The sequence below is a fragment of the Salvelinus fontinalis genome, chromosome 21 (genome assembly GCF_029448725.1).
Source record: "Salvelinus fontinalis isolate EN_2023a chromosome 21, ASM2944872v1, whole genome shotgun sequence".
Lineage (NCBI taxonomy): Eukaryota > Metazoa > Chordata > Actinopteri > Salmoniformes > Salmonidae > Salvelinus > Salvelinus fontinalis.
Genome location: NC_074685.1, coordinates 51,732,984 through 51,877,162, shown reverse-complemented (window position 1 = coordinate 51,877,162; position 144,179 = coordinate 51,732,984). Strand labels below are relative to the sequence as shown.

Sequence of the window (144,179 nt, the reverse complement as noted above, 5' to 3'; positions counted from 1 at the left end):
CTACTTGGCTTAGCCACACTCCTCTTTAGCCTGATTCCAGACAATATTTCCGATTTATTAAGTGTTTTACAGCGGAAACACAATATAGCGTTATATGAGCTTACCACAATAGCCAGAAAGACAAGCCATTTCCCAGCAGTAAAAGTTAGCGATCGTAACGAACCAGTAAAAGATATATAATTTTTGACTAACCTTGATATTCTTCATCAGATGACAGTCCTATAACATCAGGTTATACATACACTTATGTTTTGTTCGAAAATGTACATATTTAGAGCTGAAATCATTGGTTATACATTGTGCTAACGTAGCTACTATTTCCAACAACGTTCGGATATTTTTTGACACTTTTTCTGACACACATATTCTGGCCAAATAGCTATTCATAAACATAACTAAAAAATACATGTTGTATAGGAAATGATAGATCCATTAGTTCTTAATGAAATCGCCGTGTTAGAATTCTAAAAAAATAACTTCATTACGACATCCAGCTTCGGTATAGCTAGAGTACCCAAAAGTTGGGCGCCGACGACTAGTTCACATGTACGACAGATATATGAAATAACATCATAAAATGTTTCTTACTTTTGCTGATCTTTCATCAGAATGTTGGACAAGGGGTCCTTTGTCGGGAACAATCGTTGTTTGGATTTAGAACGGCCTCTTTCCCTCTTGAATTAGCAAGCGCACTTGCCAAGTGTCGCGAATCTCTCCATCGTTAACAAAGTCAGAGAACGGAACACGGCAAAACTCCTGAAAAAATTTCAATAATCTGATTCAACTATGTTGAAAAAACATACTTTACGATGATATGGTCACATGTATCAAATAAAATCAAAGCCGGAGATAGTAGTCGCCTATAACGGCAGCTAAACAGAAGGCAAATCCAGGTACCTCCTCGCGCTCTCCAGAAAACAGGAAATGGGGGACACGTCATACAAAGAGCTTGTATTCCACTTCAGACCAAGATAAACACTCAATTTCTTCTCGCACCACCTCTTGCCATCCAGGGGAAGGTCTATGAAGTGTATGTATACTAATACGTATCATGCCCATTTATAGGCAGGAAGTAAAACAGAGCCTCGATTTCAGACTTTCCACTTCCTGGTCAGGAAGTTTGTGGCAAATGAGTTCTGTTTGACTCACAGATATAATTCAAACGGTTTTAGAAACTAGAGAGTGTTTTCTATCCAATAGTAATAATAATATGCATATTGTACGAGCAAGAATTGAGTACGAGGCCGTTTGAAATGGGCACCTTTTATCTGGCTACTCAATACTGCCCCTGCAGCCCAAATAGGTTAATTGACAGAGAACACTTAATGAAACTAATACAAAAACAATAAACGACGACCGTGAAGCTAAATAACAAATAGTGCTGACACTAAACACTACACATAGACAATCACCCACAACCCACAATTGTAACTTAACGTAACTTCCATGCTGAACAACAGAAATGTCATAATTAAAATTCCTCAAACATACATGTGTTTTATATAATTTTAAAAGTAATCTTGTTGTTAATCCCACCAAAATGTCCGATTTCAAATATCCTTTTAGCGAAAGCACTACAAACGATTATGTTAGGTCACCACCAAACCACAATAAGCACAGCCATTTTTCCAGCGAAATATAGTAGTCACAAAAAGCAGAAATAGAGATAAAATGAATCAATAACCTTTGATTACCTTCATCAGATGACACTCATAGGAATTCATGTTACACAACACATGCATGTATTGTTTGATAAAGGTCATATTTATATAAAAAAAATCTGAGTTTACATTGGCGCGTTACATTCACTAGTTCCAAAAACATGAAGTGATTTTGCATAGCGACATCGTTTCAACAGAAATACTCATCATTGTAACGGGTGACGCTCTCCTCATCCTCGGACGAGGTGAGGAGAGAAGGATCCTCAGACCAAAACGCAGCTTCAGGGAGATAAGCCATCTTTATTAAACAACGATAAAGATGGCAACACGAAACGAAACAAACACTTGAAAAACTACAAAATAACAAAACGACGTTGACGAGACCTGAACATAAACTTACATAACTAAACATAAACTTACGTACAGGTAACAGACGACATCGAAACAAAAACGAAACAAACAAACGCTACAGTCCTATGTGGTACGAACATAACATACGGACACAGGAGACAATCACCCACAAACAAACAGTGAGAATGCCCTACCTAAATATGACTCTTAATTAGAGGCAAACGCAAACCACCTGCCTCTAATCAAGAGCCATACCAGGCAAACCAAAACCAACATAGAAACAGATAACATAGAATGCCCACCCAACCTCACGTCCTGACCAACTAACACACAAAAACTAACATAAATAGGTCAGGAACGTGACAATCATAAATGTAAATGATAATACAAGTAATACACATGGAATTATAGATATACCTCTCCTTAATGCAACCGCTGTGTCAGATTTCAAAAAAACTTTACGGAAAAAGCAACCCATACAATAATCTGAGACGGCGCTCAGAAATAAAATAAAATTAGCCGCCATTTTGGAGTCAACAGAAACCAAAAAATACATGATAAATGTTTCCTTACCTTTGATGAACTTCATCACAATGCAGTCCTAGGAATCCCAGGTCCACAATAAATGCTTGATTTGTTCGATAATGTCCGTTATTTATGTCCAATTAGCTACTTTGGTTAGCGCGTTTGGTAAACAAATCCAAAGTCACAAAGCGCGTCCACTATAACGTGACAAAATGTCCAAAAGTTCCGTAACAGTCAGTAGAAACATGTCAAACGATGTATTGAATCAATCTTTAGAATGTTGTTAACTTCTTGGAACTATAGGGGGTGCTGTTCCGCATTAGCATATTTGTGTCTCCAAATTAAACTGCCTCGTGCTAAATTCTTGATCGTACAATATGCATATTATTGTTATTATTGGATAGAAAACACCTTCTAGTTTCTATAGAAGTTGGAATTTTGTCTCTGAGTGGTACAGAACAATTTCTACAGCACTTTTCATGACAGGGTTCAGATTTCAGAAATTTTTACCTCTGATCTGGGGTCTGTTTTTAAGGCGACAGTGAATGCTATGAAGAAACCGACACTGCCTACGTCTTCCTCTGGGTGTCTGTACGTCATCACGTTTTCAATGGAATCGATGGGACATTCACAGCCATTATAAAAGACCAAAATGTATAGAGACCGCCCTTTCTCGTCGTGCGCCTGAAGCGTGAAGGACATCGAACCTGCCTCGTTCCAAATCGTTTTTTAACCAGCAATATTTCTCCGGTCATGTTTTTACTCGTTATAGGTGTTAAAAACATCATAATGTAGTTAATTTGAACCGTTTTATAGCAATTTATATCCGTTTAGTGCGATTTTGAGGAATTTATTTGTTGTGCACTCTGAAACTTTGGACACGTTTTGGGGTGTCGGTCGTTGGTGGTGGACATTTCGAAGGACAGAGGACATCTATCGACCAAAAGACGTTTATAACATAGAAAGGATACATTGCCCAAGAATCTGATGGAAGAACAGCTCAAAGTAAGCAATATTTAATATGATAAATCGTGTTTCTGTCGAAATATTTTAAACGCATATTTCGCCATTTTGTTTGGTATAGCTTCACTTGGCGAACCCTGTATTGAAAAGTAAGGATAATTTTAAAAATGTAAATCAGCGGTTGCATTAAGAACTAATTTGTCTTTCGATTCCTGTAAACCCTGTATTTTTTAGTCAAGTATATGATTAGCTTTCGAATAAACTAGATCACTCTGATAGATGACGTCAGACATATTGAGGCTTGATTTCCTAGTATTTTTATTGTGTAACCACGGTTTTGTATGGCTAAATATGCACCTTTTCGAACAAACTGTATATGTATATTGTAAAATGATGTTACAGGAGTGTCATCGGAAGAATTCTGAGAAGGTTAGTGAAAAAATTAATATATTTTGGCGATGTTGACTTTTATCGCTCACTTTGGCTAGAATCAATGCTGGGCTGCTATGTGCTATGTGCTATGCTAATATAACGATTTATTGTGTTTTCGCTGTAAGACACTTAGAAAATCTGAAATATTGTCTGTATTCACAGGATCTGTGTCTTTCGATTAGTGTATGCTGTGTATTTTTACGAAATGTTTGATGATTAGTAGTTAGGTAAACACGTTGCTCATTGTAATTATTCTAGTCCATTTGTGACGGTGGGTGCAATTGTAAACTATGTCAGCTACCTGAAATATGCACATTTTTCTAACAAAACCTATCCCATACCATAAATATGTTATCAGACTGTCATCTGATGAGTTTTTTTCTTGGTTAGGGGCTATAAATATCTTAGTTTAGCCGAATTGGTGATAGCTACTGGTGTTGGTGGACAAATAAAAGATGGTGGATTATGCTAATGTGTTTTTAGCTAATAGATTTACATCTTTACATATTGTGTCTTCCCTGTAAAACATTTTAAAAATCTGAAATGGTGGCTTTATTCACAAGATCTGTATCTTTCATCTGGTGTCTTGGACTTGTGATTTAATGATATTTAGATGCTACTATCTACTTGTGAAGCTATGCTAGCTATGCTAAACAGTGTGTGGGGGGTGGGGGGTGCTCCCGGATCCGGGTTTCTGAGGCAGTAGAGGTTAACATACATCTTGAATAACGTTCCAACCGAAGAATTAGATTGACTTCAGATGAGTGGTGGAACGGAGGTCCTCCTCATGTGAATGCGCATGTGAAAGCATGGTCAGCTCGTGGCAGTGGTGACTAATTCCTGTCTCCTTCGGCCCCCCTTCACATTAGAGTCATCAGACAAAGTTCTATTGACTGTTGACATCCAGTGGAAGCCGTAGGAAGTGAAAACTCATCAATATCTCGCTGTAATTTCAATGAGATCTTGGTTGAAAATCTGCCACCTCAGACAAAATTCAAACAGGAAGTGGAACCTCTCAGGTTTTTGCCTGCCATATGAGTTCTGTTTTACTCACAGACATTATTCAAACAGTTTTAGAAACTTCAGAGTGTTTTCTATCCAATACTAATAATACTATGCATATATTAGCAACTGGGACTGAGGAACAGGCAGTTTACTATGGGCACCTCTGTGCACCTTTCATCCAAGCTACTCAATACTGCCCCTGCAGCCATAAGAAATTAATCATGCTCTCTCTCTATCCATCTGTCACTCATCTGCAGGTATGTTTTGATGTGAGAGAGGAAGCCAGTCCCGTCATCGCCACCTCACCCACTCTTAAGATAACCGTCAGGCAAACTGGGGGCCCAAGGCTGGTTAGGAGATACTGCAATTGTGATTAACTGAGAGAATATCAGGGTAGCACTGTAATTCATTAATCATATGCTGTCTTCCCCTGTTCTTACCTCTTTTCCTTTCTGTCTTCTACTCCGCTCTCCCCACCTCGTCTTTCTTCCTCATTTTATAATGCACACAATATGTGCATTGAAGTACAGCTTGAACTTGTATTTATAATATTACAATTATAATCATTATAATGCATTTATTATGTATTTATAACACCTGGATCATGAACATCTTTCAACAAAGTCTTTCACATTCTCCACTGGTTGAAATGAAGTATCTTATTGACATACTATCCTGTGTCCTCAGATTAATGCAGATGAAGGGAGTTAGATTTGCAGAGTTTTTTAAATGTATATATGAATTATAAATCAATCATGCTTCTAGTCTATTGTATAGTTACAATGCGTAATCATTGATGTCCCAGGAGCAGGACTGGTAAACACTGTTGAAGTGTATAATTGTAATACATACATGCAGACACAGCATCATTCAAATAATGGAGTTTGATATGACTTAAAAATAATGTCTCAGAGATTCATACCTGAACCACACCTTTATTTGCCAAGGAAGAGTACATGATCAGTGAATATTTTCAATGTACAGGCTTTAATGTGGGAATCTCATGACTGGTAATAACTACAGTACATGTATATATGACTTGCATCCTTGGCACAATATTATATTCTACTCTATTCATAGGCTTCATTAATGCCATTCAGACTTGAAGTTGATACAACACTATGATAGCTGAGGTTCATAGATAGGTTCTGAACTAATATTCATACCAAACGTTTTAGGGTCCATACACAGATCGACTACATACTGTAGCTAACTACACATCCATAGGCATACAGTTATTTTTGTCCTCCACTACACTACACTAGTAAATAGTTAGCTATGTTAATTCAGCTGCATTGCAAGGCAAGCTTGCAAAATTGTACATTCAATTTGCAATAAAAGCTTTAGCCAGCTAGATTATTTACATCCACTCTTTCACAAGGGCACACCACCTCAGTGCTAACATTATAACTTGGGTTCAAAGGCACATGATTACTGCATACAATAGCTGTGGGGTCAGCAGAGACATTCAGGGCATTTAGAGGAACATACATTACGTTACTTGGAACATACATTAGGTTACTTACATTGTGTCTTCCAACACCCCTGGGATAATGTACATTTGCTAAAGCATTGTGAAAACTCAGTGAGACAATGGTAGGGATTAACTTCTTGTCAATAGGGGGAGCTGTTAGCACTTTGTAATAATGACGTTCCCAAATTAAACTGCCTCGTACTCAATTCTTGCTCGTACAATATGCATATTATTATTACTATTGGATAGAAAACACTCTCTAGTTTCTACAACCGTTTGAATTATATCTGTGAGTGAAACAGAACTGGACTTAGAGCAATTTTCCTATGTGGATGTGAGAATGCCAAATTTTGCAAGCTGCTCTGAGACCTGTGTATAAATCTGCCTGTTCACTATTGGTTGAGATGCACTGCATACGCCTTCCCCTGGTTGTTAGCGAATAGGGAGACTTGAAATGGAGTCTCTACGTAGATCTCAAAGGTTATAAATCACTTGGCAAAGACGTGTCTGTTCTTTTCCCTCTTCGCTCTGACGCATTGAGGACCTTGGCATATTGTACTAGAACCATCGGTTATAGCTCTTAGAAATTTCCGGCTGTGTTTTTATTCGATATAGGCTTTAAAGACATCATAATGTTGTTATATTAAACTGAGTTATATCAGTTTATATCTGTATATTGTGATTTTCTGATATTTATTTGCACTGCGTTTCAGTGAGTCAGACACGTCTTTGCCACATGGCTAATGTTTACTGCTAATTGCAACGTTGAAGAGGACGTTCTACAACCTAGCAATGATTCTTTTGGACAAAGGACACCTTTCCCAAGATTCTGATGAGAGTTCATCAAAAAGTAATTACTATTTATGCTGATAATTCGTTGTTCTGTTGAAAAATGTCAAATGCATAAGCCGCCATTAATTGCAGTGCAGCCTCGCTTTAGCGCACGCTGTATGCTGAAGTAACGTTAATTTTAAAAATGTAACACAGCGATTGCATTAAGAACTAATTTGTCTTTCAATTGCTGTCCAACCTGTATTTTTTAGTCAAGTTTTGGATTAGTTACTGATTAGAATAGGTGGCTCTCCAAAGATTTATCCTGACATTTTCTGGGCAGCTTTGCTACTTTTCTCATTGTATAACCACGATTTGTGCCTCTAAATATGCACATTTTCGAACAAACTCTATATGCATTGTGTAATATGATGTAATAGGACTGTCATCTGAAGAATTCTGAGAAGGTTAGTGAAAAAAATAATATATTTTGGTGGTTTGTACATTATCGCTATTTTTGGCTTGAATCAATGCTGTTGTGATGTTTGCTATTGTGGTAACCTAATATAATGCTATATTGTGTTTTTGCTGTAAAACAGGTAGAAAATCTGAAATATTGGCTGGATTCACAAGATCTGTGTCTTTCATTTGCTGTACGCTGTGTATTTTTAAGAAATGTTTTATGATGAGTAATTAGGTAATACACGATGGTCTCTGTAGTTATTCTAGTTGCTTTGGTGAGAGTTGTGATGGTGGCTGCAATGGTAAACTATGATTTATACCTGAAATATGCACATTTTTCTAACAAAACATGTTTATTGTATAGCATATGTTATCAGACTGTCATCTGATGAAAGTGTTTCTTGGTTAGTGGCTATTTATATCTTTATTTGCTCGAATTTGTGATAGCTACTGATGCAGTAAGAAAAGGGTGGAGTAAAAAAAGTGGTGTCTTTTGCTAACGTGGTTAGCTAATAGATTTACATATTGCGTCTTCCCTGTAAAACATTTTAAAAATCAGAAATGATGGCTGGATTCACAAGATGTGTATCTTTCATTTGGTGTCTTGGACTTGTGATTTCATGAACATTTTATTATTTGATATCCCTGTGGCTTTAGGCTAGGCTATGCTAGTCAGCTTTTTTGATGGGGGGGTCCCGGATCCGTGTTTGTGACTCGTTAGAGGTTAACTGAACTGGGCGGTGGTGTAGTTGACCCTGGTCAGTTAATCGACTGCTCTTCCCTCTGCCAGCCTCTAGCCGTTAACCTGTCAACTTCTAGTGAATCTTTGTTTTCATTTCAACAATTTACTATCTGTGATGTGCTAGATTCCTTGCTTAAAAGATTAATGTAAAAAATATCCACTAGAGCTGATATGCTTGATTCATTTTTGCCGCAGCTCTCTGCCCACCTGATTGCTGAATCATTAACCCATATTTTTTTTATTACGATTATATCTGGTACTATCCCTAATGTTTGTAAGGGAAGTCCCCCCCCAATTGTACAAAATAACATGGCAACTTATTGGCACCGAGCGGAGCATATACACGATGGACAAGTACACTACTTCTGGCGGTGTTTCATCCAAAGCTGATGGCAAATGCCATGCTGCAAATGAGCTGTGTAACACTCCAAAATTCCTATAGTGGGCGAATGTGTTCTATCTAAATTTTTCATAGGCTTTATGTAACGCAAGTCAAGACGCAAGAGTAAAATTTTGAGATTTTGAAAGTTTTGCCAAAAACTTATCACCCCCTTAAAAAAGTGCTTTCTGGACCGTTTTTCGAAATTCTTTCGAGTTTTATGTCAATTACACATGTGTAAGAACTATATGAAAATACTTTTTTCAAATTTTATTAACATAATTTTTTTCGATTTTTTTTTTTTTAACTTAAGGTATATGTTTTGTGCATTTGGAATATGATTTCATAGGAAGTCAAAAGTCAAAAGTCAAAAATGTCAAAAATTTGGAAAAAACGTATCACCCTTTTAAAAAAGTGCTTTCTGGACCGTTTTTCGAAATTCTTTCGATTTTTAGGTCAATTACACATGTATAAGAACTATATGAAGATACTTTAGTCACAATTTATTATCATAATTTTTCTTGAAATGTTTACTTGTACTTAAGGAATATGTTTTGTGCATTTGGAATATGATTTCATAGGAAGTCAAAAGTCAAGTCAAAAATGTGAATAAATTAGAAAAAACTTATCAACCCCTTTAAAAAAGTGCTTTTTTGGATTTCAAAGTCAAAAATAACATTTTGTTTTTAAAAGGCCAAAATGAAGCATTTAAAACGGTTTTGAAAAATGACGCCTGGTACCCAAAACATGAAACATAGAATATTTTTTGACTTTTTTTGGAAACCTCCTTAAATCACTCTGGCCGGACCCCCATTGACTCGAGAAGAAAAAACAAAACAAAAATTCCAGAAGAAAAAACATAGAATATTTTCTGACTGTTTTTGAAAATCTCCATAAATCACTCAGGCCAGCACACATTGATTTTTGCCCGTCGAATAGTGCTCCCAGAGCGGGTATGGAATTCTGGATGCCCCCTAAAAGCAATTTCAACAATGGCACCTGGTAACCCAAAAAAAATACCAGGTGCACCAAAAGTTTGGACTTAGAATATTTTTTGAGTTTTTTGGAAAAACTCCATAAATCACTCAGGCCATTGACTCGAGAAGAAAAAACATAAAATATTTTCAAGAAAAAACATAGAACATTTTCTGATTTTTTTTTAAAACCTCCATAAATCACTCAGGCCAGCACCCATTGATTTTTGCCCGTAGAATAGTGCTCCCAGAGCGGGTATGGAATTCTGGATGCCCCCTAAAAGCAATTTCAACCATGGCACCTGGTAACCCAAAAAATGAAACAGAATATTTTTTGACTTTTTTTGGAAACCTCCTTAAATCACTCAGGCCGGACCCCCATTGACACGAGAAGAAAAAACAAAACAAAAATTCCAGAAGAAAAAACAGAATATTTTCTGACTTTTTTTGAAAACCTCCATAAATCACTCAGGCCAGCACCCATTGATTTTTGCCCGTAGAATAGTGCTCCCAGAGCGGGTATGGAATTCTGGATGCCCCCTAAAAGCAATTTCAACCATGGCACCTGGTAACCCAAAAAATGAAACAGAATATTTTTTGACTTTTTTTGGAAAAACTCCATAAATCACTCAGGCCATTGACTCGAGAAGAAAAAAAAAAATATATTTTCAAGAAAAAACAGAATATTTTCAGACTTTTTTTGAAAACCTCCATAAATCACTCAGGCCAGCACCCATTGATTTTTGCCCGTAGTATAGTGCTCCCAGAGCGGGTATGGAAGTCTGGATCCCCCTAAAAGCATTTAAGGCTCTGTGTGTCTTTAAGCACCATACTTTTTCATTCCATCCTTGCTGTGTGTGTCTCTGTGTGTGTGTGAGCATTTCTTTGACATCTGTTTAGAGAAATGACTGATTTAGAGTTCATGAAGGTTGCCTATTCACACACTTAAAGTTTTGGAAAGATCTGACTTTTTTAACCCTTTGAAACAGCACCTATGACCCCATTTTAAGGCACTTCCGGTTGGCACAGGAAGCTTAGAATCAACACAGGTAGACTCGAGAAGAAAAAACAAAACAAAAATTCCAGAAGAAAAAACATAGAATATTTTCTGACTTTTTTTGAAAATCTCCATAAATCACTCAGGCCAGCACACATTGATTTTTGCCCGTCGAATAGTGCTCCCAGAGCGAGTATGGAATTCTGGATGCCCCCTAAAAGCAATTTCAACCATGGCACCTGGTAACCCAAAAAAAATACCAGGTGCACCAAAAGTTTGGACTTAGAATATTTTTTTAGTTTTTTGGAAAAACTCCATAAATCACTCAGGCCATTGACTCTAGAAGAAAAAACATAAAATATTTTCAAGAAAAAACATAGAATATTTTCTGATTTTTTTTTAAAACCTCCATAAATCACTCAGGCCAGCACCCATTGATTTTTGCCCGTAGAATAGTGCTCCCAGAGCGGGTATGGAATTCTGGATGCCCCCTAAAAGCAATTTCAACCATGGCACCTGGTAACCCAAAAAATGAAACAGAATATTTTTTGACTTTTTTTGGAAACCTCCTTAAATCACTCAGGCCGGACCCCCATTGACACGAGAAGAAAAAACAAAACAAAAATTCCAGAAGAAAAAACAGAATATTTTCTGACTTTTTTTGAAAACCTCCATAAATCACTCAGGCCAGCACCCATTGATTTTTGCCCGTAGTATAGTGCTCCCAGAGCGGGTATGGAAGTCTGGATCCCCCCTAAAAGCATTTAAGGCTGTGTGTCTTTAAGCACCATACTTTTTCATTCCATCCTTGCTGTGTGTGTCTGTCTGTGTGTGTGTGAGCTTTTCTTTGACATCTGTTTAGAGAAATGACTGATTTACACTTCATGAGGGTTGCCTAATCACAAACTTAAAGTTTTGGAAAGATCTGATTTTTTTTCCCCTTTAAAACAGCACCTATGACCCCATTTTAAGGCACTTCCGGTTGGCACAGGAAGCTATAAGCAAACACCTATCCTGATCGGGGTATGGTTTTACAGAATCCTGAGTTTTAAGTCTATACGTTAAGAACTGACTGATTTACATAGGGTTGAATGCACTATATATATCAAACTGCTGGTTGGCTATGGCAAAACACTTTTAGGGTGATTTTATCACTTCCGGTTGCTCCAGGAAGCTTAGAATCAACACAGGTAGACCTCCTAGTGGCCTGATGGACTGACATCAAAGACAGGTTCATATGACATTCATAACCCACATAGGCTTCAGGTTGAATTTAGAGGTGCAGTCAATGTATTCCAATGGGGAGACATGTCATTGTAAACTGTTTGATGTAAACACCTTCTTTTAACTGTCAAGGGTTAATGCCACAAGGTCAAGGTTAGGCTTGCACAGATCGGGAGGACCTTAAGAACATTCCTGAGGTCAAATTGTGTTTCTAACCTTAACGGTTCTCTCTCTGTCTCCCAAAAGCAAACAAAATTGACATTGAGGTCAAAGTGTCATTCGTGTCCGTCTTCTTGTAACGGTCACTGCGCTCAGACCGAGCGAGCTACGGTTAAGCGGGGCATCTCGTTGAACTCGGCACGGCCTGGAGATAATAGTAATGCCATTGCGGGCTTTGTGTGTCTTTAAGCACCGTACCTTTTCACTCCATCCCTGCTGTGTGTGTGTGAGAGCTTTTCTTTGACATCTGTTTAGAGAAATGACTGATTTACAGTTCATGAAGGTTGCCTAATCACACAATTAAAGTTTTGGAAAGATCTGACTTTTTTAAGCCTTTGAAACAGCACCTATATCCCCATTTTAAGGCACTTCCGGTTGGCACAGGAAGCTATAAGTAAAGACTTATCCTGATCGGGGTATGCTTTTACAGAATCCTGAGTTTTAAGTCTATACGTTAAGAACTGACTGATTTACACAGGGTTGAATGCACTATATATCACAAACTGCTGGTTGGGTAAAACACTTTTAGGGTGATTTTATCACTTCCGGTTGCTCCAGGAAGCTTAGAATCAACACAGGTAGACCTCATAGTGGCTTGATGGATTGCCATTGAAGACAGGTTCATAAGACATTCATAACCCACATAGGGTTTATTTAAAGAATGCACGTTACATTTGCATATGATTCAACAGTGAAAAACATCACATCATATTGCAAACATAACACAGTGTTACATTTGCAATATGATGTGGTGAATCATATTGCAAACATAACACACAGTGTTACATTTGCAATATGATGTGTTGAATCATATTGCAAACATAACACAGTGTTACATTTGCAATATGATGTGTTGAATCATATTGCAAACATAACACAGTGTTACATTTGCAATATGATGTGTTGAATCATATTGCAAACATAACAGAGTGTTACATTTGCAATATGATGTGGTGAATCATATTGCAAACATAACACACAGTGTTACATTTGTAATATGATGTGTTGAATCATATTGCAAAAATAACACACACTGTTACATTTGCAATATGATGTGTTGATTCATATTGCAAATGTAACGCGCATTCTTTAAATACTTTAGAAATACAAAATTGAACATCCTGATGACCTCAGGATGGCCGGCCAGTGTTAGTGGTTCCTCTCCATCGCTCGTTGCGTGGAAATTTTATCATGTCGATTTTGCTGATGGTACCCCCGCGTTGAAACATATTGCAATTGTACAAAAGTCAACTAGCAAGTCGGTGTCCATCAGTCAATTGGATGTTGTCAGACACCAAACTGATACCATCTGACACCAAACTCACTTTTTCCAACTCCTTTAGAAGCCAACTATAACATATTTCAGAGCAGGCCCAAAATTCACAGCGCCTTCCATTTAAACCATAATAAACCAAATAATACGTAGATATATTCTAGCTGCGGGTCCATTTTTCACATTATGTTTAGCCCTATGTGAGGCGACCTCGAATCCCAAGTTTCGGCTCGATAGGTCATTCGGTGCCCGAGCAAAACCCTAATTGGTGCTGAAAATCCACTGTTTTCATTGCATTGCTACGGGGTCCTTGAATGAGCAATCAAACAGGCTCGTTGGGGTCTGTCTCTATGGGCCGAGCCGGTTTCAATGCACCTAGTCTTGAGACTCTGGGACTTTTCTAAATGTCGTCCGTTTCGTTGAGCTGAAATGAATTGAAAACATAGCAAATACGCGATGCTGTTTATCGGTCCGAGAACCTTCTAGAGCCACATAAGTCACTGTGCACAATCGACCTGAGGTCTAGAACAGGTTTGTCAATTTCCAGAACTCTAGGTCTGACGGTTCTTTAAAAGTTCAAACAAAAGTAACTACTACATGCACTGTCTGCCTCTTAGCCGCTCAGTGTGTCCCTCCATCATTTCTGTTGATTGTGTATTTTTTTTTTTTTTTTTTAATCTGATGGGATGAATGACTGATTTACAGTTCAGGAGGGTTGTCTATTCACATATATGAAGTTTTGGAAAGATTTGACATTTTTAACCCTTCAAAACAGCCCATTTGACACCAATTATGGCACTTCCGGTTGGCACAGGAAGTTGAAAATAAACACATATACTCACTGGAGTATGCTGTTTGAGAATCCTGAGTTTTAAGTCTATATGTTAAAATTTGACTGATATACATAGGGCTGAATGCACTATTTCTCTCAAACTGCAGGTTGGCTATTGCAAACACTTTTAGGGTGATTTAACCACTTCCGGTTGCTTCAGGAAGCTTAGAATCGACACAGGTAGACCTCATGGTGGCCTGATGGACTGACATCAAAGACAGGTTCATAAGACAATCATAACCCACATAGGCTTTAGGTTGAATTTAGAGATGCAGTCAATGTATTCCAATGGGGAGACATTTCATTTTAAACTATTTCATGTAAACACCTTCTTTTAACCTGTCTAGGATGAGCGTGCTACTAGCGGCACCCCCCCCCCCCCAATGAAAAACCAGTGCCGCGAAATTCAAAAAAAATATTTTTTTAAAATACTTAACTTTCACACATTAAAGTCCAATACAGCTAATGAAAGACACAGATCTTGTGAATCCAGTCAACATGTCCGATTTTTAAAATGTTTTACAGGGAAGACACAATATGTAAAGATGTACATCTATTACCTAAAAACACATTGGCATAATCCACCATCTTTTATTTGTCCACCAACACCAGTAGCTATCACCAATTCGGCTAAACTAAGATATTTATAGCCCCTAACCAACAAAAAAACTCATCAGATGACAGTCTGATAACATATTTTTGGTATGGGATAGGTTATGTTAGAAAAAAGTGCATATTTCAGGTAGATGGCATAGGTTACAATTGCACCCACCGTCACAAATGGACTAGAATAATTACAATGAGCAACGTGTTTACCTAACTACTAATCATCAAACATTTCGTAAAAATACACAGCATACACTAATCGAAAGACACAGATCCTGTGAATACAGACAATATTTCAGATTTTCTAAGTGTCTTACAGCGAAAACACAATAAATCGTTATATTAGCATAGCACATAGCACATAGCAGCCCAGCATTGATTCTAGCCAAAGTGGGCGATAACGTCAACATCGCCAAAAATATATTAATTTTTTCACTAACCTTCTCAGAATTCTTCAGATGACACTCCTGTAACATCATATTACACAATCCATATAGAGTTTGATTGAAAATGTTTATATTTAGCCACCAAAATCATGGTTAGACAATGTGAAATGTAGCTCAGCTGGTCAGAAAATGTCCTTGCGCCACTTAGACAGTGATCTACTCTTATACATAAATACTCATAAACGTGACTAAAAAATATAGGGTGGACAGGGATTGATAGACAATTTAATTCTTAATACAATTGCGGAATTACATTTTTTTAATTATCCTTACTTTTCAATACAGTTTGCGCCAAGCGAAGGTACGTCAAAAAACATGGCGTCCTAAGCCACTAACATTTTTCGACAGAAACACGATTTATCATAATAAAAATGTCCTACTTTGAGCTGTTCTTCCATCAGTATCTTGGGCAAAGGATCCTTTCTTGGGAGTAATCGTCTTTTGGTGGAAAGCTGTCCTCTTGCCATGTGGAAATGCCAACTGCGTTCGGGATGAACTGAAAAGCGTGCCCAGCTATTCACAGCGTTTCAAAAATAAATGTCCCAAAATCGCACTAAACGGATATAAATTGCTATAAAACGCTTTAAATTAACTACCTTATGATGTTTTTAACTCCTATAACGAGTAAAACGATGACCGGAGAAATATAACAGGCTAAACTAACGCTTGGAACAGGAGCGGGTCGGTGTCCTCCACGCGCGTTACGCACCAAGAAAAGACTTGCTAGCTACAGGGTTTTTTAATTTATAGTGCCTGTGAACGCGCAATCGACCCCATTGAAATCGTCATCACGTAAAGGCATCCAGGGGAAGACGTAAGCAGTGTCCGTATAGTCATAGCAATAACAGTGCCCTTTTAACTGACTCCAGAACAGTGGCCAAAATTTCTGAAATCTGACTCCATGTCAGGGAAATTGCTGTAGAATGGGCTCTGTTCCACTTAGAGACAAAATTTCAACTCCTATAGAAACTATAGACTGTTTTCTATCCAATAATAATAATAATATGCATATTGTACGATCAAGGATTTTGTGGGAAGCCGTTTCAAAAATTACACGATTAGCATAAATAGTCACAACAGCGCCCCCATTCTCAACAGGTTAACTGTGAAGGGTTAATGCCACAAGGTCAGGGTTAGGCTTGCACAGATCGGGAGGACCTTAGGATTGTTCCTGAGGTTAAATTGTGCTTCTAACCTTAACGGTTCTCTCTCTGTGTCCCAAAAGCAAATAAAATTGACATTGAGGTCAAAGGGTCATTTGTGTCCGTTCTCTTGTAACAGTCGCTGCGCTCAGACCGAGCGAGCTACGGTCAAGCGGGGCGTCTCGTTGAACTCGGCACGGCCTAGAGATAATAGGAATGCCATTGTCGGCTCTGTGTGTCTTTAACCTGTCTAGGATCAGCGTGGCGCTAGCGGCACACCCCCCCCCCCCCCACTGAAAAACCAGTGCCGCGAAATTCAAAAAAAATATTTTTTTAAAATATTTAACTTTCACACATTAAAGTCCAATACAGCTAATGAAAGACACAGATCTTGTGAATCCAGTCAACATTTCCGATTTTTAAAATGTTTTACAGGGAAGACACAATATGTAAAGATGTACATCTATTACCTAAAAACACATTAGCATAATCCACCATCTTTTATTTGTCCACCAACACCAGTAGCCATCACCAATTCGGCTAAACTAAGATATTTATAGCCCCTAACCAACAAAAAAACTCATTAGATGACAGTCTGATAACATATTTATGGTATGGGATAGGTTTTGTTAGAAAAAAGTGCATATTTCAGGTATATGGCATAGTTTACAATTGCACCCACCGTCACAAATGGACTAGAATAATTACAATGAGCAACGTGTTTACCTAACTACTAATCATCAAACATTTCGTAAAAATACACAGCATACACGAATCGAAAGACACAGATCCTGTGAATACAGACAATATTTCAGATTTTCTAAGTGTCTTACAGCGAAAACACAATAAATCGTTATATTAGCTTAGCACATAGCAATTAGCAGCCCAGCATTGATTCTAGCCAAAGTGAGCGATAAAAGTCAACATCGCCAAAAGATATTAATTTTTTCACTAACCTTCTCAGAATTCTTCCGATGACACTCCTGTAACATCACATTACAACATGCATATACAGTTTGATCGAAAATGTTTATATTTAGCCACCAAAATCATGGTTAGACAATGTGAAATGTAGACAAGCTGGTAAAGAAAAAGTCCTTGCGCCACTTAGACAGTGATCTACTCTTATACATAAATACTCATAAACGTGACTAAAAAATATAGGGTGGACAGGGATTGATAGACAATTTAATTCTTAATACAATTGCGTTATTACATTTTTTAATTTATCCTTACTTTTCAATACAATTTGCGCCAAGCGAAGCTACGTCAAAAAACATGGCGTCCTAAGCCACTAAAATGTTTCGACAGAAACACGATTTATCATAATAAAAATGTCCTACCTTGAGCTGTTCTTCCATCAGTATCTTGGGCAAAGGATCCTTTCTTGGGAGAAATCGTCTTTTGGTGGAAAGCTGTCCTCTTGCCATGTGGAAATGTCAACTGCGTTCGGGATGAACTGAAAAGCATGCCCAACTTTTCACATCGTTGCAAAAATAAATGTCCCAAAATCGCACTAAACGGATATAAATTGCTATAAAACTCTTTAAATTAACTACCTTATGATGTTTTTAACTCCCATAACGAGTAGAAACATGACCCGAGTAATATTACCCCCTTCACTAATGCTTGGAAAAGGTGCGGGCCGGTGTCCTCTAGGCGCATGACGCAGCTCCAAAAGAATGACTAGCTTCAGGGTTTTTTCATTTGTGGGGCCTGTGAACGCGCAATCGACCCCATTGGAATCGTCATCACGTAAAGGCATCCAGGGGAAGACGTAAGAAGTGTCCGTATAGTCATAGCAACGACAGTGCCCTTTTAACTGACTTCAGAAGAGTGGCCAACATTTCTCAAATCTGACTCCATGTCAGGGAAATTGCTGTAGAATGGGCTCTGTTCCACTTAGAGACAAAATTTCAACTCCTATAGAAACTATAGACTGTTTTCTATCCAATAATAATAATAATATGCATATTGTACGATCAAGGATTTTGTGGGAAGCCGTTTCAAAAATTAGCCAAATTAGCATAAATAGTCTAAACAGCGCCCCCATCATCAACTTAAGCACCGTACTTTTTCACTCCCTCCTTTCTTTGTGTGTGTGTGTGTGTGAGAGAGAGCTTTTCTTTGACATCTGTTTAGAGAAATGACTGATTTACAGTTCATGAGGGTTGTCTAATTACATAAATGAAGTTTTGAAAAGTTCTGACCTTTTTAACCCTTCGAAACAGAACCATGACTCCATTTTAAGGCACTTCCGGTTGGCACAGGAAGCTATAGTTAATATAATAAATAATGAAACATGTTCAATTTGGTTTAAATATTGCAAAAACAAAGTGTTGGAGAAGAAAGTAAAAGTGCAATATGTGCCATGTAAGAAAGCTGACGTTTAAGTTCCTTGCTCAGAACATGAGAAAGCTGGTGGTTCTTTTTAACATGAGTCTTCAACATTCCCAGGTAAGAAGTTTTAGGTTGTAGTTATTATAGGAATTATAGGACTATTTCTCTCCATACGATTTGAATTTCATATACCTTTGACTATTGGATGTTTTTATAGGCACTTTAGTATTGCCAGTGTAACAGTATAGCTTCCATCCCTCTCCTCGCCGCTACCTGGGCTCGAACCAGGAACACATCGACAACAGCCACCCTCGAAGCAGCGTTACCCATGCAGAGCAAGGGGAACAACTACTCCAAGTCTCAGAGCGAGTGACGTTTGAAACGCTATTAGCGCGCACCCCGCTAACTAGCTAGCCATTTCACATCGGTTACACCAGCCTAATCTCAGGAGTTGATAGGCTTGAATTCATAAACAGCAGAGCTGCTGGCAAAACGCACGAAAGTGCTGTTTGAGTGAATGCTTACGAGCCTGCTGGTGCCCACCATCGCTCAGTCAGACTGCTCTATCAAATCATAGACTTAATTATAACATAATAACACACAGAAATACAAGCCTTAGGTCATTAATATGGTCAAATCCGGAAACTAATCATCTCGAAAACAAAACATTTATTCTTTCAGTGAAATACGGAACCGTTCCGTATTTTATCTAACGGGTGCCATCCATCAGTCTAAATATTCCTGTTACATTGCACAACCTTCAATGTTATGTCATAATTACGTAAAATTCTGGCAAATTAGTTCGCAATGAGCCAGGCGGCCCAAACTGTTGCATATACCCTGACTCTGCGTGCAGTGAACGCAAGAGAAGTGACACAATTTCACCTGGTTAATATTGATGGATTTCTTTTAGCTAAATATGCAGGTTTAAAAATATATACTTCTCTGTATTGATTTTAAGAAAGGCATTGATGTTTATGGTTAGGTAGACGTTGGAGCAATGACAGTCCTTTTTCGCGAATGCGCACTGCATCAATTATATACAACGCAGGACACGCTAGATAAACTAGTAATTTCATCAACCATGTGTAGTTATAACTAGTGATTATGATTGATTGATTGTTTTTTATAAGATAAGTTTAATGCTAGCTAGCAACTTACCTTGGCTTCTTACTGCATTCGCGTAACAGGCGGGCTCCTCGTGAGGCAGGTGGTTAGAGCGTTGGACTAGTTAACCGTAAGGTTGCAAGATTGAATCCCTGAGCTGACAAGGTAAAAATCTGTCATTCTGCCCCTGAACAAGGCAGTTAACCTGTCTAGGATGAGGGTGCCGCTAGCGGCACTCCCCCCCCACCCCCACTGAAAAGGCAGAGCCGGGAAATTCAAAACATTTTTTTTTTTTAAATATTTAACTTTCACACATTAAAGTCCAATACAGCTAATGAAAGACACAGATCTTGTGAATCCAGCCAACATGTCCGATTTTTAAAATGTTTTACAGGGAAGACACAATATGTAAAGATGTAAATCTATTACCTAAAAACACATTAGCATAATCCACCATCTTTTATTTGTCCACCAACACCAGTAGCTATCACCAATTCTGCTAAACTAAGATATTTATAGCCCCTAACCAAGAAAAAAACTCATCAGATGACAGTCTGATAACATATTTATGGTATGGGATAGGTTTTGTTAGAAAAATGTGCATATTTCAGGTAGATGGCATAGGTTACAATTGCACCCACCGTCACAAATGGACTAGAATAACTACATAGAACAACGTGTTTACCTACTTACTAATCATCAAACATTTCGTAAAAATACACAGCATACACTAATCGAAAGACACAGATCCTGTGAATACAGACAGTATTTCAGATTTTCTAAGTGTCTTACAGCGAAAACACAATAAATCGTTATATTAGCATAGCACATAGCACATAGCAGCCCAGCATTGATTCTAGCCAAAGTGAGCGATAACGTCAACATCGCCAAAATATATTATTTTTTTCACTAACCTTCTCAGAATTCTTCAGATGACACCCCTGTAACATCACACTACAACATACATATACAGTTTGTTCGAAAATGTGCATATTTAGCCACCAAAATCATGGTTAGACAATGTGAAATGTAGCCCAGCTGGTGAGAAAATGTCCGTGCGCCATATTAGACAGTGATCTACTCTTATACATAAATACTCATAAATGTGACTAAAAAATATAGGGTGGACAGGGATTGATAGACAATTTAATTCTTAATACAATCGCGGAATTACATTTTTTAAATTATCCTTACTTTTCAATACAGTTTGCGCCAAGCGAAGCTACGTCAAAAAACATGGCGTCCTAAGCCACTAACATTTTTCGACAGAAACACGATTTATCATAATAAATTGTTCCTACTTTGAGCTGTTCTTCCATCAGTATCTTGGGCAAAGGATCCTTTCTTGGGTCTAATCGTCTTTTGGTGGAAAGCTGTCCTCTTGCCATGTGGAAATGCCAACTGCGTTCGGGATGAACTGGAAGTGTGCCCAGCGATTCACAGCGTTTCAGAAATAAATGTCCCAAAATCGCACTAAACGGATATAAATTGCTATAAAACGCTTTAAATTAACTACCTTATGATGTTTTTAACTCCTATAACGAGTCTTAACATGACCGGAGAAAGATTACTCCCAACACTAATGCTTGGAACAGGTGCGGGTCGGTGTCCTCCACGCGCATGACGCACCAAGAAAAGAGTTGCTAGCTACAGGGTTTTTTAATTTATAGTGCCTGTGAACGCGCAATCGACCCCATTCAAATCGTCATCACGTAAAGGCATCCAGGGGAAGACGTAAGCAGTGTCCGTATACTCATAGCAATAACAGTGGCCTTTTAACTGACTCCAGATCAGGGGCCAACATTTCTGAAATCTGACTCCATGTCAGGGAAATTGCTGTAGAATGGGTTCTGTTCCACTTAGAGACAAAATTTCAACTCCTATAGAAACTATAGACTGTTTTCTATCCAATAATTATAATAATATGCATATTGTACGATCAAGAATTTTGTGGGAAGCCGTTTCAAAAATTACACGATTAGCATAAATAGTGACAACAGCGCCCCCAGCCTCAACAGGTTAACCCACCGTTCCTAGGCCGTCATTGAAAATAAGAATGTGTTCTTAACTGACTTGCCTAGTTAAAGAAAGGTGTAAAAAAAAATATTTAAAAAACGGCAAAATCGGCGTCCAAAATTACCGATTTCCGATTGCTATGAAAACTTGAAATAGGCCCTAATTAATCGGCCATTCCGATTAATCGGTCGACTGCTACTACTGTCACAGAAACACAAAGACACCATTGATTGAGAGAATCATAAAAGCAGTGTTTACTCTCTGGGTACATCCCAAATGGCACCCTATTCCCTATATATATCCCTATATATATCCCTATATATCATTGCTATGCAGACGACACACAATTAATCTTCTCCTTTCCCCCTTCTGATAACCAGGTGGCGAATCGCATCTCTGCATGTCTGGTAGACATATCAGTGTGGATGACGGATCACCACCTCAAGCTGAACCTCGGCAAGACGGAGCTGCTCTTCCTCCCGGGGAAGGACTGCCCGTTCCATGATCTCGCCATCACGGTTGACAAATCCATTGTGTCCTCCACCCAGAGCGCTAAGAACCTTGGCGTGATCCTGGACAACACCCTGTCGTTCTCAACTAACATCAAGGCGGTGGCCCGTTCCTGTAGGTTCATGCTCTACAACATTCGCAGAGTACGACCCTGCCTCACACAGGAAGCGGCGCTTGTCCTAATCCAGGCACTTGTCATCTCCCGTCTGGATTACTGCAACTCGCTGTTGGCTGGGCTCCCTGCCTGTGCCATTAAACCCCTACAACTCATCCAGAACGCCGCAGCCCGTCTGGTGTTCAACCTTCCCAAGTTCTCTCACGTCACCCCGCTCCTCCGCTCTCTCCACTGGCTTCCAGTTGAAGCTCGCGTCCGCTACAAGACCATGGTGCTTGCCTATGGAGCTGTGAGGGGAACGGCACCTCCGTACCTTCAGGCTCTGATCAGGCCCTACACCCAAACAAGGGCACTGCGTTCATCCACCTCTGGCCTGCTCGCCTCCCTACCTCTGAGGAAGTACAGTTCCCGCTCAGCCCAGTCAAAACTGTTCGCTGCTCTGGCACCCCAATGGTGGAACAAACTCCCTCACGACGCCAGGTCAGCGGAGTCAATCACCACCTTCCGGAGACACCTGAAACCCCACCTCTTTAAGGAATTCCTAGGATAGGATAAAGTAATCCTTCTAACCCACCCCCTTAAAAGATTTAGATGCACTATTGTAAAGTGGCTGTTCCACTGGATACAAGGTGAATGCACCAATTTGTAAGTCGCTCTGGATAAGAGCGTCTGCTAAATGACTTAAATGTAAATGTAAATGTTAATATAGTGCACTACATTTGACCAGGGCTCATAGGGCTCTGGTCAAAAGTGCCATTTTGGGATTTAGCCCAGGATTTAATCTGAAAGCATGTTATAGGTATCGCAGCTTTTAAATGCAATGTTTGCATGTTCACAGAGGTCCCATTCACGGTAGATGTTGCATATGTAGCTCAAATTGCAGCAATGTCTATAACCCGCATTGAGATTGAATCCAAGCATTAGACTATTGTCCCATTCTGCTGCCCATTTGGTACTCAGGCGAGGCAACGCTTCAAATAATGGTGAATTCCTGCTGGTTCACGCTGGGTTCATAGCCTATATATATTTTTTGCTGTAAAAAAATGACTGTAAAAAAAAGAACAAAGGAACGTTTGATGGGAAAGAGGGGCCGAGCACCAATTGTTATGATAATTATCCCAAATTGGGAGGCGTTTGCAGACAATTACCATGTGCTCAGGTATTTGTATTATTTGTATTTATTTTGGATCCCCATTAGCTGCTGCCAAGGCATTCTTACAATGGAGCTGCCCAAAATCACGGCTGGTGAGAAGGACGAGGAAATCCGCCCACTCCCACGCTTCACAGGAATGGGCGAGAGGAAGGATAACTTGAGCCCGTTGCTCCCAGGCGCCTGGTGCAGGCCTCCGACAGATGGAGAATCCCCGCTCGATCCAGAGCAAGGGCGGAAAGTTGCCGACGTCGACTTCGGAATTGTAGTAGTAGGCACTGCTGTTGTGGCAGGATTACAAGATTATGTTATATTTATGCACCAATTTGTTGTTTTATTTAACAGAGTAAGGTTCTTAGGAATCTCTCCCTCCTTTCTGAGTTAACTGAGAGGAGTCTTTATGGAGCTTGGGCTGGCAGCTGATTAAGTGATGGCTTGGTGATAACAAAAACCTACAGCTGGCATTCCATAGATCAGATGTGGTGGGTGTCACCGAGATAGAGATAGCCTGGGGGAACAGAACAAAGGCCCCAGTATTCCTAATTATCCTGGCATCTGGGAAACAGCACCAGAGGCAGATGACCAGAGGATGAACACAAAGTTCATGGTGGCTTATGGTGCCCCCCAATCTATATGGGAGGGGTGGAACCAAGCATTCTGGGTATTAGCTATTTAAATTGTGCATTGTCTGTAAAGGGTAGGCTCTCGGCTTTGTCGACGGTTTCATTATTGCAATAATTAATCAATATTGAATAAAGATGATTGTTTGAAGAAATGACAAAGTCTCTCTCACTAGAATAGAATATTCCACCACACTGTGGCCGCAGACACAGGCACCCCCAGCGACGAAGGTGCAGGAAGATCAGGCTCCAGGATGGTGAAACTATTTGTTGTTTGTATCCGCTCCGGGCCTCTCGTTGGGAGTGTAGACTGCTTTGCGGGAGGCTGCTGTCTTCGGCTTCCAAGGCTCGTGACATGTGACCATCGATGATTGCCTTGCTCTTCTTGCTGTGCTCGTTCGACTCCGCTATCCGATTGGTGAGCTCCGGGCAACACCGGCGCTTCTTACATAGGCTGGCGACCTGCGTGATCAAGGAAGTCACCTCAAGCCTATAATCCTCGGCAAGTACAATTGCCGCATTGGAACGCCAATGCGTGATACGTTTTTCCCCGAAACAAAGCGTAGTAGATACAGCTCCTACAGCGCTGGAACCGTTCATTTATTTCTCCAGACAAAGAGGGCTCCATTGCAAAACTCATCTGGTACCAACTTCGTTAGCTTGATGGCTAGCAGCTTAGAGTCTCTGTCAAGCAGGCTTCAACCTGTCTGTTAAGCGGGATTCTGGGACAAGAAATAGCGGTCCTAGATGTTAAAAGCTAACCATGTTGCGGAATCCACGCAAAAACAAGTTCGGTATTCATATTTAATGAATATCGGTTTTGTTTTAATTAAAAAATGTAGAAGCCATTAGCCATAGCCATTAGCCCAAACAAAGAAAAAACATGTTTTAAAGTTGATACATGTGCATCCAGGTAAACATGTGGGTGTGTCAACTTAGCTAATGACATTTTTTCATATGATTAAATACATGTACATACGTGTAAGCGGTGCTATACCTAATTACTCATCATAAAACATTTCTGAAAAATACATAGTGTACAGCAAATGAAAGACAGGCATCTTGTGATTCCAGCCAATATTTCCGATTTATTAAGTGTTTTACAGCGGGAAAAAATGTAGCGTTATATTAGCTTAGCACAATAGCCAGAAACACTTGGGCGCCGACGACTACGACAGATATATGAAATAGCATCATAAAATGTTTCTTACTTTTGCTGATCTTCCATCAGAATGTTGGACAAGGTGTCCTTTGTCCTGAACAGTCATTGTTTGGATTTAGAACGGCAACTTTCCCTCTTCATTTAGCAAGCGCGCTAGCCTAGTGGCACAAAGCTCTCCATGTCAACAAACGGAAGAGAACGGAACACGGCAAAAATCCCGAAAAAATGTCAATAATCCGATGAAACTATATTGAAAAAACATACTTTACGATGATATGGTGACATGTATCAAATAAAATCAAAGGCGGAGATAATAGTCGCCTATAACGGCAGCTAAACAAAAGGCAATCCCACTGTCCACCTCGCGCTCTTCAGAGTACCGAAAATGGGGGACACTTCATTCCAAGATTATGTGTTCCATCTCAGACCAAGATAATCACCTCATTTCTTCTCTCACAGCCTCTTGACACCCAGGGGAAGGTGTATGACGTGCATGTATACTAATAGGTCTCGTGCCCATTTATAGGCAGGAAGAAGAACAGAGCATCGATTTCAGACTTTCCACTTCCTGGTCAGGAAATGTGCTGCAGAATGAGTTCTGTTTCACTCAGAGAAATAATTCAAACGGTTTTAGAAACTAGATAGTGTTTTCTATCCAATGGTAATAATAATATGCATATTGTACGAGCAAGAATTGAGTACGAGGCCGTTTGAAATGGGCACCTTTTATCTGGCTACTCAATACTGCCCCTTGCAGCCCAAACAGGTTAAATTGACCCTAGTATAGGTATCTGGTCAGTTGTTATATTGAGGAGTCAAATGCTTTAATCTACTTATAAGTGCAGGCCAAATTTTTTTAATGTTACTTTCATTCAAGTACTTTACTCATCTTTATTTCCCATGACAGTGTGGAAATAGTACCACAACCTGTCCAGTAGGTGGCAAGGTGTAGGCCTGTTCAAAGCACTGAAAATACGGATTCTGTGATCTTGATTTTGTGGTATGTGTATCAGAATGATCCTATCCAATGATAAAAAAATATATTTAAAAAAACTAAAAAACAGACAGATCGATCTGATCCTGGCCCTAATGATTGCATCGGTATGCATGTAAAGCCTCTCAGTTGATCTTGTTGCAGCAAAACTAGGTCCTTCGATGTAAACATTCACTCAAATTACCTGGCATGAACTTTAACTCTCTCTGACACTTCAAATAGTGTACGTGTAAATACCATACATGTACAGTAAGGGAGCAGTTGAAAATTACACAACTGTTACCCGGAGGACAATGGGGGAGGTTCATGCATTACACACTGCAATGGTTAGGCTATCTCAATCATGAGCACTGGCCTGCCCTGTTCTTGTGCTGCCTAACCAATTGCTGTGCTGTGTGCTGTGTGCACTTCAGGAGGCGAGTTAACCTTTACTTAACACCCATCCCGGATCCGGGAGCATCCTCATCAGTAAAAGCTGACTAGCATAGCCTAGCATAGCACCACAAGTAAATAATAGCATATAAATATCATGAAATCACAAGTCCAATACAGCAAAGGAAAGATAAACATCTTGTGAAACCAGCCATCATTTCCGATTTTTAAAATGTTTTACAGCGAAAACGCAATATGTATTTCTATTAGCTAACCACAATGGCCAAAGACTCAACCGCATATTTTCACCATGTTTCTACCGCATAGGTAGCTATCACAAAACCGACCAAATATAGATATAATTAGTCACTAACCAAGAAACAACTTCATCAGATGACAGTCTTATAACATGTTATACAATAAATTTATGTTTTGTTCGAAAATGTGCATATTTGAGGTATAAATCATAGTTTTACAACGCAGCTACCATCAAAAAGATCACCAAAGCAGCCAGAATAATTACAGAGAGCAACGTGAAATACCTAAATACTCATCATAAAACATTTATGAAAAATACATGGTGTACAGCAAATGAAAGATAAACATCTTGTGAATCCAGCCAATATTTCAGATTTTTTAAGTGTTTTACAGCGAAAACACAATATAGCATTATATTAGCTTACCACAATAGCCAAACACACAACCGCATTTATTCACCGCATAGATAGCATTCGCAAAAACCAGCAAAAGATATAAAATTAATCACTAACCTTGACCAACTTCATCAGATCAAATCAAATCAAATCAAGTTTATTTTATATAGAACATGTATCTTTCATCAAAGCAATTTCTCGTTAAAGGTTAGTGATTAACTTTATCTCTATTTCTGCTTTTTGTGACTACTATCTTTTGCTGGGAAAATGGCTGTGTTTTTCTGTGGCTATGTACTGAGCTAACATAATCGTTTGGTGTGCTTTCCCCGTAAATCCTTTTTGAAATCAGACACGTTGGCTGGATTCACAACATGTGTAGCTTTAAATTGGTGTCTTTCATGTTTGATTTCATGAAAGATTGATTTTTATAGTAATATATTAGAATTTGGCACAATTTTTTCTGGCTTTTGGGCAAGTGGGACGCTACCGTCCCACCTATCCCAGAGAGGTTAACCTGATGAGGACAGGGGGTGCTGTTTTCACTTTTGGGGAAAAACGTCTCCAATTTAAACGGCCTCGTACTCAATTCTTGCTCGTACAATATGCATATTATTCTCACTATTGGATAGAAAACACTCTCTAGTTTCTAAAACCGTTTGAATTTTGTCTGTGGGTAAAACAGAACTCATTTGGCAGCACACTTTGTGACCAGGAATTAGAAAGTCTGAAATCTATGTTCTGTTCAAGTGACTGCCTATAAATGGGCATGATAGGTACGGCTATACGTGTACGTCATACACCTTCACCCGGATGTCAAGAGGAAGTGAGAGGAAAAATGAGTTGATTATCTCTGTCTGACGTTGAATACGCCTTCTTGGAACAAGGTGTCCCCTATTTTCTGTTTTCTGCAAGGCGCGTGTTGGGACCTCTTATTGCCTACTGGAAACCAGTCGTTATGGGCGAATATGATCTCCGGCTTTGATTTTATTTGATACATGTTACAATATCATCCTAAAGTATGTTTTTTCAATATAGTTTCATTAGATTATTGAAATTTATTCGGGACGTTAGTTGTGTTGCGTTGTTTGACTTTGTTGACGTTGGAGAGCTTAGCGCCGCATGGCCAGTGTGCTTGCTAATTCAAGAGGGAAAAAGAACATTCTGAATCCAAACAAAGACGCTTCTGGACAAAGGACCAAAGGTACAACATTCTGATAGAAGATCAGCAAAAGTAGGAACCATTTTGTGATGCTATTTCATATATCTGTCGAACTGTGTACTAGTAGCTTTGCGTTCAGGTTTTGGTTATTCCCTTACCATAACGAAGTCTTATGTCGTAATGAAGATATTTTTAGAATTCTAACACTGCGATTGCATTAAGAACTAATGGATCTATCGTTTCCTATACAACATGTATTTTTTTGTAATGTTTATGAATAGCTATTTGGTCAGAATAGGTGAGAGTCTAATAGAAATATCCTCACATTCTGGGGAAAAGATGCTACGTTAGCAAGTTATGCTACGTTATGCTACGTTGTATAACCACGGATTTCAGCTCTAAATATGCACATTTTCGAACAAAACATAAGTGTATGTATAACCTGATGTTATTGGACTGTCATCTGAGGAAGGTTTATGAAGGTTAGTGAAATTTAATATATTTTGCTGGTTTATTCGCTAACGCTAATGTGCCTATTGCTATCGCTAACGTGCCTTGATGAATGAATGCGGCAGTGTGGTAGGCTATTGTAGTAAGCTAATATAATGCTTTTGTCACGCCCTGGTCTTAATATTCTTTGTTTTCTTTATTATTTTAGTTAGGTCAGGGTGTGACATGGGGAATGTATGTGTTTTTTTGTAGTGTCTAGGGTGGTTGTAAAGTTTAGGGGGTTTATTAGAGTAGTTGGGTTTATGTTTAGTATAGAAGTCTAGCTGTCTCTATGGTTGAGTGTAGGTATCTAGGAAAGTCTATGGTTGCCTAAAATAGGTCTCAATTAGAGACAGCTGGTTATTGTTGTCTCTGATTGGGAGCCATATTTAAGGCAACCATAGGCTTTAGCTGTTTGTGGGGAATTGTCTATGTTGAACGTAAGTAGCTTGTGTGTGCACTTTCGTTTGTAGCTTCACGGTTGTTTGTTATTTTGTATAGTTTGTATAAGTGTTTCGTTTCATGTTCATCTTCAAAAATAAAGAGAAGATGTATTTTGCACACGCTGCGCCTTGGTCCACTCTCTTTAAAGAAGACAATCGTGACAGAATTCCCCACCAACCATGGATCAAGCAGCGTGAGCGGAACCAACAACAGCGGCAAAGTAACCAGGACTCATGGACATAGGAGGATATATTGGACGGAAAGGGACCCTGGGCTCAACCAGGAGAATATCGCCGCCCTAAAGCTCAGCTGGAGGCAGCGAAAGAAGAGAGGCGGCGATATGAGGAGGCAGCACGGAAACAAGGCTGGAAGCCCGTAAGTCAAACCCAAAAATTTCTTGGGGGGGGGGGGTCTCGGGTAGTTTAGTTGGGTCAGTCGGGAGACATGAGCCAACTTCTCCTGTTTACCGTAAGGAGCCGGTGAGGGCGGTTTTGGAGGAGAGTGACGCAGAGACAGTAAAGGAGTTAATGGAGAAATTGGAGGAGAGAGTTATGAGGGATGTATTGGTTTGGTGCATGAGGCACGGCATCTGTCCGAATGAATGTGTTGGTGACTTAATGTCACCGGGAACAGCTCTCCATACTCGTCCTGAGGAGCGTGCTAGCCGTCTGGTTAAGACAGTGCCTACAGCACGCACAAAGCCTCCTGTGCGTCTCCAGAGTCCTGTGCGTCCTGTTACTGCTCCTCGCACTAGCCCTGTGGTGTGTGTTCCCAGCCCAGTACCACCAGTGCTGACACCACGCACCAGGCTTCCAGTGCGTCTCCAGAGCCCTGTTCCTCCTTCACGCACTCTCCCTGTGGTGCGTGTCTCCAGCCCAGTGCCTCTAGTTCAGGTACCACGCACCAGTCCTATAGTGCGCTTTGAGAACTCAGTGTGGCCTGTCCCTGCTCCCCGCACTAGCCTTGAGGTGCGTGTCTCCAGTCCGGTACCACCAGTTCCGGTACCACGCACCAAGCCTACAGTGCGTCTCAGCCGGCCAGAGTCTGCCGTCTGCCCAACGGCGCCTGAACTGCCCGTCTGCCCAACGGCGCCTGAACTGCCCGTCTGCCCAACGGCGCCTGAACTGCCCGTCTGCCCAACGCCGTCTGAACTGTCCGTCTGCCATGAGCCTTCAAAGCCGCCCGTCTGCTATGAGCCTGCAAAGCCACCCGTCTGCCATGAGCCTACAGAGCCGTCCGCCAGACAGGAGCCGCTAGAGCCGTCCGCCAGACAGGAGCCGCTAGAGCCGTCCGCCAGACAGGAGCCGCTAGAGTCTTCCGCCAGACAGGAGCAGCCAGAGCCTTCCGCCAGACAGGAGCAGCCAGAGCCTTCCGCCAGACAGGAGCAGCCAGAGCCTTCCGCCAGACCGGATCAGCCAGAGCCTTCCGCCAGACCGGATCAGCCAGAGCCTTCCGCCAGACCGGATCAGCCAGAGCCTTCCGCCAGACCGGATCAGCCAGAGCCTTCCGCCAGACCGGATCAGCCAGAGCCTTCCACCAGACCGGATCAGCCAGAGCCTTCCGCCAGACCGGATAAGCCAGAGCCTTCCGCCAGACCGGATCAGCCAGAGCCGTCAGCGAGCCATGACCAGCCAGAGCTGTCAGCGAGCCATGACCAGCCAGAGCCGTCAGCGAGCCATGACCAGCCAGAGCCGTCAGCAAACCATGACCAGCCAGAGCCGTCAGCGAGCCATGACCTGCCAGAGCCGTCAGCGAGCCATGACCAGCCAGAGCCGTCATCCAGCCATGACCAGCCAGAGCCGTCATCCAGCCATGACCAGCCAGAGCCGTCATCCAGCCATGACCAGCCAGAGCCGTCATCCAGCCATGACCAGCCAGAGCCGTCATCCAGCCATGACCAGCCAGAGCCGTCATCCAGCCATGACCAGCCAGAGCCGTCATCCAGCCATGACCAGCCAGAGCTGTCATTCAGCCATGACCAGCCAGAGCTGTCATTCAGCCATGACCAGCCAGAGCCGTCATTCAGCCATGACCAGCCAGAGCCGTCATCCAGCCAGGATCCGCCAGAGCCGTCATCCAGCCAGGATCCGCCAGAGCCGTCATCCAGCCAGGATCCGCCAAAGCCAGTCAGCCAGGATCCGCCAGAGCCAGCCAGCCAGGATCCGCCAGCCAGCCCGGTGTTGTCCCTCAGTCCGGAGCTGCCGTCCCTCAGTCCGGAGCTGCCCCTTATCCTGGTGCTGCCCCTTATCCTGGTGCTGCCCCTTATCCTGGTGCTGCCCCTTATCCTGGTGCTGCCCCTTATCCTGGTGCTGCCCCTTAGTCCGGTGCTGCCCCTTAGTCCGGTGCTGCCCCTTAGTCCGGTGCTGCCCCTTAGTCCGGTGCTGCCCCTTAGTCCGATGCTGCCCCTTAATCCAGTGGGGTTAATTTGGAGGGTGGTCATTTGGAGGAGGATACGAAAGCGGGTAGTGACTATGGTGGGGTGGGGACCACGACCAGTGCCGGAGCCGCCGCCGTGGACGGACGCCCACCGAGACCCTCCCCTAGACTGTGTGCTGGTGCGCCCGAAGTTCGCAACTTAAGGGGGGGGGAGGTTATGTCACGCCCTGGCCTTAACCTGTCTAGGATCAGCGTGGCGCTAGCGGCACACCCCCCCCCCCCACTGAAAAACCAGTGCCGCGAAATTCAAAAAAAATATTTTTTTAAAATATTTAACTTTCACACATTAAAGTCCAATACAGCTAATGAAAGACACAGATCTTGTGAATCCAGTCAACATTTCCGATTTTTAAAATGTTTTACAGGGAAGACACAATATGTAAAGATGTACATCTATTACCTAAAAACACATTAGCATAATCCACCATCTTTTATTTGTCCACCAACACCAGTAGCCATCACCAATTCGGCTAAACTAAGATATTTATAGCCCCTAACCAACAAAAAAACTCATTAGATGACAGTCTGATAACATATTTATGGTATGGGATAGGTTTTGTTAGAAAAAAGTGCATATTTCAGGTAGATGGCATAGTTTACAATTGCACCCACCATCACAAATGGACTAGAATAATTACAATGAGCAACGTGTTTACCTAACTACTAATCATCAAACATTTCGTAAAAATACACAGCATACACGAATCGAAAGACACAGATCCTGTGAATACAGACAATATTTCAGATTTTCTAAGTGTCTTACAGCGAAAACACAATAAATCGTTATATTAGCATAGCACATAGCACATAGCAGCCCAGCATTGATTCTAGCCAAAGTGGGCGATAACGTCAACATCGCCAAAAATATATTAATTTTTTCACTAACCTTCTCAGAATTCTTCAGATGACACTCCTGTAACATCATATTACACAATCCATATAGAGTTTGATCGAAAATGTTTATATTTAGCCACCAAAATCATGGTTAGACAATGTGAAATGTAGCTCAGCTGGTCAGAAAATGTCCTTGCGCCACTTAGACAGTGATCTACTCTTATACATAAATACTCATAAACGTGACTAAAAAATATAGGGTGGACAGGGATTGATAGACAATTTAATTCTTAATACAATTGCGTTATTACATTTTTTAATTTATCCTTACTTTTCAATACAGTTTGCGCCAAGCGAAGCTACGTCAAAAAACATGGCGTCCTAAGCCACTAAAATGTTTCGACAGAAACACGATTTATCATAATAAAAATGTCCTACCTTGAGCTGTTCTTCCATCAGTATCTTGGGCAAAGGATCCTTTCTTGGGAGAAATCGTCTTTTGGTGGAATGCTGTCCTCTTGCCATGTGGAAATGTCAACTGCGTTCGGGATGAACTGAAAAGCGTGCCCAACTTTTCACATCGTTGCAAAAATAAATGTCCCAAAATCGCACTAAACGGATATAAATTGCTATAAAACGCCTTAAATTAACTACCTTATGATGTTTTTAACTCCTAAAACGAGTGAAAAGATGACCGGAGAAATATAACAGGCTAAACTAACGCTTGGAATAGGTGCGCGCCGGTGTCCTCTAGGCTCATGACGCAGCTCCCAAAGAATGACTAGCTTCAGGGTTTTTTCATTTGTAGGGCCTGTGAACGAGCAATCGACCCCGTTGGAATCGTCATCACGTAAAGGCATCCAGGGGAAGACGTAAGAAGTGTCCGTATAGTCATAGCAACGACAGTGCCCTTTTAAATGACTTCAGAAGAGTGGCCAACATTTCTCAAATCTGACTCCATGTCAGGGAAATTGCTGTAGAATGGGCTCTGTTCCACTTAGAGACAAAATTTCAACTCCTATAGAAACTATAGACTATTTTCTATCCAATAATAATAATAATATGCATATTGTACGATCAAGGATTTTGTGGGAAGCCGTTTAAAAAATTAGCCAAATTAGCATAAGTAGTCTAAACAGCGCCCCCATCCCCAACAGGTTAATATTCTTTGTTTTCTTTATTATTTTAGTTAGGTCAGGGTGTGACATGGGGAATGTATGTGTTTTTTGTAGTGTCTAGGGTGGTTGTAAAGTTTAGGGGGTTTATTAGAGTAGTTGGGATTATGTTTAGTATAGAAGTCTAGCTGTGTCTATGGTTGAGTGTAGGTATCTAGGAAAGTCTATGGTTGCCTAAATTGGGTCTCAATTAGAGACAGCTGGTTATTGTTGTCTCTGATTGGGAGCCATATTTAAGGCAACCATAGGCTTTAGCTGTTTGTGGGGAATTGTCTATGTTGAACGTAAGTAGCTTGTGTGTGCACTTTCGTTTGTAGCTTCACGGTTGTTTGTTATTTTGTATAGTTTGTATAAGTGTTTCGTTTCATGTTCATCTTCAAAAATAAAGAGAAGATGTATTTTGCACACGCTGCGCCTTGGTCCACTCTCTTTAAAGAAGACAATCGTGACAGCTATATTATGTTTTCGCTGTAAAACACTTACAAAATCAGAAATATTGTCTGTATTCACAAGATCTTTGTCTTTCATTTGCTATACACCATGTATTTTTCAGAAATGTTTTATGATGAGTATTCGGTATGTCACGTTGGTGTATGTAATTATTCTGGCTGCTTTCGGTGCAATTTCTGATTGTAGCCGCAATGTAAACCATGATTTATACCTGAAATATGCACATTTTTCGAACAAAACATAGATTTATTGTATAACTTGTTATAAGACTGTTATCTGATGAAGTTGTTTCTTGGTTTCTTTGGTTTGTTCTAGGTTAGTTTGGTTGATTTTGTGCATGCTACCTGTGCTGTGAAAAATGTCTGTGCTTTTTTCTATTTGTTGGTGAGCTAACATAAATATATATTGTGTTTTCCCTGTAAAACATTTAAAAAATCGGACATGTTGGCTGGATTCACACGATGTGTATCTTTCATTAGCTGTATTGGACTTGTTAATGTGTGAAAGTTAAATATTTCAAAAAAATATTTTTTGAATTTCGCGCTCTGCCTTTTCAGTTGAATGTGGGAGGAGTTCCGCTAGCAGAACCCCGGGGCTAGACAGGTTAATGCAATCGCTGTGTTACATTTTTTAAATTAACGTTACTACGACATACAGCGTGCTTTAACCTGTTGGGGATGGGGGCGCTGTTTAGACTATTTATGCTAATGTGGCTAATTTTTTAAACGGCTTCCCACAAAATCCTTGATCGTACAATATGCATATTATTATTATTATTGGATAGAAAACAGTCTATAGTTTCTATAGGAGTTGAAATTTTGTCTCTAAGTGGAACAGAGCCCATTCTACAGCAATTTCCCTGACATGGAGTCAGATTTGAGAAATGTTGGCCACTTTTCTGAAGTCAGTTAAAAGGGCACTGTCGTTGCTATGACTATACGGACACTTCTTACGTCTTCCCCTGGATGCCTTTACGTGATGACGATTCCAACGGGGTCGATTGCTCGTTCACAGGCCCTACAAATGAAAAAAACCTTTAGCTAGCAAGTCTTTTCTTGCTGCGTAACGCGCGTGGAAGACACCGACCCTCTCCTGTTCCAAGCGTTAGTTTAGCCTGTTATATTTCTCCGGTCATCTTTTCACTCGTTATAGGAGTTACAAACATCATAAAGTAGTTAATTTAAAGCGTTTTATAGCAATTTATATCCGTTTAGTGCGATTTTGGGACATTTATTTTTGCAACGATGTGAAAAGTTGGGCACGCTTTTCAGTTCATCCCGAACGTAGTTGACATTTCCACATGGCAAGAGGACAGCTTTCCACCAAAAGACGATTTCTCCCAAGAAAGGATCCTTTGCCCAAGATACTGATGGAAGAACAGCTCAAGGTAGGACATTTTTATTATGATAAATCGTGTTTCTGTCGAAACATTTTAGTGGCTTAGGACGCCATGTTTTTTGACGTAGCTTCGCTTGGCGCAAACTGTATTGAAAAGTAAGGATAAATTAAAAAATGTAATAACGCAATTGTATTAAGAATTAAATTGTCTATCAATCCCTGTCCACCCTATATTTTTTAGTCACGTTTATGAGTATTTATGTATAAGAGTAGATCACTGTCTAAGTGGCGCAAGGACAAATTCTGACCAGCTGAGTTACATTTCACATTGTCTAACCATGATTTTGGTGGCTAAATATAAACATTTTCGATCAAACTGTATATGCATGTTGTAATGTGATGTTACAGGAGTGTCATCGGAAGAATTCTGAGAAGGTTAGTGAAAAAATTAATATCTTTTGGCGATGTTGACTTTTATCGCTCACTTTGGCTAGAATCAATGCTGGGCTGCTAATTGCTATGTGCTAAGCTAATATAACGATTTATTGTGTTTTCGCTGTAAGACACTTAGAAAATCTGAAATATTGTCTGTATTCACAGGATCTGTGTCTTTCGATTCGTGTATGCTGTGTATTTTTACGAAATGTTTGATGATTAGTAGTTAGGTAAACACGTTGCTCATTGTAATTATTCTAGTCCATTTGTGATGGTGGGTGCAATTGTAAACTATGCCATCTACCTGAAATATGCACTTTTTTCTAACAAAACCTATCCCATACCATAAATATGTTATCAGACTGTCATCTAATGAGTTTTTTTGTTGGTTAGGGGCTATAAATATCTTAGTTTAGCCGAATTGGTGATGGCTACTGGTGTTGGTGGACAAATAAAAGATGGTGGATTATGCTAATGTGTTTTTAGGTAATAGATGTACATCTTTACATATTGTGTCTTCCCTGTAAAACATTTTAAAAATCGGAAATGTTGACTGGATTCACAAGATCTGTGTCTTTCATTAGCTGTATTGGACTTTAATGTGTGAAAGTTAAATATTTTAAAAATATATTTTTTTTGAATTTCGCGGCACTGGTTTTTCAGTGGGGGGGGGGGGGGGTGTGCCGCTAGCGCCACGCTGATCCTAGACAGGTTAAAGCGAGACCGCACCAAAATTAATGGCAGATTATGCATTTTACATTTTTCAACAGAACAACGAATTAACAGCATAAATAGTTCTTACTTTTTGATGTGCTTCCATCAGAATCTTGGGCAAGTTGTCCTTTGTCAAAAATAATCGTTGCTCGGTTGTTGAATGTAGTCTTCAACTTTGGATTTAGCAGTAAACATTAGCCATGTGGGCCAGAGTGCCCAACTCCCTAGAACGCAACACAAATAAATACCCGAAAATCGCAATATACTGACATAAACTGATATAACTCGGTTTAAAATAACAACATTAGGATGTCTTTAACACCTATATCTAATAAAAACAGAGCCGGATATATCTAAGAGCTATAACCGCAGCTTTCTAGTACGACATGCCAAGGTCCTTCCTGCGTCAAGGCGAAAGGGGGAAAGAGGGTACACCACGTTGCCAGCCTATTTATAGGCCTTCAGATCTGCCTAGAGACTCCATTTCAAAACTCACTATTCGCTCGCTATTCGTTAATATTGGCTGAATTCACAAGATCTTTGTCTTTCATTTGCTGTATGCTGTGTATTTTTCATAAATGTTTTATGATGAGTATTTAGGTAATTCACGTTGGTCTCTGTAGTTATTCTAGTTGCTTTGGTGAGAGTTGTGATGGTGGCTGCAATGGTAAACTATGATTTATACCTGAAATATGCACATTTTTCTAACAAAACATATGCTATACAATAAATATATTATCAGACTGTCATCTGATGAAGTTGTTTCTTGGTTAGTGGCTATTTATGTCTTTATTTGGTCGAATTTGTGATAGCTACCTATGCAGGAAAAAAATGGTGGGAAAAAAAGTTGTGTCTTTTGCTATCGTGGTTAGCTAATAGATTTACATATTGTGTCTTCCCTGTAAAACATTTTAAAAATCAGAAATGATGGCTGGATTCACAAGATGTGTATTTTTCATCTGGTGTCTTGGACTTATGATTTAATGATATTTAGATGCTAGTATTTACTTGTGACGCTATGCTAGGCTATGCTAGTCAGCTTTTTTACTGATGGGGGTGCTCCCGGATCCGGGATTGTGTGCAAGTAGAAGTTAAAACCTCTACTGGATCGGTGTCCCGAAATTGGGACAGTTGTTGCTCAATATGCAACAATGTAACTAGATAACGTCATAAACTATAGCCAACTTTCTGGAACATAGACATGTCTTATATGGGCAGTAAGCTTAAATTATTGTTAACACCTATATCGAATAAAATCAGAGCCGGATATATCTAAGGCCTATAACGAGAGCTTTCCAGAACGCCATCCTGAGGTCTGTCTTGCGTCATGGCGAATGTTGAAAAGAGTGTACCCCACGTACCAAGACCCTTTATATGGCCTCAGATCTGCCTAGCAACTCCATTCCAATTCTTACTGCTTGCTGACATGTAGAGGAAGGCGTATGCAGTGTATTTCGACCAATAAAATACATGCAAATTAATAAACTGACCCTAGATCAGAGTGCCCGATTTCAGATTTCTCACTTCCTGACAGGAAGTTTGCTCCAACTTGAGTTCTGTTTTACTCACAGATATAATTCAAACGGTTTTAGAAACTAGAGAGTGTTTTCTATCCAATAGTAATAATAATATGCATATTGTACGAGCAAGAATTGAGTACGAGGCAGTTTAATTTGGGAACGAAGTTTTACAAAGTGAAAACAGCACCCCCTATTGAGAAAAGGTTAAGAACGTCATAATGTAGTTATTTTAAACCGAGTTATATCATTTTATATCAGTATATTTCGATTTTCGTAATTTTCTTAGTGCTGCGTTATAGTGAGTTGGGCACGTCTTCGCCACATGGCTAGTGTTTACTGCTTATTCCAAAGTTGAAGGCGACAATCTACAACCGAGCAACGATTCTTCTGGACAAAGGACAACTTGCCCAAGATTCTGATGGAAGCTCATCAAAAAGTAAGAACTATTTATGATGTTAATTCGTTGTTCTGTTGAAAAATGTCAAACTACTATTACCCCATACATTTCGGTGCGGTCTCGCTTTAACGCACGCTGTATGTCGTAGTAACGTTAATTTTAAAAATCTAACACAGCGGTTGCATTAAGAACTAATGTATCTTTCATTTGCTGTCCAACCTGTATTTTTTAGTCAAGTTTATGATTAGTTATTGATTAGATTAGGTGCCTCTCCCAAGATTTCTCCCGACATTTTGTTGGCAGCTTGGCTACTATTCTCATTGTATAATCATGATTTGTGCCGCTAAATATGCACATTTTCGAACAAACTCTATATGTATTGTGTAATATGATGTTATAGGACTGTCATCTGAAAAAGTTTGAGAAGGTTAGTGAAAAAATTTATATCTTTTGCTGGTTTATTCGTTATCGCTATTGTTGGCTTGCTGTTGTGTGGTTGGCTTTTGTAGTAAGCTAATATAATGCTATATTGTGTTTTCGCTGTAAAACACTTAAAAAATCTGAATTATTGGCTGGATTCACAAGATCTTTGTCTTTCATTTGCTGTACGCTGTGTATTTTTCATAAATGTTTTATGATGAGTATTTAGGTAATTCACGTTGGTCTCTGTAGTTATTCTAGTTGCTTTGGTGAGAGTTGTGATGGTGGCTGCAATGTAAAACTATGATTTATACCTGAAATATGCACATTTTTCTAACAAAACATATGCTATACAATAAATATGTTACCAGACTGTCATCTGATGAAGTTGTTTCTTGGTCAGTGACTATTTATATCTTTATTTGATCGAAATTGTGAGAGCTACCTATGCAACAAAAAAATGGTGGAAAAAAAAGTTGTGTCTTTTGCTATCGTGGTTAGCTAATAGAAATACATATTGTGTCTTCCCTGTAAAACATTTAAAAAATCAGAAATGGTGGCTGGATTCACAAGATGTGTATCTTTCATCTGGTGTCTTGGACTTGTGATTTAACCTCTAACGAGCATCTACCCCGGATCCGGGAGCACCCCCCAACCCCCCCCCCCCCCCCCCCCACACTGATTAGCATCGCTAGCATAGCGTCACAATTAAATAGTAGCATCTAAATATCATTAAATCACAAGTCCAAGACACCTAATGAAAGATACAGATCCTGTGAATAAAGCCACCGTTTCAGATTTTTTAAATGTTTTACAGGGAAGACAAAATATGTAAATCTATTAGCTAACCACGTTAGCAAAAGACACCACTTTTCTAACTCCATCAGTTTCTTACTCCATCAGGTGCTATCACCAATTCGGCTAAACTAAGATATTGATAGCCACTAACCAAGAAAAAAACTCATCAGATGACAGTCTGATAATATATTTATGGTTTAGGATAGGTTTTGTTAGAAAAATGTGCATATTTCAGGTAGATATCATAGTTTACAATTGCACCCACCGTCACAAATGGACTAGATTAAATACATAGAGCAACGTGTTTACCTAATTACTAATCATCAAACATTTCGTAAAAATACACAGCATACACTATTCGAAAGACACAGATCCTGTGAATACAGACAATATTTCAGATTTTCTAAGTGTCTTACAGCGAAAACACAATAAATCGTTATATTAGCATACCACATACGCAAACGTTACCCGAGCACTGATTCTAGCCAAAGAGAGCAATATCATATCATCGCCAAAACATATTAATTTTTTCACTAACCTTCTCAGAATTCTTCCGATGACACTCCTGTAACATCATATTACAACATACATATACAGTTTGTTCGAAAATGTGCATATTTAGCCACCAAAATCATGGTTAGACAATGACAAAAGTTGCCCAGCTGGTCAGACAATGTCGTGCGCCATATTAGACAGTGATCTAGTCGTATGCATAAATACTCATAAACGTGACAAAAAAATATAGGGTGGACAGCGATTGATAGACAATTTAATTCTTAATACAATCGCTGATTTACATTTTTTAAATGATCCTTACTTTTCAATACAGTTTGCGCCAAGCGAAGCTACGTCAAACAAAATGGCGTCATAAGCGATTAACATTTCTCGACAGAAACACGATTTATCACAATAAATTGTTCCTACTTTGAGCTGTTCTTCCATCAGAATCTTGGGCAAAGAATCCTTTCTTGGGTCTAATCGTCTTTTGGTCGAAAGCTGTCCTCTTGCCATGTGGAAATGCCAACTGCGTTCGGCATGAACTGGAAACCTGCCCGGCTCTTCAAAAAGTCTCAGAAATAAATGTCCCAAAATGCGCACTAAACGGATATAAATTGCTACAAAACGGTTTAAATTAACTACCTTATGATGTTTTTAACTCCTATAACGAGTAAAAACATGACCTGAGAAATATTACTGGCTCCACTAATGCTTGGAAAAAGAACGGGTCGGTGTCCACCGTGCGTCCGGCGCAGCTGGAAAGGAGTTCCTACCTACACGTGTTTTTGTTTTATAGTGGCTGTGATTGGGCAATCGATACCATTCAAAGCGTCATCACGTAAAGGCATCCAGGGGAAGACGTAAGCAGTGTCCGTATCCTTATAGCATTCACAGTGGCCTTTAAACTGACTCCAGATCAGGGGCCAAAATGTGTGAAATCTGACTCCATGTCAGGGAAATTGCTGTAGAATGAGTTCTGTTCCACTCAGAGACAAAATTCCAACGGCTATAGAAACTAGAGACTGTTTTCTATCCAATAATAGTAATAATATGTATATTGTACGATAAAGTAGGAGAGTAGGAAGCCGTTTAATCTGTAATGCAAATATGCTAATGAGTAAACAGCACCCCCTGTAGTCGCAAGAAGTTAATGATATTTAGATGCTAGTATTTACTTGTGGCGCTATGCTAGGCTATGCTAGTCAGCTTTTTTACTGATGAGGGTGCTCCCGGATCCGGGATTGTGACCAAGTAGAAGTTTTAATCTAACTGCAATGTCCAATTTACAGTATTGTTATATTAAAATAATTTTTTCAAATAATTTCGGTGACTTCACAGCTAAGTTAGCTAGCTAACAAAATGTCGCTAGCTAGCCATGTCTCATAGTCAGTCATGTCATGATATATGTCAATTAAAGAGGAATATAGTAATATGAATAGAATAGAGTTTCCCATTTCCCCTTTTAGAGTTTTTCTGGCACACAGTCCGGGGTCTCCAGCGACGGTCCCCAGTCCATGGTCTCCAGCGAAGGTCCCCAGTCGGGGTCTCCAGCAACGGTCCCCAGTCCAGAACATCTGGCGTTGATCCACGCAGCGAGGGTCCCCAGCCCGGGGCCTCCAACGATGATCCACGGGTCTGTGCTACATAGCGGACTCAGTGTAAAGAAGGGGGCGGCGTCCAGAACCGGAGCCGCCACCGAGGTTAGATACCCACCCAGACCCTCCAATATAGGTTTAGGTTTGCGGCCGGGAGTACTGTCACGCCCTGACCTTAGTTATCTTTGTTTTCTTTATTACTTTGGTTAGGTTAGGGTGTGACGAGGGTGGTATGGGTGTTTTTGTCTTGTCTAGAGGTTTCTGTATATCTATGGGGTTTTGGTAATGTCTAAGTAAATGTAGGTCTATGGTGGCCTGAGTTGGTTCACAGTCAGAGACAGCTGTTTATCGCTGTCTCTGATTGGGGATCCTATTTAGGTTGCCATTTTCCATTTTGGTTTTGTGGGTTATTGTCTATGTGATGTTGCATGTCTGCACTCGTGTCTATTAGCGCTCACGTTCGTTTTGTTATTTTGTATAGTTTGTTCAGTCTTCTTCTTTATTAAAAGGAAGTTGTATATTAATCACGCTGCGCCTTGGTCTCCTTCGTATGACGAACATGACACCATCAGACTTATTTTTATGCACTTCAGAGAACATGATTATATCTGGTACAGTTTTACCTGCATTCAGTACTAATTTCAGGTCAATAAAGTTTTTCTGCAATACAATGAAAGCAGACTGTAGTTTGGACAGAGCCTGATCAACCGAGGGGGCAATAGCATACACAACAGTATCATGGCATGTTACAATCTTTTACAGACAAGTCGATATTGTTAATGTAAACAGTAAAAAGTACAGGACCCAGAATCGACCCCTGCGGGACACCTTTCGTAATATCCAGGAAACCTGATATAACACTATCTGTAGATATAATGTACATTGAGTTCTATCGGTCAAGTAATTTTTCAACCAGTTACATGCAGCCATGTCTAGGCCAATAGAGGAAAGCCTTTGAAATAGCAGTAAGTGATAAACAGTATCGAAAGCCTTTGGCAGGTCAATGAAGAGGGCAGTACAATGTTGCCATTTATCCATATGGTTAATCACATCGTTTTTAACTAGGGATGCAGCAGATATAGTGCTATGACCTGGTCTAAAATCCTACTGATGTACATTTAGAATACATTTCAAAGATAAGAAAGATCTTAGCTGAGAATGAATCAAGGATTGTAATATTTTAGCTAGGCAAGAACATTTTGAAATAGGCCAATAATTATGTAGGTCCCGGGTCACAACCTTTGTGAAGAGGGAATACATGGGACGCCTTCCACTTCCATACCTTAAGGGAACTCTGAGACGTGAGCCGTATGGTTAGTGAAGAAAGTCCCATTGCAAATGTACGATCCCTTACCTGACGTCTTATTACGTCGCAGAAAATCGCGGACGGCGTCGGGCCGTGGGCGGCGGAGAGCTCTTTCAGGAAGTCACTCAAAAAAACGTTTCGGAATTTCGGTTTCCGTTTTATAAAAATGACAAATTATTGACTTTTTTCTGCATTCTCGAAAATTCCCACAAGAGGGAAAATAAATCATATTGCAGGCGCACGAACACGTGGCAAACGAGCGCGGCCTTTTCTCCTAAACTGAAAATATTTCGAAGACGAAACTCAGCGAGCGTAGGTTTGGAGTAATGGGCAGTTGGCCCCGAACAAGATGGCATCGAGACCTCAGCGCTTTTTGAGTTATGGCCATTTTTCTGGGATTAAAGGGTTAAAACGCAATTGGGGTGCTAATTTGACCGCTTCATGTCAAAGTACATAAGCATACGGTGTCAGGAAAAAAGAACCAGCCATTTATCTATCGTAATTTAACCTGTTGGGGATGGGGGCGCTGTTGAGACTATTTATGCTAATTGGGTAATTTTTGAAACGGCTTCCCACAAAATCCTTGATCGTACAATATGCATATTATTATTATTATTGAATAGAAAACAGTCTATAGTTTCTATAGGAGTTGAAATTTTGTCTCTAAGTGGAACAGAGCCCATTCTACAGCAATTTCCCTGACATGGAGTCAGATTTCAGAAATGTTGGCCACTGTTCTGAAGTCAGTTAAAAGGGCACTGTTATTGCTATGACTATACGGACACTTCTTACGTCTTCCCCTGGATGCCTTTACGTGATGACGATTCCAATGGGGTCGATTGCGCGTTCACAGGCCCTATAAATGAAAAAACCCTGTAGCTAGCAAGTCTTTTCTTGCTGCGTAACGCGCGTGGAGGACACCGACCCCCTCCTGTTCCAAGCGTTAGTTTAGCCTGTTATATTTCTCCGGTCATCTTTTCACTCGTTATAGGAGTTAAAAACATCATAAGGTAGTTAATTTAAAGCGTTTTATAGCAATTTATATCCGTTTAGTGCGATTTTGGGACATTTATTTTTGAAACGATGTGAATAGTTGGGCACGCTTTTCAGTTCATCCCGAACGCAGTTGGCATTTCCACATGGCAAGAGGACACCTTTCCACCAAAAGACAATTACTCCCAAGAAAGGATCCTTTGCCCAAGATACTGATGGAAGAACAGCTCAAGGTAGGACATTTTTATTATGATAAATCGTGTTTCTGTCGAAACATTTTAGTGGCTTAGGACGCCATGTTTTTTGACGTAGCTTCGCTTGGCGCAAACTGTATTGAAAAGTAAGGATAAATTAAAAAATGTAATTCCGCAATTGTATTAAGAATTAAATTGTCTATCAATCCCTGTCCACCCTATATTTTTTAGTCACGTTTATGAGTATTTATGTATAAGAGTAGATCACTGTCTAAGTGGCGCAAGGACATATTCTGACCAGCTGAGTTACATTTCACATTGTCTAACCATGATTTTGGTGGCTAAATATAAACGTTTTCGATCAAACTCTATATGCATTGTGTAATATGATGTTACAGGAGTGTCATCTGAAGAATTCTGAGAAGGTTAGTGAAAAAATTAATATATTTTTGGCGATGTTGACGTTATCGCTCACTTTGGCTAGAATCAATGCTGGGCTGCTATGTGCTATGTGCTATGCTAATATAACGATTTATTGTGTTTTCGCTGTAAGACACTTAGAAAATCTGAAATATTGTCTGTATTCACAGGATCTGTGTCTTTCGATTCGTGTATGCTGTGTATTTTTACGAAATGTTTGATGATTAGTAAGTAGGTAAACACGTTGCTCTAAGTAGTTTTTCTAGTCCATTTGTGACGGTGGGTGCAATTGTAACCTATGCCATCTACCTGAAATATGCACTTTTTTCTAACAAAACCTATCCCATACCATAAATATGTTATCAGACTGTCATCTGATGAGTTTTTGTGTTGGTTAGGGGCTATAAATATCTTAGTTTAGCCAAATTGGTGATGGCTACTGGTGTTGGTGGACAAATAAAAGATGGTGGATTATGCTAATGTGTTTTTAGGTAATAGATGTACATCTTTACATATTGTGTCTTCCCTGTAAAACATTTTAAAAATCGGACATGTTGACTGGATTCACAAGATCTGTGTCTTTCATTAGCTGTATTGGACTTTAATGTGTGAAAGTTAAATATTTAAAAAAAAAATTTTTTTTGAATTTCGCGGCACTGGTTTTTCAGTGGGGGGGGGGGGGGTGTGCCGCTAGCGCCACGCTGATCCTAGACAGGTTAAGAGAAATCGTACATTGACCGTTTGGTGATGTTCACAAAGAGGATTTTTTTTTCAAAAAAATCACAGATCCAGTTGCAGTGTGTTCAGACGTACATTTTTAAAGTGGGTCTCGAAGCTCTGCGAGAATCCTGTGATTTTAGAATGATTTTATGAAATAACAGACACTCCTTTAACCCTCTTTAAATCAGTCCGCTCTTAACCTGTTGGGGATGGGGGCGCTGTTTAGACTATTTATGCTAATTTGGCTAATTTTTTTAACGGCTTCCCACAAAATCCTTGATCGTACAATATGCATATTATTATTATTATTGGATAGAAAACAGTCTATAGTTTCTATAGGAGTTGAAATTTTGTCTCTAAGTGGAACAGAGCCCATTCTACAGCAATTTCCCTGACATGGAGTCAGATTTGAGAAATGTTGGCCACTCTTCTGAAGTCATTTAAAAGGGCACTGTCGTTGCTATGACTATACGGACACTTCTTACGTCTTCCCCTGGATGCCTTTACGTGATGACGATTCCAACGGGGTCGATTGCGCGTTCACAGGCCCTACAAATGAAAAAACCCTGAAGCTAGTCATTCTTTGGGAGCTGCGTCATGAGCCTAGAGGACACCGGCGCGCACCTGTTCCAAGCGTTAGTTTAGCCTGTTATCCTGTTGGGGATGGGGGCGCTGTTTAGACTATTTATGCTAATTTGGCTAATTTTTTAAACGGCTTCCCACAAAATCCTTGATCGTACAATATGCATATTATTATTATTATTGGATAGAAAACAGTCTATAGTTTCTATAGGAGTTGAAATTTTGTCTCTAAGTGGAACAGAGCCCATTCTACAGCAATTTCCCTGACATGGAGTCAGATTTGAGAAATGTTGGCCACTTTTCTGAAGTCAGTTAAAAGGGCACTGTCGTTGCTATGACTATACGGACACTTCTTACGTCTTCCCCTGGATGCCTTTACGTGATGACGATTCCAACGGGGTCGATTGCGCGTTCACAGGCCCTACAAATGAAAAAAACCTTTAGCTAGCAAGTCTTTTCTTGCTGCGTAACGCGCGTGGAAGACACCGACCCTCTCCTGTTCCAAGCGTTAGTTTAGCCTGTTATATTTCTCCGGTCATCTTTTCACTCGTTATAGGAGTTACAAACATCATAAAGTAGTTAATTTAAAGCGTTTTATAGCAATTTATATCCGTTTAGTGCGATTTTGGGACATTTATTTTTGCAACGATGTGAAAAGTTGGGCACGCTTTTCAGTTCATCCCGAACGCAGTTGACATTTCCACATGGCAAGAGGACAGCTTTCCACCAAAAGACGATTTCTCCCAAGAAAGGATCCTTTGCCCAAGATACTGATGGAAGAACAGCTCAAGGTAGGACATTTTTATTATGATAAATCGTGTTTCTGTCGAAACATTTTAGTGGCTTAGGACGCCATGTTTTTTGACGTAGCTTCGCTTGGCGCAAACTGTATTGAAAAGTAAGGATAAATTAAAAAATGTAATAACGCAATTGTATTAAGAATTAAATTGTCTATCAATCCCTGTCCACCCTATATTTTTTAGTCACGTTTATGAGTATTTATGTATAAGAGTAGATCACTGTCTAAGTGGCGCAAGGACATTTTCTGACCAGCTGAGCTACATTTCACATTGTCTAACCATGATTTTGGTGGCTAAATATAAACATTTTCGATCAAACTGTATATGCATGTTGTAATGTGATGTTACAGGAGTGTCATCGGAAGAATTCTGAGAAGGTTAGTGAAAAAATTAATATCTTTTGGCGATGTTGACTTTTATCGCTCACTTTGGCTAGAATCAATGCTGGGCTGCTAATTGCTATGTGCTAAGCTAATATAACGATTTATTGTGTTTTCGCTGTAAGACACTTAGAAAATCTGAAATATTGTCTGTATTCACAGGATCTGTGTCTTTCGATTCGTGTATGCTGTGTATTTTTACGAAATGTTTGATGATTAGTAGTTAGGTAAACACGTTGCTCATTGTAATTATTCTAGTCCATTTGTGATGGTGGGTGCAATTGTAAACTATGCCATATACCTGAAATATGCACTTTTTTCTAACAAAACCTATCCCATACCATAAATATGTTATCAGACTGTCATCTAATGAGTTTTTTTGTTGGTTAGGGGCTATAAATATCTTAGTTTAGCCGAATTGGTGATGGCTACTGGTGTTGGTGGACAAATAAAAGATGGTGGATTATGCTAATGTGTTTTTAGGTAATAGATGTACATCTTTACATATTGTGTCTTCCCTGTAAAACATTTTAAAAATCGGAAATGTTGACTGGATTCACAAGATCTGTGTCTTTCATTAGCTGTATTGGACTTTAATGTGTGAAAGTTAAATATTTAAAAAAAATATTTTTTTTGAATTTCGCGGCACTGGTTTTTCAGTGGGGGGGGGGGGGGGTGTGCCGCTAGCGCCACGCTGATCCTAGACAGGTTAACATAAGGACTTAAAACTCAATATTATATAAGAGTCTACACAGAGGAGGGTATGTGTTCACTCTCAGCTTCCTATGTCAACTGGAAGTACCTTAAATGGTGCCATAGGGTCAGGTTTGAAGGGTAATAAAGGTCAGATCTTTTCAAAACTTCACTTGTGTGATTAGACAACCCTCATGAAATGTAATATGTCATTTTTCCAAACAGATATCAAAGAAAAGCTCTCTCACACAAACGCACAGACACAAAAAGGAAGGATGGAGTGAAAAAGTACGGTGCTTAAAGAAACACAAAGCCCACAATGGCATTAGTATTATCTCTAGGCCGTGCCGAGTTCAACGAGATGCCCCGCTTGACCGTAGCTCGCTCGATCTGAGCGCAGCGACCGTTACAAGAGAACGGACACAAATGACCTTTTGACCTCAATGCCAATTTCATTTGCTTTTGGGACACAGAGAGAGAACCGTTAAGGTTAGAAACACAATTTCACCTCAGGAGTGTTCTTAAGGTCCTCCCGATCTTTGCAAGCCTAACCCTGACCTTGTGGCATTAACCCTTCACAGTTAAAAGAAGGTGTTTACATCAAATAGTTTACAATGAAATGTCTCCCCATTGGAATACATTGACTGCACCTCTAAATTCAACCTAAAGCCTATGTGGGTTATGATTGTCTTATGGACCTGTCTTTGATGTCAGTCCATCAGGCCACCATGAGGTCTACCTGTGTCGATTCTAAGCTTCCTGGAGCAACCGGAAGTGGTTAAATCACCCTAAAAGTGTTTGCCATACCCAACATGCAGTTTGAGAGAAATAGTGCATTCAACCCTATGTATATCAGTCAATTTTTAACATACAGACTTAAGAATTTTTTTGTTGGTTAGTGGCTATCAATATCTTAGTTTAGCCGAATTGGTGATAGCACCTGATGGAGTAAGAAACTGTTGGAGTAAGAAAATGGTGTCATTTTGCTAACGTGTTTAGCTAATAGATTTACATATTGTGTCTTCCCTGTAAAACATTTAAAAAATCTGAAATGGTGGTTTTATTCACAAGATCTGTGTCTTTCATTGGGTGTCTTGGACTTGTGATTTAATGATATTTAGATGCTACTATTTAATTGTGACGCTATGCTAGCGATGCTAATCAGTGTGGGGGGTGTGGGGGGTGCTCCCGGATCCGGGTTAGGTACTCTGTAGAGGTTAAAAATCAGGATTCTGTAACAACATACTCCAGTGAGGATATGTGTTTTTTTCAGCTTCCTGTGCCAACCGGAAGTGCCATAATTGGTGTCAAATGGGCTGTTTCAAAGGGTTAAAAATGTCAAATCTTTCCAAAACTTGAAATATGTGAATAGACAACCCTCCTGAACTGTAAATCAGTCATTCATCCCATCAGATTTAAAAAAAAAAAGATACACACCCACACAGAAATGATGGAGGGACACACTGAGGGGCTAAGAGGGAGACAGTGCCTGCAGTAGTTACTTTTGTTCCAACTTTTAAAGAACCGTCAGACCTAGAGTTCTGAAAATTTACAAACCTGTTCTAGACCTCAGGTCGATTGTGCACGGTGAATTATGTGACTCTAGAAGGTTCTCGGATCGATAAAAAGACTTGTGTATTTGCCATGTTTTCAATTCATTTGACCTCAACGAAACGGACGACTTTTAGAAAAGTCCCAGAGTCTCAAGACTAGGTGCGTTGAAACCGGCTCGGCCCATAGAGACAGACCCCAACGAGCCTGTTTGATTGCTCATTCAAGGACCCCGTAGCAAGGCAATGAAAAAAGTGGATTTTCAGCACCAATTAGCGTTTTACTCGGACACCGAATGACCTATCGAGCCGAAACTTGGGATTCGAGGTCGCCTCACATAGGGCTAAACATAATGCGAACATTGGACCCGCAGCTAGAACATAACTATGTATTATTTGTTTTATTATTGTTTAACCTGTCTAGGATCAGCGTGGCGCTAGCGGCACACCCCCCCCCCCCCCCACTGAAAAACCAGTGCCGCGAAATTCAAAAAAAATATTTTTTTTAAATATTTAACTTTCACACATTAAAGTCCAATACAGCTAATGAAAGACACAGATCTTGTGAATCCAGTCAACATTTCCGATTTTTAAAATGTTTTACAGGGAAGACACAATATGTAAAGATGTACATCTATTACCTAAAAACACATTAGCATAATCCACCATCTTTTATTTGTCCACCAACACCAGTAGCCATCACCAATTCGGCTAAACTAAGATATTTATAGCCCCTAACCAACAAAAAAACTCATTAGATGACAGTCTGATAACATATTTATGGTATGGGATAGGTTTTGTTAGAAAAAAGTGCATATTTCAGGTAGATGGCATAGTTTACAATTGCACCCACCATCACAAATGGACTAGAATAATTACAATGAGCAACGTGTTTACCTAACTACTAATCATCAAACATTTCGTAAAAATACACAGCATACACGAATCGAAAGACACAGATCCTGTGAATACAGACAATATTTCAGATTTTCTAAGTGTCTTACAGCGAAAACACAATAAATCGTTATATTAGCTTAGCACATAGCAATTAGCAGCCCAGCATTGATTCTAGCCAAAGTGAGCGATAAAAGTCAACATCGCCAAAAGATATTAATTTTTTCACTAACCTTCTCAGAATTCTTCCGATGACACTGCTGTAACATCACATTACAACATGCATATACAGTTTGATCGAAAATGTTTATATTTAGCCACCAAAATCATGGTTAGACAATGTGAAATGTAACTCAGCTGGTCAGAATTTGTCCTTGCGCCACTTAGACAGTGATCTACTCTTATACATAAATACTCATAAACGTGACTAAAAAATATAGGGTGGACAGGGATTGATAGACAATTTAATTCTTAATACAATTGCGTTATTACATTTTTTTATTTATCCTTACTTTTCAATACAGTTTGCGCCAAGCGAAGCTACGTCAAAAAACATGGCGTCCTAAGCCACTAAAATGTTTCGACAGAAACACGATTTATCATAATAAAAATGTCCTACCTTGAGCTGTTCTTCCATCAGTATCTTGGGCAAAGGATCCTTTCTTGGGAGAAATCGTCTTTTGGTGGAAAGCTGTCCTCTTGCCATGTGGAAATGTCAACTGCGTTCGGGATGAACTGAAAAGCGTGCCCAACTTTTCACATCGTTGCAAAAATAAATGTCCCAAAATCGCACTAAACGGATATAAATTGCTATAAAAGGCTTTAAATTAACTACTTTATGATGTTTGTAACTCCTATAACGAGTGAAAAGATGACCGGAGAAATATAACAGGCTAAACTAACGCTTGGAACAGGAGAGGGTCGGTGTCTTCCACGCGCGTTACGCAGCAAGAAAAGACTTGCTAGCTAAAGGTTTTTTTCATTTGTAGGGCCTGTGAACGAGCAATCGACCCCGTTGGAATCGTCATCACGTAAAGGCATCCAGGGGAAGACGTAAGAAGTGTCCGTATAGTCATAGCAACGACAGTGCCCTTTTAACTGACTTCAGAAAAGTGGCCAACATTTCTCAAATCTGACTCCATGTCAGGGAAATTGCTGTAGAATGGGCTCTGTTCCACTTAGAGACAAAATTTCAACTCCTATAGAAACTATAGACTGTTTTCTATCCAATAATAATAATAATATGCATATTGTACGATCAAGGATTTTGTGGGAAGCCGTTTAAAAAATTACCAAATTAGCATAAATAGTCTAAACAGCGCCCCCATCCCCAACAGGTTAAATTACATTATCTCTACGATATTATTGATGTATTAAGTTAACATAAGTATTCATTCAGTATTGTTGTAAATGTCATTATTACAAATACATTTTAAAAATCGGCCGATTAATCGGTATCGGCTTTTTTGGTCCTCCAATAATCGGCATCGGTATCGGCATTGAAAAAGCATAATCGGTCGACCTCTAGACAGTATACTGTGAGGCTTGCTTGCTGGTGTCTCATGATAATTATTTTGATTGACATGAAAATACCACAGTGATCAAGTAAAGTGATATACAATAAAAAATATATATATTTTCGTGAAGCATGAAACAGCTACTGTGCTCTCAGATATTATAGTCCTGTGTGAGAAAAGCATGGTTGCACTTCTCTATTGGACCATCCTCTTACAAAATATTACATTTTTTTCATGAGAAGTGGGCTATTTTGTTTGATTACTACAAATTTATACTGTATCCTATCATCTCTTTGGACGCAACAGTGAGCCACACTTCACAAGTGCACACTTGACAAGACACTAGAAAAAACATCACATTCTCTCTCCCTTCCACTCTCTCTCTCTCTTGAGCGCGCTCTCTCTCCCTTCCTCTTTCTCTCTGCTCCTTCTCTATCACCCCTCCTTGTACCATTTCACACTTGCAGGACATGAAAACAATGTAAAGTATTCCAAGGACAACATGGTGTATGAAGAGATAAAGCCTAGGTTCCCATGCCATTACAAACAATACCTACACACTTTCTGCCCCAGTGTGAGCCTCCATTGGATACCCAGGCCACTACTAGAGTATCATTATCAGTCAGACCAGTACAACCTCCTCCTTCACCAACCGAAGAACACCTAACTAACTCTTCTTCCATTACAGATTAGGGGGGGTTCTAGTCTTTTCATTTCTATGTTGGTGTTCTTGGTATGGTTCTCAATTAGAGGCAGCTGATGTTCGTTGTCTCTAATTGGGGATCATACTTAAGGTGTCCCTGTTTTCCCACCTGCTTTGTGGGATATTGTTTGTGTACATGCTTGTTGCACCAGTTAGGTCAAGTTTCGTTGTTCATTGTTTTGTGGAAGTTTCACTGTATATTAAAGATGTGGATCTCTAATCACGCTGTGCCTTGGTCCGCTCCTTTAAACGTTCGTGACATTCAGATTCACTTATTGCCACGCAACAACAGGTTTTGAGTATATGATTTTTTTTAGATCTTAAGTTGCAAAGTGTCCGACTTAACTGTCTCTCCAAAATGTATTTTGCAATCTTCGTGATACTGGTGCTCCTTGGCTGTTCGCTGGGCACGACATTTGTCCGTGCTGCTGCACCTGACTCTACTATCCTCCGCACTGACAGGTTAGTAGCACAAGGGGACACTTAATTTCTACAAAATAATAAGCAAAAATATGAGCAGTCTGCTGATGCAATTAATATTCTTCATACAACGTGATATTTTGGTTAAGGCAATCTGTTTGTCTATAACTGAGAATGATACTTCCTTATGCTGTTGTGTGGGTCATCAAGATTTAAATGGCCTAAATAGCCAAACAAATATCCAGTACATCCAAAGTTAGGCTATTTTAAATCTTGATGACCTAGGATATATCATGGCTGTTGAGGGATGCTTGCTGAATTGTTTACTTGGCTGCCTCTCCAGAATTGAGAGAGCTGACCTGTAGTTATGAGTCATGTAGTGTATGGCAACATTCGGCACATAGAAACAAAGCAGCACTCTCAGCAACCCACATAGATAAAGAGCACATCAACTTCAAATAGAGATTGTGAGAAGGTTACTCTCTGCAAGTATGGCCTTAGGTTAAGTCTGTGAGTGGACATGTATAGACTTTAGAATAATGGTTAAACTTCTATAATTTTACATATTTGTTAATTATTTTTAGTAATTTAGCAGACTCTCTTATCCAGGGAGACTTACATTACTGAGTGGATACATTTTCATACTTTTTCTGTACTGGTCACCTGTAGGAATTGAATCCACAATCCTGCATTGCAAGCACCATGCTCAACCAACTGAGCTACACAGGACTTCATAATAATCTTCAAAGGAAATATATTACATTCAATTACCAACATTGACCCCAATTTAACCTGATGCACTTGATGCATTGATTGGAGTCAACCCAAATCTTCAACCTACAAAATGGTGCTGTTGATTCGCTGGGAGAATGCCTTCTCACAAAATGGACTCAAAAGAGGCTGACCATGTTTGGATACCCCATCACAGGTAAAACAACCATACATGTTTCTTAACTCCTAAAGTCTAAGCCTGGGGGGGTTCTACTAAGCTTACATATTAAAACGTTTTAAGATGGACATACCAAGGATCATTTAGCTATTTGAGTTAGAATTTTAGGACCCCTTGATGAAACATTGCATTTGGCCTTACTGCTTTTAGCCCATAGAAATGACAAAACACTTCACTGGTGTTTAATAGGACATTGTTTGGATTATGATAATTATCAATGTATCAGCATTATGTGAATAATCTTACTAGAATTGTTTTTTGACTTGTCCTATTGGATTACATAATTGAAATCTGAGTTGGTAAACTTTCCACTGCCCCGAGAGACATTTTAAGCTGTGCCGGCTGAATATTGTCAGTGTTATACAAAAGACAAAAGCTTGAAATTCAGCGTGATAAAAAGCGACTTTAGCAGCGAATACAGAAGAATAGAATGTAAAGAGAAGGGAGTGGAAGGAAGTTCCTCCGGAAGTTTAGTTCACCTCCATTTCCGTTCAGCTGCCTGCAGCCGTGTTCGGTTAGCATGCAGTGAGTCACTCAGCCACGGACCGGGAGGGGAAGGTCGAGTTGGACCAGAGAAAAGGGGAAAGTGAGAGTCAAAGGATGCGGAAAGGGAGGAGAGTAGGGTCGAAGTGGCAGAGTCAGGAGACAGTAGGGAGAAGGATTTAGCAGAAGGAAAGAGGATAGGATAGAAATCAAATCAAACTTTTTTGTCACATACGTTGAATACAACAAGTGTAGACCTTACAGTGAAATGCTTATTTACAAGCCCTTAACCAACAGTGCAGTTCAAGAAGAGTAAAGAAAATATTTACCAAATAGACTGAAGTACAAAAGAATAATAAAAAGTAACACAATAACAAGGCTATATACAGGGGGTACCGGTAGCGAGCCAGTGTGCAGGGGTACATGTTAGTTGAGGTGGTGCAGCTGTAGAACCTTTTGAGGATCTGGGGACCCATGCCAAATCTTTTCAGTCTCCTGAGGGGGAAGTCTTCACGACTGTTTTGGTATGTTTGGACCGTGATAGTTTGTTGGTGATGTGGACACCAAGGAACCTGAAACTCTCGACACGCTCCACTACAGCCCGTTCGATGTTAATGGAGGCCTGTTTGGCCCGCATTTTCCTGTAGTCCACGATCAGCTCCTTGTCTTGCTCACATTGAGGGAGAGGTTGTTGTCCTGGCACCACACTGCCAGTTCTCTGACCTCCTCCCTATAGGCCGTCTCATCGTTGTCGGTGATCAGGCCTACCACTGTTGTGTCATCAGCAAACTTAACCTTTCTAGGGTACGTGGGACGGTAGCGTCTCACCTCGTCAACAGCTAGTGAAGCTGCAGGGCGCCAAATTCAAAACAACAGAAATTCCATAATTAAAATTCCTCAAACATACATGTATTTTACACCATTTTAAAGATACACTTGTTGTAAATCCAGCCACAGTGTCAGATTTCAAAAAGGCTTTACGACGAAAGCAAACCAAACGATTGTTAGGTCAGAGCCAAGTCACAGAAAAACACAGCCATTTTTCCAGCCAAAGAGAGGAGTCACAAAAAGCAGAAATATAGATAAAATGAATCACTAACCTTTGATGATCTTCATCAGATGACACTCATAGGACTTCCTGTTACACAATACATGTATGTTTTGTTTGGTAAAGTTCATATATCCAAACATCTGAGTTTACATTGGTGTGTTATGTTCAGTAGTTCCAAAACATCCGGTGATTTTGCAGAGAGCCATATCAATTTACAGAAATACTCATAATAAATATTGATAAAAGATAAGATAAGATACAACTGTTATGCATGGAATTTTAGATCCACTTCTCCTTAATGCAACCGCTGTGTCAGATTTCAAAAAAACATCACTGAAAAAGCACACAATCCAATAATCTGAGTATGGCGCTCAGACAACAAATCAAGCCAAACAGATAACCGCCATGTTAGAGTCAACATTAGTCAGAAATAGCTTTATAAATATTCACTTACCTTTGATGATCTTCATCAGAATGCACTCCTAGGAATCCCAGTTCGACAATAAATGTTTGTTTTGTTCGATAATGTCCATAATTTATGTCCAAATAGCTCCTTGTTGTTCTCGCGTTGAGTACACAATACAAACTAATGACGCAAGTCCAGCGGAAAGTATGGACGAAAAGTCCAAAAAGTTATATTACAGTCCGTAGAAACATGTCAAACAAAGTATAGAATCATTCTTTAGGATGTTTTTAACATAAATCTTCAATAATGTTCCAACCGGAGAATTCCTTTGTCTTCAGAAATGCAATGGAACGCAAGCTAACTCTCACATGAACGTGCATGGTCAGCGCATGGTCAGCTCATGTCAGACCTTACTCAATCCCCTCTCATTCGGCACAGTAGAAGCATCAAACAAGGTTATAAATACTGTTGACATCTAGTGGAAGCCTTGGGAAGTGCAACATGACCAATATCCCACTGTATCTTCAATAGGGAATGAGTTGAAAAACGACCAACCTCCGATTTCCCACTTCCTGGTTGGATTTTTTTCTCAGGTTTTTGCCTGCCATATGAGTTCTGTTATATTCACAGACATCATGCAAACAGTTTTAGAAACGTCAGAATATTTTCTATCAAAATCTACTAATAATATGCATATTCTAGCTTTTATGGCTGAGTAGCAGGCAGTTTACTCTGGGCACGCTTTTCATCCGGGCGTGAAAATACTGCCCCCTACCCCAAAGAAGTTAATGATGGTGTTGGAGTTGTTTTTGGCCATGCAGTCGTGGGTGAATAGGGAGTACAGGAGGGGACTAAGTCCACACCTCTGAGGGGCCCCAGTGTTAAGGATCAGTGTGGCAGACGTGTTGTTGCCTACTCTTACCACCTGGGGGCGGCCCGTCAGGAAGTCCAGGATCCAGTTGCAGAGGGAGGTATTCAGTCCCAGAGTCCTTAGCTTAGTGATGAGCTTCGTGGGCACTATGGTGTTGAACGCTGAGCTGTAGCCAATGAACATGACCAGCCTTTCAAAGCACTTCATGGCTACCGACGCGAGTGCTACAGGGCGGTAATCATTTAGGCAGGTTACCTTCGCTTCCTTGGGCACAGGGACTATAGTGGTCTGCTTGAAACATGTAGGTATTACAGACTCGGTCAGGGAGAGGTTGAAAATGTCAGTGAAGACACTTGACAGTTGGTTCGCACATGCTTTGAGTACACGTCTTATGGGATTTTTGTGTTTAATGACTAAAATATGTATACATTTGACTTAGAATTATAACTCATAAATGTTGAATGTTATGTGTTCCTTGTTAGAAAGAATGGGTTTATCTTCAGACAGGCTAGAATGATGTCTCTACCCAGGGAGGGGAAAGACCTTGGATTGGTTGTAGATAGTTTAACAGGTGGCAGACAGTAATGAGAACTCAAACTGTATTGCCATTGTATCCGAGAGGAGGTTGGACATTAAAACCAATGACATCATCTTTATTATATAACCTGATGTAAAATGTATTATGATCAGTACTCTCGAGAATAAACGCTATTGATTGATTGATTTTAAGACTGGTTTCTGTCCATTTGGCTGATAATTATCTTACAAATTCTTATTTATGGGCAGAGTGTTTTAATTGAATTGGTTGATAAACAGGAATTAAAATTAATTTAACAACGTCCTGGTAATCCATCTAGCCCAGTGGCTTTGTGAATGTTAAACTGTTTAAAGGTTTTGTTTACATCGGCTACCGAGAGCGCTATCACACAGTCATCCAGAACAGCTGGTGCTCTAGTGTATGTGTCACGATCGTTGTAAGCATACTCGGATTAAAGCACAGCGTGATATGGGTTCCACATGTTCATTCAATGAAACACACAACACAATAAAGAACAAACGAAACGTGACGTTCTGGAGTGCTCACAGGCAACAACACAAAAACAAGATCTCTCCAAGCACAGTGGGGAAATGGCTGCCTAAATATGATCCCCAATCAGAGACAACAACAAACAGCTGCCTCTGATACCAGGCCAACATAGACATAAACAACCTAGATTAGAACAGCCCCCCCCCCTCCTCCCCCCCCCCGTAGTCACACACCGACCTAACCAAAATGGAGAATATAAAAGGCTCTCTATGGTCAAGGCGTGACAGTATGCTTCAGTACTGCTTGCCTCGAAGCGAGCATAAAAGGCATTCAACTTGTCTGGTAGGCTTGCGTAGAAGAGGAGAGAGTAGCGGTAGAGAACATCTAGGTAGGGGCTGAGTGGGTAGGATTGGAGGAGAGATGGGGAGAAAATGAAACAAAGTAGTGATCAGAGACATAGAGGGGGGTTGCAGTGAGATTAGTAGGCAAACAGCCTCTAGTGAAAATGAGGTCAAGTGTATTGCCTACCTTGTATAATATTGTTAAATATTGCAGCAACAGACTAGTGTTGAAACCACAATTAAAATAGGCACGAAATGTGGAAGCAGTCTCTCTTTTCTCTCTCTCTCTCTCTCTCTCTCTCTCTCTCTCTCTCTCTCTCTCTCTCTCTCTCTCTCTCTCTCTCTCTCTCTCTCTCTCTCAGATCAACCGTACAAAATCAATACTCATAGACATTGCACACTTAATCTACACAAAGTAGGAGCTACGAGTATATTTGCAACAATTCAGATAAATACGGTGACTGGGAAAGGGTGAAATCAAAATAGGAAAGAAGTGGAAAGAAAGAGGTGGAAAGAAATTAATTGAAGTTAGGTGTCAGGAGGTTATATTCACCCAGTACACTGAGTGGTGAGCCATCGTCGGGAAATCAGCTTGTCAAGGTGTCAAGCTCATTGAGGAACGATAGATGACAACAATGTTAAGCTTGAGGGACAAGTGACAGTGACTGTATGGAATTTAAATGAGGAGATAGACAGGTGAAAGGCGGAAAAGAGAAAATCTCCACTTAGGAGAAATGAGTAGCCCTGTGCCACTACTGCTACGACCAGATACTCTCGGACTATGAGAGAACACATAGTCAGATGACAAGAGAGCAGCTGGAGTAGCAGTGTCCTCTGGGGTAATCCATGTCCATGTCTCTGTCAGGGCCAGAAAGTGTAGGGACCTAAGATCAATATAGACTGAGATGAACTCAGCCTTTTTGAACGCAGGTCGGCAGTTCCAAACGCTGCTGGAGACTAGAAATTCCACATGGGTTGTATGAGCATGGTACACTAAAGTATAAGAGTTGCAGACATGGGGTGGGGAGTGTCTGTAAACATACAGAGATAAGAGTGAACTGTGATAGGAAGCACACACATACTTGCCAAAAGAGCCAAATGAGATCAGAAAATAACTAGGTACTCACCTGAGTATCTTTAACTCTGTACTGTTGGAAAAGACCTGTGAGTAAGCATTTCACTGTGTCTACAACTTGCTGTTTACAAAGAATGTGACAAATACTCTTTTATTTTATTTACAGGATGGAACTCTTATTTTGAAGGATTCCAAAAATCTGTGACCCAAACATGGAGTGGAGGATTACACCAGCCTTCTGAAAGATCTGGTGAAGGAGAAGATGATGGACAAGACAAAAAGGAGAGAAATTGAATATTTTTTGAGTGAATATGGAATGGAGGATTGCACAGAACTTTTGGAAGAGCTTGAGGAGGAAATGGAACAGGACGAGGAGGAGGAATTAAATGTGGTGTCAGGTGCAGTGATGACTGCTGAGAAGAAGTTGAATGTAGAGGGAAGTAGTGAGATGAGGAAGGTGGGCGTTTAGTGCAAAAACAGGGATAGATGCTCCAGTAGTTCAGAGATGGAACTTGTTGAGCATGAGGGTACCTGCAGCAAGGATCGACGAATTCGGGCCTCGTCCCAAGGATGCTCGTCCCAAGGATGATAAGGATGATTTTGGCCCAGTGGGAGTGAGATTTGTAGAGAGAATGGATCCTTGCTGTTATGTGGTGTCAGGTTGGGAGGAGGAGCGGTTGTGGACTGTTGAGTTGGTGAAGGTTACTCTGAGTGTGTTTCCTCCGCTCAGAGGGAGAGGGCGCTGCGGATTACTAGATTAGGGACAAGAACTGTGCTTTGCTCTCCAGAGCAGGGTACCGTTGAAAGGAGTTATATCAGTGGAGAAGGTTGTGCATGTTAGTTGTGGGGGTGATCATGGGGCTGGAGATCGGAGGTGTCCGGTGAGAGAAAGGCAGATTGAGGTTGCCAGGGTTAGAGTAGTACAGAGAGTGTCATATGCCGAAGCAGTAAAGAGAGTGGTAGAGGAAGATAGCTACAGAGTGAAGGATCCTGAGAGGATTCCTGTGAGTAGGCAGAGATCAAGAGAGGGTGATGGGAAGAAAATGTGCTTCAGTAAGGTGGGCTTTTTTAGCATTTATAGCCATGGTTGTCAATTGTACTGCAGAAATGGATGGAAAGACAGAAAATAGAGGTTGTGGTGGAAGCGGCAGAGAAGTACTTGGGATTGCTAAAATAAAACAGCTGCAGGGGCGTTGAGTGGTAGTGATATGTCCTCTCAGACCGTTGGTCTGGAGTAGGACTAGGTAGGGTTAAATAGTGGATGGGTGGTGTTTTTTGTTGTTGTTGAGAGGGCTAGTAGGTGGTAGGGTAATTTTCCTTTTCCACAATTTTGGATTTTTGTATCTAAGAATATAATGTAGGTAGGCCATGAATGGTCTCACACGCCAGTACAGTAGGTGGCGCTGTATGCACCTAAAAGTTGGATGCGATCCGCCAACCAAGTTCCCAAAGAATAAGAAGATAAAATCCGTGACCCGGAAGTACATAGTTATCCTTGCTTGCTTCACAGTGGTCGCTGTTATTGACAGTTATTTAAAGAATACGATGGTATTTGACTGGTAAACAATGTAATCAAGAGGGGGTTATCCAATCACGGATTGTCAGAAACACATGGCAAGCAACTTGAAATTTTGTTTTTGAGGCGCACCATGGCAGCTCGCTCAAGGTAAGCAGACAACGATAATGTTAGCTAGCTAGGTCAATCAATTTACACAGCATAGCGAACAAACTAAGAAGAGCAGCTAGTTAAAGTTGAATTTTTGCATGTTACTTTGATATATATGTTTGATTGTAGTTAGAGAGACTTGTTGTTAAAGTTGTATCAGTTAAACGTAATAAAACTGCGCTACCATACCGGTTTTGGTGGAATCACCTGGAATTACTGCTCACCACAGCTGTGTACGTTAGTGTGATTTAGTTAGCAAGCTTGTGCCACTTCTAACCAGCTGATCGGCGACATCAGTGTGTGTTTATGTAGCTAACGTTAGTTACGTTAGTTAGCTCACAGCCTTATCGGCTAACGTTAACTTAACATACCATTGTATTTCAATTAACAGTGTAGTTTGCTATCAACTATTTTGGATAGCACTGTTTAGTAAAATAACTGCCCGTTAACGTTAGCTAGCTACGTTATGTAATTTAACGTGTGGTCCTGTGAGTTTCAACGAGCTAACTGTTTAACATGAATGTAGTTGCTAGTCAGGCAATTAGTTAGACAGCTAGCTCACACTCGTAGTAAGTGTCAGATGGAAATAATTGGTTAGATGAATCGATGCCTAGCTAACTCTTACTGTATCTAGCAGTTCGCATGCTGTAATGGCTAACTACGTTAGCTAGCTGTTGTGGATTAACCTGATATTAGCTAATGGCTAGGTACCGTTAACCGTAGTTCAACGTTTTACAGAAGAACTAGTGTAGCTACATTCAATCAATCCGTGTTGTCATTCAATCAAACTTTGTAACCAGGAGATTGAATATGGCGACTAGTTAGCTACGCCTCCTGCGCATTAACAGCCTTTTACAGTGGTCTCAATTGAAAACATTTTCCCAACCTGTTTGTTTTCCAATAAAGCCCATTGCCCCAAACTCAGGGAAAGGAAGGAATGCGAAGTTAACATTGTGCGCGTTAATTGTACGTTTCTAGCAATCTTTGAAGATAATCATCAACTTTGAATATCAGGTTTGAGATTAATAGCAAGCGAGGCTCTGTCACTCGGTGTCACAACACTGACCTCAAAACAGGAGTTAATAATAATAAAAATAATATTCACAGAAGTACATCCCTGTTTGGGTTCTTTTAAGTTAAATTGGTCGACTGCTTTGGTATGGCATTAGACCTGTCTACTGGAAGAGACTATTGTAGCCAGCTGATGTGTGCTCATGAAGCTAATCCTAAAGGTGTGTAGCCCAGGAGAACTAGCCTACTAGCTTGGGCTGTGACAACAGTATCAATGTTTTTCCATGGCGAAAACATGAAGCAGGAAAGTCCTCCTGTATGTACAATATTGTGTGATATAGTTTGGGAAATAAATACACGTGACTCTGGATGACATGTTTGTTTCCAACATTAGGACTGTTTTTCTAAAAACGTTAAATCAGATTCATCAATACTATGAAGTATGGCAAAATTGGTATCGTGTAGGGATGTGAATCTCTCCTTACAAGCACGATTCAATACGCATCTAGATAAATGGGCTCTGACACGATGCTGGAAAGATACACTTTTTTATTTTGAACGACGATTCAGTCCGATTTGATTAGTCAGGAGCTGAGCTGGATGTGTGTGTGTGAGAGCTGAGCCACTACCACTATTATATTAGGGGGGCAATCCTCATCACCCACTGAATAACTTGTCATATAGCAGATACAAATATTTTTTTGCTAGTAATATGCCAATATTTATATTTAGAAATGAGCTATGACATAGCCAATTAATACAGTTTTGTATTTCACTTCCATTGTGTTTACCATCAGTGCCTGAATATCTTTTCACCACCCCCAATCTATGTTAGTCGTTGAGTTCTGAGTAGCCTAATGGTACAGGGTAACCCACATGTTGACCTTTCTCCATTGCAGGGGAAGGAGGCTGTGTCCCTGCTCCACTCATCTCACAGCCCTTCTCTTTAGTGGAGGCTTGTATGCTGCTGTTATAGAATGCCTTGAGGCTCCTATGAAGCTAAAAGCCTTCCATCATCCCACTTTTGTGGTTTGAAGGAATTTCTGTGCAGACGCCTGCCAAAGTTCTGCGTGTAGGCCTAAGCTAGTATGCAGTTTGCATTTTACTGATGTCATGCAGACATTGGTCTTGTGCAATGTTGGGCTATAGGCCTACATTTTTTTGTAACTTTAGGCTCATTCTTGCATCCCTTCTGAAAAGCCAGGAACTACACATAATCTCTATAGCCATCCATCTATGTGTTGGATGGCTGTAGAAGTAGGCCTAGCTCTCAGGAATGACCCAGCTAGTCCTCTGCCTGGTGTTTTCATGTGCCTTCCTCGTGTATGACAGGGAGCAGAGATGTAAGTTGAGATGGGGTGAAGAGGGTAATAATTAGTACTACTCCATAATTTCAACAACAGTGGTGGCTGCATCATGTTATGGGTATGCTTGTAATTAAGGACTGGGGAGTTTTCAGGAGAAAAAATGTACGTAATGGAGCTAAGAACTGCTTTCCACCAGACAGTGGGAGATTAATTCACCTTTCAGCAGGACAATAACCTAAAACACAAGGCCAAATCTACACTGGAGTTACCAAGAATACAGAGTGTCCAAGTTAAATTTTTGACTTAAATCTGATTTAAAATCTATGGCAAGACCTGAAAATGGTTGTTTAACAATGATCAACAACCTATTTGACAGAGCTTGAAGAATATTTTTTTTTTTTAAGAATCCTGAGCAAATGTTGCACAATCCAGGTGTAGAAAGCTCTTAGAGACTTACCTAGAAAGGCTCACGGCTTTAATTGCTCCCAAAGTATTTACTCAGGGATGTGAATACTTATGTATACTGTGAATTTACTTATGTAAATTAGATGTTTTTGTATTTCCAAAACATTTGAAGAAAAAAAATCAACATGTTTTCACTGTCATTATGGGTGAGAAAAAAATATCATTTTTTAAATTTGGGCTGTAACAACAAAATGTAGGGTGTGAATAGTCAAAGGGTATGAATACTTTCTGAAGGCACTGTACCATATACTGGGGTGTTTGGAAAAAGCCACGGAGTGATTTTCCAATACCGTCAACTATTTATTTTGAAGTTTTTCAATACATTTGAATAATTGTAGCTAGTGTTGCACATTTTGTGGAATATTCAGAGATGGAAACTTTCCATGTGAATTAATGGGAATATATCGGCATTAATGGAAATATATGCAAATTAATATTAATGCAAATTGGCATTGGATATATTTACCATATCATATGGAGATAGAAACATAAACCTTTTACATTATCATAAGTAGACATAATTGCAAATTATTAAATCCTTCCAATAGAAAAAAAACTATTATGAATTGAACTTTATTTAAATGAGTTGACTCTACACAGGATGATTTCACTGAACAACAAAAGGGAATATTGAATGATCCCCAATGATCCATCGCATCTCCCAAAACGTTTTCAACATATCTGTAAAAAGATAGTCTAGAAACTAAAGCTTTGGTTGTCTTCCTCTCAGGCTTCCATGTCTTCTCCCTGGACCTCCTCAATGTCAACCTTTTTGAACATCAGATTCTGAGGCCTCATCTTCACTGTTACTTTCCAACCTTGTTGAGGATGGCTTGTCAGGCTCAAAAAGGCTCAAATTTGCCTGAATGGCCACCCATTTTTCAACCCTTGTAGTGGTCAGCCTGTTGTGTGCTTTGGAGTGTGTGTTCCCAAACAAGGACCAGTTGCGCTCTGAGGTGGCTGATGTTGGTGGAATTTGGAGGATGCTGGAGGAAACAGGGGAAAGAGCCTCAAATCCACAAAGTCCCTTCCACCAGGTGGCTGATGAGATATGTTGGCACGACCGCCAATTTGCATCTCCATCCCAAAGTCCTTGCTTGTAAGTGTACTTCGCCAGACTGCCAAGAATGAGACACAGTAGTGATGACACACCATAGGCCTTGTTGATCTCTGCACCAGACAGGATGCTCTTGCCAGCATACTTGGGGTCCAACATGTACGCTGCGTGTATTGGCTTCAGGCAGAAGTCTTCACGCTTTTTGATGCATTTCAGAACTGCAGTTTCCTCTGCTTGGAGGAACAGTGAAATGGGCAGGGCAGTACGGATTTCTTCCCTTACATCTGCGAGCAGAGTCTGAACATCAGACAGGATGGCATTGTCTCCCTCAGACCGTGAAATGGCTACTGCTATAGGTTTCAGGAGATTCAGGCTGCATACCACTCTCCCAAAATACATCATCCAGGAGGATTCTCTTGATGGGGCTGTCCATGTTGGCAGACTGTGATATGGCCATTTCTTGGATAGACTCCTTCCACTCCAGGAGACAGTCAAACATGATGACAACACCACCCCAACGGGTGTTGCTGGGCAGCTTCAATGTGGTGCTCTTATTCTTCTCACTTTGCTTGGTGAGGTAGATTGCTGCTATAACTTGATGACCCTTCACATACCTAACCATTTCCTTGGCTCTCTTGTAGATTTTATCCATTGTTTTCAGTGCCATGATGTCCTTGAGGAGCAGATTCAATGCATGAGCAGCACAGCCAATGGGTGTGATGTGAGGGTAGGACTCGCCCTCTTTAGACCAAGCAGCCGTCATGTTCGGAGCATTGTCTGTCAACAGTGCAAATACCTTCTGTGGTCCAAGGTCATTGATGACTGCCTTCAGCTCATCTGCAATGTAGAGACTGGTGTGTCTGTTGTCCCTTGTGTCTGCTCTTGTAGAATACTGGTTGAGGGGTGGAGATGATGTAGTTAATTATTCCTTGCCCACCAACATTCGACCACCCATCAGAGATGATTGCAATGCAGTCTGCTTTCTCTATGATTTGCTTGACCTTCACTTGAACTCTGTTTAGCTCTGCATCCAGCAAATGAGTAGATAAAGCATGTCTGGTTGGAGGGGTGTATGCTGGGCGAAGAACATTCAGAAATCTCTTCCAATACACATTGCCTGTGAGCATCTGAGGTGAACCAGTTGCATACAGTGCTCGAGCAAGACATTCATCAGCATTTCTCTGACTACATTCCTCCATTGAGTAAAAAAAAAACGTATGATTCCAGAAGGACCATGAGCTGTTGCTATCGATAAGGTGTCTGATTCATCATTTTCACCTCAAATAGAAGTAGAGGGACTTTTGTCAGATTGCTAGTTGTAGCCATGAGGGAACTTTTTTCACTTGGCCAGATGATTCTGCATCTTTGTTGCATTCTTCACATATGATTTGGCACAGTATTTGCAAATGTACACAGTGTTTCCTTCTACATTAGTTGCAGTGAAATGTCTCCACACATCAGATAGTGCCCGTGGCATTTTCTTGTAAAGATTAGAAAAAAATGAGTAAAAAAAACAACAAATACAATTCCATGTACAGGTAAATAGTTAAGTAGTTAGATTAAACAACTCCTTTGTAAGGTAAATGTTTTAAAATGAAACGTATGGAAACCGGTGAATTAACACTCCTCCAGTTAGCAGGCTCAAGCAAGCTAAAACCCACATGGTAGCAAAAACTAACTAGCAGAAATTGTTAACAAGTTAGAAATAATTTAAACACCCGTTGCTGTAGGTTACTATTTATTAGTTAACAAAAAATTATGTATGTCATATAAAATACATTCACCCCACCCAGTATATTGTAATCAAAACTTACCATAAATCATGTAGTCCTACTACTACAGTGTAGTAGTGTGGGCTCAATGGCATCTCATTAGTGTGCAAGATCTTGAGAATCAGCTGCTCATGTGTCGGAAGAGTGCACCGCGCATGCGATGGAAATTTCCCGGAAGTTTCCGACCCTTTGCAACCCTAATTGTAGCTAATTTTTAACTTACCTGCAGTCAGCTTGTGTTATTAATTTCACCGGTCACATTATTTTACATAGCTTACCATAGACCCAGTCAAATATGCATTTAGCGTAGTATATGCAAATTGGCCCATAACTCCACCTATAATCAAATCAAATTTTATTGGTCACATACACATGGTTAGCAGATGTTAATGCGAGTGTAGCGAAATGCTTGTGCTTCTAGTTTCGACCATGCAGTAATATCTAACAATTTCACAACAACAAAGGAATGAATAAGAATATGTACATATAAATATATGGATGAGCGATGTCCGAAAGGCTGTCGTGAAAATTTCCTGTATTACTAAATGGAAAGAGTTTACAAACCACACACAAGTCAGTTATATTTTACACTCCATCTTTAATTATACGAGCTTCACCATAGCCCTTTTGGCTCTCAGATCAATTCAGTGTCTATAAATGAGTTCTCTGAGTCCTTCCAAAACAATTCTTAGTATCTTTTATGGAAAAGATACACCCCTCATCTTACATGACGAATAACAGATCTTAGGAACATTACAAAGAACCTTTTACTTGAAAGAGGAGTATCCCATCCAGATAGCATTAGCTATACATTATCGTTCAGTTTGGTCTCTTTAGACGAGATTCTAATCTCGTTCTTGGTACCACTTAGGACCAAAACATTACCTCATCCAATGGCATATATCAATTGTCAATTCTAGATACCCCCATCTCAAATACTCCCCCTCCTGGACAAGCTCGGAAAGGGGAGTGAGCCTCTAGGTCATATACTATGAAAGATAAGTTCAACACATCAGAGGGGTAATACAATGATTCCAGACACTGCCATACTCCTCCCCCCAATGGGAAAAGGGAGTGACTAGCGTACAGACATAGTGGAGCCCTTCTCCCTTTCTGATATTCTGCATATTATGAAATAAATAAAACATCTTATTTATCTATGTTACCTAACTAATTCTGATTCAGCTACGACAAGGCATAGGCAGTAGATGGTATAGAGTACAGTATATACATATGAGATGCATAATGTAGGGTATGTAAACATTATATAAAGTGGCATTGTTTAAATGACTAGTGATACATTTATTACATCCAATTTTTTAGTAAAGTGGCTAGAGATTTGGGTCAATATTTTGGCAGCAGCCACTCTGTTAGTGATGGCTGTTTAACAGTCTGATGGCCTTGAGATAAAAGCTGTTTCCTTGCCAAAAAAATGATAATTTTGTCTTTTTAAGCATTCTAGTACAGTTAAATAGTTGAAACACAGACACATGGACGCAGTGGTCTAATGCACTACATCTCAGTGCAAGAGACGTCACTGGTTGAATCCAGGCTGTATCACATCCGGTCGTGATTGGGAGTCCCATGGGGTGGCGCACAATTGGCCCATCGTTTTCCGTGTTGGACCGGGGTAGGCCGTCATTGTGAATAAGAATTTGTTCTTAACCTTTCTAGGACACACGTTCCGCTAGCGGACCCCCCCCCCCCCCACAACATTCCGCTGAAAAGGCAGTGCGGGAAATTCAACATCTTGTTAATCTACCCATCGTGTCCGATTTAAAAGAAAGATTTACAGCGAAAACACAACATATATTTATGTTAGATCACCGCCAAGTCCAAAAAACACACAGCCATTTTCCCCAGCCAAAGATAGGAGTCACAAAAAGCAGAAATAGAGATAAAATGAATCACTAACCTTTGATGATCTTCATCAGATGACACTCATAGGACATCATGTTACACAATATATGTATGTTTTGTTGATAATGTGCATATTTATATCCAAAAATCTCGGTTTACATTGGGGACATGTTCAGAAATGCCTCCAAAATATCCGGAGAAATTGCAGGGAGCCACATCAAATAACGGGAAATACGCATCATAAACTGTGATTAAGATACATGTTTTACTTAGAATTAAAGATACACTTGTTCTTAATGCAACTGCTGTGTCAGATTTAAAAAAAACTTTACGGAAAAAGCACAACATGCAATAATCTGAGATGGCGCTCAGATATACACAACATTTCTCCGCCATGTTGGAGTCAACAGAAATACAAAATTGCATCATAAATATTTCCTTTGATGATCTTCATCAGAATGCACTTCCAGGAATCCTAGTTCCACAATAAATTGTTGTTTTGTTTGATAATGTCAAATATCTATGTCCAAGTAGCTACTTTTGCTAGCACGTTTAGTTCACATGTCCAAATGCTGGCGCCGGTCCAGGCGAACTCGGACGAAAACTTCAAAAAGTTATATAACAGGTCGAATAAACTGGTCAAACTAAGTAGAGAATCATATTCAGGATGTTGTTATCATATATATCCAATAACGTTCCAACCGGAGCATTCCTTTGTGTCTACAGAAGTAATGGAACGCAAGGCGATATCATGAGGAATGTGCGTGACCAGGAACTGGTATTCTGCCAGTCCACTGACTCAAATAGCTGCCATCGAGCCCCACATCACACTAGAGGCTTCATTCAACGTTCTACAGACTGTTGACATCTAGTGGAAGGCGTAGGAAGTGCGAACAGATCCATATCTTACTGGGATGTGAATAAGCGATGAGTTGAAAATCAACCAGCCTCAGAATTTCCACTTCCTATTTGGAAGTTTGCCTGCCAAATGAGTTCTGTTATACTCCCAGACATAATTCAGAGTGTTTTCTATCCAATAGTAATAATAATATGCATATATTAGCATCTGGGACAGAGGAGGCAGTTCACTATGGGCACGCTATTCATCCAAAGTGAAAATGCTGCCCCCTATCCCTAAAAAGTTAACTGACTTGCCTAGTTAAATTTAGGTTTCACACACACCACACTGACAAAAGTTAATTTGTTGGCATTTACATATGTCCCCAGTACCATTAAAACATAATCAAAACCGATTTATTTCACTTGATGTGCTGTTTCGTTCATTTGTTTCATTCTCAACCAGGATCTCATCATGCATGTCAAGCAGTGCAGTTTCAGCTCTGTCTGTCCATGGCCTCTCTTCCTCAGTGCACACTCACTGTGTCCTTTTCCATCTTGTCCAGCTGTGTATGTAACATTTCACGTAAACACTGTTTTTTGTTTGCATCGAAGTAGCGTTCCTTGTACCTAACATCGAGCATGGTGGCGACACCGTAAAGAGGCTCAGCGAGAATGCCACCGAATCGCTTGTTCACAGCTGAGTACTTTTGTACGCTTTAAACCCACGTTCTGTGTCGGCAGTTTTGTTGGGTAGGCGTTTCAATGCCATGAAAGTTGGTATCACGTCTGCTGCAGACGCAGTTGATTAGCTTATTTCTAAAGTCAGTTGTTCGAATGGCGCTAGGAGTGTTCATGTTTCAAACATGTTCTCAAATGCCATTGAAAGGGCAGCAGCAGTATGAGAACCAGCACATTCTTGAGCATGCGTTACGGCTTTCCTCTTTACGAAATCCTTGTCGACCCACTGTGCTGTCAGAATCAGCATTTGCATGGGACTGACATTGTCGTGACGCCCTTAGCAAGTAGCATAGTATTTTTCTGCTTTTGTTCTGTGTAGTGCTGTATTTTTCATGCCGTTATATACGTACGTCATCTACTTACATTATATACATATGCACGTCAGCTTTGACTTCGGTTTTGCACATCGGCATTAAACTAGACATCGGGCCGATGTTGGCATTAATAGCTAATATCGGCCAATTCCGATATGCTACCCGATATATCGTGCATCCCTATGGGAAACCCTAGACCCACTCTTATTTTCATTCCACCCTAAAAGATTCCACAGAAGACGCAATCTCAATCGGGCCTTTCCCACCTGGACAAAAGGAACACTTGTGTGAGAATTCTGGTCATTGACTACAGCTCAGCATTCAACACCATAGTGCCCACAAAGACTCAACACCTCCCTCTGAAACTGGATCCTGACGGGCCGCCCCCAGGTGGTAAGGGTAAGCAACAACACATCTGCCACACTGTTCCTTAACACGGGGCCCCCTCAGGGGTGCGTGCTTAGTCCCTACCCTGTACTCCCTGTTCACCCACAACTGCGTGGCCAAGCACAACTCCAACACAATTAAGTTTGCTGATGACGCAACGACGAGACGGCCTATAGGGAGGAGGTCAGAGACCTGGCCGTGTGGTGACAGGACAACAACCTCTCCCTCAAAGTGAGCAAGACAAAGGAACTGATCATGGACTTCAGGGAAAGGAGGGCTGAACACTCCCCCATTCACATTGACGGGGCTGTGGTGGAGCAGGTTCAAGTTCCTTGGTGTCTATATAACCAACAAACTATCATGGTCCAAACACACTAAGACAGTCGTGAAAAGGGCACGACAACTCCTTTTCCGCCTCAGGAGACTGAAAAGATTTTGTGTGGGTACCCAGATCCTCAAAGTTTTACAGCTGTGCCATCGAGAGCATCCTGACCAGTTGCCTCACCACCTGGTATGGCAACTGTGGGCTCCCGAGTGGCACAGCGGTCTAAGGCACTGCTTCTCAGTGCTGGAGGCGTCACTACGGACCCTGGTTCGATTCCAGGATGAATCACAACCGGCTGTGATAAGGAGTCCCATAGGGTGGTGCACAATTGGCCCAGTGTCGTCCGGGTTTGGCCGTCATTGTAAATATGAATTTGCTCTTAACTGACTTGCCAAGTCTAAATAATAAATAAAATGGAAAATGCTCAGCCCATTACATCACTGGGGCCAAGCTTCCTGACATCCAGGACCTAAACTCAGCAAAAACAGAAACGTCCCTTTTTCAGGACCCTGTCTTCAAAAATAATATGTAAAAATTTAAATAACAGATCTTGATCGTAAAGGGTTTAAACATTGTTTCTCATGCTTGTTCAATGAAACATAAACAATTAATGAACATGCACCTGTGGAACGGTCGTTAAGACACTAACTGCTTACAGACTGTAGGCAATTAAGGTCCCTGATCAACAACTACTGGAAGAACAACTACTGGTTGCAGTCGTTGCAGCTAAAGGTGTCACACTCAGTAACTGGTTGTAAGGGGGGCAATTATGTTTTCACACAGGGGAATTGGGTGTTGCATAACTTAATTCAATCATTTGTTTCGTTTTCGTGAACTCAGGTTTCCTTTATCTAATATTTGCTTTAGTTTGAAGATTTGATAATATTCAGTATCTAAAATGTGAAAAAGTATAGAAAATCAGAAAGGGGGCAAATACTTTTTCACAGCACTGTATATGAGTGACCATGTAACACCTGCACAGGATCGGTACATCCGAACATCACGCCTGCGGGACAGGTACAGGATGGCAACAACAACTGCCTGAGTTACACCAGGAACGCACAATCCCTCCATCAGTGCTCAGGCTGTCCGCAATAGGCTGAGAGAGGCTGGACTGAGGGCTTGTAGACCTGTTGTAAGGCAGGTCCTCATCAAACATCACTGGCAACAATGTCGCCTATGGGCACAAACCCACCGTCGCTGGTCCAGACAGGACGGACAAAAAGTGCTCTTCACTGACGAGTCGCGGTTTTGTCTCACCAGGGGTGATGGTCGGATTCGCGTTTATCATCAAAGGAATGAGCGTTACACCGAGGCCTGTACTCTGGAGCGGATCGATTTGGAGCCGGAGGGTCAGTCATGGTCTGCGGCGGTGTGTCACAGCATCATCGGACTGAGTCATTGCAGGCAATCCCAACGCTGTGCGTTACAGGGAAGACATCCTCCCTCATGTGGTACCCTTCCTGCAGGCTCATCTTGACATGACTCTCCAGCATGACAATGCCACCAGCCATACTGCTCGTTCTGTGCGTGATTTCCTGCAAGACAGGAATGTCAGTGTTCTGCATTGGCCAGCGAAGAGCCCGGATCTCAATCCCATTGAGCACATCTGGGACCTGTTGACTCAGAGGATGAGGCCTATTTCCCCCCCCCCCCCCCCCCCCCCCCCCAAGAAAATGTCCGGAAACTTGAAGGTGGATGAGTGGGGTAACATCTCACAGAAAGAACTGGCAAATCTGGTGCAGTCAATGAGGAGATGCACTGCAGTACTTAATGCAGCTGGTGGCCACACCCGATACTTACTGTTTTTGATTTTGACCCCCCCCTTTGTTCAGGGACACATTATTCCATTTCTGTTAGTCACATGTCTGTGGAACTTGTTCAGTTTGTCTGTTGAATCTTGTAATGTTCATACAAATATTTACACATGTTAAGTTTGCTGAAAATAAACACACTTTACAGTGAGAGGATGTTTATTTTTTTGGCTGAGTTTATGTACTAGGTGGTGTCAGAGGAAGGCCCAAAAAATTACTCTTGTCATCTAAGTCAGAGACTGTTCTCTCTGCTACCGCACGGCAAGTGGTACCAGAGTGCTAAGTCTAGGACTATGTAAATAGTACATATTATCTTACCTCTATTTCTTGAACTGCATTGTTGGTTAATGGCTTGTAAGTAAGCATTTCACGGTAAGGTCTACTACACCTGTTGTATTCGGTGCATGTGACATACAATTTGATTTATTGGTCCTTGCCAATGCGTTGATGTTCAAATTATTATTATTACATTCTCAAATGTGAGAATGTGCTTGCCTGACTAAATAAATTGAATGCATGCATGGGGAATTTTCTGTGGCCGATGCAGTCACACCTAATAAAGTCATGAATAGCGGGAGCAACAGAGTGGTGCAACACCCTTCAATTGAAGCAGTGGGAAACAAACCAAAGTGGCCACATGTCTCACAAAAAACAAATCAAAAATGCAATCACGGCTAATTATAAGGGAGCAGAAGAATGATTTTCGGTCGCTACTAGCTATGCTTGTTCAACTCTGAACTGGATTTGCCAGTCTTTGCAATTCGTTTGTTTCTTTTCACTCGTTAGCCTTTAGTTAACATCGTCTGTGTGATTTCGCTGTTAATTTTGTTAGTGTTTTTGTAATAGAACCCCAATGGGCTTTTTTGTCGTAACTTTTTTGCCGACGTGAACATCTGGATACCGCCCAAGCCTAAGTGGTTTACACTTAAAATCATATTTCAGCCTTATGGCTCCTTTGGACTCCCCTGAGCTGCTGTAGACACATTCAACTCTACTGTGTAGGTTTATCTCCGACTACCATACCTAGGCTAATTAGTTTGAATAATTTTCTTTGGTTGGATAGGATTATGAAGGTCTGCTAGGGTTACGAAACTTGTTCCAACAAACTACACAAAATCTGAGTGCTGTTTAGAAGGAGAACCTGAGTAGTTTCTCTAACTTTCTGTGCTGGCTGGCTTGGTACTTTGACCAGTCTCAATGATTCATAATCAACTGTGCTAAAAATTGTCTTTAACTAGGCCACCTCACTTGTCTTGTTGTTGGCAGTCAAATGTTGTCATGTTTTATTGTCACATACACCGGATGTGCAGTGGAATGTGTTGTTTTACAATGTCATCCACAGTAGTACGGCACCCCTGGAGCAAATGAGAGTTGTTTTACGTGGTCAGCCATGGTAGTATGGCACCCCTGGAGCAAATGAGGGTTAAGTGCCTTGCTCATGGGCAAACCACCAGATTTTATTAATTTTTTTAAAATTTGAAGCTACAGCCAGTTCTCCATCTGGAATATATTATGATACCTTTATTTCAGCAAGGAACACAGACTGAGACCAAGGTCTCTTTTACAGCTGTGCCCTGCGTATACATGTTTACACATACAGTTCAGGTACAATGATTAAGAAACTACACAAGACAAACAAAACTATCACAGATGACACAAAAAAGATTGTTACATTTACACAGGTTATTCCACTAACAGCACAAGAACTTGCATTACCTGAAGCAGTTACAAGCAATACAAAAATAAAAATCCTCCAAGTAATGTTTAAAATGGGCAAGGGGGACAAGAGTCTCAAGTTTAGTCTGCAGGCTATTCCATAGGCAAGGAGTGTAACAGGAAAAGGCAGGCATACCAAACTCTGTGGAAATCGCTTGGGCCTCAAGTGTAATCCATGCTTGAGTCCTGGTTTTAGGAATTATAATTAACCACACTCAAACATCTTACTGCCACCAAACTGATTTTAAAAGCCTATTCTCCCCCAGTAAAATAAATTGATGTTATCCATTTTCATGTCTTCTGGCAGTGTCCCAGTCCAGCGGTAGTGTTTGGAACAAATGGGATGCCAACCCCATAGGACTGTGTTTGTATATATTACACCTGTTTCCGATATAAGTACACATCCCCCATTACACCTGTCTCCAGAAATAATTGGTACACATACCCAGATTACACCCATCTCCAGTTATGATGGGCACACATTATGACATCCCCCTGGACAGTACTTTGGCTAGGTGTGTACTCAAACTTCTGTGTAAATCATATACATGTCTACAGAAATTCTGACTTGCGCACACATTTCAAGTTATGATTTGGCCCATGAGTAAACAGTGGCGCCGATTTTACGCCCTGTGTCTGTCTGATTCACTGCAGCTACAATGAAGAGAGGAATCTCCTTCGCATCCGAGAGTGGGAGAGGCGAAACCAGGAAGGCCTCCAGGAGAAGGAGTTCTACCAGGAGAACGTTCCCCTCTTTGGGGAACCCTACAAGGTGAGTTTGGTTCCTGTTTACCTCTAGGCCTATGTCCTCCTTCAGTTCTAATAACCATGTAGAACTGTGTACTATTTGTGTTGCTGTTTGCTCTTAAGAGAGGTGTTGTGAACCCGTCTCCAACCTTTTTATGAGAAACTCTTCAGAGCTTCTTGATGTAATTTATGAGTTGCTCAGGAAGTGGTCACCTGTGTGCATACCCTTCTGTAATCCCAATGTGGTCGACGTCTAGTAGTAACTGAAGTATATGCTAGCTCCAGGCTCATGGCAGTTCTCGCCTTTCTCCTCTCCTCTAATGTAAGTTCCTAGTAGGGTTGTGTGATATTTGGGGAGACCTCTTCTACGATACTCCAAATATCACGATATCCCATATAACTGGTTTGCGGAGTTAATTAATAAATCATTCTAGACTGCAATTGTCTAATACCCATGTCTGTGATCTGTTTGTATGTCTAGTAGCTATAACAAAGTTCAGGAAAACATCCGGGATTATCACAATGCAATTCTTCCTTATGATATTCTATGTAGGAAAGCACTTGCATTCTAATGAATTCTGTGTGGCTTGTGAGCTTCGTAGAGCAAAACTGTCAACACGTGCGTGTTCATGAGCGTCTAAGCTTTCCACGATGGGTCGTAATAGAACTGTAGCTCAGACATTAGAGACGTTTTCTTGAGAACAACTCTAGAACTCCGGTCTACTGCACAGGCCTGCTGCTATGGGCGGCTCCAGAATAAATAGATCCATCAAATAACATGTCCAGGACGTTTGCGGCTGAAACGTGCAACTAAAGTGTTCAGAACCATTGAAACCACGATGCGGTCATATTGGGTCTGATGGAGTTGTCTTGGAGCATGGACATGGTATACACGCGGGTGGCCAGTTTATAGTTCGCTCCTACAGACATTGAGTCACGTTGCCGTGGCTTGTTATATAAAGGAGGCAGACTGTCATCGAAGGCATTCAATTACTGTTCCATTGAACACTAGAATGGGCAAAACGAGTGACCTTAACAACGTGGGCGTGGTATGATTGTCGGTGCCAGGGGTACCAGTTCCAGTATCTCAGAAATGGCCTGCCTTCTGCACTTTTCACGCGTGACAGTTGATAGGGTTGACCGAGAATGGTGTGACAAGCAAGAACATCCAGTCAGCTGCAGTCTTATAGGCGAAAACAGCTTGTCGAAGGAGAATGGCAAGAATCATGCAAGTTAACAGGCTGGACACAAACGGGCAACTAACAGTGGTGTGCAGTATGGCATCTCGGAACGCACAACTCGTCGGTTCTTGTCACCGCTGGGCTAATGCAGCAGACGCCTACACCGGGTTCCACTGCTATCAGCTGAAAATAGGGTTGGGCGGTATCCAGTGTCATAACGTTTCTATACTATACTGGGGTATACAGTATTGGCGAATGTGTACACAGGGCATTGGATATCATGTTTTTGACACATCTTAGCTTTCTTATACTTATAAGCAGTGGCATAGCACGCTCCCCCGTGAGGCAAGTGTTCGATTTGGGAGAAGGGTGGCGAATTAGGACACATCCTTCCACCTCAACCCGACATTGCCCTTTTCTGAGGATTTTGTTTGGCGTGACTAGTGAGCCCATACATGGAATCCAACCCCAGGGGGTAAGCTAGCTACTGTCACAGAGAGAACTTTGTCTAGTCTACCACTTTGTAAGGTCACATTGGTTGGTTGCCGTAAATAGTCAGCCAATATTTGATATTTTGGGCGATATATACACAGACTCAAAGGGCAACAGTACATTTAGATACATAAATGTTTATCAGAAATCCTCACCTAAACTGACATGCTTGTTTTATTTGTAGACTACAATATCACCCTCACTGCATGTTGCTCTCGGTTTTGTTAAAAGGTAGGCCTGGACTTAAGTACGCGTTAGCAGTTTGGGGTCGACTTCTACAACAAGAAAGAGCGTGTAACAAGATGCTATTGTTATTCTCGTCTTACTCTCTATCATTCATTTTCAAGGCTAACAACAACCATTGCTGATCTGATAAGAACCCTGTTATAATCAATTGTCCCAACATTGTCTGCGGAACCTAAACTTTTATTTTCTGTTTCAGACAAACAAAGGAGATGAGCTTTCCGGCCGTATACAGAGGATGCTGGGTAGTTATGAAGATGTGAAAAACCCCAACTCTCATCTGTGTTTGGACAGTAGCTTCTCTAATGACCCTTCATCTCACGTCACCACAACATATAGGCGGCCATCTCACAGCCGAGACAGAGTGAAGCCTCCATTCCAGAACACTCCTCTGTACAGGGCAGGCCGGAGTGGTAGTGGTGGTCCCTCCATTAGCAGTCAAACTTCTCAGCCTCTGAAGAGGCTCCCTGGTCCCTCCTCCCACACCCAGTCCTCACTGGGTCTCAGTCAAGGCCAGGCCAGCCCTGATCCCATCCAGGGGAAAGCTGAACCCTGCCCCTGGCCAGACCTCAGGGAGTGTGCCAGTCTTACTCCGGTCCTCTCCACCCTAACCCCCCCAGCTGAGCCCCTATCCCCCCTACATTCCAGTGACCCCAGCGACTCTGAGCACCAGGACACCCCCGACAGGCACCAAGGATCCCCCCTGCACCCCGAGAGGCACCCCGCCTCCCCTGTCCCCATGGAGGGGTCCCGTCTTGATGACCCCCAGAGAGACATCCCACTTCTGGCCATCGAGGGAGCAACAACCGTGCCCTCTCAGACATTCCCTCTACCACTAGCCTCTAAACTAAACCTGGTCATGCCCCAGAAGCCCACAGCCTACGTCCGGCCCATGGACGGCCAGGACCAGGTGACCAGCGAGTCTCCGGACTTCAAGCCCTCTCCTGAAGGCTTCCATGGACAGTCTTATCATGAACCATTACCAGACTTGAAAAGCACCAAGCCCAGCCTTTCCAAACTGAAGATTCCATCACACTCTATAGAGGTAAGCAGCACACTGTTTTGTTTTTAACCATGGTTGTGTGTGAGGTTCCTTATTTTGAATAGCATATACCCCTCAAACTCAATTATGGACCTAGAAGCCAGTTAAACTGCTTTTTTAATTTTATTGTTCCCCTCTAATCAGAGACTGATTTTAGATCTGGGACTCCAGGTGTGCGCAATTAGTTACAGAAAACCAGCAGGCTCCGGACCTCGTAGGGTAAGAGTTGAGTATGCCTAAGCTGTGTGAGAAATATCAGTTAATACCAGACACACTGGACTTTAGATTAAATTAAGTTGGCACACTTTAGATACAGTGGCAAAAGTTGGTTAGCAAAATTTTTTTTTCGTAACATCAATGCAACAAACCTTGAACGTACCATAAAATTTAACATGAACCAGTTCTAAATCAGTCCTATTTCTTAGTTGCTGGTTAATATAGAACTTTTGGCTGCCTTGTTATTATCTGCAAAGTAGCACTGTGACGTTAGTGACTTAAATATTTGACAAACTCCAGTCATCTTAAAACTATAGACTGATTTTGGACAAAGTTGGCAGCTGTCTGTGGTTTTAAAATCTCTTGCCTACTATCCTAAATCTGTATTGCCTACTACTTACCCCTGTCCTCTTATCTGATTATCAGCTGTTGTCAAACATTGGTCTGTAAAGTTGCTTATCTTCCTCAATAGTGTTCAGCAAATTCTACTAAATGAAAAGCCTAAATGACATCCTGGCATTTTAAAGTGTACGAAATTAAGAAATTCACATACCTAATCAGCCTATTATTTTGAATGCAAGTATGGGTATTCACACATGCCCAATGCGTTCAGGCAAAGATTGCATGTAGGTTATTAACACAAACCCAGTGGGAAGTCAAGCAGAACAACCCATTGTCGTCAATCCATTTGCATGCTCTAGTATAGTCCTATTCTCTCTGGGTGAATATTTCCATAATTGGCTTTGCTGGGACTTGGAGAGGAGACCTTATCCTGCCTGTGTACCTGGGGGAGGAACAGGAAAATCATCTGTCCTGTAACGTCAGTTAGTGCACATCTGTCTCCTGTAATTATTGTTGTTAGAATAGTCTCAAATGATAATTACTGTTGACTGAGACAGACGGGTGACAATTTCTCTATGGGTGAATGTTTACATAATTAACCTTAGTGATTCTCTTATGCTAATAGGCCTAACCAAAGTAATCCAATGCATTTATTTTGGCGTTCATTTATTTGCCAGGATTGTTACACTTTCAAATTCCCCCACTCAAGCACCTCAAGTCCCTCATCATACTTGCAGATCAGAATATATTATATTTCCCTTAAAGAGGGCGAGAGTTGAGGTGCAACCACCATTTTTTATCATAATTGAAAAGGTGAAACACTCGCTTTCTGTTAAACATTATTTTATTTAAACGACTATTAAAAGCTTGATGTTTCGGGCATTCATCGGAACCCTCAGGTTGGTTTCACACTAAGAAGAGCTTAAACTTTCCCCACTACCCCACCCAGAGAGCAGAGGACAGAAAGCTTATGAGAGCAGACAGTTAGCTCATAGTTGTATTAACCATGCCTCTTGCAAGGCTGTCCACAAAACATTTTTTTTTTAAAGCCTCTTATGAGGAATGTGGCCTGTCCCCTGCCCTCACCCTCCCTCCTCACAGCCTAGGCTGCACCTGCAGTGGCCCTGCTCTGCTCATTGTTGGAGTTCCTGCTGTCCCTTGCACATGTGGACACAAACCCAGCAGTGCTGACTCATAACCCCCACCCCCCTCCTCACTCAACAAACTGAAGGGTCCACATAGAAATGCCACAAATAGAGCTGACATGTCAGAGGTCTCGCCCAGTCAATGTCAGAGATGTACATCTGAACTTCTAGATAATATATTTATATCTGAATGTTCCACAACATTCTGTCCTGCTGAACACATGCAACGTTCCTTTGATTTTAATCCATAGTGAATGTCCTGGAGAGTGGGTATCGGGTAATGTAGATGTGTTTGGTGTTCACTCTGGGGTTTCATTGGCCTTTCTGTCTTTTATCAAGCTTGAAGCTGCCTGCCCTCTCCCTCCCTGGCTACATGAAGCATTCTGCTCTACCCTGCTGTCCATGCCTTGCCTTGACCATGCAGAACTGTAATATTAATAATTCACAATAATCTTGTTTGCATGGGCTGCTCAGATATACCCAGGACATTAGAGTGAGAAGCTGAATGTACTGGGAGGAACATTTTGGTTCAATAAGTTTCCTCATAGACCTACTAAACTAAATAAATGCCTGGTAGTGAACTGTCACAATCTTCAGTATGCTCAGGAAATGTTTGCGGTTTAAATAAAGTACTTTATAATAAATTCAGGATTAAACATAGTTATCTTTTGGAACTGTAGCAGACATTGTGGCCATTACTTCAACTAATGGCTACTCTTTGACTAGTGGGGAAAGTCAGGAAAGTCTTTTGGGGTCAGTGACTAGCCTAAAGTAAGGATGCACCGAGAGATGTTTGTGTGCCTTTGCACTTCAGCGAAACGCCCACCACGTACTCACTGTCATCAGGGCCAGCAGTCTGTTGCCTGTTAACACACTAAAAGAGAAGACAATCAGTCAGTAGTAAAACAACATAGTTGTGGAAGCTGTTCTGTAGGCACTGGCCAAATATAAGGTAAATGGATTGAAATTTAATCACACCGTTGGATTCCTCTGTCTAGACAGTTGTACAGGCATGCCGTAAGCCAATCATTTTATATTGAACTGCAATGTTCAAAGTAGCTAGACTACCTGGCTGCTACACATAAGGAATGCAATATTGCGGTGTTATGTTGATGTTTGTTGTTATCCAGTCTAGAGGGGTATCCTACGACGCAAGCTAGATATTGCTCGTCCGCCTGCCGCTAACTCCAGCAGGCTTGTAACTGCGTTTGCATGTATTTTGGCTATTTGAACGCCGAACTCTTCATTGAGACAATGCTGAAACATCAATCCATGGGCGAGTCCGTGCTAGATTTTAATGTGTGACTAAATCAGCCCAGAGTGTAGCCTGCCCAGGAGCAGGTTAGTTCTGATGGATTTGTTGCCATATAAATTGACTTAAAAAGTGAGCCACATTCGTATGACCAAAGTTACCTTGTTAACTTCTCAAACCTGATTCATAGGATACCCCTCTGGTTCCTGTTTTGGAAACGGTCAGTGCCGTTGTAGGCTACCCAAACTAAGTCTCCAGCATTGGTTACTGTGTGTGGTGGAAGATTGTACAGTAGTATGGGGTTTGGAAAGATGGGTGTGTCGTGTTGAGAGAGAGTTACAGTGCTCTAGAGGAATGCTCTGTCACAACATGCTCATAACAAGCTCGGATCCTCCCCTTTCTGGGTTTTTTATAGATTTTAACTGCTCTGTCTGTGCTGTGATGGAGCTTTATTTTATGCATTGTTAAAGCTACTATCCAGACCCATCAGATCTGCAAACATTGAAGGGTTATCCCAGGGATATGGGGAAAGGAGTGAATTGGTTCTGGCTGATACTCTACCAAAGGCTGCTACATACACACTCGTTGGGCCACCACACTCTTTCTCGTCACCTAGCCTCAGGTAGTGTTGTCCTGTCTCAGAGCAGCAGCAGCCAGTGAGCCCACACAGTTCTCCTTTGAGCCGTCTGTGTGTTACCCTGTTTATAAAGAGTCAAGGTCTAGATTAGACTAATGACCTAGTCAGCACTGGTTGATTAAGTGGCTCTCCTGTCCTGGCTGTGTTTGCTGCATTGTAGTGTTGCAGAATTATATTGTTCCTAGCAGAGAGAAACGGAGAGAAAAGCCATACCCTCCTACCGCCCAATGCCACACCCCACCCCACACTCTTAGTGCTGTGTGTGCGTGCGTACACATGCATATGTATGGCAGCCAGGCAGGCAGCTATAGTGACCTCTGCTGCCTCAGAGCCCAGCAGCAACACTCCACTCAGTCCTCCCTACAGCAGCACAATACCGTAATTGCTGGACTATTAAGCGCACCTGAAAATAAGCCGCACCCACTGAATTTTATTTTTTTATTTATTTTGTACATAAATAAGCCGCACGTGTCTATAAGCCGCAGGTGCCTACCGGTACATTGAAACAAATGAACTTTACACAGCCTTTAAACGAAACACGGCTTGTAACAAAAATAAATAGGCTTTAACGAAACACGGCTTGTAACAAAAATAAATAGGCTTTAACGAAACAGGCTTGTAACATTTTTTTTTTTTAAATAGCAGTAAACAATAGCCTACCAAGAAAGTCCTTGGTCACTATCTTCCTCCTGTGCACTGAAACCACTGAAGTCATCTCCTTTGGTGTCGGAGTTGAATAGCCTCAGAATTGCTTCATCCGATGTTGGATCGTTTTCATTGCGCTCTCCTCACTTTCATCCGGAGGCAAACTCATCCAAGCCTCATTTTCTAGTTCGGGCCATCTGCTTTTCTTTCCTCTGAAAACTTTTGTTGTCTTTTTGCACTAAGTCAGTTTCTCACGCTGCTGTTTCCAACGTCTTATCATCGACTCATTAAGGCTCCCGTGCAGCAGCACTATTTCCTTTTCCAACAGCCAGATCGATCGCCTTCAAATTGAAAGCTGCATCATATGCATTTCTCCGTGTCTTTGCCATGATGAGGGTGACAAAATGACTACCGTAATCAGAATGATGGAAAGTTTGAGACGGTGCTCAGTTTTTTGGCGGCATGAATTTGTGAAAGCGGGAAAAATCCATAAATTAGCCGCGTCATTGTATAAAGCGCAAGGTTCATAGCGTGGGAAAAAAGTAGCGGCTTATAGTCCGGAAATTACGGTACACTAGCTTTGTTATCATCACCACCTTACATAACTACTGCTGTGAACTGAGGACCACTTTAAAGTCCTTATCTGAAACACAGAACCCTGAGGAATAAAGCATTATCACACTATTTTGCTTTCTGAGGCTGTTGGAAAGAAGTAGCGTATCCAGACAGTTTATAAACAGCTATATTTTGATGGAGTACTTTAGTTGTTAGGCATTAACCACTACTTAGGCTATTATGGTGCAGTAGTCTGAGGTGAGAGAGAGAGAGAGAAAGGGAAAGGAGAAGTCTTGTCTGTGGTTTGTCAGTTCTGCTGTTCTAGGTTGGGACTAGGGTTGTGTCCCAAATTGCTCCCCACTCCCTACATGGCGCACAACTTTTGACCAGCGGGCCATAAGGCCCTGGTTAAAAAAAGGTAAAATAAAAAAATGTCTGGTCGACAAATTTTGGGTATTTTATTAGGATCTCCATTAGCTGTTGCAAAAGCAGCACCTACTCTTCCTTAGGTCCACACGAAACACGAAACATATAATACACGGCCCCATGTTGCAAGGATCTGTAACAATTCCTTAATAGACAAGGACAGAACTAAATACATGTTATTTTTTTTTAAAAGGCACACGTAGCCTATAGTTATAGTATGGGCAGCGAACAGAATTGCATTTTATCGATGGCAATTTGAATGCATACATATCGTGACGAGAATGGCCCATTGTCGTGCCATTCATCTGCCGCCATCACCTCATGTTTCAGCATTATAATACACGGCCCCATGTTGCAAGGATCTGTAACAATTCCTGGAAGCTGAAAATGTCCCAGTTCTTCCATGCTCACCAGACATGTCACCCATTGAGCATGTTTTGGATCCTCTAGATCGACGTGTACGACAGCATGTTCCGGTTCCCGCCATTGTATAGGAGTGGGACAACATTCCACAGGCCACAATCAACAACCTGATCAACTCTGTGTGAAGATGTGCCATGTTGTATGAGGCAAATGGTGGTCACACTAGATACTGACTGGTTTCCTGATCCACGCCCCTACTTACATATATATTTTTTTAAGGTATCTTTGACCAACAGATGCACATCTCTGTTCTCAGTCATGTGAAATCCATAGATTAGGACCTATTGAATTTATTTTAAATGTCTGAATAACAAGATGAATAACATCTTTGAAATTGTTGCATATTGCATTTATATATTCTTTCAGTGTAATAGTCTCATTAAAGTTTGGCTATATTTTCTGTCACCTCCCTCATGTCCGCATCGGTTTGGACATGAGGCTGTAGCCACTATGCATGTCACCTACACGTTGACATGTAGGCATTTTATATGTATGTATGCTACATGGAAAAAATATTTGAATATTATACCAATGTTGGCCTCTGATCCAGTTCTGATTGGTGTAATTGTTTGATATTGTGATGTATTATTATAATAAATATATACTTTTTTTTACGCCATTCGGACAACTTAAATCTATACTCCTGTCAGACTTTTTTTTTTTTTTTTTTGTCCGTGTACAAGCGTTAATGTTGAGCCCTGCCAAATCTTTTTTTAAAGTTTAGGCCTTGTAAGTGTCAAAATATGATAAAACAACAGCTGATGGCAGAAGCTAACTACTGTAGCTAAGTGGCCAGTTAACCTCCGTAGCAATCTAGCAAGCAACACTAAAGGAATTGCCAATAAGTTAGCACAACTTTAGCCGAACTAAAAATATTTATTAATATTAGCTAGTCGGCTATCATTTACGAGGCCAGCAAACACATTCCCCACACAATAGGAATGTATTTCCTCCAACGGCATAATGAGAAGGTGCCTCTCGGTCCCAAAATGCGTGTTTTCTGGAGACTTGTGGGAGGAGTGCTGATGACGTCACACACTGTATGAGCTTTTAGTAGCCTGATTTGCATCCAGACTGAAGAGAAATCCGCACACAATGCATCCCTGACCACCTCCAGACAGGTCTGGACACAATCAGACCATAAAGTGATTTTTGCTCTTCTAGACCCATCTTTTCAATGCTAGCTTCGTATTCTGATAGCAGAAATCCCATGTACAGTGGTTCGTCCTTTAAAAGTTGCAGCGTACTGCAGCATAGCTTGCATGGTGCCGCAGAATTCTAAGGCATGTTATTTGTCAACCACTAATGTTAGTTAGTGCTAGTTTGACCACCAGAGGGCATCTTTAACCTATAACGCCTCACAAACCCGGATCCGGGATCCCCCCCATCACAAAAGCTGACTAGCATAGCCTAGCCTAAAGTTACAGGGATATCATAAAATAAAATGTTCATGAAATCACAAGTCCAAGACACCAAATGAAAGATACAGATCTTGTGATTCAAGCCATCATCTCTGATTTTTAAAATGTTTTACAGGGAAGACACAATATGTAAATCTATTAGCTAACCACGTTAGCAAAAGACAATTTTCTTACTCCACCATTTTCTTACTGCATCAGTAGCTATCACAAATTCGACCAAATAAAGATATAAATAGCCACTAACCAAGAAACAAACCTCATCAGATGACAGTCTGATAACATATTTATTGTATAGCATAGGTTTTGTTAGAAAATTTTGCATATTTCAGGTATAAATCATAGTTTACAATTGCAGCCCCCATCACAACTATCACTAAAATGACTAGAATAACTCCAGAGACCATCGTGTATTAGCTAATTACTCATCATAAAACATTTCTTAAAAATACACAGCGTACAGCAATTGAAAGACACAGATCTTGTGAATCAAGACAATATTTCAGATTTTCTAAGTGTTTTACAGCGAAAACACAATATAGCGTTATCTTAGCTTACTACAATAGTCAGTCACACAGTAGCATTGATTCAAGCTAAAAATAGCAATAACGTTATAAACCACCAAACGCTATTAATTTTTTCACTAACCTTCTCAGAATTCTTCAGATGACAGTCCTGTAACATCATATTACACAATGCATATAGTTTGTTCGAAAATTTGCATATTTAGCCGCACAATTCGTGGTTACACAATGTGTTTAGTGTGCAAAAAATCAAGCAATCTGTCCGGCGCCATTTTGGAAAGGCACCTAATCTTATCGAAAACTATTCATAAACTTGACAAAAAAAATACAGGTTTGGACAGCAATTGAAAGACAAATTAGTTCTTAATGCAATCGCTGAATTACATTTTTAAAATTAACCTTACTGCGCAATACTGGGTACAATACAGGGTGCGATAGCGCAACGCTACATGGAAAATAATGGCGTTTAATACATTTTACTTTTTCCACAGAACAACGTTTTATCAGCATAAATAGTACTTACTATTAGCTGAACTCCCATCAGAATCTTGGGAAAGGTGTCCGTTGGCCAAAAGAATCGTTGCTGGGTTGGAGAATGTTTCCTTTGACTTTGCAATTAGCAGTACAGAATGGCATTCGAGAGAGAGACACCCAAGTTTCTACAGCGCCATGGAAATAAATACCTGAAAATTGCAATATACTGACATAAACTGGTATAATTCGGTTCAAAATAACACGATTATGATGTCTTTAAAGCCTATAGCGAATAAAAACAGAGCCAGATACATCTAGGAGCTAAAACCAGAGGTTCTAAAAAGACATGCCAAGAGCCTTTCTGCGTCAGCGCGAAGTCCCAAAAGGCCGGACACCTCGGTTCCAACCAATTTATAGACTTTCTGAACCGTGTAGAAACCGCATTTCAACTCTCCCTATTCGCTAACAGCCAGGGGAAGGCGTATGCAGTGCATCTCAACCAATAGAAGACAGGCAAAGTTAAAGACAGGTCTCAGAGCAGATGATAAAATTTGCCATTCTCACACAGACATAGGAAAGTGCTCTAAGTCGAGTTCTGTTTCACTTACAGACATAATTCCAACGGTTTTAGAAACTAGAGTGTTTTCTATCCAATATTAATAATAATATGCATATTGTACGAGCAAGAATTGAGTAGGAGGCAGTTTAATTTGGAGACCAATTTGTGCAATGTTGAAATGGCACCCCCCTAGTGGCAAGAAGTTTTAAGAAGCATTTGATAGCCTTCAATAATTGCTGTACTAGAGAATTTAAACCCTTTTTTTCGTAAGAACATAGTATATGGGACTGATTTGTAAGAAATTTTACTTAATTAATTTGATTTAATATCATGGTGTTTCTATTCCCCCAAAAAATTTAAAACCCTCAGGGTTTCCATTAGGATAGAACAGAAAATATGGCGCTGTAAAACGAGATGGTGGGGAGTAGGTTACAGTACTAAGAGCATAACATTTCCACACCCTAGTTGTATAATTGTGGTCTAACCAATACCCAAATGGAGATTTAGTGAAAATAAAAATCTCATTGATTTATCAAGACCAGTTCCCATGCTTGTCTCAGAGCAGTGTGAAACTGTGCTATAATAGTTGAACACAGCAGGTAAGCTATTGCTTCTAACTTCAATATGCTCTTCAAATGAATAAGACCACCACTTTTAACAGCACATTACTCAACACTAGTGAGACTCATGTCGCCTACAGTATATCGGGAAATATTTTTCTTCAATGATGTGATCGCTAATAATTACGTATGGGTTTCCCGGTGGTGGCCAGCACAGTATCGAACCTGTACCTGCAACGCGTTTTGCAGTGTCTTAGACCGCTGTGCCACTCGGGAGGCCCCATCCACAAAGTATCAAAGAGGTGTTGGTAGAGAGGTGTTAGAGAGGTGTTGGTAAAGGTATATTGTCCTGTTAACAGCTCATGATGGGCTATAGTAATACTGTACATGGTGTCCAGGTCAGGATAACCAAAACATTTCTTTATTAAAGACTATCAGAAAGAATGTTTGTACTTATTTATTTTAATCCAAAGTCATGAGTGAGTCACTCAGCTTTATTTAGGTGCTGGGGCTATATGACTGTGCCATCAACTTGATGATATTTATTTTGTTTTCAAAAAAATGAATGTCTTCGATTTGTAATCAAAAAAGACCAAAATAATAGTATTTTCCAGTTGGCAACAATTTGTTTACCTTAATTAGCCTACTTTGTTCCGTTATTTCTGTCATTCAGTGATATTTATTCCCACAGTAATTTATGGATCCATAAGGAAATAAACATCTGCATTTTGAATGAGTATTTGTGTAATTTTGTTAACAAAAGCATAAAGTTGCTGATGAAGAAATTGTACTGTACAGTATATGTTTCATCCAACATTTTGCGGTTTCATGAGGTCGCCCACACGTAGCTTTATGTAGGTGCCGAGGCTATATGACTGTGTATCAACTTTGATTATTTAGCAGACATCACTTGCTTATGTTCAGTCAACACATATCTTAAGAATATCATGGAATTTAATTGAACATTTTTTGTTTCTCCATGCTTGTCTCAGAACGATGCTTAAATAGTCATCCACAGCGGGTAGGTTATATATAACAATATTTTGGAGATGATTTTGTTTTCCAAAAAACCTCAAAATGAGCATTTTGTAATCTGAATAAAGGACAAAATATTTATTTCTGTTTTTAGAGGAACAGAAGGACATCCCGGCCAGCCAAAACCTTCCCTAACCCGGATGACACTGGGCCAATTTTGCACTGCCCTATGGGACTCCCAATCACGGTCAGATGTGATACAGCCTTGATTCAAACCAGGGACTTGTTGCACTGAGGTGCAGTGCCTTAGACCACTGCGCCACTCGGGAGCCATGACCAATATTTATTGTCCTGCTATAACCCATCCTAGAAACGTTGTTTGCAGAATTCACAGCCTGCCACGCTTGTGAAAAACAGGTTTAATAATACTTTTTTCCCTTCCACATGGTAAAGGTTCCAATTCATAATTTTTTTATCAATTAGTATATTTGTGTTTCACCACAATATTTGTTGTATTATTTGTTCTGTCTTTTCTGGTGGATTAAACTGAAATTGCAACCAATCATGGCCGGTTGTGATACAGCCACCCTAACTAAGAAATACATTTGAGGAAAGAATTCTCCCCCTACCCTCCTAGGCAAGTCTATTGTTCTGCTAATAGCCTTGCTAATAGCCATAATGGCGCTGTACAACGTGACCGTGTGTGTTTTGAAAGAGTATTTTCCAGTAAGCAACCTTTATTAGACAACTTTGTTACAATATTTCTGTAATTCAGTGATATTATTCCCATAGTAATTCGTTATGGATCCATAGCTAAATAAACATCTGCATTTTGAAAGAGTATTTTTATATTTTTTTTATTAAGGAAAGCATAAAGATGCTGATGAAGAAGTACTGTACAGCTTTATCCAACATTTTGCGGTTGCATGAGGTCACCCATACACACTTTAAACATTTGGATAGTAAAGCATTTTGAAGCTAGAAGCTGCCGGCATTTATTTATTAGGCTACTGTGCAGTCTGACAAGTAAAGAGCCTACAGTACATACTGTAGTAAACATGCCAATACTGCCTGGCTCTGGACCAATGCATCAGCTGTAGCCCGTATTTCCAGTGAAACTATTCAAGCCATCGACTCACTGATGAGTGAAGATGATGAGCGATCGGCGAAGGCCATATGTAATCCGCTGGCTTCACGGCACATCGCCATCGCTCTAATCACAGTCAGAAGACATTTCAAGAAACTTGTGGAAACGCTCGGTAAGACATGTTAAAAATATATATGTATAATTTATTTTTTGATTTTTATAAGTTAGGCTATTTACAAAGCAAAAGGTACATAAAATATGCCTACACCTCAGGGACTGCTATATTGTTTCCACAATAAATCACTTTTGCCTCCTTTTTCAGGTTTCACGGCTCTAGATTTCTTTGAGGAAGAAATCTTCCGGAGATATGCCGGACCCTATGTCAGAGATGTGTTTCTGGGACCACATAGTTTCTTTCATTTTGAATGTATTTTTTTATCATTATTTTATTAACAAAGCTTAAAGATGTTGATGGACAACTGGAAGCACTTTGTATTTCTTCATCACTACTGTAAATAAAAACACAGCATCTTGTTTACATTCTTTATTGTAACCACAATGTCACAAATAATTTATCTACCGTTCCAAATACTTTTAGAGTTTGGGATTTACAAATGTGCGCTTTTCATGTCATTTTTCGTTAAATCGAGTTCGGATTTAAGTATAACTTTTTACTGACGCCTTTAGTGAGAGGTCTAATGATTTAATATTTAATATCTGTCCTCCAAATTCACAAATTGGACGTGTAGACTGGCAATAAGAACAGCGGGAACTTTTCAGCGCCATTATTAGTGCAATGCCCCTTAGTGTTGCTCTGTGCTACCCAGTGGGGTCGGGTGGGGGTTCACCTCCTCCCTTCCCCATGGACTAGGTCCATCTTCTGGAGAACTGCAAGGCAATCCCATTGTGTGCCTCTCGGGAGCCATGACCAATATAGATTGTCCTGCTAATAACAGGGTTAATATATCTGTGAGAATAGACAAAGGGCTTTTATATAACTCTAAATTGATGATAATAATCGTGCTAAAACAAATGTTTTGGAGATGATTTTGTTATCAAATAATATAAATTGATCGAGGAAAAAGGCTGTTCTTGATCATGGGGAGAGACATTGTTACTAATTTGTAAATAAAGCCATTTTGATATTTAGAACTATTTCTGTTTTTAGAGGGAGAGAAACTGTAGGCTTTTAGTTCTCATGGCTCTCCCAGTTGAGGCCGGCACGGGTATTGAACCAGCATCTGTAGCAACACAGGTTGCACTGCGATGCAGTGTCTTAGACCGCTGCGCCTCTCAGGCACTGTACAATGTGACCGGTCGGGAGTAGGCTACAGTAAGAGCAAAATAATCCTAACATTTCCACACCCTAATTGTAGTCTAATTTTCTCTTAGTATAAAAACTTTAGTGTAACAAAAGTTTTAGTAAGTAATACTGATGTTGTGCATAATTATCAGTTTCTATTTGGTTTATGTCGCCCATTCATTGTCAGAGACACAGTAGCGACTTGGGACCCAAAAGCATAATCCGTGCTCTACCTCCCCTTTGCACTGGTCTGGAGCAATAAAGTAGTGAAACAGGGTACTGTACTAAACCACAAATTACCTCTAAGTCCTGCAGCATAATCGCACAACTTCACTTACAGCTACCACTGTAAGTGTCACGTGAAGGCACGACCTTATTTTGTACTCTTTAAGGCTACTGAAATACGTCAGTTGAAATTCAAATGTTTCACTTAACTGCCTGGCACAACTGACTATCGGCTGAAGTGACATCACAACAGAGTTTGTGTTGTCAGAATGTTGTCAGTTGTCAGAATGTTATAAAATAATTTATTTTCTGGATGGCTGCCTTGTTTACATTCCTATAAATATATGGGCCATAAAGTTGACACTTTTGTGCATTCAAAACGTTCCTGTAATTGTTTTAATGTTTTTTCACATGATTTTTGTCTTTGAGAAATTAACAGAATGAAATTGACATTTAGGCTGGTAAAATATGAAAAGTAAGCCTACACCCAAAAAGGCAGATTCTGTGATTGGTCAAACTTGAACTGAAATTCTGTGACCACACAGACACACAAACTTATACACACACACACACACACACACACACACACACACACACCCTCTCCAAGCCTCAGTTTAACCTCTGAGAAGGCTCTTCTCAAGCTTACTGGATTGTATCAGGTGTGAGGTCACACAAGGGTTCACTCTGTGCCTGCCTTTCTGCTTCTGTTGGAGGGCGGCTCTGTGTGTGTGTGTGTGTGTGTGTGTGTGTGTGTGTGGGCACGTGTAAGTGAAAGTCACATGGGCATAGTGGTTTCATAGTATAGACCACCATGCCTATGTTGTGTTCAAGCTTCACCTCTTGGCTGATTTCTGTGTCACTCAAACTGTGTTGTGCTCCTCTCTCTGCCTTCCAGACTCTGTCAAATGAAGCTCACTGTGTGGAGGACATTCTGAGGGTAAGTTGTTCCTAAATCTTTACTTACAGCTGTAATCAATCCTACGGAGTTGAGGTGGTGGTTGGTCAGTTTGTTTGTTAGTGTTTATTATCATGATGAATGTTGGGTTGCTAAAGAGGGATCAGTTCCCGAGCACACGGCTGCTTTTCACATTCCTGTGTTAAAGCCAACCCATGTTTACAGAGCTAGATACTATAGTATGCATTCTGCATTCAGGACAGAAGAGTGCTTAATGTGCTATATGAATCAGTCATAAAGGTTCTGCTGTGTAGTTACTCCTCCTCTCTGCGTCTTAGACAATGACTTGGTAGGAGGGCATGGTTAACTCTAGTACACAACGGTGAGTCTCATTGAGATTTAAAAATCTATTTTTGCACGAGAGACCTGGCCATCTGTCTTTACTATGGGGCTCTAATGGCCTAGCTAAAACTTATTTTCGCAACTTTCTTTCACTTGCGCTCTCTCTGCCTCGCTCTCCTTCAGGAAATGACCCACTCCTGGCCTCCTCTCCTGACTGCCATCCACACACCCAGCACAGCTGAGCCCTCCAAGTTCTCCTTCCCAGTCAAGGTGAGGTCCCTCTCAGCTCACTGAGCTGCTAAAAGTTTTACAACTCAACTCCTTTTATTTCTCTATACTCCGTTTTATGAGCTTTAGGTATTTGCCTAACCTAAACTCAATGTGCTTCACTGTATGTACTAGCAATTTAGAATCCCCAAATCAATTTCCCCTTGTCTTACGCATGTTCCACTTAGTCAAAGACAGTGTTGCACAACACCTACACCACATGCATTATGTCCATTAATCATCGGTGTTGTCATAGATTACAAGGGAATGCATAAAACACCTCTTTGTGTCTGCGTTCACTGTATGTGCGTTCACTGTGTTTGTGTTCGTTGTTATCCCGTTCATACCAAGACACAAACCCACCAACTTTTCTTTACATCTGAAAGGTATTGCCGGGAACAAAGCCTGTATTTTTATTTCCGCCATCCGGTATTATGTTTAAACGTCCCGCCAACGCCTCAGTATAATTTACATTTTACATTTTAAGTCATTTAGCAGACGCTCTTATCCAGAGCGACTTACAAATTGCAAAGTTCATACATATTCATCCTGGTCCCCCCGTGGGAATTGAACCCTGGTCCCCCCGTGGGAGTTGAACCCACAACCCTGGCGTTGCAAGTGCCATGCTCTACCAACTGAGCCACACGGGACCACGTGTGTAAAACATTGCCTTTCATTTTACCGGCTTTGGCATGCATTAAATCGTGAACATTCTATTGTTTTCTGACGTCAAACTCCTCCTTGGCAGTCAGAAAGCTTTACAGAGATACATTTATGTAGTTCTGTCCTTGAGCTGTTGTCTATTGTCACAGAAATGCTTTGGCATTTAGGTTTGGCAATTTGCACACAGCCTTTTCATGTTGACTTTGACAGGTATATATTTTAAGGATCTTATATTTAGCTAATAAATTATTGGTTAATATGCATACGTTTCTTACTTAGCCTATAGGAGCTGGAGGGCTATCCGTTCCCAACTTTAAATTGTATTTCCAAGCTCTAGCATTTCGACCAATTTTATAAGTTGGTTTAGATATAACTCTTCCACTCGCTGGCTGAGATTAAAGAGAGTTATGGTGGAAGTAGTGTTCATTGATCGAGCTCTTAAACAATTTAAACCATACTTGGGTCCTGTTATTTCTCACACGATTTCTATTTGGTGCATAATTGAAAAATGATGCAACTGGCATGCCCAGACTCCAATAATGTCTTGCCATCTGGAGGATGGCCTTTTACATCAACCAATGGTCCAAATGTGGTAAATTTACCCATGGCAATATCATGGATAGTAATGGTTTGGGGACATTCCAAGTTCTTAAAGAAGCATTTAAATGTCTAAGTAACTATTTTTTTCTTTATCTACAGTTTAGGTCAGCTATGCCTACAGTTTAGGTCATATAAACATTGCCCATTTTTATTTTATTTTTTACAGACAACATACTGTAAATCTTGTGTGGAAAAGCGTATCTGTGTGTGTGTGTTCACTAAGGCTGTTTGCCTCTACTTTGTCCCCTCACAGGAAGCACAGCATGTCCCACCTGCCTTTCCAGGACAAAGTAAGTTAATGTGGGGGAATGGGAGTCTACACTCACTTGGTATATCATGTTACATGCATCAAGTTGAAAACACTAGCTTAGCAGTGTTTCTCTGAGAACAAACTGCCCCCTGGCCTCTCAAATAAGGCTTTATTAGCTAATTTGACAGTTGATGGGGGTCGCTCTCTGTCTGCAGCCCTGTTTTCATGATTGTGCTATAAATGCCAGCTGGGCTTGCTCTCACTCTTTTAGTATCTCTCTCTATATTGCTTTTTCTCTCTACATTTGTTTCTGTGTGTGTCACTCACTCACTCACTCACTCACTCACTCACTCACTCACTCATATCAACAGTACAAAATCCATGCGTACGTGTGTGTATAGTGCGTAGGTTATCGTGTGTGTATGTATGTGTCTGTGCCTTTTTGTTTGTGTTGTTTCACAGTCCCCACTGTTCCATAAGGTGTATTTTTATCTGTTTTTTTAAATCAAATTTTACTGCTTGCATCAGTTAGTTCCATGTTCGCCTCCCATAGTCTGTTCTGGACTTGGGGTCTGTGAAGAGACCTCTTGTGGGGTATGCATGAGTGTCCGAATGTCGGTGCATTCAACATGTCATTATCTCTCATAAATACAAGTAGGGATAAAGTCAATTTCTCCTCCACTTTGAGCCAGGAGAGATTGACATGCATGTTATTAATATTAGCTCTCTGTTTACATCTAAGGGCCAGCCGTGCTGCTCTGTTCTGAGCCAATTGTAAGTTTCCTAAGTAATTTGTTGTGGTACCTAACCACAGGACTGAACAGTAGTCCAGGTGTGACAAAACTAGGGCCTGTAGGACATGCCTTGTTGATAGTGCTGTTAAGAAGGTAGAGCAGCACTTTATTATAAACATACTTCTCCCCATCTTAGCTACTGTTGTATCAATATGTTTTGACCATGACAGTTTACAATCCAGGGTTACGCCAAGCAGTTTAGTAACCTCAACTTGCTCAATTTCCACATGATTCATTACAAGATTTAGTTGAGGTTTAGGGTTTAGTGAATGAATTGTCCCAAATACAATGCTTTTAGTTTTAGAAATATTTAGTAATAACTTATTCCTGCTACCCACACTGCAACTTAATGCAACTCTTTGTTAATTGTTGCAGTCATTTCAGTCGCTGTAGTAGCTGACATGTATAGTGTTGAGTCATCTGCATACATAGACACACTGGCTTTACTCAAAGCCAGTGGCATGTCATTAGTAAAAATTGAAAAAAGTAATGGGCCTAGACAGCTGCCCTGGGAAATTCCTGATTCTACCTGGATTATGTTGGAGAGGCTTCCATTAAAGAACACCCTCTGTGTTCTGTTAGACAAATAACTCTTTATCCACATTATAGCAGGGGGTGTAAAGCCATAACACAAGTTTTTCCAGCAGCAGACTATGATCTATGATGTCAAAAGCTGCACTGAAGTCTAACAAAACAGCCCCCACAATCTTTTATCATCAATTTCTCTCAGCCAATCATCAGTCAATTGTGAAAGTGCTTGTTGAATGTCCTTCCCTATAAGCATGCTGAAAGTTTGTTTGTTTACTGTAAAGTAGCGTTGTATCTTGTCAAACACAGGCTGATTGGTCGGCTATTTGAGCCAGTAAAGGGGGCTTTACTATTTTTAGGTAGTGGAATGATTTTTGCTTCCCTCCAAGCCTGGAGGCACACACATTCTAGTATGCCTAAATTGAAAATATGGCAAATAGGAGTCCGCTTTTATCCTCAGTGGCTCTCTGTGTCAATTTCTCGATCTTCTCTTTTTCCATCTCTCTTTCTCTTCATTTCCACCAGACTCCGTCACAAACACTTGAGCCTCTCGTCCCCCAGAGTTAGAAAGTCATTGGTCATAGCCGTGTTGTTCATCTTCCATCCATTGAACTGGTCTGTCAATAAATAATAAACCTCCCAAATGAGCTCAGCTCTAGGCCCTGGGCCTCTCTTTATTAAGGTTTTATTGCCCTATTATTTCCCTCTTCTAACCTCACTAGTTGGGGATCAGCTGTGATGTGGCTGCTGAGGGACTGTGTCCTATCTACTGGGTTTTTAGTAAGGGGGTGTGTCCTATATCCTATGATCTGTGTTTTAGTAAGGGCCAATGTTCCCTCATTTTGTGGGCAAAATTTCAGGTCTGCTAAGCGCAAACTTGGAATGTTGTGACAATTCAGTGCAACTTCCACCGTGCGTTTACTGTGAACACTGAGGCTGTACCCGCTTTAAGTTACAGTTTCAGACAGTCGTCAAGTAGGCTACTGTGGCTATTTGATCATAATGTAAAATGCATCCTATAACATTTTAACATGGAAATAGCTATTTTATCATTCAGTCTACAGTGGCAGCCAATGTGTGCGGTTCAATGTAGGCCTACATTTCATGAGACTTTTGAAAAAAAACATGCAGGGCATGACATTAACCTGTTTATCCACTTGTCCTTCAGACAAGGTGACTGAAAATATTGTTTCATGCAAGAAACAACTATACCAAATAAAATGCATTATTATTCCCATACCATTATTATCCCAGAGTATCAGACACATTTTGCTACCCTCTGCCTATTGTCTATTCAAGCCTGTCTCAAAATACATCACTGCCCCTTTAAAACAACAAAAAAGCTCTTTACCAAACTCACTTTTCAAAGATGTCTAGAAATGTACAGGTTTTGTGCTCTTGTTAGAAGCAATCGCTCCCCCATTGCTGACTACAAATTACACTACATGGCATACAAAAGTATGTGGACAAAAGTATGTGGACACCCCTTCAAATGAGTGGATTTGGCTATTTCAGGCACAGCTGTTGCTGACAGGTAGATCATAGATGCCACTTTTCCAACAAGTCAGTTCTTCAAATTTCTGCACCAGTCAACTGTAAGTGCTGTTATTGTGAAGTGAAAACGTCTAGGAACAACAATGCCTCACCCCCGAAGTGGTAGGCCACACAAGCTCACAGAACGGGACAGTAGAATGCTATAGTGCGTCAAAATGAGTGCAAGGTCAACTTGCGCAATGCCAAGGATCGACTGGAATGGTGTAAAGTTCGCCGTCATTGGACTCTGGAACACGCTTCATCATCTGGCAGTCCGACGGATGAATCTGGGTTTGGCGGATGCCAGGAGAACGCTACCTGCCCCAATGCATAGTGCCAACTGTAAAGTTTGATGGAGGAGGAATAATACTCCGGGGCTGTTTTTAATGGTTCGGGTTAGTCCCCTTAGTTTCAGTGAAGGGACATTTTAACGCTATAGCGTACAATGACATTCCAGATGATTCTGTGCTTCCATATTTGTGGCAACAGTTTGGGGAAGGCCCTTTCCTGTTTCAGCATGACAATGCCACCATGCACAAAGCGAGGTCCATACAGAAATGGTTTGTTGAAATCGGTGTGGAAGAGCTCTGAGCCAGGCCTAATCGCCCGACCTCACTAATGCTCTTGTGGTTGAATGGAAGCAAGTCCACGCAGCAATCTTCCAACATCTAGTGGAAAGCTGTTATAGCAGCAAAGGGGCGACCATCTCCATATTAATGCCCATGATTTTGGAATGAGATGTTCAACGAGCAGGTGTCCACGTACTTTTATCCATGTGGTGTATTTATAACTGGGCTAACTAGCAAAGAATATGAACGATAGGCCATCATTGTAAATAAGAATTTGTTCTTACTGACTTGCCCTAGTTAAATAAAGGTTACATTTTAATTACAAAAAAAATAACAAATGTGCACACATGGCTAAATGCAGCTCTGATCTCAAAACAAGCACATCTACTCACAACCGCTCATGCAGCTCAGTGAATTGCACAGATCCAAATATGGCCTATTTGCATATAGGCCTACTGCAGCTCTGATAGGTTATGCTGTACTGTTTTGTGTAGAGTATGGCTGAGTCATGCATGTCAATGCAATAGAATCCTACCCCGATGCATTCTGCCTACAGCAAAATATCTTGCATAGTTAGTTTTGCATACTAAGTCTTGCGTAGTTTGTTTGTTTGTTTCGGTATGTTGCATTGGAAGTGGATAATATTTTGTTGATTCGATCACAATTCCCACAGAAAAGGGAAACGTTAAACGAGTTAACTTTCCAGAGTTTTCCCCCTTAATTGACTTCCAATCTTGTGCGCAGCCTGATATTTCTTCTGCAGGGCAGTCCCGAGTGTGCGCAGTTTAGAGGGAATATTGGTAAGGGGGTGTGTCCTATCATCTGTTTTAGTAAATATGTTGTTTTTTTTTCTCTTCCCAGAACACTATGGATCACCTCCACTAGCCCCTTCCTCCACACTCATCTGTCAACAGAGCTCATCGTGAGTATACTTTCACCCTCTGTCATGTCCCCAATGGGTACTAATGTCCCCAAAGAGGGGCCATAGTGCGCCCCAGGCCTTTGTATCCCGTTGGTGTTGAAAAAGTAGCAGTGACCCTTTGTGGCCTGAAAGAACATCCAGGGGGTGGAGCTAGTGTATGTGTGTGCGTTCATTATGCAGTTAGTCCAGATCAGTGCAGACCGCGTATTAGATTACCTCATAGACTCTTCAGATATATCATCCCGCTATCAGATTAGAGAGAGGCTGCAGCAGCAGAAGTCTACTCACGTGTCTGTGTGTGGTTGTATTCTTCACATGCGTGCCACAGACAAGTCTTGTGCCGCTTTCTCTCCTATTACACAGTCACCGGCAGACTGTATCATATCACAGCACAGTTTCACAGTTTTCTATCTCAAATCCTTCCTATGTATCGTAGCTGAAATAAAAGATCCCAAACATTTTCCATATGCACAAAAGGCTTATTTCTCACTAATGTTGTGCACAAATTTGTTTACATTCCTGTTAGTGACCATTTCTCCTTTGCCAATATAATCTATCCACCAGACAGGTTTTGCATATCAAGAAGCTGATTAAACAGCATGAGCGTTAGAGGTGCACCTTGTGCTCAGGACAATAATAGGTCACTCTAAAATGTGCAGTTTTGTCACAACACAATGCTACCAATGTCTCAAGTTTTGAGGGAGCGTACAATTGGTATACTGCAGGAATGTCCACCAGAGCTGTTGCCAGCAAATTTAATGTTAATTTCTATGCCTTAAGCCGTAAGCAGTACGTCCAACTGCTGTCAACTGCAGACCACGTCAGCCCAGGACCTCCCCATGCGGCTTCTTCACCTGCAGGATTGTCTGAGACCAGCCACCTGGACAGCTGCTGAAATTGTGGGTTTTCCAACTGTCAGAAACCGTCTCATGGAAGCTCATCTGCGTGCTCGTCGTCCTCACCAGGGTATTGACCTGCCTGCAGTTTGGCATCGTTACCGACTTCAGTTTGCAAATGCTCACCTCGCTTGACACTGGCACGCTGGAGAAGTGAGCTTGTCACGGATGAATTCCAGTTTCAACTGTGCCGGATAGATGGCAGAAAGCGTGTATGACGTTGTGTGGCCGAGCGGTTTGCTGATGTCAACGTTGTGAACAGAGTGCCCCATTGTGGCGGTGGGGTTATGGTATGGGCAGACATAAGCTACGGACAAGCAACACAATTACATTTTATCAATGGCAATTTGAATGCACAGGATACCGCCATCACCTCATATTTCAGAAAGATAATACACGGCCTTATGTCACAAGGATCTGTACACTATTTCTGGATGCTGAAAATGTCCGTTCTTCCATGGCCTGTATACTCACCAGACATGTCACCCATTGAGCATGTTTGGGATGCTCTGGATCAATGTGTACGACAGCGTGTTCCAGTTCCCGCCAATATCCAGGAATTTCGCACAGCCATTGAATAGGACTGGGACAACATTCCACGGGCCACAATCAACAGCCTGATCAACTCTATGCGAAGAAGATGTCGCGCTGCATGAGGCAAATGGTGGTCACCCCAGATACTGACTGGTTATCTGATCCACGCCCCTACTTTTTTTTAAAGGCATTTGTGACCAACAGATGCATATCTGTATTCCCAGTCATGTGAAATCCATAGTTTAGGGCGTAATTAATTCATTTAAATTGACTGACTGGACTTATTTCCTTTATAAATTCAGTAAAATCTTTTAATTTGTTGCATTTTGCATTTATATTTTTGTTCAGTGGAAAAGGGAATGATATCAACCCGCAAGGCAGGCGCTCAAATAATTTTCCATAAACATGAGTGCCAATGCTTGATAAATGGTGCATAACACAAGTATAAAGAATTCATTTCATAAAGAAATATTAGTGGAAATATATCCATAAAAAGTTACAATCAATAAAATGTTCTTTTCATATCGTACCCTGTATTGTCTGATTGGAATCTCGCCAAGGGGATATACATGCCATTAATTCCAATAATTAGACCTCACCACCTCGGACACAATTCTTCATTACACAATTGTTCTAAATTAAATCACCCTCTTCACCCTCATCATTCAGTTAATTTAAATTCTGTTGTGAATTAACGTGCACAATTTACGTCATTCAGTGAGGAGAGACACACATTAGTGCCTGGCTTGGTACCAATGTCCTACAGTGCATTTGTCTTGGCCCTATTAAGGTAGGAATCTTATTTTTTGTTGTACAAAATCAAACGTCAGTGGCCATTTTGACAATGGCGGTTCTGGTGTTAACAAGGCCATTTCAGTGTACAGTAGAACAACAATATAAAACGTATTTTGGACAAACGGAAAGCTAAGACGTAGTCATTCACTCTCAAACTCATATCCTTGTTTGAAAGACACATGTAGCAAGACCTATCCCTAGTTCATGTAATGTGTGACCCTCTCTCTCTTGTAATGTATTCACACCACCGATATTATCAGGAGTACAGAACAGCTTGGCCTATTTGTTAGCACACTAGTAAAAGCCATGATAGTAATAGTTCCTCCTGCCCTGCTTGGTGAGTGTGTGGCTCTGAGAGCACATCTGGTTGAGTGTTACAGCTGGAGAAAGGAGCTCAGCGATCCTGGAGGCTGCTGTGTTTAGTTTGGAAGGGGTTCTGCTCGGGCCTCTGTGTGTGTGTGTATATAAAGAGGCCTAACCTCTGAGGGATTATAGGGATGTGGCAGGGAGGGGGATGTTGTATTGTGATAGAGAACTACTCTCCATCTAAACCATTTACTACCTGTATTATTATACAGTTTGTTAATAGTTACTGCTTTTACACCTTTCTCTGTTTTCTAACACATTCCTGTAAAAGGCCAGATAAATGAACTGAACTGCTGTCTAACACCTTTCTGTCTCTGCGTTCTCTGGTTGTAACTATGCTCTCCGTCTCTCTGGTCCTTCAGTACGGTTGTAGCAACACATTCCAGTGGGGTGGAGTCAGCCAGCTCCAATGACTCCGAGAGCAGCTCAGGGTCAGACTCAGACAGTGAGAGCAGTGAGAGTGGGACAGAGGAGGCCCCACAACCCCTCAGGAGCAGCAGCCCACCAGTACCCAAGGTATAAACACACAGCACACTACTTAGTCATACACTTGGAACACTCAAATAACTTGCTTAGTCTTTGATTGATCATGCATTCACCATGGGCCAGTTTCCCCGTACACAGAATCTGCATTCAAATGGCTTTGGAGTCCAGGACTAGGCCTGAGGTTTATACCGGGTCCTATACGTTTCTTTACATTGTTAATATATTGTCTCTGTCCAGGCTGAAGGCCCCGTGGTGACTAACTGGCAGCTGAATAACTGGATCAGAGTGAGCCAGCAGAACCCCATCACAGAGAGCCAGAGTGACACTGTCCAAAGCCCTCTACCGAAACAGCAGCAGAGCCATGACTCAGAGGAGGCCATTCCTCCCAGGGACTACAAATCCCACACACCACCACAATACCCAGAGTTCAGCGATAGTGAAGCCAAACCTCCAGGCAGTGAGGACGTTGCCTGCAAACAGCATGTCCGCCACAAGTCCCCGGCCGCCTCACATGTTGGGGACAGCAGCAGCAGCAGCCAGAGAAAAACTGTGGGGAACAAACACCCCTCCAGACCAGTTAAGGCTCCCCGTCCTGAGGACTCCCAGGCTGGGCTGCGGGTGGAGAGTGTGGAGGTGGCCCCCCGCGACAAAGACCCCTCGTTTACAGACAGGCCAAAGGTCAAAACGAAAACCGGGCACAGCAGCAAGAGTGGCAGCGCCATAACGGACAGTAAGAAGTCTGCCAAGCGCAACTCTTTGGTGAAGAGGAAGACTAAACTACCAGAGTCTGGAAGCAGTGGTCCCAAGATGACTCTGATGCTGGACTGTAAGAGGGAGAGGTCTCGCAGTCCCAGCCCTGCCCGGGTGTTGGAAACCTCCGTTAGTGTCAGGAAAGAGACCCTCCCGGCCCCTCAGAAGGGCCAGAAAACGCCCAGGAGCAAATCTGCAGCTGCAGCACACCAGGCCAAACGGGAGTCCTCAGCCAAAGCTTCCAGGGCCCCCCAGGGACCTCCACATGCCCTGCTGGTAAAGATTGAGCTCAATCTGCTGTCCAGGGTCCCTCCCCAGGGCTCCAGGCCTTCTCAGGGAGGCCAGGAACCAACCAGCAGGAAGAGACCCAACACAGCCCCAGAGATTGGAGACGGCGACCCTGCTTTCCCCATCACTACCAAAGTCTGCAAAAAGAGACCGGTGAGAGTTTTTGTTTGTTTTGTGAAATAGGATGCATACTGTTGCTGATATTAGCAGATTGTTGTGTTTGTTTTTATGAACTGGCTTGGGTTCAGCAGCTCTTCTATACAGGAATATTATGTCCCACTCCTCACCTTGGCCCCACTCTTAGCCATGTATAGGTATATCAACAGTGCGATCATAATTTAAAACACATTGGTGCTACGTTAGTTATCTTACCAGCAGAGACAATGTCCCGTACACAATGTCACCTTCTTGTTACATCACTTAACGATTGCATTGTGTGACAAGTCTATAGCTACCCAAATAGTCTGGGTAGCTATTTGAGTAGCTATTCAGGAGTCTTATGGCTTGGGGGTATAAGCTATTTAGGAGCCTCTTGAACTTGGTGCTCCGGTACTGCTTGCCGTGCGGTAGCAGAGAGAACAGTCTATGAATAGGGTGGCTGGAGTCTTTGACAATTTTTAGAGCCTTCCTCTGACACCGCCTGGTATAGAGTTCCTGGATGTCAGGAAGCTTGGCCCCGGTGATGTACTGAGCTGTACGCACTACCCTCTGTAGTGCCTTGCGGTCGGAGGCCGAGCAGTTACTATACCAGGCGGTGATGCAACCCGTCAGGATGCTCTCGATGGTGCCGCTGTTAAACCTTTTGAGGATCTGAGGACCCATGCCAAATCTTTTCAGTCTCCTGAGGGGTAATAGGTTTTGTTGTACCCTCTTCGTGACTGTCTTGGTGTGTTTGGACCATGTTAGTTTGTTGGTGATGTGGACGCCAAGGAACTTGACGCTATCAACCTGCTCCACTACAGCCCCGTCGATGAGAATGTGGGCGTGCTCGGTCCTCTTTTTCCTGTAGTCCACGATCATGTCCTTTGTCTTGATCACATTGAGTGAGAGGTTATTGTCCTTGCACCACACGGTCAGGTTCTGACCTCCTCCTTATAGGCTGTCTCATCGTTGTCGGTGATCGGGCCTACCACTGTTGTGTCATCAGCAAACTTAATGATGGTGTTGGAGTTGTGCTTGGCCGTGCAGTCATGAATGGAGTACAGGAGGGGACTAAGTACGCACCTCTGAGGGGCCCCCGTGTTGAAGATCAGCGTGGCAGATGTGTTGTTACCTACCCTTACCACCTGGGGGCGTCCCGTCAGGAAGTCCAGGATCCAGTTGCAAAGGGATGTGTTTAGTCCCAGAGTCCTTAGCTTAGTGATGAGCTTTGAGTTTGAAGGTAGGCCTTGAAATACATCCATAGGTACACCTCCAATTGACTCAAATGATGTCAATTAGCCAATCAGAAGCTTCTAAAGCCATGACAACCTTTTCTGGAATTTTCCAAGCTGTTTAACTTCTTGTGGCTGCAGGGGCAGTATTGAGTAGCTTGGATGAAAGGTGCACAGAAGTGCCCAGAATAAACGGCCGGCTCCTCAGTCATAGTTGCTAACATATGCATATTATTAGTATTAGATAGAAAACACTCTGAAGTTTATAAAACTGTTTGAATTATGTCTGTGAGTATAACAGAACTCATATGGAAGGCAAAAACCTGAGAAAAAATCCAAACAGGAAGTGGAAATTATTAGGCTGGTCGATTTTCAACCTAGATCCCATTGAAATCACAGCAAGATATGAATGAGTTTTCACTTCCTACGGCTTCCACTAGATGTCAACAGTCTGTAGAACTTTGTCTGCTGCTTCTAATAGGGGCCGAATGAGAGAGGAATTAGTCAAGTCTGCCATGACCTGACCATGCTTTCACCATGCACGTTCACATAAGAGGGAGCTCTGTTCCATCGCTCATCTGAAGTCAATGTAATTCTCCAGTTGGAACGTTATTCAAGATTTATGTTAACAACATTCTAAAGATTGATTCAATACATCGTTTGACATGTTTCTACTGACTGTTACTGAACTTTTGGAGATTTCGTCAGCTTTTAGGGAACGCGCTTCGTGACTTTGGAATTGTTTACCAAACACGCTAACCAAAGTAGCTAATTGGACATAAATAATGGACATTATCGAACAAATCAAGCTTTTATTGTGGACCTGGGATTCCTGGGAGTGCATTCTGATGAAGATCATCAAAGGTAAGGAAACATTTATAATGTCATATCTGATTTCTGTTGACTCCAACATGGCGGCTAATTTGACTTGTTCTGAGCGCCGTCTCAGATTATTGCATGGTTTGCTTTTTCCGGTAAGTTTTTTTTAAAATCTGACACAGCGGTTGCATTAAGGAGAGGTATATCTATAATTCCATGTGTATAACTTGTATTATCATCTACATTTATGATGAGTATTTCTGTTGAAACGATGTGGCTATGCAACATCACTGTGTGTTTTTGGAACTAGTGAATGTAACGCGCCAATGTAAACTCAGATTTTTTTATATAAATATGAACTTTATCAAACGAAACATACATGTATTGTGTAACATGAAGTCCTGTGAGTGTCATCTGATGAAGATCATCAAAGGTTAGTGATTCATTCTATCTCTATTTGTGCTTTTTGTGACTCCTATCTTTGGTTGCAAAAATGGCTGTGCTTATTGTGGTTTGGTGTAACCTAACATAATCGTTTGTGGTGCTTTTGCTGAAAAGCATATTTGAAATCGGACACTTTGGTGGGATTAACAACAAGATTACCTTTAAAATTGTATAAGACACATATATGCCTGAGGAATTTTAATTATGAGATTTCTGTTTTTTGAATTTGGCTCCCTGCACTTTCACTGGATGTTGTCATATCGATCCCGTTACCGGGATTGTAGCCCAAAGAAGTTAAAGGCACAGTCAACTTAGTGTATGTAAACTTCTGACCCACTGGAATTGTGATACAGTGAATTATAAGTGAAATAATCTGAATGTAAACAATTGTTGGGAAATTACTTGTGTCATGCACAAAGTAGCTGTCCTAACGGACAAACTATAGTTTGTTAACAAGAAATTTTTGGAGTGGTTGAAAAACGAGTTTTAATGACTCCCACCTAAGTGTATGTAGACTTCCGACTTCAACTGTGTGTAGACAGCTATGAAAAATACAGAAACTCTCTAGGTCGATAGTGCGGTCTACAGCTTATCATGAGATACTCTACCTCAGGCCCGCAAAACCTCGAGACTTCCTTAGATATCGTGCACCATCTGTTTACATAAATGCATCCGGTGTCTTACCAGAGGCTGCTGTTCTGTCCTGCTTCCTGTATGTTGAGTAATGTATTCAGTGTATTTTAAGCATTTTACTTCCCACATTGAATCAAACATACTGTTTTGCATAATGTGCTAAGCTGTTGGTGTCCCAGCTGTAATGGTAAAATTGCCTGAAAATAATTTATACAGTATATGTCTGGTCCTTGTTTTCTTTGTCTCTCTGCTGTTGAGGTGTACAGGGCAGCCTGTCCTCCTTCAAAAGGCTCTTATCTAGGCTGTGTGTCACTGCCCCTGAGAGGTCTGCCAACCTGTATAGTTGACTAGCGTTAGATCGTGAAAGTAGTAGTACTATAGACCTCGTCGTCTGCTTGAGAGGGTGAACATGGAGAAGTAACAAAAGTGCTTTGGCCATAGATTTTTTAAATTGTAAGAAAAGCAAACCTGTTGCTAGTATAGTTTTTATTACTATTATTATTAATTTTTTTTCAGGCTGAGAAGGATGTGAAATCCCTGCCAAGGAAGAAGCCAAAACTGGAGAAAGATCGCAAGCACTCCTCTTCATGTCCTGGTTCCTGCAAGTCTGCGTGAGTACCACTACACCCCTCAGTTCTTTGCTCCTGCAGCATATCCATCCATAGCTTCTCTGCCCCAAAGTGCTGCGAGCTACTTCTGGTATATCACTATTCTGGAATACCTAATAACATTACAACGATATTAGAGATGCATCAAACAAGATGTTTGGTTATTTCCCAAACACCTTAACCTGTCCATTGGCCGAATGTCACCCTAGAGACGAGGCTGGGTATTAGACTGGGTGTCTGACTATTTGCAAATTCCATGAAGTTGAATTTAAGACTTTTTAACCCTCTAGAGGGGGGGAGGGGGCGGAGTTCTACTAAGCTAACATATGGAATTGTTTTAAGATGGCCATACCAAGGATCATTTAGGTATTTGATTTGGAATTTTAGTACCCCTTTAGGTCAAAAAATACATAAATGTATATTTGCAGAAACATTTAATTTGGCCTTACTGCTATTCGCCCATAGAAAACGCCTTGAATAAACGATTCATACATTGAAAAACAGATGGTCCCCAAAAAAATCTCCAGAAACTTTGTTTTGAAGCGTCTGTCCTATATCTGAGAGATATAAGAAAGATCAGGAAACTATTTTTGGGGGACACATTTAACCCGTTTTTTAGGCATTTAAAATAGTTTTTTTTGTTAGTTTAAAAAAAAAACGGTACAGGGCTGCCTTCGGCGAGGCTTTTGGGCATCGTAGAGAAAAACATGTATGTGTTTGTGAGAGACTCACCTTTCTATAGAGTGGTCATATTAGTGTGTTGCCCGAACTGTTTTGAGGAGACCTATTTTCAGGATGTCTCATGGTCTGACAAATACCGCTGTAGCTCAGGCCACCTTCCACCGCAGATGTGTAAGGCCTCTGTTGGCGGATGCAGTAGATTGAGACGGAGCCCTTGCAAATAGCTGATTATCTCTAGCTTAAACAGACTGATTTTGATGGGGATTTTTGTATTATGCTCATTTGATTTTCGCTGGGAAATTGACTCGGTGGTTAATACCTTTTTTAATGTCACTTGGAATGCAATTTAATATCAAAGTTGAGGTCTGCGTGCACCACATACCTGCTAATATTCATTCCCCTCCATAAATGAGCCCATGTTGGCAAGATGTTGAATTTATAGCTCTGGCACTTTCTCTAAAAGCTATAGCCTACATGGCTCAATATCAGGCAGGTGTGCTGTTTTAGCAATGCGCATTCTTCTGTAGCCTAACAGATGTAGTAGCATAGTGGCTAGGCTATAGATGGCAGAAGCATGGGGTTGACAATCTGCATTTGTTTAGGCTACCCAATGAGGAAATCATGAACTACATCATAAACAATTTTTGATTCGATACCAATACCAGCTATAATGATACTCAATACCATAGCGATACCACTATGAAGAAAATGGCACAAAGACAAGCATAAAGCACTGTTGCTGTTAGCAATTTATGTTATTCTTTAAAAACACAGACCCCAAAGCAAATAAGGGGGAGGAAAATAGGTTTATTCGAAGAGGACAAATCATATGGGGAGGTAGATGGTCATTCTCCCCTGTCCTCAGTGATGCTCTCTCAGTGATTATCTCCCAAGAACAAAGGGACAGCATGTCGTTTTATAACCCATCCCTAGCCTGTGGTTGACAAATTAGAATTCCTTGCAATAAAACTAGCCAAAGTATCCTATTTCAGGAGACATATTTCTCCCATGTCTCTGAAACATTGATCAATAATTCCCTATTACAGAAAAAACACAATTGACTTCTCATCCTTTTGCCCTCTGTCTCTGCGTTGTGTATTTATCTTCGACATCTTACTGTATAAAACACATGCGGTCAACTCTATCAGGAGAGCTAGGCCATTGGGTGTGCAGGCTTTTGAGTCAGCACTGCTCAAGCACACCCGACTAGGGCTTGGCATAATACCGTATTGTACAATATACCTGTATATATGCACAGACTGGTTTGGGTTTTTACTTTACCTCCTAGAATGATATTTGAATGTTTGGTTTGTTAATGTGATACGCCGTGTGTAATGTAAATTTTTATAGTTTACTCCACTACTTTAGTGATCTCTCTCTGCTCATTCTCTCTTAGCTCATTCTCTCTTCATGCTGCTTTCTACGCAGACCTATCCCCGCCCTCTGTCACTAAAGCACTTGCGTGTTCAGTCTGCATAGTCAATGCAGCACAAGCAACAATGTTGATGACAATGATGCTGTTTTCACTTTGCTTCTTAATATAAATTCACTAGCGTTCTATAATTACACTATTAGTTTGTGTTTCTTACATCTGCAAAAACAGCTAGTTTGTCTTTTCTTAGCAAGTTGGACCTAAATCGGGTTAGCCGCTAATGCTAATTTCTAGTTAGCTGGCTAGCTAGATAGCTAATAAATGCACTGAGAGCAAATGTAACTAGCTATACAGTCTGATAATACCAGTGATGGTGTAGACCTAAATCAGCATGTTTGAGCAACAGTATATTTTAAATCAAAAAGGAATACGCAAAGTAGATAAGAACATTCAATGTAGTCAAAGATTCATAGGTTCCCCTAGGAAACACTTAACACTTTGGTTCCTACCCTGCCACAATAACTCCTCCCTGGCATTTTCATTCGTTGTCATGTCAAACAATATTCAAAGTGCCCACTATTATATTCTAACTATAGAATTAGAATAATTATTTTATTTCTGTGATTCCAACAATTCACCCAAGCGTTTTGCTCTAAATCGCAAGTCAATTACAATTGCAACATTTGGTTAAAAATAAGGCCTAGGTTGTTTGCCCTTATTTGTGCAGCCCTACGTGGCATTGTGTAAATTATCTCAAATGAATGCAGGAAATGCAGAAATGTATGGAAATGCAGAATTTTTCCGAGGTTTGAATTGAACAGTATAAAACAATCAGAATGGAGAAAGACTCAATTTAAATCCCTCAATGTATTTCCACCCTAGGGTCACGTACTACTTGTATAGCAAATTTAGAACCTTTTGTTATTCAAAAACATAAAATTCTGTCTCATACCATCAAAATTTTGAAAAATACGATATTTTGGCCATGTCAGTCAAGTTCCTGTTGAGCAGTTGATTTGTATAATCTGACGAATGGGTCTGGAATAAGTCTGCACACCCATTAGCACTTCTGGAGTTATTATGCTCGATCATTAACCTAAAACCAAAAAGTCTAATAAAATAATTCCCCCATGGGCCTCCCGAGTGGTCTAAGGCACTGCGTCGCAGTGTTAGAGGCGTCACTACAGACACGGGTTCGAGCCGTATCACAACCGGCCGAGAACTGGTGTCCCATAGAGCAGCGCACAATTGGCCCAGCATCGTCCGGGTTTGGTCGGGGGGGCTTTACTTGGCTCATCAATCTCTAGCGACTCCTTGTGGCAGGTCAGTGCCTGCAGGCTGACCTCAGTCGTCAGTTGATCGGTGTTTCCTCTGACACATTGGTGTGGCTGGTTTCCCGGGTTAAGCAGGTGGGTGTTATGTTTCGAGGACGCATGACTCAACCTTCGCCTCCAAGCCCGTTGGGGAGTTTCAGTGATGAGACAAGATCGAAAACGGGGGTAAAAAAATACAAGGTAAGTGAATCAGGTATCAAATGGCCTTACTTCAAAGCAAGCCATCTAAGCGGGAGGGCTCCCGACTGAACTTTTATTTTCGTGGTATCCAATTGCTGGTAGTTACTGGTAGTCATTGGCCTCCCGGTCGCTGCCGGCTGCGACAGAGCCTGGGCTCGAACCCAGAGTCTCTGGTGGCACAGCTAGCACTGCGGTGCAGTGCATTAGACCACTGCGCCACCCGGGAGGCCTCAGTCTGAACTTTTCAAGTAAGCTAACATGTTCAAGGAATGCATGATGGATATTTTCATGTGCAAAATGTCAGAATAGGATCCAGAATAATCAGATCAGATTTGTTGCATATTGGCCTAGGCTGTATGCTATTTAATTTACCACCAGAGGAAGTGGGAACGCAAAACACACAGCTATAATGCCTTCAGAAAGTATTCACTCCCCTTGACTTTGTCCGCATTTTGTTGTTACAGCCTGAATTTAAAATAGATTAAATTTGAGATGTTTTTGGTTACTGGCTTACACACAATACCCCATAATGTCCCAATAATTATTATATATATATATTTTTACAAATGAATTAAAAATAAAACGTCTCAAGTCAAGTATTCAACCCCTTTGTTATGGCAAAACGAAATAAGTTCAGGAGTAAAAATGTACTTGACAAGTCACATAATAAGTTGCATGGACTCAATAATCGTTTTGGACTCAATAGTGTTTAACGTGATTTTTGAATGACTGCCTCATCTCTGTATCCCACAAATACAATTCTCTGTATGGTCCCTCGGTCGAACAGTGAATTTCAAACACAAATTCAACCACAAAGATCAGGGACGTCTTTCCAATAATTCGCAGAAATTGGTGAAAATATATACGTAAAAATGAAATAAGCAGACATTGAAACCCCTTTGAGCATGGTGACGTAATTAATTACACTTTTGGATGGTGTATCAATACACCCAGTCAATACAAAGATACAGGTGTCCTTCCTAACTCATCTTCCGGAGAGGAAGGAAACCACTCAGGGATTTCACCAAGAGGCCAATGGTGATTTAAAAAAAGTTAATTTAAGGAGAATACGGAGGATGAATTCACAACATTGTAGTTAATCCACAATACTAACCTAATTGACAGAGGGAAAAGGAATAAAAATATTCCAAAACATGCATCATGTTTGCAACAAGGCATTAAAGTAATACTGCAAAAAATGTGGCAAAGCAATTCACTTTTTGTTTTGAATACAAAGTGTCATGTTTGGGGCAAATCCAATACAACACATTACGGAGTACCACTCTATATTTCCAAGCATAGTGGTGGCTGCATCCTGTTATGGGTATGCTTGTAATTGTTAAGGACTGGGGGATTTTTCAGCATAAAAAAGAAATGTAATGGAGCTAAGCACAGACAAAATCCTAAACGAAAACCTGGTTGTCTGTTTTTCCACCTTTCAGCAGGACAATAACCTAAAACACAAGGCTACACCGGAATTGCTTACCAAGAAGACCGTGAAAGTTCCTGAGTGGATTTTCTAGTAGATTTAAGTAAGAACTATGTCAAGACCTGAAAATAGCTGTCTAGCAATGATCAACAACCAATTTGACAGAGCTTGAAGATTTTAGAAAATAATAATGGCCAAATGTTGCACAGTCCAGGTGTGGAAAGCTCTTAGAGACTTACCCAGAAAGACTCAGCTGTAATCGCTGCCAAATGTGCTTCTTCAAAGTATTGACTCAGGGGTGTGAATACTTATGTAAATTAGATTTCTGTATTTCATTTTCAATACATTTGCAAAAATGTCTAAACTTGCTTTCACTTTGTCATTGTGTGTAGGTGGGTGAGGGGAAAAAATCTATTTAATCCATTTTGAATTCAGTCTGTAAAAACAAAATGTAGAATAAGTCAAGGCGTAGGAATAATGTCTGAAGGCACTGTAAATATGCTAAATATGCTCACTGCTAACTCTGAATATGATATTGTTGCTAGATAGCCATGCAATTGATCTATCATTAAATGTAATGTCCTACAAAAACTTCCCATTGTTAGGCCTATATACGCTACTTGACGTGTTCACCGCAAATGGCATGTTTCATCAGACCATTCTTTTCAACTGGCGCATCATCTCAATTACAGTGCATTTGGAAAGTATTCAGACCACTTTTTCCATATTTTGTTACGTCACAGCTTTATTCTAAAATGGATTCAATTGTTTTTTCCCCCCCATCAATCTACACACACTACCCCATAATGACAAAGCAAAAACATGTTTTTAGAATTTTCTGCAAACGTATAAAAATAATAATCACATTTACATAAGTATTCAGACCCTTTACTCGGTACTTTGTTGCGGTACCTTTGGCAGCGATTACAGCCTCGACCCTTCTTGGGAATGAAGCCACAATCTTGGCTTCCTGGTTTGTCTTGGCTGGATTCATCAGACCAGAGAATATTGTTTCTCATGTTCTGAGAGTCCTTTAGGTACCTTTTGGTAAACTCCAAATGGGCTGTCATATGCCTTTTACTGAAGAGTGGCTTCCATCTGGCCACTACCATAAAGGCCTGATTGGTTGAGTGCTGTGGAGATGGTTGTCTTTCTGGAAGGTTCTCCCATCTCCACAGTGGAACTCTGGAGCTCTGTCAGAGTGACCATTGGCTTCTTGGTCACCTCCCAGACCAAGGCCCATCTCCCCCGATTGCTCAGTTTGGCCAGGTGGCCAGCTCTAGGAAGAGTCTTGGTGGTTCCAAATTTCTTCTGTTTAAGAGTGATGGATGCCACTGTGTTCTTCGGGATCTTCAATGCTGCAGAAATGTTTTTATACCCTTCCCCAGATCTGTGCCTCGACACAATCCTGTCTCGAAGCTCTACAGACAATTCGTTCGACCTCGTGACTTTGGTTTTTGCTCTGACATGCACTGTCAACTGTGGGACCTTATATAGACAGGTGTGTGCCTTTCTAAATCATGTCCAATCAATTGAACTTACGACAGTTGAACTCCAATAAAGTTGTAGAAACTAGAGGTCGACAAATTATTAACGGCATGGCCGATTAATTAGGGCCAATTTCAAGTTTATATAACAATCGGTAATCAGCCTTTTTGTATGCCGATTATGGCCGATTTACATTGCAATCCAATTGGAGACTGCGTGGCAGGCTGACCACCTGTTTCGCGAGTGCAGCATCAAAAGGACCAAAAGGACCTAGCTAGCATTAAACGTATCTTATATAAAACAATCAATCTTCACAATCACTAGTTAACTACACATGGTTGATGATATTGCTAGGTTAACTAGCTTTTCCTGCGTTGCATATAATCAATGCCGTGCCTGTTAATGTATCATCAAATCACAGCCTACTTCAACCTCGCCAAACGGGTGATGATTTAACAATAGCGCATTCGTGAAAAAGGCACAATCTTTTCACAAATGTACCTAACCATAAACATCAATGCCTTTCTTAAAATCAATAAACAGAAGTATATAAGTTTTTTAGCAAGCGTCTATGACAGGTCGTTTCACTGAGCAGCCATTACAAACACAGGATGTAAAACAGTGATCACTAAGGTCATTACAGAAAACACCGAACTGATACCTTTCAGGATTATTTGTGAGGATAACATTGAGGAGAGTAGCCTTTTCTGGGTGTTTGGAGTCATACGTTGTGGGATTGGTATTAATCAGAAAGATTTTGGGAGTCTCATTGCTTTAGGACTTGGTCAGGTGGTTTAAGCATGTCCCACTTTAGGTCACCTAGCAGGAAAAATTCAGACTTCGTTTAAGGGGCCAGGAGAGAGCTTAGGGCAGGTAGGGTGCAGGCTGGTGCTGATGGAGGACTATAGCAACAGTCAACTAAGAACAATTTGAAAGTTTAATTCTTAAAACCAGCAAACCAAATTGTTTGGGGACAGACTTGGAGACAACCAAGCACTGAAGTTGATCCTTGGTAAAGATTGCCAATCCCTCACCTTTGGAAGATCTTTCTTGCTGAAAAAGGTTATAACCAGAAAGGTTAACATCAGTATTCAAAACACTCTTTCTTAACCACCTCTCAGTAATGACCAACACATCTGGATTGGCGCTGTGAAACCACACTTTCAATTGATCCATTTTAGGTAATATGCTTCTAGTGTTAACGTGCAGAAAACCCAGGCTTTTACGAGAGCAGAAATCAGTGAAACATAAAGATACTTTCATTGCGGGAAGCAGGTTCATTTTAATGGACATTACTGTTCACCAAAGAATGTTTGGTTCTAAAACCAATCTGCAGGAATGTTGTGTAGCCTAATCACCAAAAATACTGACATCAGCAAAAATTCAAAATTCAAAAAACTCAATAGGACAATATAGGTGTCAGTAATTTTTGATTTATCATCCCAGCTCTAGTTAGTGTTGTTGTCTATCAAATTGTATAGGCTACCTTGCTCTCAATTTTTTTTTTTACCATGGTTGTAACGGCAGCTTTCCATCTCTTCACTATAAGAGAGGGTGAAACAGGGATCGGACCAACAAGCAGCGTAGCCAGTGCTCAACATGTTTAATTAAACAAAAACAGTGAACACTTACAACGAACAAAATAACAAAATGTGGCAAACCGAAACAGTCCTATCTGGTGCAGAATACAAACACAGAGACAGGAAACAACCACCCACAATCCCCAACACAAAACAAGCCACCTATATATGATTCTCAATCAGGGACAACGATTGACAGCTGTCTCTGATTGAGAACCATATTAGGCTGGACACAGAAACAGACTAACTAGACACACAACATAGAATTCCCACCCAGCTCACGTCCTGACCAACACTAAACAAGCAAAACACATAAGAACTCTGGTTAGGACGTTACAATGGTGGCAACAATTACGCAGCGGCACAATATAACTGGGGTCATTCCGTCACATTTTTTAACACCTTTTGAAAACTGAAGATTTTAAATCAGAATGTAAGACTTTTTAAGGACCCACCGACACCCTGCTGACTGGGCATTCTCCCATCAGAGTAGAAAGGCCCCTTTCACAGTATCTTCCTCTGTCTCATTCTGATCTAACTTGCCATCTGGCCTTTTCTCTCACAGGACGCCCAAGAACCCTGGAGAGGAGGAGGAGGAGGAGAGGAAGCGGTCTAAGAAGGGGGCTTCTGTCCCTCTGCAAGACCCTGGGAAAGAGCCGGGGGTGCGCAAACGGCATGCAGGGGAGGCCCCAGAGCCCAACGCTGCCTCAGCAGCCAAAAGCAGGGACAGGGAGGCCTCCACCCCCGTCAAACACAAGAAGGGCACTGGGAAACGACACACAGAGCATTCCAGGACTGGCAAGGCAAGAGATTTGAGTCAAAATATGTATGTTATATGTGAAATTAAGTCACACTTTGGACGGTTGCTTCAGCAGGTGCGTCAGAAGTGTTAGATGTTATTCAAAGGAAGAAGCTCAGTATTTATTGTTAATTGCCTGTATAAAGGTTATCTGAAATAATGAGAAATAGGTGTTGATATACTGTCTACTCTGTGGTTTTGTCTGAAGGCCCCCAAGAGCAGCTTTGCCTTCTCTGTGCCTGCCCAGCCCACCGGGGGTTCCCTGTCCTCCAGACCCCTGCTCAAGGTCGAGGACAGGTAAGATCCCTTCCCTGTTTGTCATTATATATACTGTGCTGTGAAAAAAGGAACCCCCCCCCCTTTCTAATTTTTTCTACTTTTGTTATCAATGTTATCAGATCTTCAACCAAAACCTAATATTAGATAAAGGGAACCCGAGTGAACAAATAAAACAACAATTACATACTTATTTCATAAGCAAAGTTATACAACACCTTATGCCCCTCTGAAAAAATGGTTGCCCCCTTACACTCAATAAATGGTTTAGCTACAGTGTCAGCAGCCAAACGCTTCCTGTAGTTGATCAGTATCTCACTTATTTTGACCCACTCTTCCATGCAGAACTGCTTTAAGTCAGCGACATTTGTTGGTTTTAAAGCATGAACTGCTCGTTTCAAGTCCTGCCACATCTCAATTGGGATTAGGTCTGGACTTTGACTAGGCCATTCCAGAACTTCAAATGTGTTGCTTTTTAGACGTTTTATGTAGACTTGATTGTGTGTTTTGGATCATTGTCTTGCTGTATGACCCAGCTGCGCTTCATCTTCAGCTCACAGACGGATGGCCTGACATTCTCTTGTAGAATTCTCTGATACAGGGCAGAATTCATGGTTCATTCTATTAAGGCATGTCGTCCATGTCCTGAACAGCAAAGCATCCCCAAACCATCACACTACCACCACCAGTAATGGTGCCCGAGGGGATGGCTGCCGTTTTTATGGGCTCCTAACCAACTATGGTATTTTGTATGTTTTTTCGCATTGTTTGTGACTGACTTATTTTGTACATAATGTTGCTGCTACCGACTCTTATGCCTGAAAAGAGCTTCTGGATATCAGACCAGCGATTACACACCTTGAACTGGACGAAGATTCTTTTCTTTAATGAGTCCAACGTGAAATATCTACTGCTTCTCCGAGAACCGGACAAATTTCAGTCATTTGCGTGAAGAAAAGAAATACAGGGTGCGGAGATCGGTGTGCCTTGTGAGAAATTCGTCAGCAAGTGGGTAACCCACCATCCGTTCTATTGGCCAACGTGCAATCACTGGAGAATTCACTGGATGATCTCAGTTCGAGACTATCCTACCAACGGGACATTAAAAACTGTAATATCGTATGTTTCACTGAGTCATGGCTGAACGACGAAAATGATAATATACAGTTGGCTGGGTTTTCCGTGCATCGGCAGGACAGAACAGCTACGTCTGGTAAGACAAGGGGTGGGGGTGTGTGTCTCTATTGGTAAATAAAAGCTGGTGTCTCGGTATTGCTCGCCTAAAGGTAGAGTACCTCATGATAAGCTGTAGAGTTTTCATCTATATTTACCATCACAAAAGAATGCTGGAACTAAGACCCACTCAACGAGCTATAGAAGGCCATAAGCAAACAAGAAAATGCTAATCCAGAAGTGGCACTCCATTTGGCAAATCTGACCATAATTCTATCCTCCTGATTCCTGCTTACAAGCAAAAACTAAAGCAGGAAGTACCAGTGACTCACTCTACGGAAGTGGTCAGATGCTATGCTACAGGACTGTTTTGCTAGCACAGACTAGAATATGTTCTGGAATTCATCCAATGGCATTGCGGAGTATACCACCTCAGTCACAGGTTTCAACAATAAGTGCATCGACGGAGTCGTCCCCACAGTGACCGTACATACACCAACCAGAAGCTATGGATTACTAGCAACATCCTCACTGAGCTAAAGGCTAGAGCTGCCGCTTTCAAGGAGCGGGACACTTATCCAGATGCTTAGCTGGATTTCTTCTATGTCCTCAAATGAACCATCAAACAGGCAAGCATCAATACAGGATTAAGATTGAATCCTACTACACCAGCTCTGATGCTCGTCGGATGTGGCAGGGCTTGCAAACTATTATGATCTACAAAGTGAAGCCCAGTCGTGAGCTGCCCAGTGACGTGAGCCTACCAGGCGAGCGAAATGCCTTTTATGCTCGCTTTGAGGCAAGCAACACAGAAACATGCATGAGAGCACCAGCTGTTCCTTACGACTGTGATCACACTCTCCATGGCCGATGTGAGCATTCACAAGGCCGCGGGGCCAGACGGATTACCAGGGTGTGTACTCGGAGCATGCGCTGACCAACTGGCAAGTGTCTTTACTGACTCACTGACCGAGTCTGTAATACTTACATGTTTCAAGCAGATCACCATAGTCCCTGTGCCCTAAGAAAGCAAAAGTAACCTGCCTAAATGATTATCGCCCGTAGTACTCAGGTTGGTAGCCATGGAGTGCTTTGAAGGCTGGTCAACACCATCATCCCGGAAACCATTTACATTACATTTACATTTAAGTCATTTAGCAGACGCTCTTATCCAGAGCGACTTACAAATTGGTGCATTCACCTTATGATATCCAGTGGAACAACCACTTTACAATAGTGCATCTAACTCTTTTAAGGGGGGGGGGTTAGAAGGATTACTTTATCCTATCCTAGGTATTCCTTAAAGAGGTGGGGTTTCAGGTGTCTCCGGAAGGTGGTGATTGACTCCGCTGACCTGGCGTCGTGAGGGAGTTTGTTCCACCATTGGGGTGCCAGAGCAGCGAACAGTTTTGACTGGGCTGAGCGGGAACTGTACTTCCTCAGAGGTAGGGAGGCGAGCAGGCCAGAGGTGGATGAACGCAGTGCCCTTGTTTGGGTGTAGGGCCTGATCAGAGCCTGAAGGTACGGAGGTGCCGTTCCCCTCACAGCTCCGTAGGCAAGCACCATGGTCTTGTAGCGGATGCGAGCTTCAACTGGAAGCCAGTGGAGAGAGCGGAGGAGCGGGGTGACGTGAGAGAACTTGGGAAAGTTGAACACCAGACGGGCTGCGGCGTTCTGGATGAGTTGTAGGGGTGACTTAGTCAGGTTTGGAGGCCTCCTTGCTCGCACACGCTTTTTCAGATCTGCCCATACATTTTCTATAGGATTGAGGTCAGGGCTTTGTGATGGCCACTCCAATTCCTTGACTTTGTTGTCCTTAAGCTATTTTGACACAACAAAGTATGCGTAGGGTCATTGTCCATTTGGAAGAACCATTTGCAACCAAGCTTTAACTTCCTGACTGATGTCTTGAGATGTTGCTTCAATATATCCACATAATTTTCCATCCTCATGATGCCATCTATTTCGAGAAGTGCACCAGACCCTCCTGCAGCAAAGCACCCCCACAACATGATGCTGCCACCCCCGTGCTTCACGGTTGGGATGGTATTCTTCGGCTTGCAAGCCTCCCCCTTTTTCCTCCAAACATAACGATGGTCATTATGGCCAAACAGTTCTATTTTTGTTTCATCAGACCAGAGGACATTCCTTCAAAAAGTATGATCTTTGTCCCCATGTGCAGTTGCAAACCGTAGTCTGGCTTTTTTATGGCGGTTTTGGAGCAGTGGCTTCCTTGCTGAACGGCCTTTCAGGTTATGTCGATATAGGACTCGTTTTACTGTGGATCTAGATACTTTTGTACCTGTTTCCTCCAGCATCTTCACAAGGTTCTTTGCTGTTGTTCTGGGAATGATTTGCACTTTTCACACAAGTACGTTCATCTCTAGGAGACAGAACCTTCCTGAGCGGTGTGACGGCTGCCTGGTCCCATGGTGTTTATACTTGCGTCCTATTGTTTTTACAGATGAACGTGGTACCTTCAGGCATTTGGAAATTGCTCCCAGGGATGAACCAGACTTGTGGAGGTCTACAATTGTTTTTCTGAGGTCTTGGCTGATTTCTTTAGATTTTCCCATGATGTCAAGCAAAGAGGCACTGAGTTTGAAGGTAGGCCTTGAAATACATCCACAGGTACACCTCCAATTGACTCAAATTATGTAAATTAGCCTATCAGAAGCTTCTAAAGCCATTACATCATTTTCTGGAATTTTCTAAGCTTTTTTAAATGCACAGTCAACTTAGTGTATGTAAACTTCTGACCCCCTGGAATTGTGATAACAGTTCATTATAAGTGAAATCTGTCTGTAAACAATTGTTGGAAAAATTCCTTGTCATGCACGAAGTAGATGTCCTAACCGACTTGCCAAAACTATGGTTTATTAACAAGAAATTTGTGGAGTGGTTGAAAAAATTGTTTTAATGACTCCAACCTAAGTGTATGTACACTTCCAACTTCAACTGTATATACTAGGTGGGGTCAGAGGAATGTCCCAAAAAAATGTCTGACTATAGTCACCCAAGTTATAGACTTATCTCTGCTACCGCACAGCAAGCGGTACTGGAGCACCATGTCTATCCAAAAGGCTTCGTAACAGCATCTACCTCAAGCCATAAGATTGCTGAAGATTTAAACAAATGGCTACCCGGACAATTTAAATTGACCCACACACACACACTGCTGCTACTCGCTGTTCGTTATCTATTCATAGTCACTTTGCCCCTACCTACATGTACAAATTACCTCAACTAACCTGTACCCCCTGCACATTGACTCGGTACAAGTACCCCCTGTATATAGCCTTGTTTATCGTTATTTTGTTATTTAAAAAAATATATATTTATACTTGTAGTTTATGTAGTAAATATTTTCTTAACAAATTTTCTTGAACTGCATTGTTGGTTCAAGGCTTGTAAGTAAGCATTTCACGTTAAGGTGACAAATACGATTTGACAATGCTTGATCATTGGTATAAGGTTCTTACTGTGGAATGCAGAGTTTGGTTTTCGCCAGGCATAATGGGACGCATGTCATATTTACAGTTAAGCATGGTGGTGGTAGTGGGATGCTTTGCTGCCTCAGGACCTGGACGACTTGCCTTGAAAGAAGGAACCATGAATTCTGCTCTGTATCAGAGAATTCTACAGGAGAATGTCAGGCCATCTGTCCATAAGCTGAAACGCAGCAAGACAATGATCCAAAACACACAATCAAAATTAGAAGTTTTGGAATGGCCTAGTCAAAGCACAGACCTAATCCCAATTGAGATGTGGCAGGATTTGAAACGAGCAGTTCATACTTGAAAACCGATACATTTTGCTGACTCAAGGTAGTTCTGCATGCAAGAGTTTGCCAAAATTGCTCTACAGCGATGTGTAAGACTGATCAACAACTACAGGTAGCATTTGGTTGCAGTTGTTGCAGCTAAAGGTGTCACACACAACCAGTTACTGAGTGTAAGGGGGAAATTGTGTTTTCACACAGGGGAATTGGGTGTTGCATAACTTAATGAAATTATTTGTTTTATTTGTGTGTGTGTGAACTCAGGTTTCCTTTATCTATTATTTGCTTTTGATTGAAGATCTGATAATATTCAGTATCTAAAATGTAACCCTAACCCAAAAATAGAGAAAATCAGAAAGGGGGCAAATACTTTTTCACAGCACTGTATATAAATGACAATTTCTCCCATATCTCTATGGGGTGTTGTTGTGGGTAATAAACTCAGCAAAAAAAGAAATGTCTCTCTTTCATGACCCTGTCTTTCAAAGATAATTCGTAAAAATCCAAATAACTTAATAGTTCTTGATTGTAAAGGGTTTAAACACTGTTTCCCATGCTTGTTCAATGAACCATAAACAATGAATGAACATGCACGTGTGGAACGGTCGTTAGGACACTAACAGGTTACAGACGGTAGGCAATTAAGGTCACAGTTATAAAAACTTAGGACACTAAAGAGCCCTTTCTACTGACTCTGAAAAACACCAAAAGAAAGATGCCCAGGGTTCCTGCTTATCTGCATGAACGTGCCTTAGGCATGCTGCAAGGAGGCATGAGGACTGCAGACGTGGTCGGGGCAATAAATTGCAATGTCCGTACTGTGAGACGCCTAAGACAGCTTTACAGGGAGACAGGACAGACAGCTGATCGTCCTTGCAGTGGCAGACCATGTGTAACATCACCTGCACAGGATCGGTACATCTGAACATCACACCTGCGGGACAGGTACAGGATGGCAACCACAACTGCCTGAGTTACACCAGGAAAGCACAATCCCTCCATCAGTGCTCAGGCTGTCCGCAATAGGCTGAGAGAGGCTGAACTGAGGGCTTGTAGGCCTGTTGTCCTCACCAGACATCACCGGCAACAACGTTGCCTATGGGCACAAACCCACCATCGCTGGACCAGACAGGACTGGCAAAAAGTGCTCTTCACTGACGAGTCCCAGTTTTGTCTCACCAGGGGTGATGGTCGGATTCACGTTTATCATCGAAGGAATTAGCGTAACACCGAGGCCTGTACTCTGGAGCGGGATCGATTTGGAGGTGGCGGGTCCGTCATGGGACTGAGCTTGTTGTCATTGCAGGCAATCTCAAAGCTGTGCGTTACAGGAAGACATCCTCCTCCCTCATGTGGTACCCTTCCTGCAGGCTCATCCTGACATGACCCTCCAGCATGACAATGCCACCAGCCATACAGCTCATTCCGTGCATGATTTCCTGCAAGAGAGGAATGTCAGTGTTCTGCCATGGCCAGCGAAGAGCCCGGATCTCAATCCCATTGAGCACATCTGGGACCTGTTGGATTGGAGAGTGAGGGCTAGGGCCATTCCCCTCAGAAATGTCCGGGAACTTGTATGTTCCTTGATGGAAGAGCAAGAACTGGCAAATCTGGTGCAGTCCATGAGGAGGACTGCACTGCAGTACTTAATTCAGTTGGTGGCTACACCAGATACTGACTGTTACTTTTGATTTTCACCCCCCCCCCCACACCTTTGTTCAGGGACACATTATTCCATTTCTGTTAGTCACATATCTGTGGAACTTGTTCAGTTTATGTCTCAGTTGTTGAATCTGTTATGTTCATACAAATATTTACACATGTTAAGTTTGCTGAAAATAAATGCAGTTGACTGAGAGGACGTTTCTTTTTTTGCTGAGTTTATATACCTCTGTTCCTGCCACCCACAGGCAGCACCCAGTGGAGTATCATATGAAGGAAGCCAAAAAACTCAAGCACAAAGCAGATGCCACGGTAATAGTCCTATTTTTACTCTCCCGTTTTCTCTCATTCTCTCTCAATTCAGTATTGTTCTTTCACTTGTGACAATCTCAATGAATTCTAAACCAAGGTCGGTGCGTTTTTGTTTCCTCCAGTCTGATAAGGTGGGCAAAGCTTTCAACTACCTCGATGCTGCCATGTCCTTTGTGGAGAGCGGCATCGCTATGGAAACCGATCCCCATACCCCGAAGTCGGCATATACGATGTTCGCTGAAACCTTGGATCTGATCAGGTAAGCAGCCCAAAACAATATGTACTAGATAGAGCTCCTTAGCTGCAGTGAGTAGGGGTGGGCATTTGAAATATTTTCAGGTTTGAATAATAAGATATTTTTGGGGGATATCCAGATAGTTGTAAAACATGTTTTTTTGTGAATTTATTTAAACTTGGACACTTGTTTGCTGTGCAGCCTGCACAACTCAGAGTATGTTCACGGCCCGATGGTGTGTGTGTGTGAGACAGGAGGGAGAGTGGGGGGAAAAATGCCACTGACTCGTGCTAGTTAGATAACCTATGGCATTTACAAGTTTGTCTATCATCCCATCTGGCAGTGGCTGTCTTTACTGCATCAAATTGATTTAAAGAAGAGAGGATGGTCAGCAGGCTGGACTAGTTGAGGCCATTTTGCTGCGCTCCCTGTCCTTTTCTACAACCCCATTCAGATTAAACCTGTCGGTTGCTCCTGCTAGCCTACTCCTTCTCATTTAACTTAATTCCAGAATTGTAATTCCATTTTGGATGAAATTAGAGGTATACCACTTCAAATTGCTAGACATAGGAGCCTCTGACTGTAGTGCCAACAAGCTACACATGTGAAACCTGTGTAGGTTATATGGTATGTCTTTTAATGGGGTGCACGTCATAAACTACATTCAAAAGTTTGTTTTATTCAATTAAGAATTTCACGGATGTATCAAAAATGAAATACAGAAATCTAATTTACGTACAGTACCTGTCAAAAGTTTGGACACCTACTCATTCTAGGGTTTTTCATTATTTGTACTATATTCTACATTGTAGAATAATAGTGAAGACATCAAAACTATGAAATAACACATATGGAATCATGTAGTAACCAAAAAAGTGTTACACAAATCAAACTATATTTTATATTTGAGATTCGTCGAAATATCCGCCTTTTGCCTTGATGACTGCTTTGCACACTCTTGGCATTCTCTCAACCAGTTTCATGAGGTAGTCACCTGGCATGCATTTCAATTAACAGATGTGCTTTGTTAATTTGTGGAATTTCTTTCCTCAATGCTTTGGAGCCAATCAGTTGTGTTGTGACACTGGAGGGGTGGTATACAGAAGGTAGCCCTATTTGGTAAAAGACCAAGTCCATATTATGGCAAGACAACATTTTGCTCAGGGCCTCCAAAAGGCTAGGGCCGACTCTCTGATTACATGTGTAGGTATGGATGAGGCTACGAGCCACTGCGACCCCTCATGATGAGTTCCTTTTTTTTGTGACCCCCCCCAACCCTATCAAAGTTTCCCGTCCCTGCTCTACAGATTATCAGTAACATTTCAAAAAATCTACTAACCCTAGCTCTAACCCTAATCCTAACTCTTATTCTAAACCTAACCATAACCTTAGCAAGCAGTGGCTTATCAACAAATATATATTTTTTTTTTCTTTTAATTGAACATTTATTTAACTAAACGAGTCTGTTAAGAACAAATTCTTATTTACAATGATGGCCTACCGTCATTGATAGTATGACCTTCTGTAGAGCATCACTATCCAAATAAAGCGTGACCCAAAAATGTATGAAACAATCTAATTATTAAGTAATCACTCTGAAGTACTTTACCCTCCACTTCTGATTGTCATAACAAAATGTGGGTATGTGGTCAAGGACAGGATGTGAAACTCACCTTTGCTTTGTGTTTCCTGTGCTTTTTCTATTTTTTTAAATGCCACCTCTACTCTTTCAGGTTCATACTGAAACTGAAGGGTTCTGTGGACCCCTCTGCCCCTGTTACAGACAAGGATTTTACAATTTTATGGTAACTAGATAACCAGGACCCTACTATATGTAATAAATACCCTGCTACACCACAGAATAGTTCACTATAGTTCTGTTAAATGTAACAAATGTCAAGTAGTGGCACTTTGGATCCATTTGAATTCAAGTCAGTGAAATTAAGTATTCCTGCAGAGGATTGTGAGAATGTAACCTTTTTGTTATTGTCTGTCAGTATGAGGTGCCAGTCCCTTCTACAGATGGCCATGTTTCGCTACAAAAGAGAAACGGCACTTAAGTATTCAAGGACCCTCACAGATCATTTCAAGGTAGGCTTCAAGGATCACTTGTTGGTCATGTGTTTCTGCATGTCTGTGTGTGTAGTGTACATACATTCACTGGAAAATAAATGGCAGCAACGTTCTGAGCACACTAGTTGAGTACTTGGATTACTATTGAGTAATCAAAAAGTATGTTTGTGTGTAAATTCAAATGAATATCAAATTGTCAATGTGTGTAGAGACATGGTTAAATAGCAAATTAGTTTGACTGAATTGGATCTTAAATTCTCTTTTTCAGAGCTCCTCCAAGTCTGCAGCTCCCTCCCAATGTGTCTCAAAGTAAGTATTTTACCTAGTGTTTGTCCTCTGCTCAGCCTTTTCCCTTTGTGTGTCCTGTCTCCTGCTTTTGCATTTAGTCAGAATTATTAGAGTTATATCTTGATTTCCTGTACAAACTATTTCTCTCATAGGGTGTCCAATCAAACACATATTTTGACCAATGAGTAAATTAACCTCATGTCTATATAACAATCCGTTCAAAAGTTATTGGAGTTTTTACCCTTGTAGGATGGCTAAAATTAGGGTGACTAAATCAATGGGGGCTAGAGGAGGGGAAAAAGTGGTAAAATAGCAACTTTCTTTTCTAATCCGGAGGACATAAGAATATAGAGATGCTAGAAATCGATTTTTAGACATGACATGTATTTTCATATTTTAGTATACCCTTTTCATATTAATGTGAAATTCCTATTATTTTTTGAAGATATCAAATTTTATTGGTTTGTACACAAATTATTTTGCAGATGTTATCGCAGGTGCAGTGAAATACTTATGCTTCTAGTTCCAACAGAGTAATCCACCTGAGTAAATACATGTTAGAAACGCCTTTGGCTGTGTTTACAGCTGTGAGTCTTTTTGGGTAAGTCTCTTAAGGGCTTTGCACACCTGGGCTGTGCAATATTTGTCCATTATTCTTTTTAAATTCTTCAAAGTCTGTCAAGTTGGTCGTTGATCATTGCTAGACAGTCATTTTTAAGTCTTGCCATAGTTTCAAGGAGATTCAAAACTGTAACTAGGCCATTTAGGAGCGTTCAATGTCCTCTTGGTAATCAACTCCAGTGTAAATTTGGCCTTATGTTTTAGGTTATTGTCCTGCTGAAAGGTGAACTTGTCTCCCATTATCTGTTGGAAAGCAGACTGAACCAGTCTTTCCTCTGATTTTGCATGTGCTTAGCTCCATTGTTTCTTCCTATCTTGAAAAACTCCCCAGTCCTTGCTGTTGACAAGCATACAGATAACATGATGCAGCCACCACCATGCTTGAAAATATGAAGAGGGGTACTCAGTCACGTGTTGTTGGATTTTCTCCAAACATTAAAATGTACTTTCTTTGCTGCATCTTTTTGCAGTATTACTATAACCGTCTTGTTGCAAACAGAATGCATGTTTTGGGAATCTGTCAATAATGAAATCAAATCAAATTTTATTTGTCACATACACATGGTTAGCAGATGTTAATGCGAGTGTAGCGAAATGCTTGTGCTTCTAGTTCCGACAATGCAGTAATAACCAACAAGTAATCTAACCTAACAATTCCACAACTACTACCTTATACACACAAGTGTAAAGGGATAAAGAATATGTGCATAAAGATATATGAATGAGTGATAGTACAGAACGGCATAGGCAAGATGCAGTAGATGGTATAGAGTACAGTATATACATAGAGATGGGTAATGTAGGGTATGTAAACATAAAGTGGCATAGTTTAAAGTGGCTAGTGATACATGTATTACATAAAGATGGCAAGATGCAGTAGATGATATAGAGTACAGTATATACATATACATATGAGATGGGTAATGTAGGGTATGTAAACATTATATTAAGTGGCATTGTTTAAAGTGGCTAGTGGTACATTTTTACATAATTTCCATCAATTCCCATTATTAAAGTGACTGGAGTTGAGTCAGTATGTTGGCAGCGGCCGCTAAATGTTAGTGGTGGCTGTTTAACAGTCTGATGGCCTTGAGATAGAAGCTGTTTTTCAGTCTCTCGGTCCCTGCTTTGATGCACCTGTACTGACCTCGCCTTCTGGATGATAGCGGGGTGAACAGGCAGTGGCTTGGGTGGTTGTTGTCCTTGATGATCTTTATGGCCTTCCTGTGACATCGGGTGGTGTAGGTGTCCTGGAGGGCAGGTAGTTTGCACCCGGTGATGCGTTGTGCAGACCTCACTACCCTCTGGAGAGCCTTACGGTTGTGGGCGGAGCAGTTGCCGTACCAGGCGGTGATACAGCCCGACAGGATGCTCTCGATTGTGCATCTGTAGAAGTTTGTGAGTGCTTTTGGTGACAAGCCGAATTTCTTCAGTTTCCTGAGGTTGAAGAGGCGCTGCTGCGCCTTCTTCACAACGCTGTCTGTGTGGGTGGACCAATTCAGTTTGTCCGTGATGTGTACACCGAGGAACTTAAAATTTTTAACGGTAAGCAAATTGGAGTGGGTCTAGGGTGTCCGGTAGGGTTGAGGTGATATGGTCCTTGACTAGTCTCTCAAAGCACTTCATGATGACGGAAGTGAGTGCTACGGGGCGGTAGTCGTTTAGCTCAGTTACCTTAGCTTTCTTGGGAACAGGAACAATGGTGGCCCTCTTGAAGCATGTGGGAACAGCAGACTGGGATAAGGATTGATTGAATATGTCCGTAAACACACCAGCCAGCTGGTCTGCACATGCTCTGAGGACGTGGCTGGGAATGCCATCTGGGCCTGCAGCCTTGCGAGGGTTAACACGTTTAAATGTTTTACTCACCTCGGCTGCAGTGAAGGAGAGCCCGCAGGTTTTGGTAGCGGGCCGTGTCAGTGGCACTGTATTGTCCTCAAAGCGAGCAAAAAAGTTATTTAGCCTGTCTGGGAGCAAGACATCCTGGTCCGCGACGGGGCTGGTTTTCTTTTTGTAATCCGTGATTGACTGTAGACCCTGCCACATACCTCTTGTGTCTGAGCTATTGAATTGCGACTCTATTTTGTCTCTGTACTGGGACTTAGCTTGTTTGATTGCCTTGCGGAGAGAATAGCTACACTGTTTGTATTCGGTCATGTTTCCGGTCACCTTGCCCTGGTTAAAAGCAGTGGTTCGCGCTTTCAGTTTCACGCGAATGCTGCCGTCAATCCACGGTTTCTGGTTTGGGAATGTTTTAATCGTTGCTGTGGGTACGACATCGTCAATGTACTTTCTAATGAACTCGCTCACCGAATCAGCATATTCGTCAATGTTGTTTTTGGATGCAATGCGGAACATATTCCAATCCGCGTGATTGAAGCAGTCTTGAAGTGTGGAATCAGATTGGTCAGACCAGCATTGAACCGACCTGAGCGAGGGAGCTTGTTGTTTTAGTTTCTGTTTGTTGGCTGGAAGCAACAAAATGGAGTCGTGGTCAGCTTTTCCGAAAGGAGGGCGGGGGAGGGCCTTATTTGCGTCGCAGAAGTTAGTATAACAATGATCCAAGGTTTTACCAGCCCTGGTAGCACAATCGATATACTGATAGAATTTAGGGAGTTTTGTTTTCAGATTAGCCTTGTTAAAATCCCCAGCTATGATGAATGCAGCCTCAGGGTGTGTGGTTTCCAGTTTACAAAGAGTCAGATAAAGTTCATTCAGGGCCATCGATGTGTCTGCTTGGGGGGGAATATATGCGGCTGTGATTATAATCGAAGAGAATTCCCTTGGTAGATAATGCGGTCGACATTTGATTGTGAGGAGTTCTAGATCAGGTGAACAGAATGACTTGAGTTCCTGTATGTTGTTATGATCACACCACGTCTCGTTAATCATAAGGCATACACCCCCACCCCTCTTCTTACCAGAAAGATGTATGTTTCTGTCGGCGCGATGCGTGAAGAAACCAGCTGGCTGCACCGACTCCGTTAGCGTCTCTTGAGTTAGCCATGTTTCCGTGAAGCAGAGAACGTTACAATCTCTGATGTCTCTCTGGAATGTTACCCTTGCTCGGATTTCATCAACCTTATTGTCAAGAGACTGGACATTGGCGAGTAGTATGCTAGGGAGTGGAGCGCGATGTGCCCGTCTCCGAAGCCTGACCAGGAGACCGCTACGTTTGCCCCTTTTACGGCGTCGTATAGGGTTGCCGGCTAGGATCAGATCCATTGTATTGGGTGGAAGGCAAAACACTGGATCCGTTTCGGGAAAGTCATATTCCTGGTTGGAACGATGGTGAGTTGACGTTGCTCTTATATTCAGTAGTTCCTCCCGACTGTATGTAATGAAACCTAAGATCACCTGGGGTATCAATGTAAGGAATAACACATAAAAAAACAAAATACTGCATATTTTCCAAGGAACGCGAAGCGAGGCGGCCATCTCGGTCGGCGCTGTCAATTAGGTGAAAATTGTGGAGTAACTACAATGTTGATCCATCCTCAGGAGAAAACTATCACAGCCACTAAACTCTAACTGTTTTAAAACCACAATTGGCCTCATGGTGAAATCCCTGAGCGGTTCTCTTCCACTCTGGCAAGAGTTAGGAAGGACATCTGTAGCTTTGTAGTGACTGAGTGTAATGATACACTGTCCAAAGCCTAATTAATAACTTTACCATGCTCAAAGGTATGTTCAGTATATGCTTTTGTTTATTTTTACCCATCTGTCAATCGGAGACCTTTGCGAGTTATTGGAAAACCTCCCTGGTCTTTTTGGTTGAATCTGTGCTTGAAATTCAATACTCGACTGAGGGACCGTTCAGATAATTGTATGTGTGGGTTACAATCTTATTAGTAATTCAAATATCATGTCAACCACTATTATTGCACACAGTGAATCCATGCATCTAATGTGATCTGAAAGCAAATTTCTACTCTTGAACTTATTTGGGCTTGTCATAACAAAGGGGTTGAGTACTTATTGACTCAAGACATTTAATCATTTTTTATTAATTTGTAAAAAAATTCTAAAACAAATTCCACTTTGGCATTTTTGGGTATTTTCTATAGATCAGTGAAACAAAATCTCAATTTAATAAATTTTTAATTCAGACTGTAACCCAACAAAATGTGGAAAAGTTTTTTGTGAATTTTGTGAATTAATAGAAAAGGTGTGTGTACAGCAGTAGTTATATTGACTAGAATACAAAAATATAAAAGTGTTGTCCCATGTTTCATGAACTTAAATGTGCACAAATTTGTTTACATCCCTGTTAGTGAGCATTTCTCCTTTGCCAAGATAATCCATCCATCTGACAGGTGTGGCAAGAAGAGGATTAAACGGCGTGAACATTACACAGGTGCACCTTGTGCTGTGGGCAATTTAAAGGCCACTCTAAAATGTGCAGTTTGTAAAACAACATGTGTCAAGTTTTGGGGGAGTGTGCAGGAATATCCACCAGAGCTATTGTCAGAGAATTGAATGTTCTGAAACAAAGCTGAAAATTTTCAATTTCTTCCATGGCCTGCATGCTCAGACATGTCACCCATTGAGCAGTTTGGAATGCTCTGGATCAACGTGTACGACAGCTTGTTCCAGTTCCCGCCAATATCCAGCAACTCCGCATAGCCATTGAATAGGAGTGGGACTACATTCCACAGGCCACATCAACAGCCTGATCAACTCTATGCAAAATTGATGATTAGCGCTGCATGAGGCACCAGATACTGACTGGTTTTCTGATCCACACGCTTAACTTTTCTTAAGATATCTGCGACCAACAGATGTGTATCTGTAGTCCCAGTCATATGAAATCCATAGATTAGGGCCTAATGCATTTATTTCAGTTGACTGATTTCCTTTATATGAACCTGGCCTGCTGGAGGTCATTTTGCAGGGCTCTGGCAGTGCACCTCCTGGCACAAAGGCGGAGGTAGCAGTCCTGCTGCTGGGTTGCTGCCCTCCTACGGCCTCCTCCACGTCTCCTGATGTACTGGCCTGTCTCCTGGTAGCGCCTCCATGCTCTGGACACTACGCTGACAGACACAGCAAACCTTTTTGCCACAACTCGCATTGATTATGCCATCCTGGATGAACTGCACTACCTGAGCCACTTGTGTGGTTTGTAGACTCCGTCTCATGCTACCACTAGAGTGAGAGCACCGCCAGCATTCAAAAGTGACCAAAACATCAGCCAGGAAGCATAGGAACTGAGAAGTTGTCTGTGGTCACCACCTGCAGAATCACTCCTTTTTGGGGGGTGTCATACTAATTGCCTATAATTTCCACCTTTTGTCTATTCCATTTGCACAACAGCATGTGAAATTTATTGTCAATCAGTGTTGCTTCCTAATTGGACAGTTTGATTTCACAGAAGTGTGATTGACTTGGAGTTACATTGTGTTGTTTTAAGTGTTCCCTTTATTTTTTTGAGCAGTGTATTTTAGTTTAGTATACATATGAAGTGGGTAAAGCAGTATGTAAACATTATTAAAGTGACCAAACAAGCACATCTCTGAAATGTCAATGGAGCAAGCTTTTTATTTTCAAAGCCTTTTACATTTATTTCAGCTCGCGTTATGTTAATTTAACTTTGTGTGCCCCGCGGAAACGACTTTGCAGACGACCACCACAACATGTCAAATCCTCAAAGAATGCTGCGGAAGAGCGGCACCGCTCTGTCAACAGAGCTCGGTGCTTATTAGGTTACAAAATCTGACTTTTTGTATATAATGTTAATGATATCTTAGACCCCACTGAATTATTCAGAACATGAAGAATCATATTTGTCTTGGTAACATTTATTTTATAACATAAGGAAGTGAAATTTCATCACCAAAGCAAATTTTCACCCACTGGGGAATCAATCAAGAGTACTTTGACAACTGCTTAAATAAAAAAGGCTTCATAAGTAATGTAACATTACAGAACCTTTTTGTTTTTGATTCAGAAGTTAATATACCCATTTAAATCAGAAAATAAACAAATGGCATTGACAAAATTGACACCCTAGACTTAATATTTGGTAGCACAGCCATTGGTCAAAATTACTGCAATCAAGTGCTTCCTATAACCATCAATGAGCTTCCTGAACCTTTGTACTGGCAGTTTGGCCCACTCTTGGACAAACTGCTCCAGTTCTCCCAGATTAGAAGGGTGCCTTCTCCTAACGGCTGTTTTCAGATCTCCACAAGTTTTCAATGGGATTTAGATTTGGACTTGCTGGCCACTTGAGAACAGTCCAGCGTTTTGTCTTAAACCATTCCTGGGTCCTTTTTAAAGTGTGTTTTGGGTCATTGTCCTACTGGAAGACCCGTGACCTTCGACGGAGACACAGTTTTCTGACACTGGGTCCGACATTGCGCTCCATAATGCCTTTTGTATTCACCTGATTTCATGATGCCATGCACACGTTCAAGGCACCCAGTTCCAGAGGCAGCAAAGCAACCCCAAAACATCACTGAACCTCCATGTTTGACTGTAGGGAAGGTGTTCTTTTCTTTGAAAGCTTAATTTTGTTTTCTGTAAACATAGAGATGGTGTGCTTTACCAAAAAGCTGTAATTTGGTATCATCTGTCCACAGGATATTCTCCCAGAAGGATTTTGGCAAATTGCAGTCGGACTTTCTCAGTAGTGGGGTCCTCTTGGGTCTCCTACAATATAACCCCCTTTCATTGAGTTGGCGATGGATGGTGCGAGTTGAAACCTGTCGGACCTTCTATCTGAATGTCAGCTTGAATCTGTGTGTCAGTTGACTGAGGTGCTTTCTCCACCATTCAAACAATCCTTTGCTGCAATCTTCCATTAAGTTTTTTCTTGCAACCACATCCAGGGAGGTTGGCTACAGTGGCATGGGACTTAAACGTCTTGATTACGTCTTAAACGTCTTGAACGTCTTGATTACATTACGTACGGTGGAAACAGGAACATCAAGGTCTCTGGAGATGAACTTGTAGCCTCGAGATTGTCCATGCTTGGCTACAATCTTGCATCTGACCACCTCAGATAATTCTCTGGTTGTTTTGTTCAACTGCACACCGAAGACATACATATGTGGATACCAAAATATATTTTAATTTCAACAGTTTTCTGGAAGAAATGGTGCATTATTTGAAAAAAGTGCAAGGGTGCCAATATTTATGGCCACGACTGTACATCTCATTCAACCCACTTATTAATAAGTGTATATATACTGTTGGACGTCATCGTATTATGTGCTCAGTCTCATCCGGGGCGGCAGGTAGCCTAGTGGTTAAAGCGGACTAGTAATCGAAAGGTTGCTAGATCAAATCCCTGAGCTGACAAGGTGAAAATCTGTAGTTCTGCCACTGAACAAGGCAGTTAACCCGCTGTTCCTAGGCCATCATTGAAAATAAGAATTTGTTCTTAACTGACTTGCAGCACAGCACTCTTAAGTAAAGGTAACTCATGCCCCACCCTGCCCTTTCTTTCCCAGAAGCACGGGCACACCATCCCCCATGTCTCCCATGCCGTCTCCTGCCAGCACAGCCAGCTCTGGGCCAGGCTCCAACCACAGCAGTGGGGTGGGGATGGGCAATGTGAGCACTGTGGCCATTCCCCAGGTCATCCAGCAGGTGGCATCGTCCTACGTCAACATCACAGCACTCTTTCTGAGTGCTCACGACATCTGGGAGCAGGCTGACGAGCTGGCACACAGAGGCAGTGGTAAGGAGGAGCAGAGGGGAAGGTTAAATAGTCTTACACAAGGATATTATTACACCTGAACAGATTATTTATAAGCTGTAGTTCTATATATCATTACTAGAGGTCATGACTGGGGAAAAATACTGGTGATGTAGACGGTTGTAGTAATATTCACGTGAGCATTTCTTTCCTGCTACTCTATCTAATTGGTATTGACTTATCCAGGCTCTTTTCTACTCCTCTTTTTTTGTGTGTGTCTCTAGGTTTGTTGTCTGAGCTGGACTCAGCTCTGGGCCAGTTGAGCCTGACCTCCACCATGAGCTCTCTGGTGCGTCACACACGGCAGGGACTGCAGTGGCTCCGACTGGACACCTGCGAGACACGGTGACCGTTTCTCAACCCCACCCAGCACTACACAGCCCTGCTTACTCCTGCCTACAGTACCCAGCCCTGGATAACCCTGTCCAGGACATCCTATTTGGCTTTATTTATTGACGGGCCATCAGATGAAAGCAGGATCCCAAGTCCCTCTACAAGTTGTTCACATGGATACAAAGTCACCTTGTATTAAATTTTTCCCAACTACCTATGAAACTGAAGTTCAGAGACCCTGTGTCACACACACACTTTCGGGTCCTCGTCCTCTGTTGGTCACATGGATGGGTCCATTAACAAAACAACTATCACATCCACCTCTGGATCTCTGGAGGCAGCAGGGCCTGCTAGAGCTGTAGTGAGCTGAATGAGACTATCCCTTTCTGAATAACTTGTCACACAGCCAACTGACTGTGGCCTGGCCACCCCTCTGGGTCCTGTCTACCCTGGGGGTTAGACAGTGGAAAGGTTGGCTGAAGAACTGACTTTTGCGAGGGGTCAAAGAGTCCTCCCAGCCTTCTCCTGTGGTAATGGAAAGCAGTGCTGATAAAAAGCTTATTTATTAGCCTTATTATATTATCATTATTACTATTAATATATTGTTTCAGTAAAATTGTTTGATCAAAAGCGGTGTGATGACTAATATTTACTTCACCCAGCTGAAAAGGCCTATAGAACTACAGGTATCCATCCATCCCAGACCCATCCATAATAATAGTAATAATATTATTGGTCAACTCCTGCGGAATATAACGAGTATCTCTGGGCTCCATAAAGTATTTTTAAATTGGTTTTGCCCTGAAAAATTGACATGCCAGAAGATGGCCCTTGACACTTTCTGTGAATATGTATGTTATTATTCTAACCTTTTCTCTTCAAAGGAGATTGACTCTACCTGCCAGGACGTGTCCACTATGTTAATTCAGTCATAACAGAAATACAGTGCATTCGGAAAGTATTCAGACCCCTTGAGTTTTTAGACATTTTGTTACATTAAAGCCTTATTCTAAAATGGATTACATTTTTTTTTCTCATCAAACTACACACAATACCCCATAATAGCGAAGCAAAAACAAGTTTATATAAATGTTTGCAAATTTATAATAAATTTAAAAAATGAAATCACATTTACATAAGTATGCACACCCTTTACTCAGTACTTTGTTGAAGCACCTTTGGCAGCGATTACAGCCTCGAGTCTTCTTGGGTATGATGCTATAAGCTTCGCACACCTGTATTTGGGGAGTTTCTCCCATTCTTCTCTGCAGATCCTCTCAAGCTCTGTCAGGTTGGATGGGGAGCGTCGCTGCACATCTATTTTCAGGTCTCTCCAGAGATGTTTGATCGGGTTCAAGAACCAGCTCTGGCTGGGCCACTCAAGGACATTCAGAGACTTGTCCCAAAGCCACTCCTGCATTGTCTGGGTTGTTTGCTTAGGGTCGTTGTCCTGTTGGAAGGTGAACCTTCACCCCAGTCTGAAGTCCTGAGTGGTCTGGAGCAGGTTTTCATCAAGGATCTCTCTATACATCTTTCCCTCAATCCTGACTAGTGTCCCAGTCCCTTGTCGCTGAAAAACATGGGATGGTGCCAGGTTTCCTCCAGACGTGATGCTTGGCATTCAGGCCAAAGAGTTCAATCTTGGTTTCATTAGACCAGAGAATCTTGCTTCTCATGGTCTGAGAGTCTTTAATTGCCTTTTGGCAAACTCCCAAGTGGGCCTTCATGTGCCTTTTACTGAGGAGTGGCTTCTGTCTGGCCACTCTACCATAAAGGCCTGATTGGTGGAGTGCTACAGAGATGGTTGTCCTTCTGGGAGGTTTTTCCATCTCCGCAAGAGGAACTCTGAAGCACTGTCAGAGTGGCCATCGGGTTCTTGGTCATCTCCCTGAACAAGGCCCTTCTCCCCTGATTGCTCAGTTTGGCTGAGCGGGTAGCTCTAGGAAGAATCTTGGCAGTTCCAAACTTTTTCCATTTAAGAATGAATTAGGCCACTGTGTTCTTGGGAACCTTCAATGCTGCAGACATTTTCTGGCACCCTTCCCCATATCTGTACCTCGACACAATCCTGTCTCGGAGCTCTACAGTCAATTCCTTCAACCTCATGGCTTGGTTACATGCACGTTCAACTGTGGGAAAGTTGTAGATCCAAGTTGTAGAAACATCTCAATGGAAACAGGATGCAACTGAGCTCAATTGCGAGTCTCATAACAAAGGGTCTGAATACTTATGTAAATAAGGTATTTCTGTTTTTTATTTGTAATACATTTGCAAAAATGTCGACCTGTTTTCGCTTTGTCATTATGGGTTAGTGTGTAGATTGATGAGGAACATTTTTTATTTAATCAATTTTAAAATAAGGCTGTAACCTAACAAAATGTGGAACAAGTTAACGGTTCTGAATACTTTCCGCATGCACTGTATGCTTTGATTTGAGTTGGATTCTGAACTTAAGTTCCTTTTATCAACAATAAATGAATCTACAACATTTTAGATAAGAAGCAAAATAGTCTGATGCAGTACAGTTTTACTAGTAGCCCTGATTCATTATCTTCAGACAGGAAGAAGTAACTAACTACCTCATTTTCACTGCACATGGGAAACAGAGCAGAGCAGTCGGAAGGGAGGTAGGGAAGTGAGGGACTGTGGCTTAGTCTGATGGTTAAGAGCGTTTACTCTAGTTCAGCAATCTAATCATAAAGATACTTTTCACACACGAGCTGAAGCTGTGCATCTTTCCAGTTTTTATACAGAAATGGCATCATTCAGTAGCAACAAAAGTGTGCCTTAGATGTTTTAAGGAGACTTAAGGCTGTCTTCCCAAATTGAATAATTTTTGAATGTAGCATCATCATGGATAATTAACACAGCGAGTCCCAAAAACAGAAGTCAAGTGACTATGTATGTATGTGGGAGGAGTTTTGAGAGCACGATAGTCTGTGAAAGTCAAGTCCTACTCTTCCCTTTACTATACTAAGTCATGACCGTTGGAAAGGATGCATTGTTTGACTGGCAGCGTGAGAAAGCACTGACAGATGGTTGTGTTTACATCATTTGCATAGCTCTGTTACATCCTGTATGTACATACGTTGTACATTGACACGTTTTGTTTTCAAAATCATCTTAATTATTGCTGCTTTTTAGTGCAGTCCTTGAAACTACTACTGACCTTTGACTCTATTGCCCATTATCTCTAGATAACAATGTGTCCCAAATTGCAGCCTATTCTCTATTTTTGACCAAGTAGTGCACAATATAGGGAATATGGTCCCATTTGGGACACAGACAATGTCTAGAGGAGTATTAATTGTATTTTGTATGTTTAGGCCTATTCTGGAGTTTAAAAACTGAGATGTAGACCCTGTCTTTCTGTAGAATTAATGACAGCATTTCCCTTTTAAAGCGCTGTGTTCAATTTCGGCCCTACACAGTATCTGCTGTTCTGATTTCAATCAGGTGGGGCTTGATAGAATTACAATTACAAACTTGCATTCGATTAAATCAGTGGTTATTTATTGTTTAACAGATGTTATCAAAGCAAAATACTAATGTTCCTTGTTTTTGCATCAATCATCAATATTCTGATATTGTCTTCCCATCCTGCCCTCTCATTAACACTTCAATGCTTACAGCAAGATAAATGGCCAGCATGCATATCATTTGAATGTATTTACTTTGTATGTACAGTTTCCTTTAGTGTTCAATGGGTTGGTCTGAAAATACCACTGAGTTCTTAAGAATGAATGACCTGTCAGTCTTTCCTCTTGCTTGTTGTAAGGTTTTGGTTATGCTATAAAACTGAGCGTTATAAGAAACAATATATTTAGAACATTAAAGAAAGCACTAATGAAACACTGTTTTTGATGAAATATTGGAGAGTGGTTTGGACCACCATGCTTTTGCCTATAATTTACTCAATCTGGGCCATTTAGTTATTTGAAATGTTTTGTTACTATGCTGTAAAATAAATAAGTTGGGGCACACTGGAAAACAACATTTCTATTGGAGTGCAAATTTATAAGGGCTGTACATGGAACCACAAAAGAACAATTCGTTATGTTTATTTTATCACAAATAGGAAAACTATGAATAGAGTACACTCTGGTACCATGGCTTTTAGTTTATTTTTGTTCCTCCAAGAAGGCTGCTTTGTAAGTAATCATATTTAGAGTTTCCCAACTTGGATGTCAGCACTGCACATGAAATGTTGTCCTGTTTGAGATTACATTCGACATTATTGTCATGCTTCATTTAAACCTTTATTCTTTGTGCTTAATTTGTAGGTCTTCTGTTAGTTATTGACAATAATTTGAAAAATTCTGTGATATCACACTAAAAGGACCATTATCACCTTGGTCTTTTACTGGGAAATTGTGCAGAAATGTTTTGTAATTAAACTTTTTTGCCTTTTGAAAATATGTAAATCCTTTGAGATGCAATGTACAGAGGCGTATAAAGACTGATTGGGAATCAATTTAGGTTTTCTTTTCTTCTAAGTTACATTTTTCCAAAGAGGCTGTTTTGTAGCTTGGCCACTGTAGATGAAGATGAATTGTGAAAATGTTAAACTGGTTCAACGGTACATTTCTGCCATCTAGACCAGAGCTTTGCAGTGTAAAATGTTTGACGCAATAAACTTTGGGGAAAATGTGCTGGCTGTGTGAATTATTATTCTTAACCAGGGATGCCAACCCTCTTCCTGGAGGTCTACAGTCCTGTGGGTTCTCAGTCCAACCCTAATTTAACACAACCGATTCTACTAATTAGCTGCTCAACGAGATCTTAACTAGCTGAATCAGATATGCTAAATTAGGGTTGGACTGAACCGACAGGACAGTAGATCTCCAGGAGAGGGTTGGGCAGCCCTGTTCTAAACTCTGGCATTCTGATTTATTGCCTAATTAGGGCATTGATATCTGCTATAAAACATTGTCGTTCAAGGGAGTTGGGTACTTTGAACAGGGAATTTGTATGTGGGACACATTTTGAGATGGTCCGTTGCAGGTCAGCTGAGGGGAAAAAACTGCGAACTCCGAGGCCTAGGAACTTTTGCAACTTTTGTCTATAACCTTTTATGATAACCTGGTCTTCATTACATAACTACAGGGGAGGATGGCTGCCCCCTCTTACTGAAGCCACAAAGTTTATAAAATATAAAATAAAATATCATCTGGTTAAAAGTGCTGCCAGAGATTGTGGTGGGGTGGTGGAATGGGAGTTGACCGTGGGAGCTGACCGTGGTACTGCAGATATTGTTTGTAGCAAATTATAGTCAATGGGAGTGTGTTCAATATTCGTGGATATAAAAAGAAAAATACATCTGAACACAATCATGGTACCGATAATTGCATCTATTACATCAGATGTATGTCCTTGAACTGATTTATTTTAAAATCGCACACAGAAGTTAAGGATAATTTAGTTTCCAATGGCAGCCTGCCGTACCCTGGTCGGCCTTCAATTTGAGATCCTCAATGAGAGGGGGCAGCACTGATCTAGCCTGCACCGTCACTTCTTAGAGTAGCTCAAACTGCGCATGCTATGTCTCCATGAGACACCATCTTAACCAGACGTCCTTGGCTTCGAATGCGCTATTAGAATGGGGTGTTCTGTGTTAATAAGACTTGCTTACTGTCACTTTGTGTAACATTAGTTAGCTAAGTTAACTTGATAGGAATGCCAGCTGTCTGACTATCCAAAAAACATTCAAATGTAAAAAATAATAATAATAATATTCACGTAGGAATGGATGGTGTCATGTGATCGATGACTTCATTCATATATACAATCATTGCATAAATATGGACTAATTAGACAATGATCGACATTCGCCCCATGGACAGCGAGAGATTTGTTGTTCACACTTTTCTCGGATTAAGAAGATAATCTTTTTGCTTCTTGACTGTTTGGAGAGCTTGCTAGCTACTACTTCAATCAATCAATCAAGTTGATTTTATATAGCCCTTCGTACATCAGCTAATATCTCGAAGTGCTGTACAGAAACCCAGCCTAAAACCCCAAGCAGCAAGCAATGCAGGTGTAGAAGCACGGTGGCTAGGAAAAACTCCCTAGAAAGGCCAAAACCTAGGAAGAAACCTAGAGAGGAACCAGGCTATGAGGGGTGGCCAGTCCTCTTCCGGCTGTGCCGGGTGGAGATTATAACAGAACTATGCCAAAATGTTCATAAGTGACAAGCATGGTCAAATAATAATCATGAATAATTTTCAGTTGGCTTTTCATAGCCGATCATTAAGAGTTGAAAACAGCAGGTCTGGGACAGGTAGGGGTTCCGTAACCGCAGGCAGAACAGTTGAAACTGGAATAGCAGCAAGGCCAGGCGGACTAGGGACAGCAAGGAGTCATCATGCCCGGTAGTCCTGACGTATGGTCCTAGGGCTCAGGTCCTCTGAGAGAGAGAAAGAAAGAGAGAAAGAAGGAGAGAATTAGAGAGAGCCAAGATTTTCAAAATGTTCATAAATGACAAGCATGGTCAAATAATAATCAGGAATAAAAGTCAGTTGGCTTTTCATAGCCGATCATTAAGAGTTGAAAGCAGCAGGTCTGGGACAGGTAGGGGTTCCATAACCGCAGGCAGAGCAGTTGAAACTGGAAGAGCTGCAAGGCCAGGTGGACTGGGGACAGCAAGGAGTCATCATGCCCGGTTTTCCGTGACGTATGGTCCTAGGGCTCAGGTTCTCAGAGAGAGAGAAAGAAAGAGAGAACGAGAGAATTAGAGAGAGCATACTTAAATTCACACAGGACACTGGATAAGACAGGAGAAGTACTCCAGGTATAACCAACTGACCCTAGCCCCCCGACACATAGACTACTGCAGCATAAATACTGGAGGCTGAGACAGGAGCGGTCAGGAGACACTGTGGCCCCATCCGAAGATACCCCCGGACAGGGCCAAACAGGAAGGAAAAACCCCACCCACTTTGCCAAAGCACAGCCCCCGCACCACTAGAGGGATATCTTCAACCACCAACTTACAATCCTGAGACAAGGCCGAGTATAGCCCACAAAGATCTCCACCACAGCACAAACCAAGGGGGGGGCGCCAAGCCAGACAGGAAGATCACGTCAGTAACTCAACCCACTCAAGTGACGCACCCCTCCTAGGGACGGCATGAAAGAGCACCAGTAAGCCAGTGACTCAGCCCCTGTAATAGGGTTAGAGGCAGAGAATCCCAGTGGAGAGAGGGGAACCGGCCAGGCAGAGACAGCAAGGGCGGTTCGTTGTTCCAGAGCCTTTCCGTTCACCTTCACATTCCTTGGCCAGACTACACTCAATCATATGACCTACTGAAGAGATAAGTCTTCAGTAAAGACTTAAAGGTTGAGACTGAGTCTGCGTCTCTCACATGGGTAGGCAGACCGTTCCATAAAAATGGAGATCTATAGGAGAAAGCCCTGCCTCCCGCTGTTTGCTTAGAAATTCTAGGGACAATTAGGAGGCCTGCGTCTTGTGACCGTAGCGTACGTATAGGTATGTACGGCAGGACCAACTCGGAAAGATAGGTAGGAGCAAGCCCATGTAACGCTTTGTAGGTTAGCAGTAAAACCTTGAAATCAGCCCTTGCCAGGAAGCCAGTGTAGGGAAGCTAGCACTGGAGTAATATGATCAAATTTCTTGGTTCTAGTCAGGATTCTAGCAGCCGTATTTAGCACTAACTGAAGTTTATTTAGTGCTTTATCCTTGTAGCCGGAAATCTAGAGCATTCCAGTAGTCTAACCTAGAAGTAACAAATGCATGTACTAATTTTTCTGCATCATTTTTGGACAGAAAATGTCTGATTTTTGCAATGTTACGTAGATGGAAAAAAGCTGTCCTTGAAACAGTCTTGATATGTTCGTCAAAAGAGAAATCAGGGTCAAGAGTAACGCCGAGGTCCTTCACAGTTTTATTTGAGACGACTTTACAACCATCAAGATTAATTGTCAGATTTAACAGAAGATCTCTTTGTTTCTTGGGACGTAGAACAAGCATCTCTGTTTTGTCTGAGTTTAAAAGTAGAACGTTTTCAGCCATCCACTTCCTTATGTCTGAAACACAGGCTTCTAGCGAGGGGAATTTTGGGGCTTCATCATGTTTCATTGAAATGTACAGCTGTGTGTCATCCGCATAGCAGTGAAAGTTAACATTATGTTTTCGAATAACATCCCCAAGAGGTAAAATATATAGTGAAAACAATAGTGGTCCTAAAACAGAACCTTGAGGAACACCGAAATGTACAGTTGATTTGTCAGAGGACAAACCATTCACAGAGACAAAATGATATCTTTCCGACAGATAAGATCTAAACCAGGCCAGAACTTGTCCGTGTAGACCAATTTGGGTTTCCAGTCTCTCCAAAAGAATGTGGTGATCGATGGTGTCAAAGGCAGCACTAAGGTCCAGTAGCACGAGGACAGATGCAGAGCCTCGGTCTGACGCCATTAAAAGGTCATTTACCACCTTCACAAGTGCAGTCTCAGTGCTATGATGGGGTCTAAAACCAGACTGAAGCATTTCGTATACATTGTTTGTCTTCAGGAAGGCAGTGAGTTGCTGTGCAACAGCTTTTTCAAAAAAAATTGAGAGGAATGACAGATTCGATATAGGCCGATAGTTTTTTATATTTTCCGGGTCAAGGTTTGGCTTTTTCAAGAGAGGCTTTATTACTGCCACTTTTAGTGAGTTTGGTACACATCCGGTGGATAGAGAGCTGTTTATTATGTTCAACATAGGAGGGCCAAGCACAGGAAGCAGCTCTTTCTGTTTAGTAGGAATAGGATCCAGTATGCAGCTTGAAGGTTTAGAGGCCATGATTATTTTCATCATTGTATCAAGAGATATAGTACTAAGACACTTAAGTGTCTCTCCCGATCCCAGGCCCTGGCAGAGCTGTACAGATCCAGGACAGCTAAGCCCTGGAGGAATACGCAGATTTAAAGAGGAGTCCGTAATTTGCTTTCTAATGATCATGAGCCATCCTCTCTTGGGGAATGCTGCTTTTTAGTTAGCTTTGCAACAGTATCAAAAATAAATTTTGGATTGTTCTTATTTTCCTCGATTAAGTTGGAAAAGTAGGATGATCGAGCAGCAATGAGGGCTCTTCGGTACTGCACGGTACTGTCTTTCCAAGCTAGTCGGAAGACTTCCAGTTTGGTGTGGCGCCATTTCCGTTCCAATTTTCTGGAAGCTTGCTTCAAAGCTCGGGTATTTTCTGTATACCAGGGAGCTAGTTTCTTATGACAAATGTTTTTAGTTTTTAGGGGTGCAACTGCATCTAGGGTATTGCGCAAGGTTAAATTGAGTTCCTCAGGTGGTTAACTGATTTTTGTCCTCTGACGTCCTTGGGTAGGCAGAAGGAGTCTGGAAGGGCATCAAGGAATTTTTGTGTTGTCTGAGAATTTATAGCACGACTTTTGATGCTCCTTGGTTGGGGTCTGAGCAGATTATTTGTTGCGATTGCAAACGTAATAAAATGGTGGTCCAGGATTATGTGGAAAAACATTAAGATCTACAACATTTATTGCATGGGACAAAACTAGGTCCAGAGTATGACTGTGGCAGTGAGTAGGTCCAGAGACATGTTGGACAAAACCCACTGAGTCGATGATGGCTCCGAAATACTTTTGGAGTGGGTCTGTGGACTTCTCCATATGAATATTAAAATCACCAAAAATTAGAATATGATCTGCTATGACTACAAGGTCTGATAGGAATTCAGGGAACTCAGAGAGGAACGCTGTATATGGCCCAGGAGGCCTGTAAACAGTAGCTATAAATAGTGATTGAGTAAGCTGCATAGATTTCATGACTAGAAGCTCAAAAAGACGAAAACGTCATCTTTTTTTTTTTTGGTAAATTGAAATTTGCTATCGTAAATGTTAGCAACACCTCTGCCTTTGCGGGATGCACGGGGGATATGGTCACTAGTGTAACCAGGAGGTGAGGCCTCATTTAACACAGTAAATTCATCAGGCTTAAGCCATGTTTGTCAGGCCAATCACATCAAGATTATGATCAGTGATTAGTTCATTGTCACGCCCTGGCCTTATTATTCTTTGTTTTCTTTATTATTTTAGTTAGGTCAGGGTGTGACATGGGGAATGTTTATGTTTTGTTGTTTTGGGTGTTTATTTGGTATAGGGGTTAATGGGTGTAGTATATGGTTTTGTG

The 144,179-nt window shown here is 41.2% G+C and overlaps 1 protein-coding gene across 2 annotated transcripts; it reads left to right on the top strand.

The window, feature by feature from the left end:
• The first annotated feature begins 61,046 nt into the window (after nucleotides 1-61,046).
• LOC129819098 (AF4/FMR2 family member 1-like) lies at nucleotides 61,047-138,663 on the top strand. Of its 2 annotated transcripts, none has more exons than XM_055875664.1 (19): nucleotides 61,047-61,260; nucleotides 75,521-75,638; nucleotides 77,729-78,574; nucleotides 92,233-92,274; nucleotides 92,758-92,844; nucleotides 94,358-94,394; nucleotides 98,640-98,700; nucleotides 101,654-101,807; nucleotides 102,015-102,968; nucleotides 106,601-106,695; nucleotides 115,322-115,559; nucleotides 115,764-115,852; nucleotides 122,696-122,759; nucleotides 122,882-123,018; nucleotides 124,728-124,799; nucleotides 124,992-125,085; nucleotides 125,336-125,376; nucleotides 133,434-133,660; nucleotides 133,903-138,663. In XM_055875664.1, the coding sequence occupies exons 1-19, from the start codon at nucleotides 61,244-61,246 to the stop codon at nucleotides 134,025-134,027; spliced, it is 3,498 nt and encodes a 1,165-aa protein (XP_055731639.1). In that variant the 5' UTR covers nucleotides 61,047-61,243; the 3' UTR covers nucleotides 134,028-138,663. The 2 variants fall into 2 exon arrangements, with proteins under 2 accessions (XP_055731639.1, XP_055731638.1); XM_055875663.1 differs by having other exon boundaries at nucleotides 133,431-133,660.
• The last annotated feature ends 5,516 nt before the right edge of the window (nucleotides 138,664-144,179 follow it).

Bases quoted from the DNA above. Each gene is read 5' to 3' on its own strand.
- LOC129819098 (XM_055875663.1), top strand. The intron at 75,639-77,728 runs GTGAGTTTGGTT...TTTCTGTTTCAG, and splicing joins TCTTTGGGGAACCCTACAAG to ACAAACAAAGGAGATGAGCT. The intron at 92,275-92,757 runs GTAAGTTGTTCC...GCTCTCCTTCAG, and splicing joins GTGTGGAGGACATTCTGAGG to GAAATGACCCACTCCTGGCC.